This window comes from Zosterops lateralis, assembly GCF_965231275.1.
Source record: "Zosterops lateralis genome assembly, chromosome: Z".
NCBI lineage: Eukaryota > Metazoa > Chordata > Aves > Passeriformes > Zosteropidae > Zosterops > Zosterops lateralis.
In genome coordinates this window covers 56,740,986-56,885,164 of record NC_139800.1, presented here as the reverse complement: position 1 = coordinate 56,885,164, position 144,179 = coordinate 56,740,986, and the positions used below count along the sequence as shown (strand labels likewise).

Sequence of the window (144,179 nt, the reverse complement as noted above, 5' to 3'; positions counted from 1 at the left end):
GCGGTCAGAACAGATTTTTGTTCTTTACCCATAGGCTTTCCTGAATGTGGTGACAGTAGTTTTTAATCCATATTTAGCATTGAGCTTGTGGGTTTTAAAGCAGGAGTGAACTAGCTGACAACCTTTACATTATTTATTGTTGCTGTTTTCTATTTCTAGGGAATTCAATAATTATAAATATTTATATATATGACAACAACAAATAGAGGGAGCAAGTTGGTTTAGCTAAAAGTTTCAAAAATGATCTGGTTGCCAAATTTCCCAGAGCACTGCGGACTGATTATCACAATATAGTCCCCACATGTAGGTGCTTCAGTCCTTCTGAATGCCCAGAATGTTTCACAGCCAAAATGGATTTTTCAGAACATTGATTTGCAGTCTGCATCTCAAAAAACTACCTGCTGCTATAGATTTAATTTGAGGACATAAGAGGCTATCAACAGCTCACAAAATCAGACCCCTGGTGAAAAAAAAAAAAAAAAAAAAAAAAAAAAACAATTGACTTAACCCTGTAATTTAATTAATAAAATATTTTAAATGTAGTTTAATTTCTGCATTTTTATAATCCTAGTTATTTCTACTCTTTAGAATATATGTTAATAAATAATAATCAATTAATAAATTAGAAGGAAAGAAATTAATAGAATTTTAAAAAATATCTAAATGCAATTTTCTGACAGAAACATGCTTATGCATAAAGAAAACACGATTATTTTAAAGGTTATTTGGCTTCCATGTTTACTGTTTGGTGTTTTTCAAGAAAGCAATGATCTATGAATTTCATCCTTTCTATTGCAGAGATATCTTTGTGGATATAGTTTATGATATTGGTTGTAGATTAAAAAGAAAAAAAGAAAAAAAAAATTTGAGGACATTTCCTTCAAAGTTTTATAGATATTTTAAAAAGCAGACAAAAATTAGTTGAGAATACATTATAGCCACAGACAAGTAAAGGAGGAAACACACAAATCACTAGTTAGTAGTTTCTAAAGGGTTAATAATAATAAAGTGCAGTGCAAAACATGTCTTCAAAAGTGTCTTGTTCCTGCCATATCAGGCTTAAACCACTAGAAGGAAATCTGCTCCCTACACACAACGAAGAATGTCTGTAGAATGCAGCTGGGAAAAAAAAAAAAAAAAAAAAAAAAAAAAAAAAAAAAAAAAAAAAAAAAAAAGCATCTAATAAATGATGGGACATTTTCTAAAGGCACACAGTGAAACTGCAATTCTACCAACACAAAGCAAAGGGGTTCTTTATAACTTACAGCTCTGAGAAAAGTGTGGTTTTTTCACAATACTATATATTTATCCTGAGACATGGAGAAATTTTCAGCCTAAAGCAACTGGGAGAAATGAGAAAAAGAAAACATCAACCTTAGCTTTTGAGTACTTTCCTTAGGATCCACTGCTTAATCTGAGCTTCTGAAATTCAGTCAAAAGAACAGCAGTCCCTTGGAGAAGCATCTCATCTGTTCGAGATAGAGCTCATAGAATGAATGTTTTTAACAACTTATCTCTTAAAATTTAATAGTAATACTTCAAAGTCAAGCAAGTATGGGTAATTTTAGAAATTTGAAGATATTTTAAAGTAGTTCTTCTAATTCTTCAGAGGAATAACTGAATGTATTCCACCACAGGTTGAAGAGAAATTTCCAGTAAAGGAGGAATAATGAAAATGAGAGACGAGTTGTCAATGCCTAACTTTTATGGCTTGCATGCACTTTGCAAAACTGTCTTTTGTAGCAATGAATGAGCTCTGGAAAAAAAGCAAGGTGGCTCCACTTGGCATGAGAAGACCCTGGAAGTGACCAGTGGAACCAGCTGTGGCGGCTGAAGCTGACGGTGTCAGAACATATGTGTCCTCACCACACCCCAGTGAACAGAGTCCTGCTAGGCACAAGGCTGGGAACAAGCAGACTAAGGACGAGTGCCCAAGCTGAAATCCATCTGCTGGGCAAAGTCAGGGTGGGTCCTTTTTCCCCCAAGGCAAAGAGGAGCAGGAAATCACAACAAATGGCTCAGTAATTTCCCTGAAAAGAAGTTCCAGAAATAGGTGCATAAGAAGTTTTTGGGTTAATGGGTACATAAATGGAAAGACAGACAAAGTGAGAATCGGGAGAAGAAATATCTGACGTTTTATTTTTAAACCAGTCCTGTTTTGTTTTTTTTCATTGTTATTCAGACTAATTAATCTTTTCTGTTTCTAAAGATTTCCTCAGAAAGAGAAGTGAGTGCTACATGAAAGAGAGCCTAATCAATGCATTAGCTGAAGGGAAAGCTTTGATCATGGCATGAAAGTTAACTTCCTGGGTCAGGAGACCCAAATCTATATCCACTCAAGAGACACATTGCTCCAGAAGCTCCTTCCACTTTTCAGTATGTTACAACATAACATGTTCAGTAGTAAATATCAAGTTATGTTATATATATTATATAACATATATATACTTATATATTACATATGTATACATTATATATGTATATATAAATATATATATATAACACATATATATACTTATATACAATATACTTATGTACTATATAAGTGCATATGCAAAAGATTAAGATAGATGTAATTTTCTCAGGGTGGCACTGATTCAGCAGAGGACAAGGCAAACTCATTCTAAAAAAAACCTCTGTCATCCACAAAAGTTTATATAACAAATACTGTCCCTATGATTTCTGTATGGTCTACTCCAGTATGACTGATAAGTAGAAATAATCTTTCCTGAAGCTAATATAATGACACAGAAAAACATAAATGTCATGTCTTATATTTAAGACATTTTATTGCCTAGCTCTTGCATTTACATGCCCTCTAGCATAGAGCATAAAAAGTAAAAGGTTTTACTACACCGAAATTTTAGAAGTAGGATACCTTGAAAGACGTCTGATTTCACTGAAATATCTGGATTGCACTAGCAGAATCAACACGACTGAGTAGATAATCAAGATCTGGAAAATGCATCTGAGCTAAAAAAATTGAAACACCGAACTGAAAGTAGTTTTGTTTAATGCTTGAATTTGAAGCATTGTATCAAATGTAAAATGTACCAACTCCAAGTACTAACAATATTAGTTTCTACAATAGTAATTAAAGCTTCCTATTAGAGAAATCTTTTGAAATTAACTAGCAGTCCCACTTTTGAAATAACCTACCATCATCTTTCATTCTTTGCTAATGTTTCTGTTAATTTCTGATTTGCAATGAGCATGATCAGTAAATTAATCAATTGCCATGTCTGTATTTATTTGCAAGTTTCCTGTAAAAGTAGAAGCAATAACTGTAAATCATGGTCATAGCAATAGCATTATTCAATGGGATGGATAGGTAGTCAGCAAATTCCAATAAAAGAAAAATGAGAAAGGTATAAAAACCATTAAGAGTATTGCAAGAGGAAACTCCATTCCAGATGATGTTCATTCTTCCTGTAGAAGTCTGTAAATTCTTCTTCATTTCCAGCTTGAACAGGAAAGGAGCCCCTCATCCAGCAGAGAGTTAACTATTGTCAACCTAGGCATGTTGATCCCTACAGGTTTATACATTTATAGCTCCTTATAATAAAATCAATGCCCACTGAGTAACTGACTCGGAATTAGCATTAACAGCAACCCACAGGAAAGACATGCCATGCAATACTGTAGCAACAGCTCACCCCAGAGGCAAGGCACTGATTAAAAGCTCATTATTCCTCTTCCTTTAAAGTACAAGCATCTCTTCCAAACTTGGAATTTTTAAAGTCCCTCATCAAACGAGACATAAGTGAGGTAAGAGTTTTTATGGGATCATAGCAATTAAGGCTTCTAATATCTTCCCAAGACAATTCACATCATGTAGTCTTGGCATCATATGTGCTTCCACACCTGTTTTCATGGTCTGGTTTGTTGGGATTTTTAGCATTCATGTAAGGAAATTTGGAGCTTAGTTTTCTAGCTGTTTTTCTTACAGACTAGGACATGCAGCTGACCTATTGAAGCAAAAGGATTTGGCTTATTCCTTCTAAGGTCAGTGGAAAATGTTTAAATGTCAGGTATCCATTTTCAAGACATTTCACTGACCGCCAAAAAACTGACATAGCATGTTGATTGAAGGATTCATATAGTCTATGCAACTACAGTTTGAAATTCGGACAAATTTTATCCCCCAAAATATTTATTCTTGTTTCTGTGGACACAAAGAACCATTCCACTGAAATAAATGAAATTAATTACAATTGTTGCTGGAATGGAATTGAATGAAATGGAATGGAATAGAAATAGAAATAGAAATAGAATAGTTCATCTGGAAGGGACCTACTGCCCTACAGTTGGACTTCAATAATCTAGTCAAACTGCCTGGCCACTTCTGGGATGACCAAAATTTAAAACACATTATTAAGGGCATTGTCCAAATGCATGTTAAACACTGCCAGGCTCGGGCCATTGAACATCTCTCTAGGAAGCGTGTTATAATTTTTGACAGCCTTCTTCATAAAGAAATGTCCAGTCAAAATCTCCCCTGGCACAGCTTTGAAAGATCTCACATATTCTATCACTGGATACCAGGGAGGACACACAAGTAAAACATCAGCAAATGACCTCACTGAGATGAAAAACAGCCCCCATTTTAAATTATAATGAAAACTGAACTAACAATCCTGCTTTAGTATGTAAGGAAAGTAATAAAAATATACAAATAGTATCCTTATTACAAAAATAAATATATTTTCCTCACTCAAAAAAACATTTACTTGCTTGATTAAACTAGCTGTGCAACCAGTATATTTTTTTTTAATTGGATAGCTGTATCTGATGGCATGTGCCAGGTCAATACCAATTCTTTATTGTGTAATTAATCTAAGTTGACGTTACCACCACATTATTAAGTAGCTTGATTTCTAATGCATAGCTTTGTTTGTGTGAATTTAGATCCTTCCATGACTGAAAGACTGCATAGCAAAAATCTCAAATCTCTGCCCCAGAAGAATATTGAAATCCGTAGTTATCATAAAATTTTGAAATCTGAGTTTTAAAATATGAATGTTTCAGGAAAGAAAAAAATATTAAAAAAAAAAAAAAAAATAGCTGTACAGTTCACTCTGTGACCCAGGTGTCTGGTCTGGTACATCACCAGAAGGAGATGTACTCCCCTAGGCACCAAAAAAAGTTCTGTGGTCTGTAAGTTTGTCATATCTGGACGTTTTACAGAAACTCCTCCTATATTTCACTACATCCACTACAACATTTTACATTTTTGCTTCTCCTATACTTCACTATATTCAATTAAAAAGAATATATTCAGAATTGCATTTTGCCTTCTGTAATTAAGTCTTCTATAGACTTAAGTACAGAATATAGAATGATTAAAAGGTTTAATGAGGGCATTTATTTCCCAGTTTACAAGATTGTTTGAAGAGGGGCAGGGTTTGACTATTACTCCTATTGGATTTAATAAAATGGCAATCCATTAATATGCTTTTAGAAACAGGTGACTGGATATAAGATTGATGCTTAAATCTGAAAGGAAATGGTATTCTTAAAGCACTAAATTATTTGAAAATGAACCAGAGCTTTTTGACACTAAGATTTTAGGTCATTTCCAGAATCACAGGAAATGGTACCAAACTGAGATATTCCCAGGAATAGTCAAATCACTGGACTGTACTAATGGGAAACAGTGTTCTAAGTGGAGGGAAAAACATATGGAGAGTCTGCTCTGAGACTTCCTCTAGATCTGCTTGTCTTTAATTTCACTTTGTCTCACACTTTAAGGCAGAACTAGCAAAAAAGGTAAAAGTAGAAATTGATTTTAAAAGCTTCAAAGTCTTAAACCACAGACATTCTCAACTTAGATTAATGCTATGCATCAGATTCAGACCTAAAAATGGCACATATGGATAAAACTTTTACTAGATCAGACTCTGATATTTTGGATAAGTGTTTTGGTTTTTTAATGTTATATTATACACATTGTCAGATGAACACGGACATTGCCTACAGCATAACTAAGGAAAAATAGTTACTTACAGTTATCTATTTTTTTTAATATATTTTAGGTTTGAAGGCATGTATTTTTTTTTCAGGTTCAGAAAACTTTCATATTTAGCCTGAGATGTTAAATAAAAAGCATTTACAAAAAAATGCATGTCCATATATTTTGAATTTCTTGATAGACTGATGCTTCCATTGATTTTTAAAACCCAATATTCTGAAGACATCCAGTATCTAATATGGTGTCTTTATCTGCAGGAATTAAGAAATCTCAGACACAGTCTATTATCAGAACAAGCTCTGAAAAAGAACAAGAACAGAAAAGTGGGTATCAGGGACTACCATACACTGCTGTAGAATTGTTACAATCTGCCTGTGGATTATCAGAAGACCTGGGATATGACTGATTTTGTCACTACATATCATGTACTGATATGCCCTATACGGTGTACCAGGAAAAAGAATTTCTGAAAAACTGGCTATCATGTCTTCACTACTGAAGGATTTTTTCACCATTTACAAAATGGTGTTTGTCCTTGGCACCTTGGGCCATTAATCATTTTTAAGTAGATAAGAAAGTACTCCTGGATTTTAAAAAAAGATTTTTAATATTTACCATAGCTATTGGAAGTCACCAAACAGCTACATAGATGAATGGAGATGAATGGAAATGAATGGGAATGAACACTTCATGAGAGACATCAGAATAGATACTGATAAAAATCCATGCATAAGAATTTTTTTTCACAGTCACTAGAAAGTATTCTTTCTTTTTCCCTCAGCTTCAAATTATTTCCTTGAAAAATGAATGCCAGTAGTTTGTGTTAGTACACCATCTTGTGGATAACTCGTCTAATTTGGAGAGTTGCTGCAACAGGCAGCAGAGGGTCCAAGTGCTGGAAGCAACAGGATTACTTCTTATTCATCCAATGTTTACAGTCATAGCAAATCTCCCTTTTATATGCATCATGACTCCTTTCCTAATCTGCTTGTGAAGAGCTGAATCACTGAATGCGAAAGAAGATGTACTCACAGGAAGAAAAGTTAGTTTTTGTTACATACCTTTCTTAAGACACACTTAAAACTGTGTTTGGAAGAAATCACAGGTATTAAGCTCTTTAGTATACCATACAACATATACAAAAATCCCAGAAATAGCAAACTAGTTATCTAATCCACTATAAATATATCTTCATGGCCCATTACAGTCACCACTGGCTTCTTGTACTGCTCCTGTGTTCCTTGGAAAGTAAATGCTAGCTTTGAAAGCACCTGCTGTTCTTTGATACCAAAAATGCTATTGTCCCTCATAACACAGACATTAAATACAAATGTCTTCCATGATCTATGGTTCTTCCAAAGCATTAATCATAAAAATCTCTATCTTATTTCAGACCACTGGGAAATAAGAAAGCATAGGCTAAGCAGAAGGTGTGGGAAAGTTTCAGGATTTTAATATTCTTCATTTTTATACATCTATGATCAATGATCCCATTCTTTGCCATTGTAAGTTAAAGACATTTTAAAGTGATCTTATTTGATTTTATTTGATTTGAATTCCTCCAGGTTGGTTTCTCTGGCAAGGACCATCCAGAAATATTGCAAGGAATATGAGATATCCTAACTCGCATATACCAAAATGGAGGTCTCAAGCTGTTTCAATCCTATATTGGATTAGTGGATCAAGATACATGAATTTTCATTCTACATGACAAATTTTCACAAGACAGTCAAGCACTGGAACAGACTGCCTTGAGAGACTGTATAATCAACATGAAGTCAGAATAGTGCAAAATCAATTCGAAATTATGTAAAGGTTACTACCAGCAATATATCTGTTTGGAGCAGAAAGGTCTAGAACTGTGCAGAGTATAGCTTACTGAACTTAATTTCAGTGTAAGCTGCCTTTTTTGCTCTCTTCGCTCTGCAGGGAAACACAAAGAACTTGAAAAAGTATTTCAGAGTCCCACTTCTGTAACTACCTGCCATGAGCAATATACACACACTATTCACATGGACCCGTGTAGCCTCTCTGTTATCTTTCTGAAAGCAATTCACATGAAATATTAAGAAAGACAAAGGAAATAAGATCAATTGTTCCATTTACCACCCATTAAAATTTGTGTAAAGAAAAATCCTTCTAAACAAAATGCTCTTCCAACAGCCCTATAGTTTATATATTTTATAGAGTGGCTGTTGTGGAAACCCTTCCCTCGCATTCTCTGCTATTACTTCTGGATAAAATGAAGATCAATCAAAACTGTAAACCAGAAAAGATAAAAAAATCTTAAACAAAGAAGAATCAATACTTACAATTTCCATGTCTATATCTTTGTGTTGCTTGCTGCATTTCATCTTCTACAGATACCAACAAATCAACTGATACTTATGATGTAATAAAGTAACTGGATATTTGGTGATACAAGAGAATTTAATCCAGTGTGCTTTGCTGCATTCTGTAATAAAAGGTTTAGTAGGATTTTTTTTTTTTCTTTCTTCCCCTTACAGGTTTATTATTTAGGCCTGAACTTTTTTTAGAAGCTATATGGTTTGATACTGTATTTTTATGAGGCTAGATCAGATCTTTAATGAATATGCTTAAAACTGGTGATGATGTCAAACTGGGCAAGAAATCAATCAGTATAATCTGTTGGATTGTTTTGGAAACCAGCACAATAAAGTAAATAGTTGTATTATTATGTGGCTGAATGTATAAATCAAACAAGGAGTAGAACCTGAGTGCACCGGAACAAAAATTATTCTGAAATAAATATTGGTTCTATAATGTTATTTAGTGCGGTTTAAAATGCCAGAATTGGAGAGAAAAGGCAGAAAACACAGAAAAGCAACTAGAGATAATTAAATTGAATGTATTTCCTTTATGACAATTTTTCATTCTGCTGTGCTGCATACTTACTCAACAGATCTTAAAGTAAAAAGAAGGTTGCTTCACAAAGTTACCTCATAACTTGCTAGCATTTTAATTTACCTCATTTCACAAGTAGAAGAAATTAAGCCTGGGATGAAGTATAAAACCCCCATGTTTTTGGAAAGACAGCAAAACATTTACAGCCGCTGCATTTGGTTGGCCAAACAGAAATGCAGACAAAACATTCAGATCAACATGTAATGATAATTTTTTCCAGAGAAAACAAATAGGTAAAAATTTATTTGATAAATTTATTTCTATTTTCATTCCAGAATAAAATCATTTGAGTTTCACTTTTCTTTTGTAATGAGAGAAAGAAGTGTAATCTCTGATTAGCTTGTCATTGTATCTCTGTTGTTGATTTCTAAAACTAGAGCTCAAAATAACTTCAAAATTTCCAAAGAATTCCAAATCTCAAAAAATTTCAAAACAGACAAAAATTTCTTTGCACATTCTTAGGTGGGCTTGTAGCATTTTCTGGTTTCGATTTTACCAAGTGTTCCATTGCAAGATCATCATAATCCCATTGTTGACAACTTTGCAGTTTGTGAACACTTTTTGTTTGTCTTGGCTCTTTCTGGGGGTGTCAAAGACTGTCCTAAACAGTCCTCTTTGGAGAAGAAGGGATCACTGCACATTCTGAGCGAAGATTTAACTGCTTATCTATCATTACGATTCAGGACAGCTCATGTAACGACATGTGGAACTCTGTTTTTTCGGAGGGCTTATAGCAAAGTTTATTGAAAGACAGATTCCTTTATAGAGTGTTTTGGTATAATGAATAGGATTGATGCTTTAGGGCACCACCTTTTTGTAAACATCTCTACAGTAAACAAGTTGGAAAAACACCAGGTGTCAGGAGGAGGCTATCTACAAGCATTGTTTTAGGTTCTTCTTCATGATTTCCCAGACCAGACTGTGAGAGTTGTGTCCTTTGCTTTCTCACAGGCTTCAAGCTTCTGCCTGGAGCCTAAGAATCTATGTTCTGACCACTGTCAGTTCCCACACTTATCTATCTCCTGAGTCTATCTCCTAATGATGAATGGACTGCACATGACTTCACGCATCGAGCAGGTGGGCATGTTCAGTCCTTTTCATGGGTGCATCTGCAACCAGGAAAGAAGGCAGGGTTGGGTGGGAAGAGTTCACAAGGTGGATGGCAGCTGACATAAGAAAGTGCCCTGACCTGTGAAAGTGCCCTGACATTGTCCAGTCTGAAGAGAAAGCAGGGTTCTCACTCCTCACTGTGAGAATATCTGTTCCTTTACAGAAAATCTAAGTAATTCCAAACTTTTTACAGAAGATCTCCATTTCTTTTAAATTGTTTCAGAACAATGCAGCCTCAAATATTTATTTTTTTCCCCTGCTTCCCATAATAGAGCAGATTGAGTCTTAGGTATTTCTCTGGCCTCTCTCTATCTACAGTACTCAACAGCTGCAGCTATGATTTCCAAGAAGAAGGTATGAGAGGTAAGGATATATTACATACTTCTCTTTCCTAGAAATTTTCTTGCAAAATGGAAAAGTGAGCTTTCAGCAGCCTACTTCAGCAAGGACTCTGTCAGCCTCCAATTGTCTTCAACAACAGTCTGAGAGCCTTAGTCCTATTGCACACACAGAAGTATACCTGGTATTGCCACTTCATCCACTTATCTTAAAACTGTGCCTCCTTGTATCTTACTCGTCCTCTGAAGAAAAGGGGAACCTGGTAATGAATAGAGTACCCACTTTATGTCCTGCACCATAACACCGCAGTCTGCTTTTCTAGTGGCCTCCTCTTAAGCCTCTTTTAAATCTGTATCACTGGGCTGGAGTGGCATAGAGAGACATGAATGGGGTCTTTCCATCCAGATTAATCACCAGAGAAGACTAAATGTTTGTAGAGTATCACTGAAAAGATAGAAGTATTTTTTTAAATTTCCTTGAGAATAAGAATAATATTAGTAATGTTCTGGGAAACAGCTTCTTACAGGTGTCAATAATATGACAATAGTCACTGTCATCAACTTATGTTCAACAAGAAGTTAACAATGAGGGAATCTCTACAGCACCCAGCACAGCTTTGACACATGGGAAGGACAGCTTTTTGTCATCTAAGAGAAAGAATACCAGTGCAGGAGGGAAGTTAAAGTCCAAACGGAATTCAAAAAGACTTTAGTTAAATTGCCATTGTGGAAGCATGGCACAACTTGTTTGAAAATAAGTAATTCTTTCAAATTTCTGCACAGCTTCAGTAAAGCACAGTACTGGAAAATGCATAATCTGCCCACCTAGAAAACATTGAGCAAAAGTCCATAGAATGAATGATTGGGACATGGTATCAAAAGGCTTAACCTAACAGTATCCTGCACACTAAAACAATTATTTATCATTTAGATGATCACTTGCTTTGCTAAAGCTTTAAACTCAGGGGAAGTATGTTGACCAAAACCATCCAAATCTTGTCAGTGTGCCATTTTGACCCAGCCAAAAATCTGCTATGGAACAATATTTACTAACTCCAGAGTGGACAGAACTGATGAGATATGCTTTGCTAAACATTCAATTTATCCATTAAGGAAAAAAAATAATTTATTACTACACCTATTTCTTGGTATTCTAGGCAGATCTTGCTACTTATTTTTTCTTTGTTACCATATGGCTTCTCATCACCACTGGCATTCTTCCATTTTACCTTACACAACTAAGCATAACCACTAAACATTTTCACTAGGATTTTTAAAGTACCCAGAGGTCTGTTCATCACTAGGAACTTGCACCTTGGATAGATTTAACAGATCAAAACTAATGGGCTGAACACCTCACTAAGGTGAGCACTTCAAAAGATAAAAGCAGAAAGTAATTGAGAAATATAAGAGGTTCTGGTACAAAGAAGATCTCTTGAGCTTGGAGAAGGGATGAGTGTTGCATGAGAAAATTTAGTGGAGTCTCTTGCGTGTGGATATGGAAAAGTATGTGTGGGTAGAGACAATACAGTGTGGATCTTTGATATTTTCTTAGTCATCTGCCTAAATATATATCCTAAATGATTCACCATAAATTGATTCACCATATCCTAATGGATTCTGTTTACAGATATATGTAGTTTAAATACTATGCAAAATTTCTCAAATAAGAGTACTTCAAAACAACCGCACCAAAACCCAAACCAGTATTTTTTCAGGGTCCTAAAAATTATATCCTGATAACATTTCTGCACTATTTTATTGTTCAGTCTGGTTCTGGCTTACTGCAGTGATTAATATTTCAACAAGTGACTCATGTTTAGTATTTTTTGTATCCCAAATGTCTTCCATATAATCAGAACGTTTCAAATAAAATTATTCTATATTATATCTAAATGAAATTACCTCAGAAAGGAAAAGAAATGCTTTGCATTTTTATAAGCAAACTTGCTTTTCTGTAATCTACTGATTTAGAGAACTTGATCTGCATAACCATAACATAATTTCTGGTTATTTTTTTATTCATTTACAGGGTACTCATCAATGCTCTGAGCAAAGGAAAAAATCATAATGAAGTGGTTTTCATAATCCATGCCAGTACACACCACTCTTCCCATTATGGTTGGTTATTTTACCTATGTGTTTGAAACCAGGACACTAAGAAGAGCTTCAGAAGACAGAGAAAACATTCATATACCACTTTTCCATGTTAAACCAGACAGTTTTCTTGTTTCTGGGTTTTCATGTGTTTCATTGGGTTTAACAAGAAAATTTTGGAGATTCCATGTAACAAAAGAGCAAAACTGGTAAATAAAACCTCTGTAAACTAGTAGTAACATGAAACAAGAAAAGTGATTACTTTAAAAAAATACTCAGTAAACAGCAGGAATATGGGCCCTTCTAACTGGTCAAATGCTTCTCTTCCTCCACTGGAGATCTTCAAAACACTGATCAGCCACAGAAGTGGTTGCAAAAATTTTACACCAGCTTCTGTGTAGAAAAGAGGCTTCCTGAAAACTTACAGATCTGTCAGCCAAGTAGTTCTACTTCTTGGTGGGTACATGCATGTTTAAAAAATGCTGTTAAACAAATGCTGCCTATCACAATTACAAACCACATAGCCAAAAGTAGAAAGAAGGAACAATGAGGTGATCAGGAAAATTATTATGGTTACTTTAAAAAAATTAAATTAATAAACAATACTGTGCAGTTTAACAAAGATGTATCAGTGACGAAGAAAACAGAAAAAATTTTACCACTAATATTTTGCATCTATTGTAGATATCATAGGAAATGTAGCTATGCTGGTAAAAGACCTTAGTATACACAACATGCAAAAGCCTCTACAGAGAACTAATTTAATGTTGTAGAAAAATAAACAAGATTTGCAATTTATGGTGTAAACCCTTGTAAACATTGTAAAATGTCTTTGTAAAGAATTTATTCAGAAAAATAAAAATAATAAACAGGAAACATCATGTATCACATTTATTTCATGTATTGATAAGAGGTAACAAAGGTTTTTGATGCCAGCACGCTCTATAAGTGTCAGGACTGTCTGAAACAGGTAGCATGTAGTCTTAGATAAACAGACAGTGTTCCGATAGTCTAGACTTGTCTTGTCTGTACACAGCTATCCACCTGGGCTTCCCTGGAGGCTGCCTGCCTTGCCAGGCGCCAGCCCTGCCTCAGGGTGGTAACCCACATTCAGACCTGTGCCCACAGGAAACCCCTCCTTGGACTTGTGAATTCTCTGCCCTGATGGATGCTGTCACATCCAAACCCATCTCCTTTGCTGGCTCTGGATTTATTCAGCGTGAGATTAACACTGCCTATGAGTTTATTGATAAAAACAGACATAGTCTACTTGATGCTATGTATGAAGAGGATATGCTCATGCACTGAAATACTAATATCTTCCTTTATGAAGTATCTACCTTGTTTACATCTCTCATAACTATGATAATATTTCACCTTTCTAATACTTTCCTTGAGAATAAAATAAGAAAAAGGAAAAGGAACCCAAAAGTTAGTACAAATTATAGATCCTTTTTTAATTCTTTACATGAAGTGAATATCCACAGAGAAAAAGAATCGGTAACTAAAGACTGTTGGTAGGAAGGAGACCATCTGAAAAAAATACACAGCTCAAATTTGAAAACAGAGTTCATATGGAATGACAGATCATTTATGTCTCATTCCTTATCAGAGAGACAGGGGTCAAAAAGTGAAACATATATATAATGCAAAATAGACTGTACTACAGAGAAGAGAGAAAGATGGAGCTAATCAAACAGATACAGACCACACTGACTACAGTGCTACTCATCTTTGTATCCTTTAAGTGGCATGACTTGACCTAAGTAAAAGCCCAATCTAATTTATTGCCTTAAAGAGATTGAAATCAATTTTAAGTTCATTTTACCTATAAGTAACAGATAGAGCACTTAACATCAGCAGTATGGAATATCAGATTGCAAATGGCTATGTCAGACAGAAATATCAAACCTAACCTGTAGGCATACACAAAGACAAAGCACTGGGGCTCACAGCACATTTTTTTCTCTATGCCGATTCCTAAAAGACAGTGACTTCTCCACCACCATGGTCACTTCTTAATAAGAAGTCAAAAAGTCTCTTCCCACCCTGTTTAAAATATCTGCAGAGAAACAACGCTAGATAAAGTGAAATGAGGCTATAAGCTATAATTTTCCATTAATGGAAAAGAATTTGAGAAGTTCAAATTTAGTCACCAGGAAACATTTCTAAATATGTTTAAGTAACTGGAAGTGCTGCCAACACTGGATTAGCACTGTACTGCATGCAATTCCACATGCCACGCACCAGAGAATATATGGAGTGATGGGAATAAATTAAAATTTAATCTTTCATTTTTGGCTGTAATTTTTCAGAACCCCCTAAGAGGCTGTTTATACAGAATTCAAACAGAAGCCTTTTAACAATGGTGAAGGGAAGCCAGATGCTATTTGCTGTACACTGAAAAGATGGAAAGTTTGGATCTTCTCTGTGGTCATTAGTCTGCAGCTGATTCATGTTCAAATGAATATTAGTTTAGAGATTTTTAGTTGCAGTTAATGAGATAAACAGTTACATTTTCTGGAAAATTTAAGGAAATCATCTTATCATTGTCCACTTGAAAAAAATAGTAAGAAACAGAACCTTATTCTCTCACCCAGACTAAAGTATTTTAGTACTAATCAATGCTCATTTGTGGTATGACTTCCTAATGAACATCATGTTAGTGCAATAAAAATCTTCAACCTCACCAACATAAGAATAGGAATCAGAGGTTTTTCACACCTTAGTGTTTCCCCACCAAGCAGATGACTACTTCTACAGACATGACTTAAAATTCCATCAGTTTATAATAGGTACGTTACTGAAACAAAACACCCCTAACTTACCAGAAAGAGTATATTTTTGTGGTTCCTCTTACAAAAAACTAAGATACTGGAAAGTCTTACTCTGGGAGAGACATAGAGTCAGTAGTATTGATGTAAGCTTTGTTACTCTGTCTATCACTCTTCTAGATCTTAGAAATGTGCAAACTATCTTATTAATTGTTTCTCATCCATACAAAATAAAAGGATTACTATGTCCCCGGTATAAACCAATATGAGTTTGCACTGGTATAATTCTCCTTAAATAAAAGAATGCTGTGCTACCAATTTATATGTCTCATATTAATCTTTTTCCAGCACTTGAAATGTTTAAAATTAAGAGCAGAAAGAAAGACAGATAAAAAAGAAAGGTATGCTACAGAGACACTGGGACTCTTTTTATTCTCATTTATATATATATGAAGAGCAAGGGCAAAATCAGGGGAATTATGCTTGTATAAATGTGGCACAGGAGAGGAATTCAGCACATGGTGGAACACAGAGATTTAAGGTAATCTGATACATGATTCTCAATGCACCACAGCAGAGGAGCAGACAAAGTTGTCTTTGACTGATCTAGCACCTAAACTGGAGGAGGATGGAACATTCCTATCAACTCTGTGGATGCTGGGCATTACAGGCAGAGAAAAGAGGGAAGAAGATGGGAAAAGAGGTTGCAGCACATGCATAACACAAGCCTTCATTAGGGCTTTTCATTTGAATTGAGGAAGATTATGTTTAGTTTATTGAGAAAGCTTCTCTGTACACTGATGCAGCCTAGTCATTTATGGGGATGGAACCAAGCCAATTCAGAGCCGAGGGCATGGCCAAATTCCTTTCCAGCTTCTATCACTGCATGTGTCAGAGGGAATTTTTACTGGGTAAACTGTCAGCTGAGATGCCCCCTTGATGCTGTCCTTACAAATGTGAGTAGAATACTTCATTATCAACTACAGCAAAGCTGCTAAAGGTCAAGGACATTCAAAGACAGCAGCGACATTTATCAGAAATTTTACATTTGATTAAAAAAGACAAAACTTGAGCTTTATAGGCACAACTAGAAGCACTAGATGCTAAATTATTCTGTATAATTCTGTGTTTCAGAAATATTAATTAGCTCATGCTTGAGGCAGTGAGCTGTTGAAGTTCAAATGTGAAAAGTTCTGCCTATTAATATGAATTGAAGTATTTGTCAATACTTCTCTCACACATGACATATACATCCATCCAATGACAGGACACAGGTACTAGGTATTTAACTGCAACTTCTCTGAAATATTTGATAACATATGCCAAGACTTCTCATAATTCTGACACTTACTTTGAGATAACTAAAAATACATGGTGATGAACAGGGCAGTGAACTTCAGAATTGAGATAAACCTCTGTTTTGAATGTACTTTCTGGAGTTATAATTAGGACAAGATCCATCAAAATGCTGCAAATATCATAGTGACAGAGCAATGGGGCACAACATGATCATACATACCTTCTATCAGTATAAATGTACTAGCAGTACTTCTTGCCACATAATAATTATATGCGGTGAAGGAATTTAATTAAAGTATAAAGTAATTTTTTAAAAAACCTAATGTGTAAGTATGAGCTTACACAAATTTTTATTGAACTATGACATCCATATTTCTCCTCAGAATATTGTCATTGCTAAGAATAAAAGATCAGGTTTGCCTATTTTAAACAACAGTGTAGTACCACAATGGTACTGCGCTTGAGCCCACACTCTGTCCATTTATCTTGTCTAAAATTATAAATTGAAGTTTTATGAATAATATTTGGCTTAACTTCTGAGGCTTTAGTTCTTTAAACCACTTCTATATTGTAATAGGAATTTCAATTTACTTAATTTCATCTCAATTCATTCTAATTTTCAGAAGGTCTGTTTTTCTTTGAACTTTTGTTTTAATATTGAGTAAATCAATGTCCGATTCAAAATAAAACAGCAGTTAACAGAAACAACACAAAACCTAGTTGTATCTATATGTTATAGTACTGACTTCATGCTATGGTTATCGTGATCCTTCACAATATAAATGACTTATTTGTTCTTCAAAAAACTCTTACTGGTTCATCTAGAAAGTACATTTATAATCATTGAGCCATAATTTTGAAAAAGGTCAGAGCGTATTAGTATAGTACATTTTAAAGCAGAGAAATCATCCATTTTCATTCTACAAGATCAATTCTCCTAAAGCATAAGGTCACAAAAATGTAATACATTAGCAACCTCCTAGTAAATCCATTAGTAATTTCTTGCTTCTTTTTAAATAATTAATCTTGTTGCCTTAAGAGTTCATAATATCAATATATTAATCTTGAAGGATTGTCTTCATGGTCTAATGTTGATAAAAATATAAATTTTCAGCTTTTAAGTGCAAATCTACAAAAAATTACCAAGCTTGTTTTCTTTTCAATATTGAGATATGAGTATAACTATATTTGCAGGTTTTAAAAAAATGTTTAGAAATTTCAGCTTTCAGCTCCCAAGGCTTCACATGTCTTTTTTTTTTTTTTTTTTTTTTTTTTTTTTTTTTTTTTTTTCTCACATTTAAGTCAAAAGCAAAATTCCTGTTGACCTCAGAGAAGTTCTGGAATATCTCATGAGCAAATTTTAAAAACCACTCAAACTATATAAATAACAATACAGAACAAACCGTGCAAAAAACAATACTCTGTGCTTTTGTTAAGTACACTGAAATGCATTAGGTTGTATGTCTTTCAAATAATACTAAAACTTTATTTTAATAAACCATATTGGAATCTCTTTATTAAAAAACTTCTCATAACTAAAGTTAATATGGTTTTGATTTTTTTGAAAACTGCATTTTTCCCCTCTGTAACTGTCTTAGGATGAACTTTATGATGCTTGTATCCCCAGCTGTCCATTCTGCTCATGCTGGATATTAAGTTCTGCACCTTTAGGACTGGTTCTGAGAGTGAAGAGGGGAGAAGAAGCACACAGTTTGTTTTCAGAACCTGCACTTGCTCCCCTGCACTCCTTCTCATAGACTGTGTTGTCTGCAGCACTGACAGCAGGATTGAGCACTCCTTTGTTTTTAGTCAGTCTTTTTTAGCCAGCTGAGGCAGAGAAGTTCCCCAGACTGTGGCTTTTCTTTTTCTTGGAACTGATCAGCCCTGCTCTGGACTGAAAACCCAGAAGAGCACTGGGAGCTCACACCTGTGTCCCATTGGGGCCTGGGAAGCAGCATTTTCCAGCACAGGAGGGGCTGATAAGAGACTCAGTGAGCTGAGCTACATCCCACAACAAGGACTTTCGGAATTTGCCATATCTTCAGAACACTGAGAGGTTTTATTGTTTAATATTATGCAATTTTTATGCTTGTGAACACTTGGCTTCTTAAATAAACAGGGTTTTTTTCCATTTTTCTCCAAGGAAATCTTTTCCCCAAGCAGTTAAGCTTGAATCTGCTCTCTAGAGGGACCCCTTTAGAAGTTTCCTCCCAAATTTGCCCTAAACCAGGACAGTAACTTTCAAACATTTCTTTTATTTGTCAAAACAGCACCTGGACAGAAAAACATTTTGCTTCACATTTTTGTTATGCTAAATCAAATCTGGGAAAGCTATTTGAAGCTGAAGCATTGTAGTAAGAAAGGCATCCTGATTATTAAAAGACTATCTTCTGTGGAGGGTAAAAATAATAAAGCAATTATATTTTCTCTTTTCCCTAGATATTAATTGGCTTATCTTTTATTTTGCTGTAAGATATCTCACTGTTACTGTTCCTAGCCTATTCATTACTTGAAAGTTTGATCTTTAGTTTCATTCCTGCATTTTAAAAATTCATTGAGCATGAATAATAAAAAGCAGGAGGTTATTGATCACAATAAGTGGAGGAAACAAATTGTCCTAGACCAGTTATATACGCTTTTGTGTCTATAGCAGTAAAACTTATTTTGACAGGATTCTGGTTATAGTGAAATTTGTGGAAAAAATACAGGTACTTCAGGGGGATCAAGTCTTGGAAAAAAGTGGCATCAAATCTTTACAGTATTTTTCAGGTTACACAAGAGAAATTATTTTAAAATAATTCATACTTAATAGAAGACTGCTGACAATTCATTTAGGCATAAATAATTTTTGAAGAAATTACAGATGTTACCTGAAGTAATGTTACAGAAATGTCCCTACTAGCCGTTTCCTGGCCAAGGAATCATTATAACTGTGACATATTTACCATCAGCAAATGATTATTCATTTATTCTCCCACATGCATTAAATTACTTGAAGTTTCACTGTTATGCTATTCCTCATTTGTACCACTATTCTCTGCCATTGTGCATATGTTCTATTACATTGTTCTTGAAGTCTTGACATTAGAAAACAATATCTTCAAGGTCTTCACAAAATGATTTTAATACTGCATATAGTTTGGAAATATGCTATTATCTTTGTTCCAGATAATTTTAATACTTTGATTTTTCTCAAGTGTATTTATAATGATCTCAAAATAAATTTGTATGGCAATCTACTGGTCACATCCTCATGAATTTACTACCATTACTTATCAGTGTAACACATGCCATGAATGACACCTCTAACAGCAGACATACAAGCTTTAGGTGACACTTGATATATGGGAATAGCAAATAGTTTACCACAGACAAGAAAAATTACAAGGATTTACTATTTTCTTACCTAAGAATAAGAAATTAGGTGTGGGGCAGAATGCTCAATAAAATGTACTCCCCACTGCTAGGATGTGGTTAAAACTTAGAATTCTTGAAAGGTGCTCAATCCCACAGCAAAACTGAGATCAACAAACAACTTTTATATTCAGTACTGCGTATTCATGTTCATTAATTAATTAATTTGTAAACTGGACCTTGATTCTATCACCTTTGCTGCCAACATTTGAGCTGTTTGACTCAATTGATTCCTGCTTCTCTGAAATTGTTTATATGCAACTTGACATTTTGATTGGAGATCCAGTGACTTGTTGGATAAAAATACAATGCCATTGGGCTGCATAAGCCCCAGCAGGCATGTTAGACACAGCTTGGCTGTTTCAAAGGATGGCATGTACGTGTAAAAAAAAACCCGCTTATGAGAGCCAGCCAATAGTACATTCCTACTTCTGGTTATTCACTCTAGACAAACACTCCTCTCACTGTTTCTGCAACACAAAGCAATGCATCAAAAGCTGTACTCAACTTTCAATGACACAAAAAGCTAGAATAAACATCATGAAATCAGTATCAGGCAGGATAAATGTCAGGGAGTAAAGATAGTAAAGTTTGATGTAAAGAAGATTCCAAGATTTTGAGCTGAGAAAAGAGATGGCAACTACACTGAAAAATAAAATAAATTGCAGTTACAGTAGATCAGCAAATACTTCACTTGTTGATAATATAAAAGCTCTCCAGCTAGTCAGTGAAACAACCTATCTGAAGTATGCTATTTAAAACCTCATCTGCAACTCTTAGTCCAGAAAACCATCTTAGATTCTCACTTTTGTACTATTTTATACACTTTTATACTTTTATACTGTTTATACTCTGTTCTTCTAAAGCAATTGGTACTTGAGATGACAAAGCAGAGACTCAAGGACAGGTATTGCACTGGAGAGGTAGCTCAGCCATAGGGACTGACAGTGTCTCGATCCAGCAGACCCACTGTAGGAAATGTGAGTCTGAACCTGAACTACTAACTCAAGATATTTGCATCCATTTTCATTGCTAAATAAAATAACTATATACGTTATTTTTCTGGATCTACTTCTACTCCTTACAATCACCTCATTTCTGGTTCTGTGATCTGATTTTGACTAATTTTTGAGCAGCACAACTTCACTAGCTTCAGGTAAACAGAACTTGATTTACAAATGGTGGAGTTACATTATAGTTAAATGAACGATTTTGATATTATTCTTGTCAGTGTAAGCTTAATTTTTCCCCCCATTTGCTGTTGCTATGGCAACAACATCCAGTGACTTGCTGTGACAGCATGGGCAGGAGTGGGAACTGCAATGAAGATGAAGCCATAAAACCACTCCTTTTGCAGCAAATAAAATATGAAGCGGAATCATGTTACTGTTTTCTCTCTATAAATCTATCTTTCCCATACTATCTTTCCATTAGATTTTTAAAAATCTCTCTTGGCTATTTCCATCCTTGTAATACATGAATAGTTTTTTGCTTTGGCACTTTTAAAATTGGAGAGTGCTGATGCAGACTTCTCAGGCTAATAAATTCAGGATTTAGAATTTATGTTGGCTCTTTAAGGCAATATTTTATTACTCTTGTAATTACAGGAAAGCCCTGAGCAGGCTTTGGGTGATATATACAATATAAATATGAATATTGATTCACTCAGTCAATCAGCCAAACATTTTTTTATATGGTACACCTACCTTTCAGTGTTTATCTTTGGTCACTGTAGATAAATAATACAAAAGAAATTCAAACCATAAATAAAGACTCTGCATACAAAGAATAGTTCTGACAGAAGATACAGTATGTAATAAATATGAACATGAGGGCAACTTATTAATAAGATAACTAGTATTCATATGCTAGCTTCTGTAGCAGCGCCCTCAATCATGCCATGAACCAGATGCCAACCACATTCCCCAGAGGCCAGCTATTCTTTGGCTAAGCAGCAATATAAGCAACATTACTTTAAACACAGGCTGTTTCTCCTCGACTCTTTAACTATCCCACAGTGCTGAAACTGTAATGAGAAGAGATCTGGGGCTCAGCCAGACAGCCATTTGCAACCCAGCCAACTGGATGTTACTGCACAGAGATGTCTTTATTTTCTTTTTATGCTTTTTATCAAATTAAGGTTAAATATATCTGGTTTCTTAAAATTCTCCTTTCACTCCTGTAATATGTGGACTTTAAAGTGGCCTCCTTATTTGTAGATCTACAAATTGGATAGAACACATGCAGCATGGTGCTAGTCCAGAAAAATATTAAAATGCATTCTTAACATCATGTGTAATCTAACTCTCGTTGAATCAAACATTAAGTCTCATCTTATTTTTGACAATGTTAGCTAAGTTTGGAGTGAAATATGTGTATAAATGCTTTGCTAGATAAGTTATAAAGTTTTGCCTTTCCAGTATTTCCTTGACAAATAATTGACACTAAAAAAACCTCAAAATTAAAAATTGTCACTGGTATGTATGGTCATCTCGTGAAGTAAAATCTGATTAAGTTCTGAGTGTTACAGTAAAGGATGTAGCAGATAGTAAGAATCTAAGTTTACTGTGTTTTCAACTCTCAAAACAGCATTCATATTTACCAACAAACTGTGCTGGGTTGGGCCCTGCTGGCAGATAAGTCCTCACCTCATTGTTCACTCACTTACCCCTAGAGCAAGGTAGGGAAGAAAATTCAAGGAGCATAAATGTGTGAAGATAATTTAAAAACAAAGGAAAGAAGAGGAAAATGAAGTAGGAAAATGCTATGAAGAAGGTTAACCCACCAGAAGGTTTCTTATCTTGGTAACTTCCTTCTTCAAGTGCCAGAGGAGCTAAAAAGGATAGGTGTTATGCTTGATTTTGTTCACATCAACAGGAAAGGCTGGTGGGGATGTGAAGCTCAAGGGCAGCCTTGGCTGCAGTGACCATGAAATGGAGTCCAAGATCTTTGGGTCAGCAAGAAGTATGCGCAGAAAGCTCATGACCCTGCATTCGGGAGAGTTGACTTGGCCTCTCCAGGGATTTGTTTGGTAAAGCACCTTGGGATAAAGCCTTGGAGGGAAGATTAACCTAAGAAAGCTGTTTATTAGTCAAGCATTTCTTCCTCCAAGGTCAAGAAGATGAAGAGGTAATCTTATTAATGCATACAAATAAGGACAGGTGTCAAACAGCTACAAAGCAACAAAGTACCTATGGAACTATAAGATTTTATCTCTGTAGGCAATCAGGATTTTAACACTTTCACTTATCCATTCAAAAGTGAGCCTTTCCAGTGTTATGGCTGGATGTACCTGGCAGACACTCCTGTCTGGAGGTCGGGGAGAAGGAAGATGGGGAGTGAAGGGAATGGGGTGGGTGGGGACAGGTCCATCTGGAAGCTTCCTGCAACCTCAGGTGACCAGTCAGCTCAGTATCCAGCAGCATTTTGTACTGTTTTGCAGGCCAGTGTGCACCAAAGCACAATCATCACAGCTCCCTCATGTCTGAAATGCATTCATCACATGATCATCCTGAGTCCCCTCTGCAATTCACATTTGGTATTCTTATCTTAGGACAAATCATATCAGAGACAATTGCAAGGGAGAGGAGGTGGGAGTGTAGGGGGAAGGCATTTTGTCACCAACATACAATACTAAGTACTTTCAGAGAAATATGAATCAATGCCTGACTGCTAAATTGTTATTCTCTTTGGTAAGCCTTTATGAGATTTTTAAACAAAAGCTGAATGAATAATGGAGTTAATCTAGAGAAGAGTAATTCACTAAATTATTTGAAAGTGGCATTTACCAGAATGAAAAGCCCATTGTTGTGTTATTTTCCCCAGCACACTGAAATAAAAAGTACACTTTGGACAGGTCAATAGTATTTAACTTGATTGAGTTAAATCAATTTGATTTCTTATTTGATGGTTGCTCTTCACACCTTAAAAACCAAGCCTATCCAACAGTATCACAGCAGGGAGGATTTAAACTAACAGTTAAGGGAACAGAGTGTAAATATCTCCATATTTTGTATTCAAGCATACGTATTGAAAAGTACATAACTGCTGTGAGGCAAGGATATTCCACAAAATATGTCATAGAGTTTCAGTATTAAAAGAAATAAGGATTCTTGTTAATGTATGTAAAAAATTGTTTAATTTATACTTTTTATTTCACAAAAGTATTAGGATTGTGGAAACATGATTGTTTACTTGTCAGAGCTGACAACAGGTTACTATTCTTAAAATCCCCAGAGCATTCAAATGCAGGCTCAGGTATGCTCAAAACCAGCACTAATTTTGTATGAACAAAATGTTTGTTATCTGTATTTGCTTTTGAAAAATGTCAGGTATATAACAAATGAACACCATCACTAGCATCATAACTCTGCTAGGATGATTGAATACTGACTAATTTAGAAATACTAGGCATGAGTCTCATTTAAGTCTTCAGTTATAAGATCCGTGCTGCCCAAGATCTAGTTACAAAGATTGTTACACTTCCAACCTTTTAGGAAAAAGTAACTCTTTTTACTCATACATTGTTAGAGGAGAATGTCAACATTTCTAATTGCCATTTAGAAGGACAAAAAGTGATGGGTTGGGAAATGTCATGACAGAAATCTTGCCGCATACCTCCTAAATTCTGGGCTGCTTTGGAAAAAAAAATATTTAAAATATATAGAAACTTCAGAAGAAATGAAAACTCTTCCAAGTAAGGCCAGTGGAAGTTTGAGATGTTCAAAGATGTAGCCTAGCATTTTACAGGATGAAGCTGATGGCCACCACACTGTACAGGAAGAAGGCAGGCATGCCTCTTGGAAACTGGTGATGTACACTGACTCCAAATACCACAATAAGCTTAGCCAGATCTGTCCACACTCCCTCTTCTCCTTGAAACGCCTCACTCATAATCTCTGGCAACTTTCAATGATACAGTTTAAAAGTTTGTCCTTCTCATTGTTTTTCTGCCTTCCCTTGAACTTTGCCAGAGACATCAAAATAGACAGAATATGAGGGTCATTCTGGTGGGGAGGTAACACAAGACATCAGCCTTCTTGTTGCACATACCGGACATCGCTGTTGTGAGAACACTAGGTATGAAGCATGGAGTATTAAATGTTTTCCCCTTCTGCTTTGATCATGGTTGTAGCCAAATGTATGTGTTCTATATGGAAAACAATGGTAATTGTTTACCTCAAATCTGGAATGCCCACATATTTAGGGACATATATCCTAGGACATTCTTCTTTAAGACATTATTCATGCTTCCTCATTTCTGATACATAAAAAGAGATTACATTGTAATTTGCCTTGTTCTAAGTTTGAGAGAGATTTACCTATGTGTGAAGGAAAAAGGATGATGTACCCTTTTCTAGTGAAATCCCTGCTTCAAAAAATGTGCTTAACAAATCTCTACACATTTATAAGTCAATAGTCAGTCATGGTGGCTTATGATGAGAATTATCTGTTAAAACTCTTCAACAGCTATCAGAAACACTAGATTAAGGTGGTTTGACATTATATTCTTAGTGTAAATATGGAACTAAAGAGCTCTTGAGATGACTAGAATGTAAAATCTGCTTTAGCAGATAATTGGAACAATCAAGACCCCAGTGGAGGATGGTGGTTTTGTGAAGGTTTTTGGTATGCCAATTTATGAGGAATAAAGTAGTTGAACAAAATACAACAAAATTTCTCTATTCAGGCTGCACAAAGTTATGTCTTGCTCTTGGATATTTGTTTCTAAACAACTCCTACCTAGAGATCTGATTATTCCTGAAGCCACAGTCTTCATGCAGATCTAGTGATTTTGCCAGACGGGCACACATACAGCACCTAACTAGATTCCAATACAACAAAAAATGTTTACAAACGTAAACATTAGATACATAAATGCAGAAAAACCCCATTACTCTCCATAAACAGAAACATGTAGTTGAAGAGTTGATATTGTCTATCCAGAAGAACTGCTTTGGCCTGTTCCTTGCCAGCAAACACACTAATGGGCAGTGTTAATCTATACTCATACTTTCAGTGTTTGCATAAAGTAGTAATCATGAAACGCCACTTGTGCAACATCCAAGTTGCACTAATGCAGCAGTTCCGTCACAGCTGGAAAAGAGAAGGATGCCAGAATATAAACACAGTTTTATGATATGAAAGGCTTTTTGAAGGAATGTATACCCTCAGAAAACACAGGGATAGGACACTGCACTTATACTAGAGAGCATAGTTGTAATTACTTGAGTAAAATAGCACATCCATGACTCTGATAATCACACCAATTTACAATGTTTACATTATCTCAAGGACTAAAAGCTTTTCCATTATTTTCATATAGTTATAATTTGGGAACAAACAGTACTGTTCTGCAAGATGAGAGCATACAAGCTGGATTTATTTCTAATGAATCTAAAGAGCAGAAATTTGAGCTGAAGGCAGTAGTTCCACCAGCTGCTTACAAGAGGTATGAAAACTTGGTCCCAGTTATTTCATTATTTTCTTATTCTAAATTAATGGCATTATTGTAAAGTCAAAATGCAGTTCTGTTCTGAAAAGGAAATAAGTAAATATTATTTTATTATGTTTTCCCAAATGCAAACTACCACTTCATTCTTTCTAATTAACAGCACTAATATAACTTATCTGAGATGCATTTAAAGACAAAAGAGATTTGCTGGAAAGTTAACATTTTGCAACTGAAAGTTGTTCACAACCCAAGATGAAATACAAATTGATTTGCAGACCATTTCTCTGTAATTTTCACTATTAATTTTTAACAAACATTAGCACTATTTTGCTCCTTTCTGTAAGTAAAGAGACAAAGCTTGGAACACACACACAGATAATAACAATTTTAAAAATTATTGCTTTATCAAGATTCTACTTAGTTTATTTTAAAAAGTATATTTAACGCTACTCAAAATGCAGCTAATAATTATTTGTTCTTACATGTAGAGTTTCACTAAATCAGTTACAAAGTTGCAACTTGTTATTTCACACATGTTTATTCAGGTCAGGGTCCTGTACAGTGCCCAATGGAAATTATGACTGCTGAAGACAAAAAAGGACCTGAGACCACTGCATCCAAATCTGCTGAGTGTGGAATGTGCAATCATGTGAGAACCACAAGATCAGAAATATACCAGTCCATATTTCAGTTGAAACAACTTGTACTCCATATTCCTCCTTGAGATGTACATCTAAATTCACACTTCAAATCAGTACATGTGACTTTTAGAAGTATGATACATTAGGATGAAGTCCAACATCACATGCCAGAAATACATGCAGTTAAATTGATCTCTGTGTGGCAGTATTAAACACAGGACTGCTGTCAACGGAAAAAAAATGTGTAAAATTTCATGCCTCCAGTATATCACTATATAAGAATCAAAGACTCAGGGCTTACAGAAGGTCAGCATGCTTAAGTTTGCTTAACTGTGGTTTTGCTCTCACCTTAATGTCATTATGATGAACTGAGTAAGAACTCAAACTCTTTAACAGTCTTTAAGGACTTTCTTAAGCAAACTGTGGGCCTTTTCTATGTCAAACTTAAATAAACCCTAAATTCAAGGAATGATTTTGTTCAACTAGGCTATTCTAGAACCCCATATTTTCCAAAGTGCTAGATGATAATGGGCTAGAGTTAATGCATGTAGTTCATATTCTCTCAGGTTACTCAGTCTTTCACTTGTGGACCTCGGCTGCCCAAAATGGTTAAATAATTACTTTCAGAATCGTGGTGTCACAATTAGGCCAGGTGCTAGAATATTGGATGAAGAAGAAATTAAATGTAGTGGCTTTGTAGGAAAAAACCCTCCACAATAAAGGTCAAAAAATGCAAATGAGATGAATATCAATCATAACCTCACAGAGATTTAACTGACCAGTGTAGCACAAAATGGTATTACACTGTCACCCAATAAAATTCCTGTGACTTATAGTAAAAGAAATTCATTTTTATCTCCTGTCATGAACCATTAAAGCATTAGAAGAAGCTATGTAAGTAATAAATAGACTGTTCAGCTTTATCAATTTTGACAGCTAAACCCAGGAAACATTTACTTTCACAATAGCTGGATGTTTTCATTTATTTTGTTGTTTATAATTTTTTATCCTAATCAGTTCCCCTTCAGCTGTCCAAACAGCTAATAAAGCTGTTTTGTAGAGATTCCTAACCACAATCTTTTTGGTCTCTTCTCTACCATATCCAGTCTGCTATTGTTTGCTTTTAACATCCTCAAAATCCAGATGGTTTGCTGCACCAGTGATTAAAATTCCCTTTGGTCTTCTCCTATAGCAATTTTCTGCCCCTTGTAAAAGTTATTATTACCTTTAGTTTGTTCATTTACAGTGTAGAAAGTCACTATCAGAATCATCTTGCACACATACAAACCATAGAATATTTCCCTTTTTAATCTGTTTTTTGGCCTTTGATTTCTTGTCATACAAATTCTGATTTCTTGTAAATTTGTTGCCCTCCTTGATTTCTTTTCTTTTCCCCAGAAACCTCGACATCTTACCAATTCTTCAGTGCTACAGCTTTGCCTGATTATGACTTCACGCTTTCCAACACAGCCTTCCAACACCAGCCCTAATCTACTGAAAAATGCCACATCAGACAAATGGGTGCAGTACTACGTATAAGATCAATAATTTTTAGTGCATGAGAACAGGCCATTAAAACTTTCTGCATATCAGAAGGGTGCCAGACAAGAAATCTGTGCTTCAAACACCTAGAGCACTGAGCTTGTTCTTCTGTTCCTTAGAAATGCAGTGCACATACTCATTTTCTTCATTGTCATTGTGAATTATGTAGCTATTTCTCATACCTTGTAGAAATTACAAAAGCCTTGGAACAAGCAACATACACTTTACTCATGTTGACAAAACTATCATTTATAGGGCACAGATGTGCTAGTCATGGTTATTTACTAAGGTATTAGTCGAGATCTTCAAGCTGATTTCGTGTGTAGTGAGCTGTAATGCAAAATTTTACACTTTCCTGACTTTAATCAGCATTTTGTTCTGGACTTGGCTGTAGGTATCCAAAGGTTAAGTTGTTTATCTAACCCACCTTTTCTATCTGAACCTTTGTAACTACTGCTAAAAACCAAGAATGCATAAACTAGTAAATTTTCAGAAAAAAATTAATTTGGCCCCTAATGTATGGTCTTTTATACAGAATGAACATTGGGCAAGTGAAAAAGTTACCCAGTCTCACGCATTCCTAGTTGATATTCTTGCCATGATTACTTTCATCTAACTATCTAAAACTAAATCTCAGAATCCCAGGACCATAGAATGGTTTGGGTTAGAAGAGATCTAAATGATCTTCTAGTTCCAACCTTGTCACAACAGGCGGGCACACCTTCAATTACAGCATATTGTTTAAAGCCCCATCCAACCTGGCCCTGAACACTTCAAGGGATGGGGCATCCATGGCTGCTCTGAACAACCTGTTCTGGGGCCTCACACCCCTCATAGTAAAGAACTTCCAACATCCAATTCTAAACCTACTCTTCTTCAGTTTAAAACCATTGTCCATTACTAAGTCATAGTAAGCAAGCCTAAAGTATTAATCTTGCATGCATACACTTTTCTTTAAAAAAAATCCACCAATTTAAGAAAAAATGCATTTACTATCATTATGTTACTCTGTTTCACTTTTTAATACTTTATCACCCATGCTTTATTACCCATTAAACCCATATGGCTTACTCATAGACTCCCTCTTGGGAAAATTAGATTTAATACTGCAACCATGTAATTTTTTACTATCACCTTCATTTTAATTTAGATTTCACCTTGAATTGATAATATCTTCTTCCCTCATTTTAACTTAAATAAAGGTAAATTGGCAATGCAATGCCATTTCTTGACTTCTATATTTGTTCATTAATTTTAATCTATTTCACTTATTTTATTGTTTGTTTTTCTTTAAAATGGTTTAGTATTTTTCAATGTTCTCTTTATCTAATAATTATTTCCTTGACTTGGTTTCAACATAAATGCAAATACCTCATGTTCTGGAGTCTCTTTGCTCATTAGCTACTGAAGATTCTTCTTTACTTAACAGTCTTTCATTTTATTTTTTCAAACTAAAGCAAGAAAGCTTCATTTTAATGCAAAATAACGTTTGATGGTGATTTGTTTCTGTTTTTCGCAGTAGTCTTATTTAATAAGAAAATATAGAGAATGAAAATGAGTTAAAGTGTACAGGGAACAACTTGTGGATTAACCTTTTGTGGAAAGATGTTCTTTAAAAGCAGAGAGTACTCATTAGTTCCTCTACACAAAAACAAAAATAAAGCAAACAGTGAATCCATCCCTCAGAAAAGAGAGGCAATAAATCTCTTTGATTAGTCAGAACTGAGCAGTTTGAAATAAGCAAAAGCCCATAGCTCATCCTCTGCTTGTGTTTATCTATCCCTGCATGTTCAGTCTAATAACTCAGAGAACACTGAATGAATTTACATTCAAATTCATCAGCCAGAACTGAAATATGAAATTACTAAGATAGTGCAATTATTTTTTCAGAGAACTTAAGGGAATTTAAACTTTTCTTATAAATTGAATGTAGAGAGATGGGGGAAAATAGATAGGGAGTTTAATTTGCCAGTACCCATGAGATCATAAGCTATTTTTAAGATAATGTTTTACTGGGATTAGTGGCAGTGGTAATTAGCTAAAATTGACAAGACATTCATTGTGACATATTATGACAGGGAAGAGTTTGTATCACAGCTCTACTTTCGCACTTCAACATATTAGAATAAATTTGCCTCATGGTCTCAAAAGGATATTCAAGGGTATTCCTCTCTTTTAATGTTTTGTAACTCTATCAGCTTTCCTAATATATTACTATGAGAATTTCTATACCATCTGTACCATTAGAGGAGACTCGCTATAAAATATTGTTTGCATCTCTTTACATCTGTTTAATAACTGTTTACAGTTATTGTAACCATACTGACTTGAAAACTTTTATCTCAATGCACAGCTATATAGAGGAGTTTTTGCTGAAGCATGGATGTATTGCAGCATAATATCTGTGAAATAACAGAAACCTTTGATACCTCAGAAGTACTTATTCTAAATTTAGGGGGTTAGATTAATTATTTGTTTGCAAATTTATGAAGTTTTGATATATTTGCTTTTTATTATTGCTTCATTTTGATACATCTCTGAGAAAGGGAGAGAAAAAGTGTTTAGGACTGCTTTAAAGCTGACTCAATACGGGCTTGCTTGAAGCTATTAATGGCACATCATAAGAAACACTAGATGCCTGCCTAAACTTTACACTAATGCCTCATAGATGAAAGGATTTTTTGGTGTGCAAAACAGCACAGCCAGGCAGCCTAAGAGTAATTACAAGATCATACTGCATTTCACTTTTTTAAAACTGATTTCTAAAGAAAAAGGCAGTTTTCTAACTTTGATCGTTATGAACTAGTGCAGGGAAAAGTGAAAAGTGTTTTTTCCTTTACCAGTAGTCGCAATCCTTACTAATGTAAACGCTTTGAAAGTCTTCAAAGATAGATTCTATATGCTATTGTTGTTCAAGAAATAGTTCAGTGTCCTCAGCTTATTTGGAAGCTCTCCAACACGAGCAATGTATAATGAAGTATTAAGGGAAATGAGTGAGACAAAAGAAAAAATTTTGCTTTCAAAACTTAGAATCCTGGGAGCACAGATACATCTTTGTTCTGTGCTAGATTTTTTTATAATTCAACATTTTTATGAAAATTACAATTTTAAGACCTTGATACATAAAAAATATAATTTGCAATTAGGAAGCTGTTACAGTATGTAACATTTAAGAGTTTATTTTGGGTAAATGCAATAATCTAGCCCCAGTAAAAAATGATTGCTTCACTTTCTATTTTCACTAAAGAGAGGGCAATCTCCTTTTGACACTTGTTTATCTTAATAATAAATCACAAACTCCAAATTCTTTGAATAAAAAGACTGTATTTGGCTAGCATCAGTAGCATCTTTTATCCAGACTCTACAGAGTGCAGTTCAATTCCTTCCAAAAGCTAGTGAAGCAGGTCTTCAACTGGAGGAAGGCGAGTAGAAATTCTAGGTGAAAATGCTATTTTCAGCTAGAAATGCTATTTTCACCTAATGCTATGCAAACCTATTTCCACAGCCCTGGCTCACAAAAGTTGGGTTTGAAACACAGATCTGGTTTTAAAATTATATTCTTTGCCTCATCATAAAAAATGCTTAAGCAGGAAAAGTCTTCATTTGTGTTTCAGATCCTGTGTAAGAATTTTACAGTTTTAGTGAAGAGAAAATGTCAGGGTGACCTAATTGAGGCCTTCCAGTGATGCTTAAGTTTTAGCTCTCATATTTTTCTGTACTGCATTGGTTTATAACTCTGAACTACATATAAAGTGTTATTAAGTTCTCTTCACAGTTTAGTTAGACAAAGCAATCCTTTTGCAGCCTGAAAACCAATGTCACCCTTGCATCTTCAAGCCCAAGAAAGTATAAATAACAGTGAATTGAGGAGAACAAATTGGGAGGATAGGATTTCATAACCTGAAGCTGTAATTGGACAATTAATCCCAATATGTAAATAGACCAAAACTTATAAAAGTGTGAAAACTTGTGACCTGTCATCCATCTTGGGTGTAGCTTTGGCAAGGCTCTTGCACTGTGCAAGGTGTATCCTTTGAAGGCCTTTTTAATAAATATCTACTTTATTCCTTTAACACTATATAGCCTCTCTTCTAGGCTGCTTTTCAAGGCATCACCAGTACCTGAAGGGAACCTACAAAAAAGACAGAGAGATACTTTTTAGAGGGGTGTGTAGTAACAGAACACGGAGAAATGGCTTTAAACTCAGAGTAGGTTTAGCTTAGACTTAGGAAAAAAACATTAATGTAAGGGTGATGAAGCACTGGAACAGATTAACAGAGAAGTTGTTCATGTTGTTCTCCCACATCTGTGGGAGTATTCAAGCCCAGGTTGGGTGGCATTTTAAGCAGTTTGGTCTAGTTGAAGGTGTCCCTGCCTGTGGCAGGGTGGGTGGAACTAGATTGTCTTTAAAGTCTCTTCCAACTCAAACCATACTATGATTCCATGTGGAAAACTGTCATACAACAGCCTTAGCTGAACCAATGATGGGGTCTGCAAACATACTACTAGTCTTCATTCAGCAGTAATAAAATTCAGAATTTCCAGATGCTAAGTCTTGTAATATTACACTTACAGCACTGAGCAAGGAATTTCCTGCACACATAACAGGAGGCTCGACTGCACATGCCACTTGCTTATTAATCTGTAGTGTGGTAACACACAGACTTTGATCACATTGCTACTTTGAGTCACAAGAGCTACTGAAACCTGAACTTTTACAGCAAGTTATTTTTAAAAGTCTTTTTACTATTTCTTCACCTGTGTTCTTCTCCTGGTGTTCATCCAGGAATACAGGATAAACATGTCAGCCCACACATTAGCTTCAGAGATCCAGACTTAACAGGAAAAGTTTGAAGTAATGTACACCAAACCAATACTTTCTTTCTTCCACTGTGTACTAAGAAAACATCCAGAAATAGGAGATATGGTCTTGAAAAGGTCATCTGGTTAAGTCAAAGGACTGGAATTCAAGAATTTTGAGTCCTTTCCCTAGCTCTATCTCAGGCCATTAATAACCTTGGGATGATTTTTGCATTTGAAAATGATGATAATAACTACCTAGCAGCCTCAAAAAGTATTAGTGGTGCTTTATTCTCCAGTGTTATTAAGAGCAATGAAGTGTTTGTCATAAGACAATGAAATACACAACATCATTCTTTCACATGGAGCAGACCATAAGAACCATGGTGTCAGTATGACCACTTTTCCTCCCTGGCTTGCGTCTACAAGGATTTAAATCTGATACCTGTGCCTCTCCTATTTTTAACAATTTTTTGAAGTATCACTTAAGTTCTCTGCTTCTGTGAGCAGAAATTGATAAGGCCCTACCTGCTATCCATAGCATTTTCTCTATTTTACAGAAGTAACATAGGACTATTGACTACCGAAATCCTTTAACCTTGTCTGCTTGTTTTCAAACTATACAGATGACTTTTCACATACAACCAGCATGCCTCTACACAAGGGAGTATTGTCTTGCTTGCAAGACAGAATTGTGACAACAAAGTTGTGAAGTGTGAAGGTATATAAATCAATCCACATTTGAGAATGAAACTAGGGAGATGTGATCTATGGAACTGACTGAATTACAGCTCAGAATGGGATTATTGCCTTAAAACATAGGTTTCGAGTTAAAAACATCTCCTGACTAAGAAACTGTTGAGGAAATTATGCCTACAAATGCTTCAAGATTAAAATTTGGAGCAACTGGATCCTGTATGTAGGGACTGTGAGCAGAGGGGAAAGGAAAGTCTGTCATTAATTGTTTATGGTTGTATGAACTCTTTTCCATTCAGTGTAACTCCTCACAATACTTGCAATATAAACATATCTATGACAGAAATTTTATCTAATCTTTACAAGTAAGTTTCTTATTAACTTTAACTAGAAAGGATTGATGCTAGATCACCAATCTCTACTGAAATATTTGTCTTCCTGAAGGCTCTTGGATATTAAAAAATTAAAAATTATTAAAAAATTAAAAATATTAAAAATTAAAAAAGAATTTACTATAGCTAGCACAGTTTCACATGTTTAGTGAATAAACAGTTGCTTAACTAATCTTAATACTAAAGCTCATTGTGAATTTTCCACAGGAAAACTGTTTTTCTTATGTAAAATCAAAAGAAAATATTTAATTGTGAGTCTCTCTGACTCATATATATTTTTAATGCACCAAAAAGGAAATGTCTTTTTGACATAAAAATGCTAATTATCATTTCCCAGGCCCTATACTGCATTATGGAAATTGTATGTCAGGCATCCATTTCAGCCAAGGCTCTTCAAATAGCACGTCCCAAAATCCAATGTGAACTTCTCTTTCTTTAACCTGGCTGGTGCTACATGACTGAAAATTCTGAATTCATCATAGATGGAACTGGAAAGCAGAGAAGACCATGGATGCAAAGGGATTGCATAATTGGTACAATACATTCTTTTCTTCCCTTGTCAACTGCTGTAACACTGAAATGCCATCATACACTAACTCAGTTAAAAAAAAAAAAAAAAAAAAAAAAAAAAAAAAAAAAAAAGGACCAGACTTTAGCCTTTGCCAGTCTTCCTTTACCATACTTTGTGCATTGTGCATAGCATTTTAACTCCTAGCAGATTTCACTTTCAGTGTTGAACCATGCTGCAAATGAACAAACTTTGCCATCACCCCAGTGACAGGGAAGTTTGTGTCAGAGTTCTTTTTTGCTGCATCCCATGAGTCATTGCCAATGCGCTCTAGACAAATTTCAGTTTCTCAGTATTCTAAGAAAATTTTCCTTCAAAAACTTTTCCTTACAAAAATATCCTATATAATTTTGTTCTCACGGTCCATCTATAAATGAATTTTCTGAAAATACTTGTCTACTTAAAACAAAAATAAATATGTCAGTCTCACTAAGCCCATTTAACGTGTTCTTAAAATGTCTCCATTGGACCTTGTTGAAGTGGGATTTGGGTAGTACTGCCAGTTTTTGTCCAGTGAAACCTGTGAAACAAGCAAAGTGCCATGGCCTGGCTACTTCTGGTCGTGCATTCCCCACCCTGCTCAGGCCAAACTATGATCTGCAAAATGTTCATAAAGGCCTCGGCCACAATGAACAGCACCTGGGTTCAGCTTTTTTTGAGCTTATCAGAAAAACTGTTCCCAGGAACTAGTGCTATACAATGACCTGCTGGTTTTCAACAAACAATGTTGGAAGTCTATTTTTTCATGCCTGAAAAACTGTCAAAGGGAAATAACAATTTTGAAGAAAGTTACCTACCTGAATTGCAGCCAGGATGAGAAACTGTTATGATCACAGCTCACTCGTTGTAACCCTATAAACCATAGTCCAAAGTGAGACCCTTGGAGGTCTCCTGGATTGCAGCAGCTGTGGCCAGCTCTTCCCTCTTAGCAGAGCCTCTCAGAGCTCGCAAACTCTCAAGTTTGCTGTACTCAGAGGATCTCCAAACCTCAGAGATGCCTCCTCCTCCAGACTCAGCCCTCCGCCCCCTGAGAAGATGCAAAGGCATCTGATGCAAGCACTTCACTGAAATGAAAGGGGATTTTTTCAAAGGTATATATCTTACATGTACTCCTTGACACCTGTGTGCATGTTAATGTGAATATGCCATAGCAAATGAACTGGGAATGTTGCTCTCCTGAATCTTTAAGTATTTCAGATTTGCAAGTAAGTTAGACCTGTGAGTTACTGTTGTGCTATCATAAATTCTGTATGAATTGTTCAATTGTTTTACTTAAGCTGTAGACTAACTGCTGTTAATTTTAGGTTTAAACCTTAGACCAAAAATTTCCTAGGTTCCGTTTAGCAAGGGGGTCTACCCTGAATCTTGTGAGTTAACAGGAGGGCCTTCTTTATTCCTTTTTCCTTTTGATCTTTATCCTTTCCAATAGTTTCTTTTCCTCTCCTTCCCCCTCCCTCAGCCCCCAAGCCTTCTCACAGGTTATTTTTGGGTTGATTTTGTTTGCAGATTGAAAGGCTTTAGATTTTTGTTTTCTTTTTCTCTGTGTGCTTTAACCATGTCGTACATAGCAGGGTGAACCTGAGCAACGAAGTTTGTATTGCTTTTACTTTTACACCAACCCTGCTTTTGCCAATACCTTTGCCAGTGATTCTTTAAGCGTCCCTAAAACACACATTTACAACACAAGTCTTTGGAATATCTTGGCTCTTCAAGATAAGTGCTCTCAAAAGGACTGCTGCCAACTGAGTCCTGGTAAATTATTTCCCTTTGAAGGGATCAATAGTCTGGTAGATCTATTTGAAGACCACAATGTCCAAAACATCTTCTGGAATCTGGAATCATGTATCAGCTTTCTTGCTTCTTTTCTTCTGTCATAAAGTTGGCTAGAGCTTTTCCTGTGAGAAAAAATGTGGAATAAAAGAGAGCACATGTTCTCATGTCTGGTGGTCTAAAAAGAAAATACTGCAGAACATTGCTGCTTAACCAGAGGTTCAAGGGACCAGAAACTTCTTTTTTTCCTTTCTTTTTCCTTTTGGCAGCTTGTTTCACAGTGAGGCCCAGACTGGGCAGGAAAATAAAAGAGTACAGAAAGTTCAAATGAGAAACAGATGTTGGGAACAAGTGTTGAAACAATACTCAATGCCCCAACAGCTATTTGCTTCAGTCCCCTGAATACCCCAGGAAGACAGGAATATAAAGAAATAAGGAATATAATAAGAATATATTATAACAATGTATATGTTGGTCCAGGGATGGAAACTAATAACATGTCAGCTTTTAAAAGTAACCTCATTAAGTAAAAAGTATATGAAATTAGCATTTAATATTTAAAAACTATTTATTAACTAAATAATTTATGATTTACATAACTGAATTCTAACCTAGCAATACATAGCACACTAATGATTTTTAAAGTTATTAGACAAAAAATTATTCTGAAATTAAATTCAAAGGAAAAAACATTATTGAAATGAGAATTAGCAATGAAATGCTAACTCTCCAGCAGCTCCACATGGAGTTAGTATCTGTAGACTAATTATAATACCATAATATAAATTCATTCATGGCTGTGAAGACCAAAAAAAGTTGCAATGCAGACTGACCTTAGTAAAGACATTCACGTACCACTTCTACATGCAGATATACACAGAAACATCTCTAGTGAGGAGCATGTATGGCAAGACCAATTTTCTATCATGGCATAATATATACTTCCTGCTCCACATGATATATGAGTTTGAGAAGAGAACATGCCTTATGGAATTGTTGCTCCTTCATCTTCTTCTCCTGCAAGAAGTTTATATCATAATAAGTTGCACCCAAGGGGCTGTGGGCAGTTGTTATGCTAAGTTGTTTTCAACGACACTCTGCCCAGTTGTATTTTCCTGAAGAGATTACCACTCTCATAATTGCTTGGTGGTGTTCCTTATAAGAAAGTGAAGAGGAACAACTGAAGAAACATATTTTTTACTTTGGTTGAGCTGTATCTGATTATATATCTGACTGCTTCATATACACATTCATATATTTCTTATATTGGCTGAGCTATATTAAAGTCTGTATACCACTACTTCAAATATTGCAATCTGGAGTTTTGCCACCTTCCATGCAGTACTGAAGAGGTCTTCGAAGAACACCACCATCTAACTTCAGCTGGAGAAATCTGATGCTGCAATTTTGCTTTCAGCCATTGCCACAAAGCATCCTGGCAATCACCGTCAGTAATGTAGCCCTCCTACAGAGAGCTCCTGCAATAACCAGCCTGGTATCAAGCAACTTGGAATGAATTAACAATTATATTATCGTCAGTACAACTTTGTTCCTCACATTTCCTGTTCTGTTGAGAATTAGAGATTACAGACATAAGCTGATCTTTTAATCTAAAATTGAGCAATAGTGGCTGTAGATAGGAGGATTTATTTTACCTGTTTTGAAAATTCATATTCTGAACCACAATTTATTTTTACCTACAAAAAGGTGAATAATAAAGTAACCACTAAGCAAACCTTGACACCTTGACACATTCCTTTAATAAAAGGAAAGCATAGTATTTAAGGATGTATGTACAAAACTGATTTCTACCAACATACAAAGCTCCAAGGTATGCTGTACGAAAGCTGTTTTACCACCCTTGCTGTTTATAAAAACTTTGAAATACATCCTAAAATCAAGATCATGTCTAAGCATTACACTGTAAGCATATATGCACTTTATACCTCTGCCTATTTTATAATATACAAAAAATATATATTCTAAATAAACCAGAGTTTAAATTTTGGGAGAACACATATTATAAGCTTGTAATATTAGAGAGAATTTCCTTCTAACCTAAGCAAAATATCCTGCCCATTTTCTCCTAACTTCCAGTAATATACAGAATCTTGTGATTGAATTTAAATATCAAAAAATTATTAATAGATTTTTAACTTGCTTATCTGGTCTCAGATATTAAGCAGAGTTAAGAGAAAAGAACTCCAGGGCAGTAAAATCAGCTAATGATACATATGTGCTAAGAGTTTTGTAATCAAGAAAAAGGTCTCTCTCTGAATGTGAACATCTTTGCACATTGCCTCTGCTGTAAAGCAGACAAAAAAGTGCTATAAAATAGAGTGGATTTTCAGAAAAAATAGTGTGAACTTTTAGAAAGCTACCCCTTTTAGCAGTGAAAAGTCCTTTAACAACTCCAAGTGTAGTCTTACTTTTCTTTCTTACAAAGAATGTTGCTATCAATAGAACAAAAGATAGGAAACATGTTTACAAACACCTAAAAGTTTCCTTCAACCAGTGAACATCTTCTCAAAGGTGCTTCTAGGTTATGATGGTAGAAGACTGGCTGTTTGTTTATTTATTAGTGAGCAAAATTTGTAAAAATAGTTGAAATTACATGATCAGATCTGACTTTGAGTGATGTCTGATGGCATTGCTCAGTGATATTAAAAGCTGAACTTCTTTCATATCCACCTTAATTAGTAGTTGCATGACATAAAGTAACAAACATGAGCTTTGCATTTTCACTCTTTCTTAGAGAAAGAAAACACCTCCTGTTCCAATACATGTGGTGCATCCCACCACCTGTTTTATGCACCTAACTATATTCACATACTATTATGTGGAATTACACACATCAAAAAAATTACCTAAAACCTGCTCACCGTAATTTGGTAAGCACTTGCATGGACTTATATTCAGAAAACTGATAGAATTTGGTCAGTATTACATTAAAATTTCTATAAATTATTTTCTCTCTCCTGGTTTAAGCAGAATGAAAATCTATTTGATTAACATATACTTAAAAGTGTGCTACAAAATGCATCTGAACATCCATGTAAATAAATGTTAGTGGGTTTGGGACTTCCTAGTTAAAATAGCCAACAACAAACTAAGATTTATTTATTTACATGCATCATCTTGAACTGCATATAGGCCCCCTGTAAGGCAGATAAACTAAGGTTTTGCAAGATTTAGACATTTTTTCATCTATTTCTACTTTATTATTTACTCCAGACACCAGAAGAGCCATTTCAGTATATAACACATAGAATACCAAAACCTGAACTCTTGACCTTGCTGTATTCACTTTACTTACACCAACTCTCTATAATTTCAGAAGGCAAAGCAATTCATAGAGAATCTTAGAAGTTCATACACAAGATCTATGAGAAGCAACCAGGAGAAACCGTAAGTCTTAATGCATGGTCAAATTTAAAATTAGGTTTCTATAATGGAGTTGAGGAAAATATTCAAATAACTGTAATATTAATGTCATTAACATTAATTATGCATGTCAGGTGGTACCTTTTTGTGTCTCAAGAACACAGTCTTTCTATAATATTCAGGATCTAGAAAGAAACTTGCTGAAAATATCTAAACTTTTAGAAAATCAGAAAATGAGAATTTGTCCCTTAAAAATTATACTACAAGCATAGTTCACCATACCCAAATCAGAGTTCTCAGGTGGAGCATGCATCTTATGAGTCAATAACAGAATCATCCAAAGCATCACACATGGAAGAAATGAGGATTTTTACCCATTCAGACATCTGTTACAAAACCAATACAGCTAAACAAAGACTGTAGAGAAACTTTTTTGAATAAAGTCATAATTTATCAACTTTTCCACAAACTGTCAGACAATAATACAAAGAAAGGTGCAGCTAAAAAAATTTTCATTTCTAGATGTTCTTCCAAGTGTTGTTCTACCCAACGGGAAAGCTGGTTAAAACAGTAAGTGGAAAATTGGTGTAAATAACCATTACTTTAAATATAGAACCAGGTAATTTTGAACTTTTCCCTCAGATTTCTGGTTTGACACCAGGGAAGAAAAATAAATTATTCAGAGAGTGCTTTTCAGTGTGCAAGGTGAATGTCCTCATTCCTCTTGTTGCTTGTGGATGCACATGTATTACTTTAATGACTATATAAATGTTCAAAAAGCAGGGTAGAAATTGGCTTCTGGTCTTTTTCACCAATTTTTCATTTTAACGGCATCATAAAAGACCTCATCATCTCTGAAAGTATCTCCTTTTGGTAGTAAAAAAAATCCCCATTGGTCAGATCATTATAACAAGGCTAACCCTGTGTCCATCCCAAAACCCTCAGCTCGACTTTTGAATAATCTTTATTTTTGAGCTTTAATGAGATACTTGAATTTAACTTATATATGATATAAAAAAGATATGACTAAATGGATTAATTATTTACATGAGCTGAAGCCAAACTTTTTATGTGTGAATAGTGCTTCCACACAAAGGTGCTTTTGTGCTGCAGATTTCCAATATGATTTCAGCCTAGATTTTCTGGTTCCTAGTTGAGCTATACTCAGCAAGGAATTTTTATCAGTTTTGAACATCCAGCAGCCCTGTAATTAGCTTTCTTGACCTTCACATAAATTTAAGCATCCTAATAGCCATCTGCCACTAAATGCAGAAAAGAATTCAGTGGCTAACGACTATCCTGACCTCACTTCTTTCCCAAGGAGCTCCCATGTCAGGGTGAGGAGTACAATCAGAATCCATTACCATTAATTAACCCCCAGAAGTTATGCAGAGAAGTCATATGGAGGCTGAGCTATCAACTTTCTATCTGCCTTCCAAAATTATTGCACTGCACAAATGTCAGGTGTTTTACCTATCAACAAAATGAATGAGAAAAAAGAAGGACTGACATAACCTTTCCCTTGGATCCCTTTAGAGCCTAAAATGTTGCTAATGCAGTAGATAGGCCACGAAGCTAAAAGCATAAACCAAATATATTTCCTTGCTTGATAGAAACTTGAGCAAGAACCTTTAGCAAACCAAGTCTGAGCAGTCTTAAAAGACCTTAACATGTATTTTATGAGAGAGACAGTCCTTCCCTCTGAATTTTTTCCAGAGGTGGGTATTCATCATTGGACATCAAGAAATCAGATGACAAAAATAATTTCACAGAATTTCTTGCTCATATATTCATTGAAAATTGCACTTTAAACATGCTTCTTTCTGATTGAAACATCATGAATACACTTATTATTTTCCAGCCATGATGCTATGAATGGAAAAAGTACAACCAGGTATTGATGAAGATTATATGATGATGATATTATTAAGGGTTGTATAGATTTTGTACATTCAGTGGCAGAGAACTTGAAAAGTTGTCTGTGAACGTGCATTTCTTCCTAAAATAATTGCTATTCATTCAGAGTGGTAATCACCACAACTGCATCTCATTTATGGATATTTCTTTCTGGTAATCATTTTCAAAAGAAATCACATGCAAATTTACTTACAATATCAAGCCAGTCATCCCTATAGAAAACTAATAAAGCCCAAAATATTGTGACTGAAAGATCTCCTGACACTGCTGTCAACACCATTGAGAGTTTTCTATTGCAATGGGTGCAACAGAAAAGCCAGGTTATTCACTAAGCTCTTCTCCTACTCTATTTGCTTCAAAAGAAGCAAACTCTGTGAAGAGCTGTGTCTGCACTAAGCCATATAGGGGCTGCTGCAGTAGTCCTACAAGGCCTTGTCAATGAATTTCTTGTCAAAAATTCTTTACATTTGTCTCAGTAGTGCAAAAGTCTTTTCTATTTATTCTCTCATACAGAATCAAAGCAAAGTCACAGATCCACAGCACACATGCACATACATACACACAAATACCAAAGCAGTGAAAAAAAGCTACTAATGTTTTATTAGCAAGCTTAACAAATTCACTAATGCAAAAATAATCAAGGAAAAAAAAACAAAGAAGAGTAGAATATTCTTCCTACAGTTATAATAAGTTAAAATACAGAAGTTAATAAAATTGCTGGAGTGCTCATTAGAAACATCAATGAAATGCAAGAAAAATGAAAATACCCAAGCCAACAGGCATAATTACTTTCCTGTTGTTTCACAGCTTATGGCATCTAAGACAGGCTTTTATTACAGAAATGGAAGTTAGACCAAGTTAGAAACAAGAACATGTATACGTTGTATATAATTTAGGCAATTAGAAAAAGAGACAGGAAGAAAAACTGAGAAGTCCCTGACAATCTCTGTGGTGAAATCTCTATTCAGAATAGTCTTCAGTGGACTGAGAATCCAGGCCTAATTTGGAGACTGTGAAGAAAACCAGGTACCTAATACATTTATGCAGTAACAACATCCTTGAGTCATACATGTTCTAGCATATTACTCATTTGCTACAAAAAAGGAAGTCTACCTCATTATAAAATCACACCAGGAAAAAAAAAAAAAAAAAAAAAAAAAAAAAAAAAATAAAGAGTGCTCTTCTGTCTTCTGTTCAAATCATTTCAGTCTGTTCACTAACATCTTTTCATCACTCTAGCAGTATTCTTCTGACCAAGATTCTACCACTGCTACTGATGAATTCCCTCAAGATATGACAAAGCTGCAAAGTTGCTCAAAAACCCCAAAGAACTGAGATATAAACACTGATCTGTTAGGAACAGCATACTCTTCTTCCCATAATTTACCAGTTTCAATATAGAATAATAAATATCAAAAACTTACACACTGGGTTTTGACATGACTATTAGTTTGCATCCACTGCCTCTTGTCCTATCAAGTAGGCACCATGACATTCATCACACAGCTATATTCATTGGGAACATCCCCGAGCTTTCTCAAGGCAGAACAGTCCCAGCTGTCTTGCATGCTCCATGATGATATGGTCCTGCAGTCACCTCCCTCTTGAGTTGATCCAGGATGTCCATGTCCTTCTTGCACTGGGAAGCCTAGAGCTGGACTGATAAGCTTCAGATGTGTCTCACATGTGATACAGGGGAAGGCACAATATACTGGCAGCAATGCCATTCCTAATGTAACCCAGAAGACCTCTGGCCTTCTTTGCTACAAGGGTGCATTGTCTCATGGTCAGCTAGAGTCCACCAGGACACCAGGGTGTTTTCCTGCCAAGTTGCTTTCCCCTGTGACAGCTCCAAGTTTTTAGAATTCAGAAAATTATCTTGGTTTTAGTGGTTTCACAGCAAACATTCAACAACAGCTTTGATATTGGAAAGACACCAGATTTTCCACATCATATTGTTGCTTGAAAGCTCAGTATGTTTAATCTTTGCCAAAGGATCAATCACGTTACATAAAACTCTGGGTATATCACATAATGTACTCTCTTGCAATGACACGGAGTGCTTTTAAATGAAACACTTTTTACTGCTTGTGCTAATTGAACAACCTTGTAAATTAAAAAGACTTATTAATTCTTCATCTGTATTTTTCAACTCCACTTATAAAAACTTTGAAATGCAATTCTGTTAATGGTCCTTGAGCTACAGATTCATTATTCAGAATTTTCACCACAGACCCTTACTCTTAAATTTGCATCATAGAATTATGTTTAGGTATTAACATTAGCTTTCTAAGACTAATTGTAAACTAGTTCTAAGCCAGGAGCACAAACACAAAAAAAAAAAAACAAAAAAAAAAACAAAAACAAACCCAAAAAACATAGTCCAACTTTAAAGCATAGTCTCCCAGCTTTTTTGTTTCTATAAATTGTATAAAACAAAAATCAGCCTGTTTCATAAACCACACATTGAAGAGAAATTATTGAAAATTGTTTTAACTTTTTGCTCATTTTGATAAAAGAAATTATGCCATTATCCTTGAAACTTGATATTAGAAATGAGTATCCATTGACTGGACTCACATACTTGAAAGCAGAACTTTCTGCTCTCAAGTTGCTACGATATGTATCCTGAAGTTGGCCAGTAATGCACTTGCCTATTCAAAGATGTAACAGATGGTCAGGTGAAGATATATAAGGGCAGCTTTTGAAATATATATGAGATCATAAAATGCAATATGCACCTAATATTGTAACATTTATTCATGTTCTTGGCTACACAAACTTTTTAGAACTTCCATTTGTTCTGTGATTATGCTTCTAACTGAAGTGACAGCAGCTGCTTCTTTAAAGTCAGAGGACCAGTGACAGAAAATTTGAGTGTTCCAAGAACTACTGCACATAACTAATTACTTTAAGAAAACTTACAGTGCATTCCAAACTTCTGTTTACATTTTGCTGATTTTCAGGAAGACAAAATATGAATTATTTTCTAGGAAAAAATTAGTTTACTTTAAGAATAGGACATGAGGAAACAATGCCTTTAAAAACCCTCAAGTTAAAATGCCACAATCCTTTGCATATTCTGGTAAAAATAACTAGTAGCCTGAAAAAAATTCAAACAACATATGTTGTTAAAATTTGTTCTTGTATATCTTTTATCTTTCTCATATATCAAAACTATTAGTATCAATGCTGAACCTTAATTCTCATTAATCACCACATAACAGTATTGCATAAATATGCAATTTCCAAAGTAGTACTCTTTGCACTTTAATAATATGATTTACCAAACCAAAGCTTTGTTTTAGAAGTGAGGAAGCTTCACAGATCACCTTCTGATCTATGGAGTTTGATGAGTTCCTTGGACTGAACTCCTGAGGGAGGAATCCTACCTGAATCAGCTTCAGACTTTACTCCTAGATCTGGATCTAGATCTCCTAGATTTTCTAAAGGAAAAGAAAATGGAGAGCAATCTTGAGCAGTCAGGTGCCCACTAAAATGCATCCTGAGACTCCAGTTTTCCAGCTGCTTTTGTACATAAACCTGATGAAAAATGACACTGACTCAAAGGCTTTTAATTACTGCAGGGAGCACTCAAGAATTACCTTGTTGTATCTGGAATGTATCAAATCTGTTGATGATTTCAGACTTTGATAGACTGTAACTACCAGTTTCTCTCTCTGTATTTCTGAGCTTTTCATCACAACCACAATGAGCTTTTCATCACAGCCGTGCCAAGATTCATCCTACCTAATTAGTTTTTAATTGAGGCACTTAGGTTAAGATCTAGTCATCCTAGACTTCTGTTGCCCTCAGCAACAAGATCTTAGATAAGCCTTGAGTGCTCTCTGAAAGTATCTCTGTGTCTACCTCTGAAGGAAATGAAGTATCAAATAATCTTGATTTGACTCCTGCCTGATAACACATTCTGTTTAAAAGCCTAATACCAGGTGTGACAAACTTTGGCCCTCAGAATGTTCTATACAGAAAATTTATGCTCACCAAATCTAAATTCTGGAACAAAATAATTTCTGAATTGTAAAGTTAAACAATGCTTTGTTTCATATTTTCACATAAGTAACTAAAATTACTCTATGGATGCGAAATTCTCTTCCATTTTAGCCAGGAAGTTTCTCCTCTACTTGTCTGTTCACGCCTCTCCATTTGTAGTAATGATTCCATGCTACTCCTGATACCACTTACTAAAATTTCATATTACAATTTATCATTTTCTTGGTCACTCATTCTCTGCAGCTTTTTTCTTTGCAATACAGGCAGCAGACAGTCCCATTAAACCCATCAGTCACTCCAGTACTACTCTATAGATCCCCTCCCCATCCATTTATAAGCTCCATCACCCACTTCCAAGTTTCTTTTTCAGGGACTTGGTACGAGGACTCATCCTACAGCTCTAACTGTAGACACCACAAATGTGCACTCCCTGTGCACCTTTTATCGTGAATTCCAACAGTCTCTCTCTGTCAATGAGTCAGACCCAGCATTCTGGCTGATTCATTCTCATCTTTCCCAGCACATCTGTTGTTTGAACGCCATGACAAAGACCCACTGTCTATCCTTTGCTCATGGAATCTCTTCAGAGTGCTTCTGTAGCTTATTTTCAAGTGTTCCTCCTGCAAGGGATCAGAGAGAGTTTGTTCTTTTGTCTTTTTCTCCCATGAATCTTAACCTTTGAGTAGTCTTTTCTGCTATCATAAATTCAACTGTCTTCTCTGGACTGAAACATAGAGGTGGTTTTTTCCTACTCCAAACTCACCGTCCGGATCATAACAATTTTGGGATATGTGTGATGGTGCATTTTCCAGCTCATGTTTGTCATATGTAATCTTGTTGTATTTCTCTGTAAGTTGGTTTGCTCCCTGTACCCCTCCTGTTACTTCCCTTTGGTTTCTCCCTAATTACAGTTATGTGTCAGTCTTATGTTATACAACTCCCGGGTCCCATCCATCACTCCAGGGCCTCTTCCTGTGCCTGGAAAGTTCCAGGGAGAGCATCGAGTGATTGGACAGGATCCCTGCTTCCCCTTCCATGTCACCCTGATTAGTTACTGTATCTGTCAGTTATGTTCCAAGCTGCTCCCCTCCTGCTGCTGATTGGATCCTTGCTGAACCCATCCCCCTGTAACATCCCCAAATAAAGGTTGCAGCACAAGGGTGCTCCTTGGCACTGCTGAGGCAGCCACCCTGGGCTCTAATTGCTCCCCCTGTGAGACAATAAACCCAGTTTAGTACACCCTCAGCTGCGTCCCTCTTCCTTTCTCTTGCCGTTGTTGCCTCCAGCCTGAAGACAAGCCAAGACTCATGGGGTCTGGAAAGTGGTCTGACCACTGGAAGGTACCCAGCTTGCCATGGTGCCAGGGCTGGCCAGGGTGAGAAGACCAGCGCACCGCAACAGATATGGAATGCTTTGAGTTACCCATGACACCTGCATGGGAATTCTTTTTCTTAAATTTATAATAATACTTAAAGAATATAGCAGAAATTAGGATCCCATTATTTACTAAACATTTTGCCTATGTGTAATAAGGGAAAATTTTGACTTCACACAACAAGCTGAAATAGCTGAACTACTAAAACTGCTTCTTAAAAAAGAAAAATGTAGGATATAGGAATTATTAAGTGATGCATTTATGATGGATTGTAGAAGAAAACAATGTGCTTTACACATTTAAACTTAATATCCCAGGTTGAAGTTCACCACAAAATCTTCTTTCTAAGCTCTTTTTTTATACGCATTTAAAAAATCATTAAATTCAATTATTTTTTAAAATTTAAATTCTCAAAGTGTGCTGAATGTTGAATGGATTCTAAGTAGGAAGGAATCTCAATGTTAATTCTTCTTTCTTAATAAAAGATGGATTAGATGACTTATGATCTCAATATAATGAGTTTCACCAACGTGTGTGTTTGAATGTATACAGTCGAAGGATAACGGCAGTAACACATAAATGTGCATGAAGACTCAAAAGTGAAGAAAGTAATAAAGAAAACATCTTCAATAATAAGAGGAATTTTTTCTATTCTATCTTAGAAGTCAAAACAACTCATTTCATAGAACATGTTGATAGAGGATGAAGGAAATTTTTACTGTATATTTTTTCAATAACTTTCCTATGTAAATAAGAATTCTTATCTTTGGGAAGAGGCTAAGGCCATTTTCCTTTTTTCTCCCTTCATGTGGTAGGCAGTGGGGGCCACCATCTTGGGAGGGGGCAGTACCCTGCCATTATGTGAGTGTCCTTGTTCCCATGGGTTTCCTGAGATTTATTAACTGTATTAAGTGATTATTTACTGGTTGTTTTGGGGTTTTGTTTTGGGGTTTTTTTGCCAGTTGCTGTTTTGCATGTTAGTAAACTGCTATTTTTAAACTTATATCTATTAATATTTGTTCCTTATAAGTGGAAAAGAATGGGTTGAAATTAGGGGGAGGTAACTCATTTTAGAGTGTTCACATCTTTAAATTGACATGACAAAAAGAAAGAGAGCAAGCCCAGAAGAGATGTCTAAGTACCATTGAAAAGAAACTCCTCTGGCAAAAGTCAAAGCACAAGCTGCAGGAAATGACAACTTGTAGAAAACCTGTTTTTGTTGTCCTCGATGTCTGGTTAACACTACTGGCATTTCTTTCTATGAACTTTTTAAAGGTTAAATTTGATTCACAAAACATGAAAGATTAATTGAAATTTCTAAAATTTACTTAACATTTTCAACACTGTCCTGGGTTGTAGTGTAGGATGTACACAAAATATTTATTCTATCATCATCTTCATGAACTGTTGAAACCAAGTGGGGCAGTGCTCTAGTGTAGGGCTGTCTTCTGCTAATGGCCCATCAATGCCTTGCCCATGACTCACAGGTAACTCCCTCCAGGAGTTATCTCTGTTTCATGGGCCATCAAGGACCCACTTCACACTCCTCATCCCATTGTGAGATGCTCTGATCAGGGGGAGGAGCCAAGCATTCTCACTTGGATATAATCTGGGATTTGGAACAGTACTTGTAGCCCTTACCCACTGGATTCCCAGAGGACCAGAGCTACCAGACCTTTCTACAGGATCACTGCTTCAGGAAGACGACCTCATCTGGACTGCTTCCACCACCCTGCTCAGGTTGTATTCTGACTCTGTCAGTGGTCTTGTGTATTATTGCATTTATTTTATTTTATTTTATTTTACTTTTTTCCTTTCTTCATATTAAATTATATTTCTGACTTGGAGCCTCTCACTCGTTTTGCTTTCAAACCACAACAAACACAAAACAAACTTCATATATATTTCATTACCTCTGTACTGAGCATACAAATCCAAGTCTGCAATAATCATATATTTCAGTAAGTATTCCAAAAATGTAACTTTTATGCATGGCCTCTGGGATCAAGGCCAGTTGTAGCTACAAGATGGTCTACACAGCTGCTGCCACATCACATGAATCTTGAGAGTGCCAAGATAAAGGGAGAGAAACAGAACCCAGCCATAACCCCTCCTTCTTTAAATAGTTTACCATTTCAACTCCCCTATATTGTTCTGCAACATCTTACATCCTACAAATAGATCCACAGAATTGTATAACACCTTGAGTTGGAAGGGACCCATCAGGATCACTCAAGTCCAACTCTGGGCCTTGCACAGGACACCCCAGGAATCACACCATATGCCTTAGAGCACTGTCCAAACACTTCTTGATCTCTGTCAGGCTTGGTGCTGTGACCGCTTCCCTGAGGACCCTGTTCAGACACCGTCTGGGTGAAAAACTCTTTTCTAATGTCAGGTCTAAATCTCCCCTGACACAGCTCCAGGCCATTCCCTCTCGTCCTGTGACTGGTCACCACAGAGAAGAGATCAGTGCCTGCCCCTTCCTTTCCCCTCACAGGGAAGTTATAACTGCAGTGAGGCCTCCCCTCAATCTCCTTTTCTCTAGGCTGAAGAGACCAAGTGACCTTAGCTGCTCCCTGTATGGGTTCCCCCTCTAGGCCCGTCAACCATCTTCGTCGCCCATAAATATATGCTGCCCTGCAATGTGCACACACAGACAGTTGTTCTCAAAGGAGAGAAAATAGTTCAGAAAAATGCATTCCAACACTGAGAATACGTGCCAAAATATTGGAGTGAAATACTGACACAACAGGAAGAAATGTCAGAACAAAGCATCAAAGTACAAAAGTGTTGCATGGGGCAATGCCTAAAAGGATCCTGACTGTGACAAGCTGACAAGAAAATCTTGACTTAGAATGAATATAAGTCAAAAAATAGTATGACAAAGGACCGACAACGAGGCTATGAGGCACAAAGATTCTTAACTCTGGAAGGCCACTGAGGTTTAAAAAGGGAGAAAGAAATAAGCCACTTATTTTCAGCAATGACTAACTAAGTGAGAAGAAAACACAATTGTTGGATGAAGAAGGGCCAGAAGTACGTCATCAGAGCCTACAAGAAACTTCCAAAGCAAGTTATTTCAGTGTTCAGAGGAAATGGAAAGGAAAATTGAAGTTACGACCCACTAGGCTACACAGATGGAACAACTCTAATTGATGTGAGGCCAGGTTTGCACTGGTTGGATTCACAGAACTGCAGCTGGCTCCCTGCTTCTGCTTTTGTCTTTCTCTTTGTTATGATGCACAATGGAATTTAAGACTGCCATATGTAGGGATTAGTTTTCCATGAAATATCAAGACAAAAGCAAGGAGTTCTTTATTTTCCTTGAAACATCTTTCCTTCTGGATTTTTTTTTTTTGCATCAAATTTTACACTCATTGGAAACAAATACAATATAGATGTGAGATTATATCCAGTAATTCTTAAACGTATATTGATGGCTTTGTGCGTATCACATCCAATACTAATCTATACTCAGAGATAGTCAAATTCAGATCCTTCTCAGGTAGATCACTACAGCTGCCTGACATTTGGTGGTATTACAAAAAAAAGTTCATTTCTATGATGGCTGGCTGACTCTTGCTAAACTGGATATAATTGTCCAAGTCAGAACTTTTATGAAGCAGCAACTGTGGTACAACCCTCATCTGCAGTAAGACTTAAAGCACTCCCAGCAAACATATGCTTTAAATAAAATTCAGCTGTTGGAACAAAATTCCTCTACTACAAGATGAAGAGATGAGTTAAAAGTATTTTCAGTTGGTTCTTTACTGATCCAGATGAAACCTACATTGCTACTGAACATTCAGCACCACCTTCAGAAACATCCTAGAGGGAACTCAGAAGTAATACTTTGAAAGGACTAGCTTGACCTAATCTCATTTGCATGTAAGGCTTGATAAATTACAGTCAAGGGTGATTTTGCTGCAGTTCATTCACAGGAGATGCCTAAGCACCAGTTAGAAATCAAACATTAAAATATAACAAGATCCAAATGCTAGGTCCTGCAGGTAAAATCTATTACAGAGACAGCTGACAACAGTTGTGTATGTTTAAATATTCAGACTTCAAAGCAGAATTCTAGGCACAACAGTGCCATCCAGGGGCCAGCTAATTGCTGGCAAATGTCTAAAGAATTTCCTGAAACTGTTTGGGGTTTTTTTTTTGGTGAGGTTTGGGGGTTTTTTTCCTTTGGTGTGGGTTTTTGTTTGTTTGTTGTTATTGCTGTTGTTTGTTTCTTTTGGTGTTTTTTTTTCTTTGTTTATTAACAGAACTTGGTTTGTTTAAAACTATTTCCTCCCTATATTCTATGTATTGAATATATATTTCTAAATATGACCTCAGTCTCCTGAATACTGGAGCACATAAACAGGAATGTGAAACCCCCCCAACTTAATTCATTCTCTAGACATACTAAGTTTTGCTTGCATTTAACCCAGGGTTTTGCAAAAGTTTCAATAAAAGAACATTCGTAGCAATTGAAATCAGCAAGTCCTTCTAGCACAATAAACTGGCAATGACGAGGAAAGTCCTGATGAAACTGCCGAATTTTCCAGACTGAGACATCGCTAAGTCCAAGAACACGTGCTCAGCCACACTTCACCACAGCTGTTTAAAATCAATTATCTGTTAAAAAAATCACACAACCAAAGCTCCAGGACATAAAAGTTTCATACACAATCCTAAATCTTCCTTCTGCACAAATGGAAAACTCAATCCGAAAAGTGTAAAGCACTTTGGAAACGGAGCTGTTTCATCATGGCGGGGACAGAGAAAGGTCTGAGGTGCGGCAGCGGCCACCGTTTGCTCATTCCGCTCAGCACCAACACGGAGGGGAGAGTAAGAACCCCAAAATATTTTAATAAGATTATAAACTAGTCGTGGGGGCACTTCAGTTTAAGGATTTATAAGCACACATCCCCTGCGGCCTTGGGCTCAGCCAGCCCGCCCAGGCTGCGGGACAGGGACAGGGGCAGGGACAGGCCGGCGGGAACACCGCGGCTTCCCCCGAGCCAGGAGAGCCCTGTGGGAACGGGCCGGACGGCTCGGGCAGGGCGGGCTGGGGATCCGCCCCCTGCTCACCACGCGCGAGCACCAGAAGAAAGAAAGAAGAAAGAAGAAAGAAGAAAGAAGAAAAAGAAAAAGAAAAAGAAAAAGAAAAAGAAAAAGAAAAAGAAAAAGAAAAAGAAAAGAAAAAGAAAAAAAAAAAAATCAAAGCTCTTTAACCCCGTTTTTGAACTGGGGCTCCGGGGCGGGGCGGGGCGGGGCGGGGCGGGGCGGGGCGGGCCCGGGGCCGGGGCCGGAACAGGAACAGGACGGGAGGGGGCGGGGCGGCCCCTCGGCGCCTGCGCGCAGTTTCGGTTCGAGCGGCGGCGTGGGAAGGGGTCGGCGCGGCGCGGGCACGGCGGGGCTTTGGGCGGCGCCATGGCTCCCGTGCTCAACCTCAACAACGAGGTGAGACGCCCGCGGCCTCGGGGTGCCGGTGAGAGCGGGCCGGGGCGGCGGGCCGGGGCGGCTTGCGGCGGGGAGGGTCCGGCGGCGGCCGGGGTAGGGGCTGTGCGGCGGATCGACCTGCGGGCGGGCCGACCTGCGGGCGAGCCGGGTCGGGGCACACGCTCCCCACAGCCGGCACGGCTGCCTGCAGCCGTAGGGAAGGCCCGAGGTGGCTGCCGCATCCCATCGTGCTGGAGCTCAGTGTGATGAAAACAATCGTCCGTCGGGTGAAGTTAAGCTGCGTGCAGGGGAGTCCCAGGCGGCTCGGACACGTGTGCCTCGGCGCGACGTCCTGTCCCCGAGTGTCGTTTCATCACGTCTGTCTTGCTGTGTTTGTGTTCACACTGAAGCTTTACAGGTGATCTAAAGGACCCGCCAAAGCCCCAGCTGCCGGTCTCCGGGATGGCAAAGATATTGCCTTATTTTCTTGGACATGGAGGGACTGAAAATGAAAAATTGTTGGGTTACAGCTAACTTCTTCCTATTCTGTAAGGAGTTTGGTGTTTCATATTTATTTCAGTGTATTTTTTGTCTTCTTTATCGTGTGAATTCGGTTATGTGTGTTTCACTTGTGATGAGTTTTGGCTACATATTTGCGAATCATTGTGCACAATAAGCCTGGCACAACTAAAGTAACTTCTTTTTAGGTGTTGCACCATCAGTTTAGAGTAGCTGGCTGTTCTGCTGAGTAGTATGTGTGTATGAGCACCTGCACTTGGCACTTTTACACTTTCAGCATTCCTACGTAATTAACAGCTTGATTACAGTTAGCAGAAGAACAAAAATTACTTTGTTTTAGGCATATAGTAACTTGGAAAGGGGTTGATTTGCGAGTTAATTTCCTGGTCAAGAATTTAGTGACGTGTAGCCCCTTCATCAGGAAATGTGTTTGATAGTACATATAATCGAGATATTTACTCAGTAATTTTTGGTTCTTGCTGTTAACAAGTGAAAGGTCAGAAATCAGTGATTTGACATTGAGATGTACCTGTAAATCACCAAGGGAAAAAGAGGATATTTCATTTTTTGGTCTAGTGTGAACTTTTTGTGATTGATTGATTGATGTTTGGGTGATGTCTCATAGTCTTTCACCAACGCTAATATAACAAGGGATGAAAACAGAAGCATTATTTGACGGAGGAGTTCTTCAGAAAAAGAGTACAATAAATTTATGTACAAAAGACTGGAAGATTTCAGTAAGGACACTAGGAATATAATTTCATCTTTAAACATAACCTCCTCTTAAGAGGAAACTGAAAGTTCTGAAGGAAGTAGCTTCTGTAGAAAAAGAAGACACTCAGTAATAATAGGCCCGTCTGAGATGTAAGGGTTTCAGAGACTGAAATCCTGGATGCCACCTCTTCAAGAGGGACAGAAGGTCAGTCTGGCTAAGAGTAGGATGGAGACCTAGCATGAATAGATTAAAAAGTGTTATCTGCTTCTATGCATATACCCTTTTGTAAGAGTTGTATTAATCATTGTGGTGTTTAGTTATAAAATGTAAAAATAATTATTTACCAATACCGGATATTTCATATCTCTGTGACAGATGGTCTCTGTGTATTTGTTACAGAAATGCCCTTGTAAGAAAGTACTTTAAAGTAAAAATCATATCTTCCTCTAATAAGAGATGAAGTGGAGGAATTTTATTATTACCATGTCTAATGGAATAATTTTTGAAAATGCAATCTATTAAATAATATTTCTTGTGTATTCTTCCAGTTCACTGTGGGAAAGCAAAATGACAGAGCAGCTCTCTTCCGTGCACCTTCAGTTTTTTGCAGTCAGACAATACTGGGGATCATATGGGGTTTTCCCCACTAGGCCATGTACAGTAGGCAGGATGGTGCCATCCTTGTGACCCTTATATAGTTGATAAACTTGTTTATCTTGGCTGAATTTTCAGGAGTCCGGTATCTGAAGGGAGTCTACAAGAAAGCTGGAGAGAGACTTTTCTCAAAGGCGTGTAGAGAAAGTGCAAGAGGGAATGGCCTTAAATTGAAAGACAGTAGATTTAGATTAGATATTAGGAAGAAGTTCTGTGTTGTGGGGGTGGTGAGGCCCTAGTGTGTGTTGGCCTGTGGATCTGTGATGCCCTGTCTCTGGAGGTGTGTAAGGCCAGGTTGGATGTGCTTTGAGCAGCTGGGTCCAGTGGGAGGTGTCCCTGCCCAACCATTCTGTGAAATTCTGTGATGTTATACTTACATATTTCAGTTTTAATTCTAGCGAAGAAAGACTTCTGCTCTTAATTAACATAAAATACCATGTGCTGCTAAATTGTGGAATCTTAAGGGATTCTAGGATAATAGACTTCATTTTTTTTTTTACCAATTCACATCTTGTTTGCAGAAAGAACAAATATTCTTAAGAGCAGCATTTCTCAGTGATATAAACTGGCAGTTATCTTAATGTTAATTGACCTTCAATTTAATTACTTACCAGTTTATGTTTGATATTAGTAGCTAAGAAATGGTTATAAGAGTCAAAAAACTTCCATGTTCTGCAGTGTCTACTACATAAGGTGTATATGTGCTTTGAAACTAGAGGACATTTGATTGCATGATGAATGATGATCATAATGAAGAAGAAAATCCTCCAGGGAATAGAGACAAATATCAGACTGTAATGCCTGTATCCTTTCTGAGAGCTTTTGAACTCATTGGCTAATTTGAAAGAAATTGGAAAGGAGTGGAGATTTCTAAAGTTGTTGGGCTTTGGGGTTTTTTAAATTATAATTTGGTTAAAGAATAGTACCTCCATGGAGCAATATTCTCCTAAATGGTCTGATCTGTAAGGAGCAAAGAATGAAAATGTACTGTTTAGGTGACTGTATGAATGAGAGTTAAGGTAGCTGTATAATGTTGAGGACCCAGGGTGAAAAGAGGAAAGTGCAATTGTTGTGATGAGTTGAAATAAGACAGAAAATAATGAGAAACTGATCATAATCAATTATTAATATGCAATTACTTAGTTTAGACATTTCATTAATCTTTCTTTTCATGAAAAGCTGTTTATAGCAGTGTAAATCCTTCAAAACATCACACTATTTCCATGTTCACAAGTAGGACTTGTGCCAAAAGTGTGTAAATGTTTTCTTTATTTTTCTCTAATTGATTATATACCTAGATAATAACAGAAAAAAGTGAGGTCTTGGTGAAGCCACAGTCAGCAAGGTCCAGTAATTTTAGGAAGCCATCTTGCTGCTGGTAAATAGCATGGTACAGTTTCAGTGTGACTGCATAACTGAAAAATTGAGATTGAAAAGACTTAAGAAACAAATTTTTTATTTTATTTTATTATTTTTTTTTTTTTTTTAATTTGGGCATTGTGTTACTGTGTGAGATTGCTGCATTTTGATTATTGCCAAAGGAGGAACTAGTTGGGGCGAAGGTGGGAGAGTGAGTGCAAAGGATATAAAACCCAGAAAATTGGAACAAAGTGAAAGAGTGAAGACTAGAGTTTTTGGGAAAAAGGAAAATGCAGTATTTCTTACCATTTTCTACTCATTCATTCATTGAAACAAAAGAAAGCATAAGCTGTAGAATGAAAATTTCAGTTCATATTCACTGCATATGGTCTTACTTTTGAAGGGTTTGTCTGTATTAAGCCTAATTAAGCCTCCAATTGTCCTTACTATTATGAGCATGCAGGCTGAAGAATTGTTTTGAAAAGCTGTTGCTGTCTTGAATATGTTTCTTATTTTAAAAAGCTTTCTAAGAAATTTCAGGTGTCTTGCTACAGAATAGCTTCCAAAGTCAAACTTTTCTGGAAACATTTGCTAGATGGCAGCACAGAATCATCAACTACCATGATAAGGTCAAGTTCAAAGGGAGATAGCTCATGTTTAATGTGAAAAATTTCCCTTGTTGCTCAGCTGTACACAATAGCATGAAACAGAAACTATTAAATGGGAGCCCTCCAGATTTCTAGGTGTTTTTTTTTTTTTTGAGACCCTGCACTTCTTAAATTATTTCATTCTATTTGTTCTATTCTGTTGTCAATATTGTATTATTAAAACACCTACAGTTATCTTTCTAGCCTCTCTTTGTTGTTGTTGTTGTGTTTTTTTTGTTGTTGTTGTTGTTGTTGTTTTTTGTTTTTTTTTTTTTTTTTTTTTATGATACTCTGTTTGTAGCTACCTCGAGGAGCTATGCTGCAGAAAGCTCATAAAGCTAATGCAAATGAAGTCTGTATACAGTGCTTTAAAAATAGGTGTTCTAATGTGTACCTCTATTGATGCTGTAGTGGCTGAAGTTGAATATTAATAAGGCATCATATTATGTAAAGCAGATTCTTAGAGTTGAGGGCTGTTTCTGTCTGTGGACATGTGAATCACATTTTCTGAACTTGCTTGAATATTGAAGCTTGGGTGAATTCAGGTGAATTTTTTCTCTTAAATTTGTAATAATAATTTGCATGCAGACAAAATAATTTTTCTCTGTATTTACAAAGCTCCAGCTTTTATGTAATAAAAGCTCGTATCTGCTTGTCATCCGTGATAGAGTTGTTCTTGCTTTTTCCTAAAAGGTATGATCAAGATAAAATCATATCTTGAGAATTATTTGTGTGCACACGTGTTTTTCAGCCTTCCAAGCAAAGTCTAGAGTTAAAATTGTTATGTAGGGAGCTTAGTAATGAAGCTCAGGGTGATAAATGCCATTCATAGTATTTTGGGTCCTGGCACTTTGTATTGTGATGATATTCATGGCAACACTCAGCTCTGTGAGTCTTTAGATGTAGGGCTGACATCCTGGCCTCAGATTTAGCTGGGCAGCAATTTAGGTAATAGCATGTTTAAAAAGCAGTCTGGACATGTGAATGAAGAATTTAGATTGGTGTTTGGGTAAGTCAAGTATGAATAGCGTGGCTGATAATGAAAAATTATCACACAAAAAGCTATTGGGAATAACCTTAACTTAGGGAGAAAGACTGACATACAGTCTCTGGAAGTCTGAAACTGTGGTCTTGAGTTTTAGCTCTAGTTCAGTAATTATACAGAACTATATTTGTAATTATTTAATCTTTTGTCACTGTGCAAACAGAAGTTAATGTTTACTTGGAGATGCTTATATAGAGACTTGAGTTGTCTTGGTGTAGCATAGGTAGGTGTTGTGTTTGACTTAAGTATTCATATACAACTAAGATAAACCGAAAAGGAAAGAGCTGTTGAAATTGCATTTATACATCTGTTCATTCACAAATGGAAGAAAATTCAAGTACATCCTTTTATAAGTAAATAATTTTTGGTCACCAAAGCTTCTGTATAGCAGTAAGGAGAACGTGGTCTGAATGGAATATCAGGAAAGATTAAGAGGGTGAAATTTGAGAGGGTCATTCATTCTTCCTGAAGCTGAATTGATTTCTATAACCAGGAACTGCCTCAGGATTTTTGTAAGGTGCACTAAATGTGAAAGATCTGAGTATTTACTCTCTCTAGTCTTTAGTGTATTATCTATTTCTAGGTTTTACACAGTACGTCCAGCATGCTTGTATAAATATTTCTGAATTGATAGAAAATAAAATTAACTTAAAGTTTTTCAGTCACCATTTGTGCAAGAAGCATTCGGTACAAAGTACAAAGTGACTTTAAGACTTTACTGTGGTATTTATTTGCAGTTACTTAATATCTTCCTTATTTTCAGCCTTCTTCAGCATTATGTATGACTAGCTTGTCACTCAGATGTGATGCACCTCTCCATGTTTTTGCTGACGTAAATTAGGTTGCTAAATTTAGGTAGATTTAGGTTGCTAAATTAGAGATAGAATTCAAAATTTTGTTTATTCATGGTCTGGTTTTTTACACACATTTTATTCTATAGAAACTGAGAGAGTTTTTGACATTGACGTGCCTTTCATATAATGGTTTTTATGGAGAATGGAGAACTGCTTTGCCATTCAGACAGATGAGACGTGCCCCTGAAGGAGTGTGATTCTCCAACTGTGGTTTCACGAGTATCTGGGCTTGGTGCTTCTGAATCTAGGGCTTCTCAATCAGCTGTTCCAGCCACATGCCTCCCTCTTCTGTGATCATAAGAAGTTTGTTGCTAGAATAGTTTTCTACTACAGATTGATGGTAGCAGGGCCTTACAAGTGAGGGGGAGCAGGAGGAACGTGGGACCTGAGATGAGTGGGATGGGCACAGAGGTAGAGAAATGGACTAACCCACCACAGTAAGTGAGCTGTTTGGTTGGCTGATAAAGCTGTACTGTTTTTCTTCTCACTTACATGTTTCTTTGAAGCAGTGGCTTTCTATGAAATAAACATCGGATTTGGGGAGGGCATTGAACCAGCAAAACCTGAAATAGGGTGATATGTAACGTGCAGTTACGTTGTCTGGAAGGTGTTTGTTACCGAGGTTAACTAGTGGTCAAGGCTGTGAAAGCAGGAGAGTTAGGGGGTTCAAAGGGCAACCCAAAGAAGCCCTTATATTTGTCTAATCTTAATAGCTTTGCATAATGAGTTCATAGACTAGTTAAAAATCAGCTTGAAAGAAGAATCTTGAAATTTCAGTGGTACCGAGGTATACAGGTACCTAGGATGCTCTGTGGTCAGAATTGAAGCTGTAGCTGAATATTGGTACTGCCAAGATCTGTTTATCCCTGACAGTATGTGATCCTAAATACTTCCTTGAACCTGGCCATACAGTCTCTTATATGTCACTAAATTTAAATTTATTTTTTGGGAAATGTGACTAAGGGGGAAAAATGGTCTCTTACCTGTTGCAAAAGAACAAGTTGGAGTCCAGTAATAAGTAGAGGAAAATGTAGTATTTGAGTTGTATTTCCAGTGGTAATTAAGAAATTAACACTTGGGCCTTCATGGACTTTCTTTAATAATGCTTTTCATTGTCATGGTCAAGTTGATGTGAGCATTCAGGTTTTTAGTGTATTAGATCCAATGATCCAAGTGGCTTCTATTACCGAAGGTATGTTGTGATATTTTAAAGTATATTCCTAAGCCCTCCTTACAGTGATAGAAAATAATCCTAGATAGAAACTTTGAAAATAACACTGACAGAGTGCTGTAGACACTACTGTGTGTAAAGCAGTTTGAAATACTGGGCAGCCAGTCCAATGCAGTGCTTTATTTTTCACTGAAATAAGGTACCTACCCCCAAAGTTCTATTTTCATGCTATCCCCTGGGCTGTGTGGTAATCAAAGAATCCCTTAGGAAAATTTAATATTTGTGGCTGCTCTCTTTATATAATGGGGAAGTGAGACTTGAGGTGAGGCATCTGACCAGTTACTTGGTATTGGACTGAGCTGTGGGATGTCTTACTGCTCATAATCCAAAATTCTCCTTTAAGGCATGAAGCTGTCTGATGGGGGAAAAATTTTAGTTTTGATGGCTTAGTTGTTATGAAATTTTCCAGTAATTGAGAAAGCGGATACATAGCTTCCCTCAGTCTGAGGTGAGTTGAATCCTGTATATCTCAATGACCAGCAGAGTGCACTAATCACAAATACTGTTGCTGGGCTACTGTCTGGCAAAGAAGGGTGATTTTATGGAGTGAGGGGAGCCTGGTCATGTATTTCACCAGTGGGAGCATTTCCGTAGGAAGAGTTCTTGACCATGCTCCAAGGGCTGCTTATCCAACAATTAGCATAAAATACATGAGCTCCCTGAAAGGAAAAACTGGAACTAACTTTCTTTACTCCTGAGAAAATTCTTCTTGCTGGTCTATAGATAAGTTCTCTTTTGCTATTTTCTCTGTGATTTATGAGCTGTATTTCATCCAGCACGTATACAGTATGCTGGACAAGCCATATTCTTGAAGTAGAAGTATTTACCCTAGACTCATATACCAAGTTTTTCTTTTCTGTTATGTGCCCCAGCACCCAGACTGTTTTTCAGATGGCAGATACCAGTTCTTGTACTTTTCTGAGCTATCTGGCAGTACAGTTCAGATGTATCACAGGGTCTCTGTCTCTTTGTCAGCTTAAACTGGCTTGAAGTTCATCTGTGACCATTTCAAAATTATTCTTAAGGTAGAGTGGCTAGCACTTGGATACTTCTGAAAAAATATGGGTGTCTAGGATGCTTTGTGGTCAGATTGAAGCTGTGGATGACTATTGGCACTGCCACGATCCGTGTATCCCTGGCTCACACATGGTCTTAAATACTTCCTTGAAGCTGGTTCTGCATTCTCTTAAACGCCACTAGTCAGTCTAAAGTCCTGGAAAGGCATATAAACAACTTACGAGAACTGAGAAAAGATAAATTTCTGCACAATTGAAAACTAAATAGCTAATCTTTTCCATCAGTTCATTTCTTAGTATACTGGCAAATCGCTACGTTTTTTTCTGTATATTACAAGTCTGTGCGAAGTTGGAGAGCAAACACGGCTTTCTTTTTAAACTCTGGAATACTTGGCAGCAGTCATTTTAACTCTATGGAAATGCATGTAAAAATTCTTGCATTAGTTGTATTACTAATACATAATTGTAGCCGCAACAGTTTCTTGAAGAAGAAAGTTGTGCTACATAGGGCTTGATTTCTGCTTAAAACAGTTCAAGTGTTAAATTGCTAACATTCTTTTACAGACCGTGTAAATGTCCTAAGGAAAAAGTCTTTTGAGAGGTTGTGAAATTTCCAAACTTATACTCTGTGAGATAAAATTCTGAGGAATTGTGGCTTTTTTTTTTCCCTAGGAACTGTTCCAGCAGCTGTTTCTAAAGTTTCTAGAGTTGCCACATCATCAGTTTTGCTAATATTAAGCAGCAAATTCTGATCTGTTTGCTCTTCACACAGATTTTTTTTCAGCGGATTACTGAAGCAATTAACCAGGCCTAACAAGACAGTTTTTTATTTCTGACAGTATTGTATACACCCGTTATTGGACTACTGTACTTGGGGACAGTAATGAAAACTTTTTCTTAGCTCAAGTGGTTTATATAAAGTGTGTGTGGTAGGCCACGTAGGCTAGTAAGATGCTCTCATAAAACAAAAACATCTGTGGTTCCTTGGTGTGGTAGTGTACAATAATGAAAAAAACATGCAAACGGTCATGGGAAACTTCGTAACTTTTACTTTAAAGGAACTGTGAGGTACTTGCAGTACAGTGTTCTTTTTTTATTAAATGTAATTTATGGCTATATATGCCTGAGTAAAACACAATTTAAAAATGGTTCTGTTACAGTAAATGTGCGTAATTGCTTACTGCTGTCCTTGCAGAGGTCTTTCAGCAGCCTTTACATTGCGGGGTCTGGAACTTGTTGCTAAATGAAGAGGGGAGCAAGGCTGAAATAGGTGTAGAGGGGAAGCTGTGGTGTTAGACTTTTTCATAACAGAATTTGGGGCCTTTGGGGAGGAGATGTTCCTAGAAGGAGAATAGTAGTCAATGGTGAATTCATTGCAAATTGCTCATTGGTATGCAATGATAGCATTCTTTTCAGTTTGTCTTGTGCTGCAGAGAGGTCAGTAGTAAAGAGCAATTAACAGAAGTAAAGTGGCCAACTACTAAATTTAGTGACTCTTTTGAATATCTTTCAAGTCATATAAAGTAAAGAGATATAAAATTCTTGCAGTGATCTTACATGAAAAAAATTACCATTATGTTATTTCCTTTGCAAAGAAGGGTCACAATGATACCTGTATATTCACATGGCATTTAACACCAAATGAAACTGTGCATAGAAAAAGAAGCTGAGACAGATTGCCCGCTACAACCACCTGAAAGAAGGTTGTAGTGAGGTGGGGATTGGTCTCTTTTCACAAGTAACAGCTCAAGAGGAAATGGCATAAAGTTGTGCCAGATTGGCTGTTAGGGAAGATTTCTTCACGTAAGGAGTTGTCACACAGTGCAACAGGATGCTTGGGGTAGTGGTTGAGTCATCATTCCTGGAAGTTTTTAAAGATGTGTAGATGTTGCACTTAGGGAATGGTTCAGCGGTTGGCTTGGCAGTGTTTGGTTTATGGTTAGGCTTTATCATCTTAAAGATATTTTTCAATGTAAATGATTATGTGTATCCTCTTTGCTGTTTTATGAGGACACATACAGAAAAACATAAGGTCATGTGCAGGTACGCTAATGTAGGAAGAGATGAGGAGATAAAAGCTGTTTGCAGGAGAGGCTGGTAAGAACTGTTCTGAATAGCTACTGGTTCAAAGGAATGACTGGTAGATTTCATCCAGAGGCAAGTCTCACTGAGGAAGTGCTGCAGAGGTTGTGAATAGCACAGGGGAGCATACCTTACATGGATAAGATAGGAATTTGGAACAATATAAAACAAAAGGGCAGTTTAGGTGATTGCTTGCCCATGCAGGGGAGGGGAGGGGCAGGGAAGAATGAAGGAAGAAGCTCATAAGTATTTTAATATTGAAACAGACAAAAACGATAGGTAGGTGATGAAGTGTGTTGAACAAGATGAAATAGATTTAGGCATGAGGAGAGCTTATAAGGACAGGAAAAGAGAAATCAGTTTGGTAAGAAAACCTAGAGATTGAAGAAGGAAGTAGCAAGCTTCAGAAGAAGGAAATTTTCCAACAGAACCAGCACTTGGTGTGGAAGAGAAGTTGTCAATGGCTGGACCATGAACATAGCATTCAGCAGACAGGTGAGAGTACTTGTTTTGTTACAACAAAGAAGATTTTGCAAGGACATTTAAGCTTTGCTCCAAGTTGTTAGTAAGTAATGCTGAGATAGTTGTGCGCAAATTTCTTGTAAATTTGGTATCTTGGCAACTGATGGAGAACAACTTGTGGAAAGGCATTTAAATTAATGAATAGATGTCAGACATCTGGCAGGGTTATTTTAAGCCCTTTATTCCTTCTACTTTTGATACTTGTCCTTTTCTCCAGTTTCTACTGATTCCATGAAGAAACATCTAGGAAGAATGCAGATTATTAGATTTTTTTAGGTTTTGTTAACCACTGACTTTCCCATGTGTTTGTGTTTATGAGAAATTCTCATCATGAAATTGTTTTTCTTTAAACTGATCTGAGGGAATAAGGAACACTAACTGGTGTAGCAAGATAATTCTCCATTCCCACTAGCAAAAATTCTTCCTATTGTTATAAATGAGACAGCCGGATTTGAAAAGTAAAAAAAAAAAAGAACAAAATTTATTTCGCGTATCAGCGAACTCAGAAAGCCACGATAAAAGGACAGCCCCGATCCCGGGATCGGCACTGGGTGAACATTGGACTGGCCTCTATCGCACCAGTCCTCCTTCATTCACAAATCCCACTACCAAAAGTGCAGTTTATATACAGCTTATTCTCCCCGTGCCAGGGTTTCTTTGTCCACTTCTGCTCAGGTCGCATATCCCAAGACAAAGCAGTCACACCACGAAACACTTCCACATTTATCCTGGAATCACTGTGGTTCAATTTCTGTATTTGTTATAGAGAAAGGTTCCTACCCAATTTTGACACAATTTTCTTTTCATGATGGCATTTCAACTCTGCAGGTTTGGATCATGTTTGTGACCTGTGTAATTAATGTAAAAAATTACACAGATTGTTTGTCATTGTAGTCAAGCTGTGGCATCATGCTTTAGATTATGCAACTAATGTAGGCATTCATAATGTTGCCTTGTGATCAGTGCTCTTTCCCAGCTGCTTTTAAAAGGTTCACCATTTGAAGAGGGATAAAAGTCCTCAGCATTCTTACTACTTATTCATTATGAGATGTGTTCACTCTCATAATTCTTACATCACTACTGCAGCTTCTGCTGTTACTGTCTTTGTGTAAAGTCAAAGGTTAAGGAGGCGTGAAATTCACATGTGAATTCTAGTTAGAGCTCTGGTCTAATTAAGAAGTCCTAGACATTGAAGTCCATTGATTTAAGCTTGTGTGTACTGGATGCCTTGATCACCTCCTTCAACATTCCATGGAAATATTTTTAGCAGAGTGATAGCTGGGAGTTTTCAAACTTGCATTCAGCTGATCAATTAAATACAGAGTTAGAAATTACCTTCAGGTAGTCCTCTATTTTGGAAAACGTGTATAGTTTCTTCTTCTATGTGGTTATATATGCAGTGATATGTCTAATATAATATCTTGAGGCTAGTTTATAACAGTTACTTCTTATCTGGATGTTTACAACTATTGATGTGTATTTAGGGTTTAGAAATGTGTCTAGCCATCTCATGATCCTGGTTTAGACTTGAATGCTTCCTGAAGTACTGAATAGATTCTGACTCCTTCCAGTGAGGCACTGACTTTGAAGCAGTAAATCCATTAAATTTTGGTCTTTGGTAACGATCAAGTGATTCTAGGCTAGCCTTACGCCCTCCCAACTATCATAGATATTTAGAATTGCTTTTCAAAACTTTTAGTTGAAAATGATCTTTTCCAGCATTTCTGAGTACTCACTGTGGTTTCCACTTGGAGAAATTACACTAGAAATGACAATTGTTCTCCATGCAGGAGGAAATACAGTGCTATATTGAATAAAGAAACTCATATTTCAGTGCTTCGGTTGAGAAAGTACAGAGAAAGCAGCATGGGCAGACTGTGAAGGAAGGGTTTGACAGTAACTCAGAAGGGGTGTGTGCATTACTTTTCCTGTAAGGAAGGTGGAAATTTGCCCAAGTGTTCGGTGTGGGTTTTTTTTCATTCATCCTTAGCAAACCCCTTGGGAAACCTGACAGGATGAGTACCTAGAGGCCTCAGAAGCTGCAGATGTTTTGCTTTCTGGATGCTCAGGGTAGCAATGGGCATTTCTGCCTGCTTGGGCAGCAGGGTGCAATAGTTTAATCCTGAAGAATTTAACTTACATTTCAAGAATATTTTCACATGCTGATAGTTGTATTGGGATAGAACTGAATTCACTGGATTCAAACCTGTTCTCGTGTAGCTGCAAATAGCCAAGGCAATATTAACACTGCATTAGTATGGCACAAACAATAACTGAAAAACTGTGAAAAACCTTAGCACTTTCTATGTTGGGATTTGATCTTTATATTAAATAAAGGCATAGCTCATTTACTGTAGTCTGATTTGCTGTAGTCCATCTTTCTGTCTTCTGTATGTTCTTGTTTTGCTCTTTTGTGCTGGAACTAGCTAACGTTCATGTGACCATAAGGGAAAACAGTTCAGGAAACTGATCTGGCTGAAAATTCACCTTGTTTTGGTTTTTTAATGCATTCTTTTTTGCGGTATATATTTGTTTAAAACTGTTCCAGACCTGAAACACTGATACTTCACACAGATGTGTTAATGTTGTTTCATGCTGCCTTTGCCACTCTACTTATATATGTTTTTATAATGCAAATATATGAAGCTGTATTAAGTCTTTCTGCCTATTTCCATGTGTTTTGACATGTATAAAATATATACTGTAATACAGGGATTATTTTTCAAAAAAAAAAAAAGGAAACTTGGAAATAGGTAACTTTTCCTAAGAATCTAAAAATCATTAGATCTTTCAAGCTGGCATTCCAGATAATAGAGAGAAATATTTATAATGAAGTTCCAGAAACATTTTTTCACTTAGATTATTCACTCAAAAGATTATGTACTATTGTTAGTTCTGGCTAATATGTGATCCAACGGCAGGTGTTTTGAATTTTAAAACTCTGTGTTGCCAAATACCACCAAAAAATTAACGTTGAGAATACTCTGTTGCCATGGTAATTTCTTGGTTAGAAGACTGCCAAGTAACTATAAAGTGAAACCAATGCTTTTGATGTGCCCTAAAACGAGGAAGAGAAAGATCAATGAGAAATGAAACATTACTGAGTTCCATGTTTTTTTGTAGGTATTGGAGAGACTGAATATTCAACTTACTACGCACATTTCCCTTTCTTTTCATTGCTTGATTTGGGTTTTTTTAAGCTGGATTTTTTGCTTTAACACTAGTTAATGTATAATTAAGGCAATTTGTATAAATTTGTAAAAAAGGCCACTGTACAAAACACAAGTGATTTCGGTGTATTTTTAGCGATTTTTTCACTTTCAACTTTAACAGAACTGTTTAAACTTGATTCGATTCAAGAGTAAATATCTTACTATGTTAAAATCTAAAAACTATTGTGTACTTATGGACATTTATAAATAATTTTTTCCTTTTGCATTGAGCCATTTTGATCCTCGTAGATCAGGCTCTCTTTTCAACCTCCTAGGGTTCTCTTGGCATGAAGGGAATGTATGAGGACAGGTATACTTCAGAGGACTGAAGTATAACCTGTACCTGCAATTTCATCTTTTTCCTGTCATTCATTCACTCAACCCTGGTATATGGTAACTTGTCAATAGCAATACGATAGGCAATATTTAAAATAGACTCTTCCGGCAATAGAATTAACAGCCTTGAGTTTTGATGTTTTCTTGTTTTCATCCCACTCTCACATGTGACCCTCATGTCAGATAAATCCTGTTACCCTGGAGAGTACAGGGAGAAATTGAAATAGAAAAGCAAGCTCAGAACTACCTTCTTTTTTTCCAGGCATCAAGTGATAGAAAAGACATAAGAGACCTTGTATTGCATGGTGAATTTGGATGTGTCTGCATAAAATTACAGAACACTGCTTTAGGAACATAATTTTCAAATTGTAGAACTATTTTTGCAGTTGGGTCTGCAAAATTGTCTTGTTAAAGACAGTTTTCATTTAGGAGAGACTTACCATGTTGAGGGAGAGGTCTGGAGGCCTCTGTTTAATGGGTGTGTGTTTGTTCAACATTATGGATATTTCAAAGTGTTATAAACTTTTACAATTAGGGTTTTCTTTTTTTCACTAGATGAGGTTAGATGCAGTGTCCTGCCTTGAAGAGAACAGAATTATTTGTCTTTTCTGGTTGCTTGTACTAGAACTAGGACTAGACTGTGTGCTGGCATAAAGCAGAAGTGGATGAAGAAATTCTGGTCTGTCTAGTGCTGGTTGTTTAAGGATTTAATAATTTAAGTGCATTATTGGGTCAGGACCAAAATACTCACTACCTCATGGGCTGAAGCCCAAGAAGAATGGTTGTGTGTGCTTCAGACTGCTCCAAAGAAAAGGACATGTCCATCAGTTTATTGGCTTTCATGCATTTTGGATAGCTGGGGCTGACTGTGTAAGTTAATTTCTATTAACTTTAGTTAAGAATTTAAGATATTCAAGGTCCTTCAGTTATTTTTATATACAGTATTCGTATTTATATGTGGTAATGTAAAAAAACCCTTTTCCTTCACAGTTGTTCTAATATTTCAGTGTTTTTTGAATAAAATGCATTTAAACAAGTCATAGGCAGAGACATACTAGCACTTCTCTTAATCCATTGGATTTTATTTTTTTTTAAATAATGGTTTGGTTTTGCAATTTTTTTTTCTGTGAAGTAGAGTTGATACTATAGTTCAGAGAAGACACATACCTTTCTTGATACATCTACAAATCTTTAGTCACACTTTCCTTTATTTTTTTCTAATTGGCTGAACACTAGCTTAGTTTGGAGTCAGGTTGCTTGTACAGACCTCAAAACAAGTTTCAGAAGTGGCCAAATACAACATTTTATTTTAATGTAATGTTCATTTGAGAACTTTGCTGCTGTTGTCTTAAAAATGTGAAGGCAGGTATCTTTGACTAGTCATGTGAATTTGAGTGTATGATTGTACCTACACTATCATTTTATGCACGTTTCTTGGTGTGTTTTTCTTGCCATCCCTAATATGAGGACTGTTTTGTAGTAATAAAGACTTTCAGAACCTAACCTAGACTTCTTGATGTTGTTTTATCGAAAAATGCCTTACATTTCTCTTAAAGAAACTTGAAATTTTTCAAACAAGCTTTTTGGAGCAGCTTAATTATTAGAGAGGCTCTTAAAATAACTTAATATTCTGTTGCACATGTGTTTTGTCTTGTTTTTTGTACAGTAACAATGTCCCATTGATTTAAAAGGGAAAATGTCTGTGATCAGAAGCCCTTTCCAGACAGTCTTAACACTGATTTAGGAACTGATTCAGCCCTTCCAAGATTCTTGTTAGTCTAAATTAATTTGTAACTATGAGTGTCATAGCTGGTGATCAAAAGTAATCCTGTGTCAGTTTCTTTCTGGGCAGAAGGGCTTGAACATGCTGAGAATTGAGAAGGTCTGATTGGACTACCACTCAAAAAGACAGATCTCTGGGAATGGCTGTTAACCCTGTGGAGCCGGGTATAACTTGAAGCAGAAAGGCAACAGGCAATGTAGGTGAAACTGTTAGTTTCTTCCTTTCTCAGGGAGAAAGCCTGGGCTGTGACTTCTGGGTTAAATACGGTTCTCTTGATGTCTTTAAACACACACTTTGTTCTTTATTATTTGATAGAAATCACCCTCTTGGCTTGATATGTAGCCTCTGATGCCTTTGTACTGTGTCAGTGGTACCCATCCATGAAAGCTGGGGCTGTTTTCATTGCCAGATGAGTACTTGGGAGCGTTCTGCCAAGGATCACATTAATGCGGGCTGTGCTGAAGACAGCAATCAACTCCTGTTACAATTTCCCTCAGTAATGTGCGCTCCCTGGAAAGGGTGAATTGCCTGAGAGTTTCTAGTTCTTGTCTGGCTTGTCATCTGCTGATCCCCTGCTGTGCTCTTTGTTTGCCCTTTCTTGAAAGGGCAGCAGCAACTACCATCTGCCTATGGGTGGAAATGGTTTGTGGCAGTGCTTACTGCAGGTGGAAAGCTGTTGGGTTGGTGGATGCTTCTCTTTGTGTGGAGTATCATCAGCCACGGAATTTTCTGGATTTTGTCTTTGTTTAGCACGAGTAGTGATATAAATACGTTATTCTGTGAAAAAGCACAGTGTCAAATGGATGATTTTTGTTCATAACCATAGCTTTTGAAACATGCTTATGTGCATTCATGGTGGAATATGTTACTACCTAGGCTTGTTTTCAAAAGTGAATTCATTTATTTTATTACCTTTTGTATTTAATAACTGATATGTAGTCTATATCCTATTTCGATATTATCTATTATTAATAATTTGTGAACACAGACATTTGGTAGCATTAATGAGTAGGAATGGCTTAACCATCTCATAAATAGTATTTCCCAACAAAATAAAAGAAGCCTTCAACAAAGGAAAGTATCTCTTGTTCTTTGTTCAAAGAAATCCTTGAAGCGGCTATTTCCACATACAATTGCAGACTTCCTTAATTTCCAGGAATCCTGGATCCTATTGATAGAAGAAATGGCTTGGTTTGTGTTTTGCTTGTTTATAGTTATTCTTTTGTGCTTACTGTGACTGCTAAATAGATTAAAAATCCTTATTGCCTACTCTTTAAGCATTAAGTTTGATTCTGACTTATACTGTAGTCTTTTTATGTTTCAGTCCAAAGAGTTCTTCTTTTTCTTACAATCTTTTCTTGAACTATTTATAAAAAACCTTATTATGAATAAATTGTTACTGTTTTTTGAAAATCATGACTATTCTTGGTGGATAGTTTTGTTGTCGTTGTTGTTGTTGGTTTGGTGTAGTTGATTTTTTTTTTCCTACTAATGGCAAAGTTCCCTCTCTCACTTTGTAATACCAGGGCCTATCCTGGTGGTCTAAGCCCCATTGTTTCAGGCACACTGAAAGTCTGAAGCTTAACTTTTTTGATTATTTTCCCAAAGAGTTGCCTGCTTTCTTGAGAACGTTATGAGTACTTCCAAGAAGAGAGTTGATGCATACTGTCCCGTGTGAAAGAAGTGACTGGATTACATAAATTAATATTCCTAGTCTGCCAAAGAGTGAATACCTTCCCTCATTCCTGCTGTCATGTCTATACAGCCTTCATTGGCTGGCAGCAGAGGAGGCTGAAGTTTGGCTCTTGTAGGCCCTGGAAACATGCTGCGTATGCATTAATATTTCTATTAAAAAATATATGACAAAATATTTTTGAGGGAAAGTTAAATATACTTCATGTTTGCATACACAGTAACTAATATGTGAAGTATGAGTTACTTAAATTCCAGTATGTTTCTAGCTTGTGGAATTTTTAGTGGTTATTAAAAAAAATAGAGAATTAAAAAAACCTAACTCAAAACAACCTTCCCTCCTCAGACCTTCTAGGAAGGCATATCCAGTTTGCATCTGACATTCCAAACTCACTGCACGTACACGGTATCAAAGAGGCGTTCCACCAGAAGCTGCATTATTTTCTTTCTTCCTTTTAGAAGAAGATAATGCTATAGGGACCTATGATAATCTCATTCAGTGTCTTAAAAAAAAAAGATATCTGCATGCCTTGATGGCAGACGGTGATAATTACGGGTTTCTTCCTTAGCATGTTTCAGATTTGAGTGGTGCCACTGTGTAGCGGAAACTTGGCACTTGGTGCTTTTTGGCCTGGGGTTTCTGCTCTTAACTGAAGTAGAAATGCTTTTTGTAGGTAGACCTGTGTGTACAGTTACTTTTACTATGGTAACTAAGGTATGTGTTGACCTTTGCTACAACAATTTTTGGAGCAGGAGACCACTTTTAGGTCAGTTGGTTTTGTCCCAAAAACCTTCTTTACTTTTTTAGTTCTTATGGTGCTACTGACTAATCCTGCCCCCCCATACACTTCCCTTCTCTTGCTTCTCAGAGGAACACAGCTTCACATGTTCTTTCGCTTGCCTGGCAGAGGTGAGGCTGAAAATCAGCACCTGCTCCTCTCTAGAAATTGTTTTGCTCTGCTTCAGCCTTCAACTAAGCCACTGCTGAATAGGTTCAGGGCTTAAGAACTCGATTGAATCAGTAACCTGAGTGACAAACATAATCAGTTGTGTGAAGTATGTGCTCTACCTTTTTTTTTTTTTTTTTTTTTTTTTTTTAATCATCTTTATGGTCTCTGCACAAGGTGTTAATTTACTAGCCAGACTCCACATCGGGGTGTGAAATACTGTTCTGTGGGCTTTGAAGATTTTTTGTTTGTTTGTTTGTTTGTTTGTTTGTTTTGTTTGTTTGTTCAAGCTTGGTATAGGTTTATGGTACTAATATTCCTCATTGACCTGACTAGGTAATGCAATCATTATCAATCTGCCATTTTGATGTTATATCTAAGAAATTAGAATAGAAATCCGATGTAAAGAACTTTATTGAGAAAGAGGTGCCAACTTAATTTTGAAACTTATCCCACTGAATAAATTTAAGATAAACTTGGCTTTTGTCAGGAAGACTGATTTTTTTGTTTTAGTATTTAATGTTAATTCTAAGTTTAACTGTTAAATACAAAATCCTAATAGACATAGGTATATATATATATGGAGAGATAGATATGAATAAATAAGGGGGAAGTTGAGTTGTAAAAAAAAAAAAAAAAAAAAAGTGTCACTATTGCCTCCCTGTCATCATTAGACAGCACCTGAGCTGAAGGTTTTCCATTATGGAATTTAATTGCAAAAGATTGGAAAGATTTCTTTGTTCAACCTGTCTAATAATAATTATAATTCTTTTATTAAATAAGAGGAGTGAGAATTAAGACCAAAATATCATTGCCAAATTTTCTTTAAAACTGCCTGTGTTAAATTTGGGAACAGAGTCCTGGGTAGGATGGCAAATTGAGACAGACTATAGTGAGTTAGAAATCACTTGGATTTTTTGTTTTCAGCAGAAACTAATTCAAATATATTAAAAGAATTTAATATCTCAAATTCTGTTCCATAATAATGTTAATTTTGAGTGTCTTTCCTTTACATTTCATGATGTGTCATAATGAAAATGCTTTAATGTATTGTGCACCAATGGACTTAATGTACTGCTGGTGTTTCACTGGGACAAAAATAAGCTAAGTGAAGGCAAAAGATGAGAATTTTCAAATCTCTAGCTCTAAGAATAATATTAAAGTATGGCTAGTTAGGAATGTCTTGTCTTCTGTTTGGACCTGAGATGGATTTTTAGACTGTTGGTTGTTCTTCCTCTTATGTTTATGGAAGCAGTTTGATTTTAATGGAAATCCAGATCCCATTTGAAATGGGATTTGGTTAGCAGGGAAATGCACTCTCTTTTCAAAATAGTTCTCTTTGTTGATCTAATTTCCAAAATTTAACTCAATGTAATGAATGTATTGTATATGGAACATAATCAAGAAAAACACTTTCTAATGTCTTCCATATTTCTCACAGGTTGTGAAGATGAGAAAAGATGTGAAGAAGGCCAGAGTCCTCACTATTCGCAGACTAACCAGGCACATCGGGAAATTAAAATCGAAAAAGTCAGTTTTAAATAATAATGGGGTTTTTGTGGTTTATAAATGAGGCAGTATTTTAATTGTTTTCACAAAAATGGAAAAAAATGCACTCTTAAAACTTAAGACAGTAAAACACGTAAATTCTATTTGTCTTATTTTTGCATCATTTTTAGACTAAAAATACTAACTAAAAGGATTTAAATGGGATGACTTTTTAATGGGATTTAGTGTATTGGAAAGTAATCTGAATCAGTTACAGAACCTTTTACAGCATGTCTGAAAGTCAGATTTCATCTTTTAGGTTATCCTACTGTTGAATTTAAGTTGCACCAAGTTTTCTCACTGTAGTTATCTTCAGTATTGTGTTGCAAAAATTACTTTTTTTGCATAGATACACGGATCATACTTAATTTTTAGTAGTTACTATTACTTAATTCTAATATGAACAGTTTAAACAATATTTTGTAGATTATGTTTTTAAAGATTACTGGCCTGAAATAACTTAGCATTAACAATTTAACAGTTGTGTTTCACACTGTCTTAGAGATGGTGTGAGATACATCTGTTACTGTGTTAATAGTGTAAATTGAGCATACTCTTACAATTTTAGCAGTTCTTGAAAATAAGAAGCAAGCCCAATGAACTTCCATATTTAAATATTACAGATCTTAAAATATAATTATATTTGAGACACTGGCGTCACCTATTCTTGATATGAATTGTGGTTTGGTATTTTCTAATACAGTAACATTTGTTTTTCACATTGTTTTGCTAAATCCTCGGTGTTTCCTCTGCTGTTCAGTACAGCAAAAGCATTAGGCTATGTTCAGCTCTTTGCTAAAGTGTTCATTTTCCAATAAAGGATTGTGTTTATGCACCATCTCCTGATTTTTTAATTTTAATAATTAGTATTGACAGAGAGGAAATAAAATAACTAAGCTGAGATTTTCTTAATAAAGATAGACTTCACTTGCAGGGGTTCAGAAGACTTGAAATTAAAGAACCAAAAACGAGTTGAGAGATTAATAGAAGAAATCCATGCCATGAAGGTAATGCCGTGTTTTGATAATTAAATATTAGAGACAATTATTTTAGTAACTAAAAGCTTTGTTTGTTTTCTGTGGCTGCATTACTGAAACTTTAAGTATTTTAGAGTAAGCTTGAATATTAACATAAATAGCAAATGATAAGTTTCTGTGCTTGTCAAGATGTTAAACAATTGGAATCTTAAGCTTTCCAGGCAAAATGTGAATTTGCTTAGCAGTGTGTGGTGTTCAGAGTTTTTACTCTTAACAGTTAAAGCACAGAATTTAAAGTTCTTGTGCTGCTCAGGAGCATGGGGGGAGGTGTTTTGTGTGTCTGACAGTACAGTATCCTCATTGTCCTGCAAGCTCTAAATATCATGCCGTTTGTATTTGGTTCTGTAACAGCTTCAAATTGTAGCTGCAAGAGACTGGTTACGTTTGAGTCGGATCTTTTTTTTAATTTTCAGCCTTACTGTTAATTGATACAGTGTTTGTATCTTATATGTTATGATGTCAAGAAAACGTTTCAAAATTTATAACTTCATAATAATTTGTACAAACTTCTCAATTTTAGTTGATACTACATAAAATTATATGTGGTGAAATTAGTTATGAATTCAAATCACAGAGCTTGAGCACAAGTGTTATGTATAGGTTGTGACAAATGTTTTCTCACAATATGGCTGTTTTGATTGTTTCCTTGATAAGTGTAGTTGATAACTATAGTGATTGTATCACTCACTATTGTGGAAGGTTTTTTGTTTATTTTTAACATCTCTTTCCCCTCTCCCTCCCTCAACTTTGCAGAGATCTTAGTCTTCAAAAAATCTAGTAACAGGAAAGGCTTCATTGAACAATTAAGATGTGCTTTGTGCCAGATTGATCAGGTAGAATCACTGGGATTTTTAGCTTAATACTTCCAGTAAGAGTCTTCATAAATGAGTAAAGGGGAAAAGAAAACAGGCAGCGCTGCTTAAGCACCATGACATTAACATTGGGGCACGCTGTATTACTGACCTGCCATCAGTCTTAAGCTTAGTCTTGTATTTCTTCCTTTTTTCCTCTCTCCTTTTTTTAATTCTAATTTTTAAAGTGTTTTTTAATGCCAAGTATGTGTTTCTTAGTTTCTAAGAGAATGATCAAGTGATCAGATGGAGTTAGAAACCTGTGTTTTATAGGGCTTTTGTGAGTATTCTCAAGAGGGTTTCATTGCAAGATTTGTTCTGCACACATCCTTGTTCTGTATGCATTGTGCTTTTCCTTCCAGGATTTGCTCATGCAGACATCTTAAAGCCTGCCTGCACTCTAGACTGTATTGGCCAAGTAAATTCAAGTGTTGATTCAGTTGGCATGAATTATGTACAGGGCTTGTAAGGCTTTAAGAGTGGTTGTCAGGGAAGGATGGATTTCTAATCTAGAGAGCTGAAGGCAAATTTTGCTCTGAAATAATTTATGGAAAGGGAGGAGTCCTCGAAGGAGGCAGCTGAGAAGGAGAAACTCTGCCATTTCTTGGGTAGATAGCTAGTAAATACATTTGGTTATCTGAAATTTTAAGTGTCATAAGTTGACTTAATTGTTAAAAGCACAGCTATATTAATATTTAATAAGAAAAAGGTTGGGTTACTTGAATATTTTTAGACTTTAAAAATGTACACGTCAACACTTACTAGCTCTACAGTGTATTTGTTTCTTAGATGAAAGAAAAATTCCTGTTTCTTATGAATCACAACCTAAAGGGCACTAATTGTTTACGTATTTTTTCAACCACTGTTGATTTCTCGACAAACAGAGATTTTTAGAGTCAGCATAGAAATATTCCTTATTCAGCATGGAAAAAGTAAGAAAGACAGCTTTCACACAAGCTTGTAATGTTCTTTCAACTGAGTGGAAGATTTTACATTGAGTGAAACCTCACTCCCAGCAATCTTTTGTCATAAGTTATTGATCATAAGATTCATAAAAACCACCTTCACATAACTCAAATTATGAATTTGAGAATTTAAAGGCAAGATTGGACACAATAGAAATAGAAAGTGATCTGTAAGAGTTGCAGTTCAGAGCAACTAATGTTTGAGATATTCTAGATTATTTTAGGAGTTTTGTTGTGTGGCTCTCAAACACATGCCAGAGTAAATTCAAAATTCTTTCAAAATTGATGGACTCTGTGCAGGATATAGCAATTTTTCATGTTTGTTAACACCAAAAAATTGTCCATGAACTTCTCATGTGTTTTATAAAAGAAAAAATATTCTGTTCTCTCTTAACCGAGTGATTAGTCTTGAGAAGCTGCAAAGTTGGCAAAGAGCAGTTCAAAGGAAAAGACAAAAAATCCAAAAAAATAGTTACAGCAGCCAGAGTGGTGTGGAGCCAGAAGATGGGTGTTGCACCAGACTCCCATAGTGTGTGTGTTTTCAGGATAAAAGATTTGTTGGAGGTTGGAGGCATGAAGACCTTCTGTAGGTTAAAGAAAATAATACAGTTTTTTTTCTAAAAGTTCCTTGCAATTGCTAAAGCAACATGGTTTGACACCAGGGACTCATGAGGAAAACTATTCACTCATACTCCTCTGCTGTAGTTGAGCAGAGGATGGAGAAAGAAAAACTGAAGGGCTCATGAGCTGAGATAAGGATTAGAAGATGCTCCAAGGGCAAAACAGGCTGAAAACTTAAAAGGTATGAAGAAAAATTTGTTAAAAGAATTAAAAGAGGATAAAAAGAACTAAAATAAACCTTTAGAACACCTTTTTCTTCCCTCCAGCCTCTCCTTCTTTCCCACTGACAGGGCAGGTGGGAAACAGGGTGTGGGAGTTCTGGTCAGTTTTTCACTTGAAATCTTTCTTCAGTTCACTTAGGGATAGGAGTCTCTTCTGCTATGCCATGGGGTCCTTCCAAAGGAGACAGTTCTCTGTGAACTTTTCCAGCATGGTTCTAATTTTCACAGGTAGCAGTCCTGCCCAACCTGCTGTAACATGAGTCCCTCCCCCGGCAAAATAGTCTTCCCAAACTACATGGCGTGGGTCATTTTAGTTCGTGGGGTGTATGTAGTCTTTTAAGGATAAGCTGCTCTAGTTTGAAAGCAAGGCTCCTCCTATGTCTGGAAGCAAGGGTCTGCTCTCTCTGTTTGGGTTTCCTACCAGATTACAGCTTTTTAGCATCCACCTGCTCCAGCATGAGCACCTTTTCTCACAGGCTGTCCGTGGATCTCTGGATCCCCCCATGCACTTTATGCATTACAGGGAAACTGTTGTATTACAGTCCTCACCACAGCTTGTAGAAGAATTTCAGCTCTGATACATGGACCACATCTCTCTCCCTCCTTTCACTGACCTTAGTGTTGCCACGTCATTCTGCTCATGTGTCCTCACCTTTTTCCTTTTCACTGGCTCAGGAGAAAATTGTAGTAGGTTTGTTGGTTCTCAAGTTCTATCAATTGAAAGTTCTTACACGGTTTTGCAGCACTGAAAGGTTGATCTCATATGGGCTCAGTATTGGGGAATTTCTCATTATGCCCCTTGCTGTCAGTGAGCCCTGCTGGCGCTGCCTGGTGGATGCGGGTGCCACGATGCCAGCACCATTCCATGCCTCTCTTCACATGGAGCGCCAAAAAGGAGAAGGTGCTGCAGACACTGCCTGCAGCATGGCTGGCTAAAAGCGGCTAAGCAGGCAAAGTTCACTGCAAGCTGTGTCCAGATGCTCTGCCACATGGCCCAGCTTTGTGGCCACGGAAGCTGCTTGCAGAAGAAGAGGAAAAACTCCGTGCATTTTTTTTCCTTTTTAAATATGTCATTACAGAGGCATTTCCAGCTTCTCTAATTGGGACAGCAGCATGTCTGTTGTCAGAGCCTTCAGGGATTGACTCTGCTGGACATAGTATAGAAGCTTCAAGCAGCTTGTCTCAAAAGCCACTTCTGTGGCTTTCCCCACCTCCACTAAAAGCCATTGTGTTAAACCAATGCACAAGACAACTCTTTCTGAACATCAATCCTTTTTCTTCCATTATCAAGAACAGACCCAGATGTCCTTTCTCCTTATCATATATCCAGTAGAAAAAAAGCTGCCTGAGAAGTGTTGGCAACAAAGTCTTTGGAAGGACTTCATGTATTCTGATGACCTCAGAAGGCGTTATTGAGGGATTCCGTTTTACAGGGGGTTCGTTCCAGTCTCAAGGGAGAAAGACTTAAATTCTGCAACCTTGAGACAGTTGTCTGTTTTTCTGAAGTTTTTAATGCAGTGGCTTAAGTTTCAGAAAAAAAATGTAATGGTTTGAAATCCCAATCAGGGAGAATTCTTCTCTTTCTTAAGAATTACATTTCTCAGTTCAGCTGCCTGTAAACTCACAAATGTTTTCAGCTGCAGCTTAGCAGGATTTCTCTGAATGAAACAAATTTGAACTTTTAGTTACAAGATTTTACCTTCTCTTTCTAGTTTGTATGTTTACTAACTACAATCTGATACAACAGGAAAGACGAAATGCTTACTGTCACTAACAGTTGTATCACTAACACTCAGGGGTGCTATTTTCCTGTCCTCAAGTAAATTCTGAACAGACAGTGCTGACATAATATCACTTTAAACACACTGTTTCCTAGGAGTGAGATGGTATAAGATGCTTTTACTTTTTAGGTTTAATGGAATGTCCATGTCTTTTTTTTAATATGCTCTACACAGTCACACATGCACAGTTCTGCATATACATTGAAAATCTATGAAGTATTGATGCTGGGCTATGTTGAAAAACCTTTTGTTACTTGTATTTGCAAATAGTATATATTATGGTATTGTTAGAATGACATTTAATTTTTTTATTCTCTATATTTTCATTGTTAGAACTGAAGAATAAAAAAACCCCTTAACTGGCAAATACAATTAAAAGTGTCTCAAGCACAACAATCAGAAGTAAGCATTGAGAGAAATAAGAGCAGTTAAAAGTTCCAGCTACGTGTATACGGGAACTGGGTTAATTGTTTGCAGGAGTTCTCAAAGCTATTGAAATAATACACTGGTTTTTGAGTTCTTCAGTTTTCATTTTTCCAAAACTGTATAAAATATTTATCCAACAATTCACGAAAGATGAGGAAAAGAATGGTATGATCCTCTCTAGTCCTCTAGTATGATACTACTTCTGTGAAATATAAAATTGTGTATACTTCCAGGTATTTCTTTACTTGTTTGTCAGCTTGATGGTACTATCAAAATGGATTAATTACCCATGGTAGTGTACTGCTTTCCATATTTAAGAAGCTATTTTTAAAAAAAAATTCTTGACACAAAAATAACAGATTGGCTAGTGATTTCTTAGCAATGTCTTACCGTGAGCTGTTGCAATTTCTTGGCTGAAATAAGATCTTAATATAAATCATTGTTTCTTTACCATGCATCTAGGAGTACTTTTGCCTTTATCTTAAAACAAAAACTTTGGCATTATGGAAAACGTTGTTATATCATGTTTGAGAGATGCTCATTAAGAAAATATGGACAAAAGACAATTTTCAGTGGTTGAAGGAAAAATGCCTTCCATTTGTCAGGAAGTCCATGAGCAGCAGTTGGTTTCAGCCATTTTCAAGTGTCTTGGAAAGATACCATCTCTATCCTGAAAATTTTCACTGGAGAAACAGATTAGTTAACGCAATGTGGGTTTTTTAGTACACTTAAACCACAGTATTTATCACAGAATAATGAATTTAGTAAAAGGGATACAGGAAAAAAATAATGCTTTACATTATTTTCTCTTAGTTTTATACTCTATCAAGATGTTAACTGAAGTAGACTTAAATACAAACTCCATTATTAAGGTTTTGAAGGCCAAATTACTTTATGAAAGTAGAACTTCAGTTTGAAGGGTGTTTCCTCATTGGAACAACAGTCTGTCCTGGGTTGTAGTGTAGGATGTACACAAAGTATTTATTCTATCACCATCTTTCATGAACTGTTAAACCAAGTGGGGCAGTGTTCTTCCCAGGACCCCTGCCCTTGGGCTTCTGCTCATGGCCCATCAATGCCTTGCCCATGACTCACAGGTAACTCCCTCCAGGAGTTATCTCTGTTTAATGGGCCATCAAGGACCCACTTCACAACTCATCATCCCACTGTGAGATGCTCCGCCCAGGGGGAAGAGCCAAGCAGTCTCACCTGGATATAATCAGGGGTTTGGGACAGTACAAGCAGTCCTTACCTACTGGATTCCCAGAGGACCAGAGCTAACAGACCTTTCTACGGGAATGCTGCTTTAGGAAGAGCACCTCATCTGGACTGCTTCCACCATCCTGCTCAGGTTGTATTCTGACTCTTGTCAGTGGTCTTTTGTATTATTTTATTTTATTTTACCTTTTTACCTTTCTTCTTATTAAATTGCATTTCTGACTTGGAGCCTCTCGCTCGTTTTGTTTTCCAAACCATAACATATTTTTGATGCCCAATGTGGGGCCAGAGGCACTGAGAAAAGTCAGAACTACAGTTTTGTATTGAAGGAGACACCTGTTTGCTATTATGCTCAACATACTTATGTGTGTCTTATACCTATCTCTCTATATTTTTCTGCACATGGGGCACTATCTGCCAGTCTTAATGTTCCTGCATAGACCAGAGTATGGTACTAAAATTGCTTTATTGGTCTATTATGTCCATTGCTTGATAAACTCTGAGGCAATGAACAGCATTCAGAATATATACCCAGTTTTGTATTTATGTTCTGGTCTAGGATGCTACATCCAGGCCCTCAACAATCTCACCCCGCCCTTATGGGGAGGAGTAAAGAATGATTTTGTTCCAGCTTTTCAGGCATAACACAGCAGTTTTTGAAAATATTGAGTACCCTCTGGATGCCAAGGACAGCATGATGATGTTGTTAGTCCTGCTTTCTCTTCTCTGCACAGCCTGTACCATGCTTAGGATCAAAACACTACCTGGTGTGATACAGCGTGTTCTTAAGGAAAAAGAAGAGGGAAAGAGAAGCAAAGCAACAGCATCAGCTTCTACACAGACAGTCACAGAGGAGAAGGGAACCAAAGGCAAGGCAACAGTGTCCTCATATACACAGACCATCGCAGAGGAGAAAGAAGCCAAAAGTGAGGCAACAGTGTCCACATCTACGCAGACTGTCACAGAGGAGAAAGGAACCAAAGGTGCCGTCAGCATCTCCACACAAACCGTCACTGAACTGGAATCACCTAAACCAGTAGCCGTTGTGACCACTCAGAAGAAGAAGTCAAGGAGCAAATCAGTCCACGTAGTGACTGACGAGGATGCAGCAGGACCTTCACAGCCAGCAGAGGAGACAGAGATAGAGATCATCACTCGCTCTCTATCCCTGGGTGAGTTGCGTGACCTGCGAAGGGAATTCACCCGCCAGACCAACGAGTCCATCCTGACCTGGCTGCTCCGCATCTGGGACGCTGCAGCCAATGACACCGTTCTGGATGGAATTGAGGCCAGGCAACTGGGATCGCTGTCCCGGGATGTGGTCATTGACCAGGGGATTGGGAAAACCCAAGAACCTCTCAGCCTCTGGCAGCGACTGCTGACAAGTGTGAAAGACAGATACCTTTGTAAAGAAGACCTCCAAGTGCACCAAGGAAAATGGAGCACAATAGAACAAGGTATCCAACGCCTGAGGGAATTGGCTGTGCTGGAGATAATTTTTTCAGAAGACGAGAGATTTCCTAAAAACCCAGATGATGTCCAGTGCACATCACGGATGTGGTTGAGATTTGCATGGCTTGGACCAGAGATGCACTCACGTTACCTGGCAACACTGCAGTGGAGGGAAGGTGAGGACAAGGTGGGTGTCTTGGCTAATAAACTAAGAATTTATGAGGATGCTGTCACTGCCCCGGTTCACACCCATGTCTCATCTGTGGAAACAAGACTGGCTGAGCAAGTCCAGAGCTTGATTGAAGGAGGCCATCAGAAACTGAAAAAAGAACTTTAAGAAAGAAATTTACCATATCTCACCAGAGCCGATGAGAGTCTCTGCCATTAGGAGCAGCGTCCCCCAGCCAGGGAGAGAGGATACACACCACAAGGTAACCTCTGGTCTTTTCTTAGAGAGCATGGAAAAGATATGAAGAAGTGGGATGGAAAATCCACTTCCGCTTTAGCAGCCCGGGTACGTGAACTGAAAAGAGGAACACCTACCACAAGAAGCCCGTCTAGAATCAAGGTTGCCCCAGTCTCTCAGAACTCCAGACGGTACAGGAATGATGATATGACTGATCCTCTTGAAGGGGCCTCAGAAACATATTCACAGGAAGAGAACAATATACGCCATGACCAGGAATAGGGGGGCCCTGCCTCTAGCCAGGAAGAGGAAAGGGATAATCGGATCTACTGGACTGTGGTGGATCCAATGGCCTGGCACATCTGACCCACAAAAATATATGGTGTTGGTTGACACTGGGGCCCAATGTACCATAATGCCATCAAGGTATGTAGGAACAGAATCCATCTCTATTTCTGGGGTGACAGGAGGGTCCCAGGAACTGACTGTATTAGAGGCTGAAGTGAGTTTAACTGGGAATGAGTGGCAAAAACACCCCATTGCAACTAGTCCAGAAGCCCCATGCATTCTCGGCATAGACTATCTCAGGAATGGATATTTCAAAGACCCGAAAGGATATCGTTGGGCTTCTGGGATAGCCACAGTTGAGAAAGAAAACATCAGACAGTTGAATACTTTGCCTGGTCTCTCAGATGACCCCTCTGCTGTGGGACTGCTGAGAGTCGAAGAACAACAGGTACCAACTGCCACAACAACAGTACACCGCCGCCAATACCGCACTGACAGAGACTCTGTGATTCCCATACACGAGATGATTCGTAAACTGGAGAGCCAAGGGATGGTCAGTAAGACTCATTCACCTTTCAACAGCCCAATATGGCCTGTGCGTAAGTCCAGTGGAGAATGGAGACTGACGGTGGATTACCGGGCTCTGAATGAAGTCACACCACCACTGAGCGCTGCTGTACCAGACATGTTAGAGCTTCAATATGAGCTGGAGTCCAAGGCAGCAAAGTGGTATGCGACCATTGACATCGCCAATGCCTTCTTCTCCATTCCTTTGGTAGCACAGTGCAGGCCCCAGTTTGCTTTCACCTGGAGGGGCGTGCAGTACACCTAGAACCGACTGCCCCAGGGGTGGAAACACAGCCCCACCATCTGCCATGGGCTGATCCGGGCTGCACTGGAGAAGGGTGAGGCTCCAGAACATCTGCAGTACATTGATGACATCATCATATGGGGGAATACCCCAGGGGAGGTCTTTGAGAAAGGAGAGAAGATTATCCAAATTCTGCTGAAAGCTGGTTTTGCCATTAAAGTAAGGTTAAGGGACTGGCTCAAGAAATCCAGTTCCTGGGAGTCAAGTGGCAAGATGGACGTCACCAAATCCCCACAGAGATAATAAACAAGATCACTGCCATGTCCCCACCTACCAACAAGAAGGAAACACAAGCTTTCCTAGGTGCCATAGGCTTCTGGAGGATGCACATTCTTGAGTACAGTCAGATTGTGAGCTCTCTGTACCTGGTTACCCGCAAGAAGAACGATTTCCACTGAGGCCCTGAACAGCAACAAGCCTTTGTTCAGATCAAACAAGAGATTGCTCACACAGTAGCCCTTGGCCCAGTCAGGACGGGACCAGATGTGAAGAATGTGCTTTACTCTGCAGCCGGGAACAACGGTCTGTCCTGGAGCCTGTGGCAGAAGGTGCCTGGGGAGACTCAAGGCCGACCATTGGGATTCTGGAGCCGAAGTTACAGAGGCTCCGAAGCCAACTACACTCCCACAGAGAAGGAGATCTTGGCTGCCTATGAAGGAGTTCAAGCTGCCTCAGAAGTGATTGGCACAGAAGCACAGCTGCTTTTGACACCCCAACTACCAGTGCTGGGCTGGATGTTCAAGGGAAAGGTTCCCTCCACACATCACGCCACTGACACCACATGGAGCAAATGGATTGCTCTCATCACACAGCGCGCCCGTATTGGAAACCCAAATCGCCCTGGGATTCTGGAAGTTATAACAAACTGGCCGGAAGGTGAGACTTTTGGATTATTGTCTGAAGAAGAAGAAAGGCAAGTAACACGTGCCGAGGAAGCCCCACCATATAATGAGCTACCGGAGACTGAAAGACGATATGCTCTCTTCACTGATGGCTCCTGCCGAATTGTAGGCGCTAACCGGAGATGGAAGGCTGCAGTTTGGAGCCCCACATGACAAGTTGCACAGGCTACCAAGGGACAAGGTGGGTCGAGTCAGGTTGCAGAGCTTAAAGCTGTCCAGCTGGCTTTGGATATTGCTGAACGAGAGAAATGGCCGAGGCTCTATCTCTACACTGACTCGTGGATGGTAGCTAATGCTCTGTGGGGATGGCTGAATCACTGGAAAAAGGCCAACTGGCAGCGCAGAGGAAAACCCATCTGGGCCGCTGACATTTGGCAGGACATCGCTGCCCGAGTAGAGAGACTGACCGTGAAGGTTCGACACGTGGACGCACACGTACCCAAGAGCCAGGCTAATGAGGAGCATCACAACAACGAGCAGGTGGACAAAGCTGCCAAGGTGAAAGTATCACAGGTGGATCTGGACTTGCAGCACAAGGGAGAACTGTTCTTAGCTCGTTGGGCCCATGATGCCTCTGGTCATCAAGGAAGAGATGCAACATACCGATGGGCCCGTGACCGAGGGGTGGACCTTACTATGGACAGCATCTCCCAGGTCATCCACAACTGTGAGACCTGTGCTGCAATCAAACAGGCCAAGCGAGTGAAGCCTCTGTGGTATGGTGGACGATGGCTGAAGTACAGGTATGGGGAAGCCTGGCAAATTGACTACATCACCCTTCCCCAAACCCGCCAAGGAAAGCGCTACGTGCTGACCATGGTGGAAGCCACCACTGGATGGCTGGAAACCTACCCTGTGCCTCATGCCACTGCCCGGAACACCATCCTGGGCCTGGAAAAACAAGTCCTGTGGAGACACGGCACCCCTGAGAGAATTGAGTCGGACAACGGGACCCATTTCAAAAACAGCCTTATAAACACCTGGGCCAGAGAACATGGTATTGAATGGGTATATCACATTCCTTATCACGCACCAGCTGCCAGAAAAGTTGAACGGTGCAATGGACTACTAAAGACTACCGTGAAAGCACTTGGTGGGGAGACCTTCAAGAATTGAGAAATAAACTTAGCCAAAGCTACCTGGATGGTCAACACCCGAGGGTCTATTAATTGAGGTGGTCCTGCCAGTCTGAACCCTTGCACACAGTGGATGGAGACAAAGTCCCTGCAGTACATATAAAGGGTATTTTAGGGAAGACTGTTTGGATTAATCCCGCCTCAGGAAAAGGCAGACCCATCCATGGGATTGTCTTTGCTCAAGGACCTGGTCACACTTGGTGGGTAATGCAGAAAGATGGGGAAACCCGTTGTGTACCACTGGGAGACTTTCTTACAAAGATATTCATATACATACATAGATATATATACATACAGAACGAAATGTTACACAGTGTTCTCACGTAAAAGGAAGAACAGACAGGCTGTGAGGAATGCAGGAGACACTGTGCCTGAATGCACAAGAGATGACATTAGTAAATACAAAACTCTGATGGATTTTCAGGTAGTGAGGAATGTGCAGCTCTGCAGGAATGGATTCTGTAGGTACACTGCAGAAGAAGTAAGGCTAAAGGAAAGTAAGAGTCCATAGTTCCGTGTGGAGATACGGAAATATAGTTAGTGTGGTAACAGTTTATTCCTATTTCTTCTAATTGAAGGGTTTGTGGTGGGAGGGGGGAAGAAATTGGAGATAACTATATCTATCTTTAGAGTCACTCGGAAATAATGAATTCAGAATAGTGACTGCAGCTTCTATGACTCCTTATTCCAGCTGATGCTTTTGTATGTAAAATCTTATTTCTCCCATGGCTACCTCCTGCTTTAAAAAAAAAAAAAAAAAAGATGTGGTTGTTTGGGAACATAATGCTAATGTGAATATGACTTCAGTGCTGGACAGGCATATTGGCACTTTTATTTAAGTGAGGATTTAGTGAGCACATGGATGAACAGTAAGAAGTGGAATAATGGCACCTTTAGGAGATGAAAGTCATGTCTTACAAATTAGTGGTAATTCTTTGAAGGAGTAAATACATAGTAGATATCGTTGATTGAGTCTGTATATTATTTTATATTTTTTTTAAAAAGCCATTGTCCAGCTTTCACCAAAGCCTCTAGTGGTTTTATGTGGTTTTAGTTTGGGTTTTCTGGTTTTGAAGCTGTTCATGAATATGAATTTTCTTCTTTTAGTCATAGAATTAAACACAGTAAGCAAAAGAGAATAATAGGTGCTTGGCGTTCATAGTGTTGGAGAGCTAACAGTGGAGTTTTGTGCAGATCAGTGCTGGAAATGATTCAGAAAAAGTGAATGAATGACAGAGCTTGATGATTCCAGAGTTTCAGGGTAGTGATGATAATAATACTAAAACTAGAAAATACTGCAGAACTGATATAATGGGCAGTGAAATGACTGAAGAAAGTCAATGATGATAAATGCTAAGTAGTAGTTGTGGTGGTGAGAATTACATTTCCAGTAGTTCATTTTTACTGGATTGAAAGAAATTGGCTTTTGCTGACACCACTAGGAGGTGGATATCAGAGTTACCATAGATATCCGTGAAAATGCTAGATTGCTCTTCCTTGTCTTCAGACAGAAAACAGCCTCTTCGTATTAAATTGATTACTTTACTGTATACTGCATAAATCATCTTTGTGTATGTAAAAAATTAACCAAATAAACTAATAAAAGTATAAAGAAAAGTGTCAAGTATGATCAGATATGGCACGGCATCTATATAAGGTGTAACAACATTGGGAAAAGATTCACCAGGATACAAGGTGAAGTATTGATGTTGGAGTTTTACACAATTCATGTATTTGTCCTGGATATATATTGTCTACCAATATTTTGCTGAGGAGGTTTTAACAGCCAATTTGAAAATCTGCATATACTTAAACCAAAACTTTTTTTCGTGTTTTGTTATGATCTCTTCTTTCCACCTTTACTCCCCACCCTGGGTAAATCAGGTGACAGGTTTGTCTTGCTGAAGTTTCAAGATCTCTAGGAAGGGACAAAAACGAATTCATGTTTCTCTCCATGGAGCTGGAAGGACTGGAAGAGGAGGAATTTTCCTGGAGACATTGCATACTGGGAAAAGGAATGGAAACAAGAAGTGTTTTTCTGCTTGGTGTCTAATCTTTGAACTCTTATGCCCTCTGGGAGCGGACAAAGGGGTTGTGCATACGGGGCCTGTGTATTCACGTGCTTCTGCTTCACACTGCACCTCTCCGGGTTCTTCTCTCCTCACTATTTGTTTCTTGTTTCCCCGTCTTATTTCAAACCCGAACGTAGCGGGTGGGGGGGTTATTACGCGGATCGCCCCCATTTCTCAGTCACTATCTCGTTGTTCGGGAATGCTGCGAGCATGCAGCACGTCCCTTCGCTGGCTGCCTCGGTGGCGCCTGGCCGGCTCTGGCCCTGCCGGGCGGGAGGAGCGCAGCGTTGCCGCGCCAGGGGTGCCCCGCGCCCTCTCCTGGCAGGTAGCGCCGCTTTCCCGCCGCGCTCCCAAAGCCGCGCTCCGCTGGCAGCCGCCCGCCCCGCTGGCAGCCGCGCCGAATACCACGGATAGTAACTCAAAACCCGAGGCGCTTCCAGCCAGCGCGGGGCTGCTTGGAAATGCGTTAACCCTCAAATCGCATGTGGTTGTTATTTTAATACTAGGAAAGCGCCGTGGAACAAATTGTGTCAGTACAATGAAATTGCTGATTGCGTTACAGTGAGAGTGAACGCTGACATTCAGAACTAAGGGATGTTTGAAGAAAAAAGAATACTCAAACAATGACAGTTTTTGGCTTAATGCTTGCTGTGCTTCTAAGCTTGTTTTACTACTTTTTTTTTTTTTTGTCATTTTTTATATGCTTGTAATTGTAGTTTACTTTCATAATACTTTCTGATTCTGAAGTTGTTCCAAGATTGCAGATTTGCTAATTACTTTCTGTATGCTATGGTGAAAACAGTGACTGCTCTCTGAATGTGACTACTGAATCAGATGTGAACCTCCAAAATGAAACAATTCATTTAATCTAATTGACAGAATAATATGCCAAGTTCACAGTGTTCATCTCAGTAGACTGATGTAATTGGTGGCATTTGACTTGCATACCTCTTGAAATATTAAATTAGTTTATAAACGTGGCAGAAAAGAGCATCCTATACTTGCCAAATAAAGTCTGGGTATTTTACAAGAGCTCAAACAATTAGCCATGTTGAGTGCTCTTTTGGGGAGGTTTTTGTGTTGTTTTTTTAATTCATTTTGTTTTGTTATTAAAGCATGAATAAGTAGTCTTTACCTCAGCTGCATGTTCTGCTTTTAGAAAAGGTTATGTAGCATAGAAGAATGAGGGTATTTAGCTAGAGGAAGGTAACCATTTGTGCAAAACTGTGTTCATAGGAATACGGTGTAGTATTGTTAGCTTGGTATTTTTGTAACTTTAATTTTCCAGAAAGCAATAAACCCAGAAAATTATAAAATTTTTTATTATGAAACTTACTAGATGAAAATTCACAGGTTGACATTGAATTTCACTTGGATCTAAACTGAGACAGCAATACTGTAGACATTTAGTAATGTTTAAAATTGGTGCCAGCAAAAACCTGACACCAGTGTAGTTTACAAAAAGAACAATTGCTAGAGAAGTTCTCCTTGAAGTACATTCTTACATTCCCAATGATTAACTGTAATTTGGGAGTATCCTTTTTTCTTTTTTTGACATGTTAGGAATAGTTAATTCCCATCAAAATCAATTATCCTATGTTCATCTAGAGTGAGGTGGTTCTCAAGCTTCTGATTTTTTTGGGAAGTTGTATTCTGATAATTTCCTCTAGCGATGTCTTTGGTTTTGTTATTTTAAAATAGTAATTATTTTTACCATTTTTTCCTTAATCTGTTTCGTAGTATTTCTCTCCCAGTTGTTATTAATCCAAGCTTGAAAATCAATGATTTCAAGATTACTTTTTTATTTTGAGAGGTCTTGTTTTAAAATCAAAGACCAGTTAAAACAACACAATTCAATAAATTGAATTCAATTAAATTCAATAAAGCTTTTAATCCTCTTAAATTCAATAACACTTTTGAAAATATAAGACAGTTGATAAAACATGCAGATTCATTAAAAATACATTAAATGCCTTTGGTGCATACTTCAGGAAAATTAGAAACTGTAGAACCATTTCTTCTTTTCTTCCTCTGTAATGCAGACTCTAGATAATTTATAAATTAAAACCTCCTTAGTTACTTTTGAATGTCATAATAATCTTAAACCCAGATGATACAGGGGAATGTATTAAAATTATAATTCACTTAACCTGTCTCCAGTTAGAGAGCAAATGTCTTCATTTCAACTAGATAAAACCTCTTTTTTCAGTATGTGATGATCTAGAACCAAGTAATTCAGTCAGGTTGCCAGCAAAAGCTTGTTGGCTACACTGGTCAAACAAACTAACAAAAAAAAATCCATGGAATACATCTTAATTCTGCTTTTGCTTTCCTGTAGTTGTCTGTGCTTTATGGCACAGGTATGTATGGTAAAACTTGACTTCCATGGAAACCTACATCTATACATACAAATATTTTTGGACATTTATCAGACTTGCTGAATTGACTGGAAGCTTAGCAAAGGCTAACTTCTGGAAGTTATTTATTAAAAGAGTGTGTTGTTTCTGAATACGTGCAAACTTCTGAAATAGTATTTATTCAAGCGCTATTATCTTTTTATTTGAAAACTGTTAGTACATGTATCTCTTCGGTAGTGAGAGGCTTCCACAACATGCAGACCATTGCTAGTTAGAAAGACATTCCTACCCCCATTGTAATGTGGCATCCGATTTTCTCAGAATAAAGAGTACATTAGTAATATGCTGATCTGTTTTGTTTCTATTAATTTTGAGTTCACACACACCTCAACAGACAGCGCTTACTTTGTCACTATGTTACATTATATTAGATTAAAAGATCTTCCCAAACACATGCACCCCACGGTGGTTAGTTACTACTTTTTATGGTCTCTTACCGCACAGTAGAGTCCTGTTGTAATGAATGCTAGGAAACCAGCTCCTTTGTGATTTCAGCTCTGTTGGGAACAGTCTGAGAAGGGGGCTCATAGGGTGTGTGCACACCACTGCCGCTCCTGATGCAGCGTGGAGGAGGAGGATGTCAGCTCTGTTGTCCAGCAGGTCTGCATCTTCCTTCCTCAGAAGAGTCCCCAAGAAGACATCTGCTAGTTTCAGGTTCATGGTCCCCATGCCACTCCTGGCTCACTTAGGTTAGGGTTATGAAAGCAAGGGATCCTGACTGACAGCCTTGATGTTGTCCAGTGTCCCCTCTGGTTAGAAGTGTTACTTCAGCGCTTTACCTGCACAGTGGCTCGTGGCTCATTGTTTTTAGGGGTCTCCACTAGGCGAATTTCCTCTCCACTAAGTCTCATGGGAATCTGACATTTGCATACTAGGTTTTGTCATCCTCCTCCTCCTCATCATCTCGGGTGGTTTGCCTTCTTGGAGGAGAGGGGAGCAGCAGGGACCATACCTGATCATGAGGGAATTTACACAACAGCTCATACATCCAACAACTCATTATCCTCATTAACTTATACAACATTGGAACTTTATATTAACTTTTAACAGTTTATTCTCTACAATGTGTTTTTTAAAAGATTTACATGTTAGCACCGCTTAGATTTTGTGTCCATCTGTGATTTAAAAGGAAGAATTTATGCCAGTGAGTCACCAAAGAAATCTTTGTAATAGCTCCCAAAATTAGATTCCTTTATTTTTTCTAACTGAAAGGTGTAGGCTCTGACATAAATGTGTGCAAACATTTAAAGTCTTAATGTTGTTTTGTCAGGAGGAATGGCAAGTCAAATTGAATGAGGCAGAGAGATCTTTACCTTAGTGTGGGTAAATTAGTTATACCTTGTCTTCTATTTCTTTTCCTAAGAACTTCGTAGATATTTCTGTCTTTTTCAAGTGTTCAAAATCAATGGGTTTAATAGCATTTTATTTAAATCCAGCATTAACTATGTCTTAGGAGGCATAGGAAGGCCCTTCCACCAATCCACCAATGGGTGGGTTGTGGTAACAGAGGGGACCTGAAGTGCAGAAGTCTCCCAGCATATCCTCTGCCCTGAGCCCCAAGAACTCCAAGAACCAGTCCCCATTTCAGCTGCATGGGCCAGTGAGTGAGCTGATGCTTTCAGGATGGGTGAGTGCTGGTTTTTTCCCAATGATGGCTTAAAAAAAAAGGGGGGGGGGGGAAGTTTTTAGCATGGAGATGCATACACATTTACTAGATTCATGAAGGATTATAGTATTCTTAACAAGTGACATGGCAGTCTTCATAATTTTCTGGACATCAGTCAGCTTCACACCTATGACAGGGATGGCCCTGACAGCACTGTCCTGGACTTCCTGTCAATTCAGTCTACCTCTCATGAGACTGTTACAGCCCCTGCTGGATTCTCACCTGTGGGTTGAAAACTTCAGTCCTTCTCAACAGGAAACTCCTGATAAATGTGTAATGCTTTCACATAAGCAGATACCTCTGCTGCAAAAGGAGGCAATGGTAGGTCTTTTTAGAACTGCATTAGAAACGCAATGAATCCAACATCTTAATGATTTTTCAATCTTATTTCTTAGCACCAAGTAAAATAAATTGAGCAATTGCATCATTTAGGGATTCTCATATTGTCCTTCAGCCAGGGGGGATAAATTGTTACTGGGAATTGTCACAGTCAGCAAAGCAAGAAATTATTAAAACAAATGTTGAGTTCTCAGGTAAGAAGTGCTTTACTGCTGAAGGTGCAGTTGCAAACAAGTAGGAAGTACGGTGTTCTGAGTTTACCTATCATCGGGGTACAGTTAGGGAAATTTGGGACAAATCAGTAGGCCTCTCTGGAAGGATTTTATGTAATTTACAGGCGATGGATAAAGATGAGAGTGACCTGGATTGCCCGGATTCCATTGAGGAAAAAACTAAAGCCAAATGGAAGATGAAATTTCCAGGGCTAAGGGTACAGACTTTCTGTCTAGGATTAGACATCTCTTCTTCTGTGCAGTATTACCAAGAGAGATACTGCCTCCCATTTTATTCCTGTTTTAAAAGTTGTCGTTACAAAATGAGAGCAAATACACAAAATACTTAGAGACCTTACATATCTTTAAGCTTATTCTTGGTAGATGAAGTTCATGACATCTAATTACTCAGAAGAGAGCTTGAGAGGTGTTTCTCAAATAGTTCATAGACTGGCAGTAAGGCAGGCAGCTACTTGGAAGTGCTTACCTTTGTCTGTGGTAAAATTACAGAGGGATTTTGTAATAAAGCAGGTATGTCAATGTAGCACTGATTGGTTTAATAAACTTGCTAATAAGCTTAAGCCACACTTAACTAGATCATGTCATATTTTACTTACCAGATCCACTTCTTTGTTATTCTGCTTATTAATTTTATCCAAATTCCTCCCCTGTTAATACTCTTCATCTTGGTTACACATCTAGTAAAATGGTGACTTGAGGAGATAAAGGTTTTGGATTCATCTGTTTTATTTTTTTATATAGGTAGAGTGCTATTTACTTTGGTGTGATGGTCCACTAATGTGACTTACACTGGAAATACTTGTGTGTGTATTTAGGTCACAGCTACTGACAAAGGATTTGGACTTATAAACTGCTGGGATAAGAAATTACTATTTCTCTTCATTATATAATTTTCTTCATATAAATTTGATAATAATCAGTTACAGCACTGTGATTCTGGAAAATATGCCTTTGCAACTCAAATTTGTGCTCTTATTATGGATTTAATTTCTTTTTGGAAGTTGGATAAGCTTTCAGGTGAGCCATGGCTGATTTATTTCACAACTTTGAAGATATCCCATTTTGGTGTATTTTGGTAATGCTTACCCACATGTCTAAGACTGCTTTTGTCTTAGAATTACTAAAATACTGAACATCTAAAGATTTAGGGGAGCAAACTGGTTGTGACAAGAAGACATACAAGGATTAAATTGTAGGGAAAAAAAAGCTGAAAAAGTGTTCTGGATTTTTTGTCCTATACCTTTCTCCTCACTAAGCAACCTAGAAAAATGACAGGAAGTAGCAAAATCAGACTGAATGCTGTGGGAAAATATAAAAAACTTAATGAGAAACTAGTCTGAAATACATGTTTAAGAGTAAAAATTATGGTTATTTTTTAAAAGCTGACAGTGTATTAATGGGTAGGAAACTATAGCTAAGATTTTACCATGAATATTTTGGTAAGGGTTTCTGTTTTAGAAAAAAAATTGTTTCTATTTTATCTACTCTCCTTGTATTATTTTTTTGTACAAGTTTCACCATTTTAAGATGAAAGTCATCTTTTCATATGGAAGGGCTTAAAACTTGCACAGCTAAGAAAATGTGAAAAAATAATGTTGAAAAGTAATTAATTTTATGATAAATATAAAGAAAAAATACTAGTCAAAACAAAATTGAAATTGTGTCATTTTTAGTAGTCTGAGGACTGCTGAATTGCTTCCACAGACCACTGGCAGACTTTAGGGTTTTTTTCTGAGTCATCTAAAGCTGCCTGAGACAGCATAGCTGGGAATACCTTTTATATGAAAAACCTTGCATTTCTGAGATGTGTTGAAGCCTCATTTGACAGCAATTTTTTTTGTGTTTGCTGTCTTCCAAAGGATATTCAATAAATTAATTACATTTCCATGCCTTTTTGGTTAGAACCTCTGTTAGAACCTCAGTATCGCTGGGATAAAGTCTCATCTGAGCAGCCACAGTCAATAAAAGCATGAAATCCTATTTTCACTTACCATTTACTCTTTACATACTTCTCCTCAATGTAGTCTTGTCTTTTTGTGTAAGACAGTTATTGCTTATTAGAAAAAAAAACTTTCAACATTGCTCTTCTAAGTTTCTGTTAGTACTGGGGTGAGCTCGCTGCTTCCTGTGGTCTGTTCAGAGATCAGTGCCTGCCCCACAGCTGTCCTTTCCTGTGCCCCAGTGTTCCCTTTTCCCAGCCCAGGCCAGTCTTTGCCCATCCATAGTTGTTTTCCATAAATTTGGTGTTTCACTGTAACTTTGGATGCAGTGTTGGCTTCATGTGCTATTACTGTTTCAGTTACCTTGATACCTAGTAAGTTGTCCACCCCTGAAGTCTGCCCTGTATTCCACCTTTCCATAGAGCTTGTCTGGTTTTTGCGGAACCCTGCCCTAATGATCTGTACAGCCACTCTGTAGCTTCTTGCTTTATCTATCACATCCAGCAGTTTTCTTATGTCTAGTCATTTTTCACACCCTGTTTATTCATCCTAATCTCAGACCAAGGCCTGGTCATCTGCCTGCAGCCCTGCCAGGATCCAGCTGGCTGACAGGTCAGTTCTCCTGACATTGCTCTGCTGCCCACTGGAGCAGCTGCCTAGACAGTGAATACTAGAATGAGCATTGGTCCCCACACGGCTGGAAAAACTAAGTCAGGTTGGTCCTACTGCTGCCACTCCTTTGCCACCTCTTTCCAGTGTCATCTTGGCACTCCAGTGGTCATTGCAGGCTCCACCAAGGAGCATCAGGACAAACAGCTGCACCATCGTGGTTTGTGTCAGGTATACAGAGTGTCTTTTCTTCCTTGTGTCCCTGTCTCCAAAGGATTTCATGAAAGAAGTTGAGATAAGGGTGCAGTTTGTAAGTAAAAGAAAATTATCTCTTCCATTGTTGCTTACTGCCTATTATCCATCAGTGTGCCAGCATTTGCCATCTAGAGCACTAATGCCAGTAGTGCCAGCAGTATGTTATCTCTAGTAGTTGTCTCTCTCCCACGAGTGAAAACATGGTCAGTCTGCAGAGGAGAAGAGTCTCTTGATCTGAACAGTTTTTTGTCATCCCTCCATGTCAGTGTCAACACATCCAGGCAGTCAGTGTCAACACCTTACTTAGAAGGTTTTGGCTTGGGGTATTTTTAGACATTTGAGAAAACAGGGATTATTTTCAAGGAGAAAGTCTGTGCATTGATTGGTAGGAGGCCTTTGTCTATATTTTCCTAATCTAGGATTATTGTTGTTTTTGTATTTCATAAAGTAGCATATTTATCTTGTTCTCTCTTAACTTTCGTATTCCTTGTTCACTGGAACGTAGCATCTCTCTTATGCCTTCTAACTGGCACAGGTTATGACACCAAGCGTTAATTCAATTTCAGAAAGCTACAATCTGTAGGAGTATTTGGAAGACAGTGAGCATGTTCTTCATTAGGGGCCTCCAGAAGTGTATCTTCTCAGTGCTAAAGGAAAGAAAGGAAAAGGGGAAGGGATGAAGAAAAATTAGGGGGCAAAATTGAGAGTGAGTATTTGAGGGACCAATCTCAGTCAGTTTTGGTCAGTAAATTTACCTGACCAAGCACTGTGACTGATCAACACAGTCATCTTTTTTTCTTCTCGTACCTGTTTGTAATCTCACCTCTTTGTCCCCTGCCTGTAAGTGCTGTAAGGAACTAGGTGCCAGCTACTGGGGTTGTGGGGCAAGCAGTGGGAGTCAGGGCAGTGGTGTAGGTGCCCCAAGCCTGTGGTGTCAGCAGCAGTGGGTGGAGATCTCCAGGCACAGGGGCAGTAACAGCACAAGCACCATCAGAGGCACACCAGGCAGTGTGTGTCCTGCGTGCATCTGTGGGTGAGACTGGGGTGAGTTATGCCTGTGAGGCTCTTGGCACATCTGGTCTGGGCTGCTGGTCACAGCCTGTGTGCCTGTGCTGGTTCTGATGGGGCAGGCAGACTGCTCATGTGCTTTTACCCCATGTCTCTTTGGCACGTGCAGTTCACTAGCAAACCTCAAATTAGAGTAGCAGTGTGTGGGAGAGGGATTTTTTATAAGGGCATGTAGTGTTAGGACACAGGATAATAGCTTTCAACTAAGTAGGTTAGGATTGGATACTAGGAAGAAATTCCTTACTGTGAGGGTGGTGAGGCACTGGCACATGTTGCCCAAAGCAGCAGGGAATATTATTCCCACCGCTGGGAATATTACAAGGCCAGGTTGGGCAGGGCTCTGAGCAACCTCATCTAGTAGAAGATGTCGCTGCCCATGGTGGGGTTGGAACTAGAGGATCTTTAAGGCCCCTTCTAACCATTCTCTGTTTCTATGGTTCTGGGAAGGGGTATCCGGTGGACACAGGGCCGTTGCTGGTGCCTTTGGTGGGTGCGTGCATCTGCCTGCTAGTGACTTGCTGCCAACCAGCAAGTAGGAGGCCCGTGAGAGGGGCACAAGAGCTATGGATCCTGAAAAGGGATATTAGATGGACAGGATATACTGTGCTGATACTGAGGGACCCATGAGAGTTCATGTGTTTGTGCATGTTGAGTGGGTTGGGATGTGGCATGCTCTCCGTATTGAACTGAAATTCATGTGAGTCCTGAGAGTGCTACATGCTGCATAGCTGAGCTTCACTGGTTTAACCTGTCAATAAGAAAGCAACTGTGGACTTGGGACAGACACCTTCGGGTCTTTGGACGCGTTTAGCTGGCCTGCAGAGTCAGGGCAGGAGGAATCCCTGGACGAGTCTCAGAGATGCTAGAGGGGTCATCCATTTATAACATCCCTTAGCACAATTGGAAAGAGGGTTGCATAATAGATATTCAATACTAAGGTTTTCCTTGTGAGTCCGGTGCATCTCGAAGTGAGAAAACTGTTCTGGGAGAAATACTACTGTGTCTTTTTTCTATTTTATTTTCTGTTGCTGACCATTAATAGAGACAGAATAAACATGTATTTATTACAGTAACTTGACTCAAGTGACTACATTTACAAAACCAAGGTTCTATAGAAGAATACTTAAGTCAAAAATGCTTAGTTTGCCTTAAATCTAGGAGAAGTGAAGGACATGATTTATAAATTTGGGGATTTAAGCCTGAACAGAAGGTTCTTGGCCTCATTTTGTTTCCTGGGCATTTCAGTGTGGCGTTCATGACTTCACATTCCAAAGTGTAATTCATTCTCTAGTATTATTCATGATTCTGCAATGTCTTGGGAATTCTGCAATATTGTCATATCAAAATTAAACTTCTGACATTCTCATGGAGGGATCGCCGAAGTTTGTCTGCCTCTGCCCTGAACCCTCTTGCTGCATTTAAATCCTAAGGAGACAGGAAATAGGCAGTTTTATTTGGGATGAAGATCATAGGAATTATCTTTTTTGGTTGTTTTTGTTTAATAAAACAACAGCTTGATTTAATGAATAATATTGGGTTCCAGAGCTTCATTCGTAACCCCCAACCTCCTATGTGACAGTAAGCATGTCGCCTAACCAACGTGTCCTACTTTCACCATCTGTGAAACACTTTGGGAAGTCATGGAAAACTGAATCATAGATCTTTTCCATCTCTATTAGGTCATCCAACTGTTCATCTGGCAGTAGAAGATTGTTTCCTGCATCCACCAGTGTTTTTCCAGTGTGGATCCTGTCCTCTAAGTCATTGGGCTTCCACTAGTACCTTTGGGAGATGATTTGCAGCATTCTGTTCTCATTGTCAAGGAAGCTCTTCTGAAATTCACAAAAATATTTTGTTGTTGTTGTTAATTTAACTAAGTTCTATTACTTTTTTCCCATACTCGATAATTGCTTACAGTTTTAAGACATGCAATTCATGCAACACCTTAAAAGTCTAGATAAATTGCAAGTCTCTGTAAAGTATCTTATCTTTACAAAAAAAAAAAATCATAAGGTTTTGAGATGCAACGTATGACCTGTTTTATAAGAAAGCTAAGATACTCAGTTCTTCCTGAAATTGTGTGTAAGGAAGTGTACAGACTGCTCCAGATTTACAGCAGAAAAGGGATATAATATAGAACTTAACAGTGGAGTTAAAATGAAGGTGTTGGAATACCTTCAAGAATGCTTAAGCAAGCATAGAAAGAAATTAACAAATACAATGTAGTTATTGAACATGAAAAGCTATCAGAATAACTAAGTTACCTTGTCCAGAATTTTAACTTTTCAAACTATGTGAACATTATTTGGGTCTGGCATAAGAATTATTAAACTGCTTTTAAAATGGCCATCTGGGAAGCAACTGCTATGTAACATGATTTTTTGTTGCACTGTCCTAGGAAGAAAATAATGTTCAGTTAATTCAGTTGATGAGATTAATAGAGCATTTTGTAATAAACCTACATAAAGCATGTGTCTTAAAATGGCAAGAAATCTGTTGTGAGGGCATGTTTCATAAAATATTCAGCTTTTAACAAAATGCACTTGTCCAGGATTTTCATTCCTCTATTTCAGCTGCCAATACAAATGCTTAAGTCCAGGAATGCAAACTGCATATTCAGTCAGTCTCTTTAGAAGAGGGATATTTTTTTAATCTCAGTTTCATTGTATTTAATTTACATATTCATGTACATTGATAAGTTCTGATGTAACTTCATCAGAAGATAAGTTGGGAATTTGAGGCCTTCCAAAGTTTATTTGTAGTACAATAATGTGGGCAATTGACATATTTCTGCAAATAAAACCACCTATTCTGCATACTTCACTGCTGAAAAATCCGTCATGCCTTCAGCACTAGAATATACAGTCAGATTAGGTATAACATAGTGTTTTGGAAAGATCAATCAGTATAAATGTAGTGTTAACATACAGACCAAAAAATTTGCCATATAACAAACTAGTTTTCTTCCTTTAAGAGATTAGGGAGGTGCCATGATTACAATGTTTATAAGGAAGGTGAACCCTAGAAAGACTTCATAAAGTCTGATCATAAGAAGAATAAACTTATCTTTCATCTACAGGAAATAAAGCCAGATGAAGTTACCAGACTTGCTCTTAGGACAGAAGTTAATTTTGAAAGTGTCTGCAAAAAGGTAAGACTTGCTGGTTTTTGTTTTCCTTCCCCTGCTTCTCTGAGTGTGAAAAGGTGAATATGTGGGTGCAAGTACATGGATTTGACACAGTGTGTTCTTGTTTGTTGTGTTTTGTCTCTATTGTAGATCTTCCTTTTCTGAGGATGTTTATCCACTGGGGCATTTATATAGAAAAATGAATAGCTGTCTAGTATGAATTGTCAGTAGTCTGGTGAGCTAGTCCCTAGTAATTGGAACAGAATACCAGGAAGCATTGTAGTGATTTCTTAGTCTTTATAAATTGATTTGTTTATATAGTATATATACATGGTTCAATTAGTGTAAATAATCTAAGTAAACTTTTGGCAACTGTTGGTAAAAGGTTCTCAATACTTTTAAATGCAGAGAGAAGTTGCCACATCTAAACAAAACATGACAAACATTAGCTTGAAATAATGGTAGAATTTGAACACCCTTGTGGCTCATTCATTTCAGTGTAGTGTTTCTTTTGAAGCCTGCTGATGGTACAGTATCAAATATTAACTGCCTAACTAGTGATGTGTGTAGGAGATGAAATGAAGACATAGAAGTGCAAAGACGCTCGTTGAAATGAGTAGCTGTGGCTGAGACCAGTACCATTTCAAAGAATATGCTACATTATTGATGCCAGAAGGCAATTTTGAGTTTAGAAGTGTCAATACATGAAGTTTTATGGGTCTTTTCACTTTATCCTTAATTCCTATAGGTGGTCCACTGAGGAAAGCTGAAACCTGAAATGTTTATAGTACATAGGCTAAGTTTTAATGTAGAATTGAGTAATTTACTCTTGCAATGGCATCATTAGTTTGTAATATAACTCTGCTGTTGCATATTACAGTCATGTGTGATGTAGTTCAGTTATTAGCATTGTGTGCAGAAAGTTTTTCAATGTTTCATGTCAGCAAAATTAATAGGAAAAAATTAATAGGAAAATATCATAAGAATTTGGATTTCTGGAGAAGTGTTTGGGTAGAAGTATATTAACTGTTTTTCCTTCTCTGAATTATAGAAGGGAGTAAGGAAAAGGTCACAGATGCACTGACATGAAGCTAAAAAGCATTCTTTTAAATTTATTTGACCAGGATTTTCCAGTGTGAAGATGAGGTAGTCAGAAACACGTTACTGTAATGTTAGAAATGGAGCAGATGTGAAGATTTTGAATGTGTGAGGACACGTAGACATAGATTTTGTTCTTGAAGAGGGATGCTCAAGTCAAACAGTGACATTTTGTCACTTAACCATAGGAGATTTTCTGCCAGATTTCAAATTCATTAGACTTATGTTGATTTCATAAAGTGAAGGAGCACCAAAATGCAATTATTGATGCTATTTTTTAAAGGAGTTTGTGGGTTTATGGTTAGAATTTTATTTTCTAAGGTGGCAATTTCATTGACAAGAATGGTGAAGGAATATAATTAATCTTATTTTCACCTCATTTTTAATATATTCATAGTCATGACTGATGGCATGCTTCTCATATTTACTTAAAGTCTTAAAATAGGCTTTAATTTAGCTTTAATTCTTGAAAGCATAGTGCATGTATCTTTGTGGAATTGTTTTGGGGTTTTGATCTGTTATTGTTTCTGTTACTTTCTGCTGCTGGTCCTGGTTTTCAGGGGAATGGAAGTCTGTTAATCTCACAGTTTTTAGTGGGTGGAACTTACATTTCAGATCAAGCTGATGGATGGATGCTGATGCTGTTTTAAACCCACAGAGGGTTTTAACTTCACTGTAGTAGAAGAATACGTACAATTGTGTGACAAGTGGTGGCTGTGCCATAATAACTTCATTGGTTGCTTGGTGGGTGGCCGTAGCGTATCCCAAACTAAAGAAGGCATCCCTTCTGTGCCTAAACAGAAGTTATTTCTTTAGTATTTTATTTCTTATTTTCCCACAGTTAGTCATTAAGCTTACTTAAAAAAAAAAAAAGAGATTTTCTATCCTTAGCAATATTCCGTAGTCTCATGACATACAGACTCATTAACATGAGTTTCAAAATATTTGAACAAAAACATCCGGTGGCTGTTTTCATTTTCAGAATAGGTTTGTTTTCATTGACAAAAGGCAATCTGCTTTTAATTCACTGTGGAATGCTGAATATTAGTTTTGCTTAGTGGTCATGTAGTCAAGATACTTTTTTAATTGCTTCTCCTCACTGAGCCTTTATGTTCCATTACTGTTTCCCAACATTTTTCAGAATAAGTTAAGCATACTTTTCTATTTAAAAAGAGTTTGCATATATCTCAACCAAGTACAATAAAATTATGCTAAGTGTTTAACAAATGGCAATTAACTGGAAGTTCCCATGATTTAGATTTCAATATGGCAGTACTGATAATAAGCAGATCAGGTTTATCTAGTTGCAGGGTTGGCAAGAGTCACCAACCCCATGACACAAGACTTTTTTATAAAAGCGTTACAAGAAGCAGCAGGTGAACGATTCTTCGTGCATGTCTGCTGAAATACTTTTAGTCCATTTGAATATTGCTGCAGCTGGCACCATCGTTACCAACAGGTGATAAATTCTATTGTAAAAATTGTAATAAACGTTACCATGCAACTTTGACTAGGCTTTATATTGTTGGGTCTATTTACAGCTGTTGAAAAACAGAACCTGTGTTTTGTAGTTTTTTTCCAAGTCCTTGTGCCTTTTTTGCACCAAGTTGCACCACAAATACATTTGACAGACATTAGTAAAATTAGAAAAACATGTCACAGAGCTTATATTTTAAACTCACATTTGGAGCTGTGATGGCATTTTGAACTGTTGCACACAGTGTATATTCCTGCAGTATATGGGAGCTTGATTCATCAATGTTGTGCTCCAGGACACTGAAGTTAAAAATTGAAAGGTAATCCTAATGGTGCTGTTCATTACAAGCAGAAAATTGAACTGAGCACTGGCAAAGTCGTAACTGTTATCTTCAACTTGTTTCTAACATAGATTTAGAGTAATTCAGATAGGTGAGGATAGGTTGCATAAATAAGTTAATAGGTATTTATGTTTTTTCCAGTATTAGAAAATTATGTTTATAATCTGGGCTGTTTCCTCAGGAAAAGAGGATGTTGGTCCACCTGCAAGCACCTTGATCATGACCACGGTTGGTTTTGTAGACTTTGCTAACAGACATTGCCTAAATGACTGTAGCATGTCATTTAGCTTTTCTTCCAGTAAGTCTTTTGTGTGTAGCACATGAATAAAACATCCCTGTGCTTTAAACACTTGAGAATGACAGAATTAGAGAATGACAGAATTCCAGCATAATGGAACTCTGCTAAAACCAATTATATATCATCTTTCCTTAAGTCAAAATACTTCTTATTTTTTCTAAAGAATAAACTCTCTGTATTTCAAAATTCAGCAACTGTTGGATTTGGGAAGCAGGGTTGAAACAGAATTTACTATTGTATTTTACTTTGAGTGAAGAATAGAGTACAAATATATATTATTATCAGAGATTGGGTTGAGCACATGTTTCTGATTTCCAGAAGAAGCATTCACAGATGATAAATACCATCTATATTTTTTGCTTCCAGATGCAATCTTCAGATAACCTGAGAAGCATAGTATTCCCTTCTTTTACATTGATCTTTAATCTGTGGTCCTTGAGAAGAATGCAACCTTTTCCTATGAAGTCTTACATTTCCAAGATTACTGAAAAGCTTGCCACAGTTTCTAAGTGTGTTGAGAAATTTTTTGTAGGTCAGAAATGTAAGTCATTAGTAGCTGCCTGGTTTTTTTTCCTTTTTTTTTTCTTTTTTTTTCCCTTAATTTAAGGTCTGGCAAGCTTATTTTGGATTGCTTCATGTACAGAAACCAACTTTGTCTTGTTTGGAGTTTAAAAGGAATTCAAAGACTTTAGAAACAGGATCTCAGGCAGCTCATGAACCAGCCATAGGGAGACATGCCAGGATTTAACTAAGCAACTGGTTAGGGTACACAGTATGAGTCTGATCATTTAAAATTTAAGCGGCCTGATGAGGACAGCTCAGCTTAACATAATTGGGCAGGTTGACATAAGGAGGTTGACCGTGGGCATCTCTTAAAAATACCTGCACCAGAAGCCACACAGCACTAAAGACTGATATATTACACTTAGAAGTTCTGGGGTGAGTGAATTTAATATCTATGGCACTTTAGCTATATGGCTTAATGAACTTAGGATGGGGGAACCAACCAAAATACTAACAGTTGTATGAAAGGGTTTTATGTGATTTGTCAAACAGGACTTTGATTTATTCACATGTGAGAAGAAAATTTCTTTTTCATCTCCCAAACTTCTTGAATTCAATCAGTTTCTGGTGTGGGACTAAGGAAGTCCTTGGGCAAAAAGGGCATGAGAAAGAGGTAGAAAGGTGGTTTTGCCCAGGACAGACAGGAAGAAGAAGGACGAAGTTACAGGACTAAATGTGTATTAACCTTAATTCTTTCAAAAGTGTCTTTCAATCACATTATCAAAATAGCATTTGTCAGATTCATGTCCTTTTTAAATTATGCAATTGATGGCCTGAGATTAGTCTATCAATTCATAGTCCCTCTGTCATAAGTAAACAAAAAAAGAGCAAGGATAGAGTAGTCACAATTCTAATTTTGTTCTTCTTTTTAGATTTATATTGAAAATGTTTTTCACATCAACAGTATGTGAAGGGCAGTTTATGAAAGGCTGTTACCTTTGAGGCTTTAATTAACAGTGAGTAATTAATTGGAGCAGCAAGTGTCCAGGAATAATGCACTAGATGGATACAAGACATTGTTCTTGCTGAAAAAATACATGAGACATTGTTCTACTAAATGCACTTATTTTTTAAGGAAATCTTAAAGTTAATATTCCTAGTACTTTTGAACTTTGTGACAGGAAAAGAAAGATGTAATTTCTGAATCAAGTAGAATTTTTGGTTAAACACATCTACATCTGTAGAGAAAAAGTCACATCTGTATTTCCTAATTTTGAAAAATATAAAGATTTCTCTTTTATCTGATAGTCCTAAAAGTATGTTTGTGATCTTTGCCTTCATTTATTTTAAAAATGTACTTCCTAGTGGAAAACACCTAAACAAACCTCTCTGCATGCACTGTAGATTTAATCTGAGGAAATTTACTGAATCATCCAAAGGGGCCCTAAAAAGGGTATTTTGCATTTTAATTGGAGACTTGCTGTTAGCTTCAAAGGTTTTAGCTCAGACACTGAATAGCTGCTGTCTTTCCTTTGGGGTTTGGAGGATTTTTCCACAACCTAATCCCTTCTCCTCCCCCTAGCCCTCCTGAAGAATTTTACTCATGACACAAACATACTAATTAGAATAGATGTTATTATTGATGTAAAACTTCTGTTACTGCCTTTAACAGTAGATTCTTAAGTACCTGGATTTTTAACATTTATTATGGAAATATTTTGTTTGCAGTGCATAAACCATAAGGATAAGACTATTGTATGAATCAATTTTCTTTGTCATACTGATGTGATAGTCCGTAAGTGTTGTATAATATGTTTATCATTAATGCATTGCAATTTTGCAGTTTGATTTTGGCTATGTGGGGGCAAATGGCTGGTGCTTTGGAGGAACCCATGAAAAACTTCATTCTCTTTTTTATCTAAGTTGTGGTTGTTACACTCTGATGATTTAATAACCTACCTGGATTTCATAGATAATCTCCATCTCACTCCCTGCCCACTTCTCTATAAGTATTAATTTTTGGAAATGTTGTCTTATTTCCTTTTGCTCCTGAGGGAATATATTGCCTTACTAGGTACATGGGTGTTTCTGTTTTCCAACAATGTGTTTATGCTGAAAATAGTAAAATAATAATATTCAATTTATTTTCCTACATGTTAAAATGCTACCTTCCTATCTTATTTTAGTATGAAACAGTAGACACTCATTTGCATATTAAGTGCCAGGTAGATTTTTTCTCTGTAATAGATTCATCTGTCAACATGTTATATTTTTTGGAAATGTGTTGCATTAATTTAATAGAATAATTTCCTGCATCACTGACTAAAATAATTGTCTTTATGCTGGGCATCAGTGTTACAGAGGTGAATTCTTTTTGTCCTGAGTATTTTTACTCAGTTGGAATGGAAGTTACACTAAATGTCTGAAGCCACAGTTTTTTGAGAATTTTCCATGTCAAACACCAGATGTTAGTGTTAAGCAGTCTGTCGTCTTCCTAAGAGTACTAACGAGGTGAAGAATTTTGCATTCATTGATGAATATCACATTCAAGTGTAAATACTTTCTCTGTGTGGCTGATTGTTCTTTCTTTTCTTTTCCTGAAAGTTCCTGGTCTTCCAAATTTGATCACTTGAACTCCAAGCTGTTTAGTGTGGCCTTTATATATACCAGGCTGTATTTTAGAGCCTAGAATCCATTACTGTGACTGCAACTGAAATTTTACGTCAGCATAAATTTTATGTCAGTATAAAATGAAGTCTGTCAATTTTTGACAAATACCTCTCCAACCTTCTCCCCGCATACTTTGCTTTGCAATTATCCATCTGTCTGCTAGCCCAGGCAGTATCAGTCCCTCCCCAGGCTTCCAGTGGGAGAGTACAGGGTTGCACTGGGTTTTGTCCATGTCACTCCCACCTTTGGTTAGCCATTCCTCCCCTGCACCACACTCTTCCCTGACTGTCTCTGGCACAATCAGTAGATGTCTTCTCCAGTTTCCCCCTTCACATTCAAACTAGGCTGCCATAGACACTCCTCTATACTACTGCCACTGTTAGGGAGCAAGGAGGTAGACTAGGCCAAAACTAGCATATCTTCAGCATCAGAATAGCAATTGCAATGAGCTGAGTTTAACCACAGCTTTGATTTTGTTCAGTCTGGAAGGAGTCTTCTTTAAAGTTCAGTATCAAAATAAACTGCTAGTAACTTTGGCTTCACCAAGATATTGTTTGTCTCTGACACAAAAGGGCTGTCTCCTTTCAGATTTTAAATTGCTAGTCCAAGAATCTTTGTACCACTCATTTGCATTCCTGTGAGGCTGCATTTCTTAATTTTGTTGCTTGGCTGAACAGTTCAAGTTTGCTAAAGTACAGTCTTGTCCCTAAACAGGGCTCAGACTCAAAAGTGGTGTGATTGCCTTTGATTTGAACGTGTTCATTTCACTTACTTGATGTGCCAGACCAGAACATGGGCAAGCATATCATAGTTAGTAAAGCTCAGAGGAAGTTGATTCACATTTTTGTGAGTGATACTCAGCTTGGATCTGCAGGTAATTCAAACACAATGAATATGCTTTTGAGGGTATAATGGATGAAAAGCTGGGTGGGAAGAACAGTGCTGTTAGAATCAGATACGCCTGTGATAGTGGTGTCATGATGCATGGTGCTGCACATACACATGGCTGTACTTCTTCAGTCCCAGAAAGCTGTATGTTAGCATGCACAAAAGACAAGCAACTCACAACTTTCATTCCTATTTTGTGTGAGTATTTGAGTGATGTGTGATCAGTATCTTTCTGGATATGAGTTGTCGTGGGAATAATAGAGAAGAATATTAGAAGTAGTCTTGTTCCTATGCTTTCCTTGAAGAAAATACAGGAAAAGTGGCATAACAAGAGGTTCTCAGGGTTTTGTGGTTGATCTGGCAGCCTCTTGGGTGATGTGGGGTTTTTTTAAATAAAGGAAGGCCAATCTCCAGATTATTGTCCAGACTCACATACAATGCCTGTGAGGCAGAATATATGTGCCTGGATGAGTGTATGGTGTAAAAATGAGACACTTAAGTATTTGTAGTATGTTTTTGGCCAGGAAAAGCTGGACATAAAGGATGACCTGCAGCATAATCAAAATTGCACTGGGCTCTCAGCACTGAAGATCTTAAAACACACAAAGGGATACTTAAAAGCACAGAGAATATATATACATGGAGGAATATCAAATTAACAATGATGTGGCACACAGGGAGCATCTGGCTACTTTTCAGGATGTCTCTTACAGGCCAAGGACAGAACAGCTTGATCCAACAAGTAATAAAGGTAAATCAGACTGACTACAGTTGATTGGCACCTCCAATACCAAAGTACAGGGTAAGAGTGTAAATTATGAATGCTTCCTTATTAACCCTTGCACTGAAAACAATAATGGCAGGGAACTAGAATTCCTGACATGTATCATCATCACAGATAGTACAGAGACCCTCCTTCCAACAGGTCTTGAGGATACTTAATGCAGTTTACCATCTTTACAGGGATAATGAGGTGTGATGTATACACGTGAGAGTGATACTTTTCTGTGAAGCACTGTAGTTCAACAGCTCAAAGGTATTACCAAACCAAAAAAAACCAAAACAAAACAAAAACAAAACAAAACAAAAAACCAAAAAAAAAAAAAAAAAAAAAAAAAAAAAAAAAAACAACCACCACCCACAAACATTCAGTACTATTTTGAATGGAAGTTCCAACTGTCACAAAAGTTTGATACCAGGAAATGTTCAATGAGACTAGAGAGGCTACAAATTTAAGATAGATAATGGGAGCCACTGTTTCCAGATATTCTTACTTATTTTTGCTAAAGACAGAATCTTTGAAGTGTCTCTTTTATGTATCCATAGGAAGCTAATCAGTTTGTAAAGCTGATCCACATGAAGGGGCAGGGAGATGGATTTGTGCAACCAAATGACAAAGCAAAATTTTTCCTCTGTCTTGTCATCTATCTGTAAATCCTCTGAGAATTGATATTCATTGAGCAATTTTAACAAAGCTGTAGCTGGTTTTAAGAACATTAACTTCCAGAAGGAAGGTTTTTCTCTGTGTGTGTGTATGTGAGAAAGAAAGATCAGTGAGCCCTGGAGGGGAAAATGGCCACAGTTTATTGCGTCTTGATCTTCTTTTGAGAAGCATGATAGAGTTGGCACTCTCTGATAGTGTGCCAAGTGAATGCACCCCTATCAAGAAGAAAAGTGCAAGGCGACAACATTAAGGTAGAATTTACATGAGTTTAAACATTATTTTGGTTGCTTGCTTAGAGAATTTTAGGTGTTAAGATGTCTTTAATGTTATATAAATAAATGTGATTACTTATGTTAAAGACTAACAGTTCCTTGTGCATTATTAACTGGAAATGCTCATTCTGTATATTTCCTTTGCAGTGTGACTCAGAATTGCATTGCAAAATCAAAAAAAACGCCGACATTCCTGATATTTCTAAAAATGAAAACCAGCTGCTGGTGTCTTATGCTCCTTTTATTTTTACCAATGAAACTCTATGAGTTTTTCATTATATATATAATGTAAAAATAAAGTATGTTTTTCTGATTTCTTCCCATCTCTCTTACCCAAGTAAGTTTTTTAAGTGCTCAACTCAGTACTAAGAAATTGATACTTACAAAAATGAAAAAACTAAAACAGAAGTCATGGACTTAAGCAGGCTCTTTCAGCTTATTAGGAAGCCCATCAATCTGTTGTTAACAGTGAAAAACTAGAAGAAAAGTGCTACAGCCACCATTGCCTGAACGTGTAGAAAATGTTCCTGAATTATTGGAATTCTGTTTAAAAAAAACACTCATCTATTGGCATGCCAGTGAACATAAATACTAAGACCATCTATGTGAAAAGGTTATAGCTTGGTAAAATGGCAGCATAAGTTTACAGCACATTGCACCCCTCTGGGAATATTGATAGGTAAGACAAGGTATGGGAAACTGGAGGTAACTAGTGACTTACTGGAAATAAAACAACATTGAATTTCAAGTGGTGATGATCTACTTTTTCTTGGGTTTGGAATTCAAATAACTGCCAAATGATTGGAGTGGTTCAGTGGTTGCACGTTAGGAAAACAGCATGCCAAAGTTAAATAATAACAATGTAATAGCCTAGAAGGTGCCTGAGAGCCTCTAAGCCTAAAGACGCTGTGTGCCATATAATGAAATACCTGCTCTAAAATCTGAACCCCCAGGATTACCATCCATTTTACATCCATTCTCTGCTGATGTGCTCAGGTAATACCAAGGATTACATATGTATCTGACGTGTGTTTGTCATTAGAGTAAGTCTCAAATGTATTAAGTCAATAGACTTAATGGCGGAAAATCTACATTTTGCTGCCAGAGAACTGGCATGTTTATCTCTGATGTTTTAATAGTTTTTCAGTGAACTGAATTTGTATTTCCATTGTCTTTTTCAGAAAAAGTCTGAAAGACATATATATTAAAAACAAAAAATCTGTTTTCAATCATGCACACAAATTGCAACGTAGTGTGCCAAGAAATGCTGTCTTGAGTAGTGTATTATAACATGGCCTAACCCTAGTTAGTGTGTGCAGTACTTGTGAAGTCTTCTAAGTCATCCGTGCCTCCAAATCCCCAGCTCTCTTAGTTCCTTCAACAGTGCTTTGAGGAGAAGTATATATTTTCTGAGAGTTTTATCTGAAGACATTGACCTGAAAATTCTTTAGTTTTATATAGGTGTGTTCCCTGGTAGTAATGCTTGCAAATCTAAAGGTCTAATTGTCCACAGGGATATATATTTTTTTTTCCTTTATGTTATAAATTATCTGAAATATACCTGATTAAAGTGGCACTTGTTTCTGAAACATCAGCTAGTTTTGAAGCATGACATCTGTTTTAAATTTGATGAATTCAACTATGTCTACTTTCTCTGCTATAAACTTAAGTTTATATGTGCTTATACTTATGGTGCAGTATCAGGCTGCATCTGACAAGTTATGGTTTGAGGTTTGAGCATCTGTTTCAAAGTGAAATGTTGTAAGGATATCTCAAGATTACATCCCTGATAGTTCGGTACAGAGTTCTAGCAGCATATTACGTTATAGGGAGAGTCGTGAATATTTCAGTCCTGAAACTTCCTTGGTTCATCCAAGATGGAATATTTTGAACTTTTTGGCCCATTATAATAGTTTTAATAATACAGAGCTCATCTCTGTATCACCAATTTAGTTGCTACTAAGTTGCTCAACTCAATCTTTGGACAAGGCCATGGTGCACAGCTGACTTATTCCCATGAGTTCAGATGCATTCAGGTTAAGGTGAAATCAGAGAAATCTGTTTACTGCTTGGTTTACAGCACTGTGTGAGTGTTGTTGGTCTCCTTTGTGTTTCTACTCTATTTTCTATAAGAATAAGTATACATAATCAATTTTTATCTTTTTCCAATTTTTTTTTCAGATTTCGTTTTTATATTACTTAGCTTAACTCTATTCAGAGTTGATAAACAACTGCCTGTTTTAATTTTTCAGACACTCATTCAAGATGGCCAGTTACAAGAAATTATCTCAACTTCACTTTTTTGTAAAAGTTCAGTTATGGCTTCAGATCTGCTATATAGTTGGTGTCCAACTAATTTGTTTATGATGTTTTGTCCAAATTTCATTTTCTTCTCTTAAGACTGTGTGAATTTTGTGGCAAAGAACTTTCTCACAGAAAATGCTTGTTATCCAAGATGTATTTTGTTTCTATTCCCTCTGAAGTACATCTTTGTTTCAGGGTTTCTATTTCATCTTATTTTGCTTTCTAGTTTAATCTCTCAATATGATTGTCTCTTGGCTTTTTGATTTGGATTGTTTTCTTGGTTTTCTTATATGGGTTTTGGGTGGGTTTTTTAGTGCTCTCCCTGAAAATTGTTTATGCAGTTTGGCAAGGTGCATATATTTTATAACAATACTATGCCTCAACTGTTCAAATGTCAAAATATATGAAAAGCATATATTTTATAGAAAACTATATATTAAAAAAAGCAGAAACATGTAGACTTTATACTGCTATACTTCATGTGTTTGATTTTACATTGATGTGATTCAGAACTGCATGTATTTTATCCTGGTCAATTGTCCTAGATGTACAATTTAAATTACGTAATATTTTAAGATTGCTGGTATTTCTCAATAATTTTTTTAGACTCTAACTTAGGGAGCATTCCCTTCACAACTCTTTTCCACTTGGAATTTGTCCATAGTTTTCTATAGCGTGAAGCAATGTTCAGCATCCTCCTAGGTTTTCTTAAAAGCCAGCAGTGGTTCCAGTGTTGGTATGAATTAGACCATCACAACTCAGGGAGGAATTACCAGAGTGCTCACTTTATGTCCTCTTTCATAACATTAAGAAGTTGTTTGTTTTTTTAATCTGCATGTTGTTTGTATCAGGTGCCAACTTGAGATGATTGTAGACACATCGCCTTACTAGCCTTGGGAAAAATGAAGATGAGTTAGAAGCATTTGAATTTTCTCACAGTCTTGCTATTTCCACTTACACCTGGAGTTGACCCTGTTCTCCATAAGGAAATAATTAAGAATCCATGCCTACTTTAATTTTGACTTTTTTCTTCTGACTTTTCTTTATTAAAACAATCATAGGAAATTTTTTTAAAATTTTTTTTCCGCCTAAAGAGAAGAAGGAAAGAAGTGTAGAAGATTAACTACATAACTTGTACTTGAGCAGTTCTGGGGTTTATGCCAGGCTCTGCTGTAGATCACTCTGATAATTTGGGATGAAAGACTCCATTTCTCTTTGACCATTTCCGAATCTGAAAAACACGCGTTTACTTCACACTTCTTTGCCTGGCTAAATTAATTGTGACAGATTAGTTCAAATAAACTCTGTTGACTCTTTTATACTCATATTAAATATGGTCTTCTAACATTTGCAGGGTGCTAGGCTTTTTAAAGAGCCTGTGAACTTCTTAAAATGTGTAGATAGTAGGTATTTTATCAGGCATGTAGCGAAGAACAGCAGATAATCTGGTTTTGTTTGAATCTATGACCTATTTGGAACTCTTATTTTAAAAGAAGAGGAGGAATGATATAAACATGTTTATACATCATACTTCTTTTTGATTAAAGACAAGCCAAAAAACAAGACAAGAGGAACTTAATGTGGAAAGGAACTTGAACCTAAGTGAACAAATCTTTTGGGGAAAGGATAGCTTTGGTCCAGACAGTCAAATAAAATTAGAGCAGTGTAAGTACTTTGATAGTATTTGGAAGAATCTAAATGGATTCAATGCTGGATTCAAGAGTCTGTGGTAGGCAGTGATGAGTTGAGTCAGTGCTGCTGCTGGCAGTCCAAACTCAGATAGATTTTCAGACTTCTGCCTTCTGCTGTGTGCAGTTTTACGTATGAGCAAAAATATGGTCCATGTTGCCATGGGTCTTCAGTTTCATAATGTTCTTCATAATGTTTTGCATTGGGTTTGCATGGCAGGATTTGTAGATGGGTTGGCTGTAGGGGTGGCTTCTGTGAGAAGGGCCAGAAGCTTGGCCTGTGTCTGATGGATCCAATGACATCCAGCTCAGTATGAACCTACCACTGGCCAAGGCTGAGCCCTTCAGTGATGGTGGCAGCACCTCTGGGATAAGAGAGTTAAAAAGGAAGTGGGGGGAATGCCCAGGAGCAATTGCAGTCAGGGAAGAGAGGAGTGAGAATATGTGGGAGAAAGAGCCATGAAGGAGTGGAGGACGTGCTTCAGGCATTGCAGCTGAGAAGGGAGTAGCAGAGACAATGTGTGAACTGACCCACAGCCCCCCATACCCTATCTGTCTGTGCCACTGGGGTGGAGGAGGTAGAGAAAATGGCAAGTGAAGTTGAACTTGGCATAAGGGAGGAGTGGAGGGAAGGTGGTTTAAGATTTAGCTTTTTAGTTCTCATTACCCTATTCTTATTTGATTGGCAGTAAATTATATTAATACTTCCCCAAGCTGCATCTGTTTTGCCCATTGTGGTACTTGTTTAGTGTGGACTCCCTGTCCATATCTCAACCCGTGAATCTTTCATTGAATTTCCCCTCCCTTGTTCTGCTGAGGAGGGGAGTGATAAAGCAGCTTCCCTGGGCACCTGGCATCCAGCCAAGGTTGACCCACCATGGCTTTCAAGATAAATAAAGTAAATAACCAAATACTTTCATGGTTGAATTACCATGATGAAAGAAAACAATGTAAATTAATATAAACTGTGGCAAGCATTGAAAAGAATAATAAACAAGTTTACTTGTGCATCTTGATGTTTTGTAAGAAATTGTTGAGTTTTAATTCTGTAGTTCTATCACAGAACATTGTCTTGATGAGTTTTTGCAAAGGTTTTAGATCTGTTTAAACTTTTTTAGCTTCAAATGGAAACTTTTCATCAGCCTATTTTAAAAATTGTGTATCATCAAATTAAAAAAAAATTCTCCTGAAACTTGGATGATTTCCTGAGATCCATAAAGAATTGATTTCTGTAAGAACTTCTCACCTGTCATGCTATTAAGCCTATATACCTGTCATGCTATATAGCTTTTAATTGCTACTTCATAATACCTGTACAATCATTTTGGTGTTAAGTTGAAAACAGTTAAGGCTTGAGTGAAAACAAAGTAGTAGATTATTATAAAAATGAGAGGTTTTGGCAAATGTTGACTGTGTCTCATCATTAATGTGAGACACAGTCAACAACCAACCCCTTGCTGTCGGGAGCTGAGAGACAGCAATGCTGCTGAGTGATCCCATTAACCAGTTGCCTCCCATACCAAAATTTTCACCATGTCTGATGACCACAAATCACATGCTGTATGTTTTACAGACACAAAGCAAGAGGGAGAACTAGCTGCATTTCAGAAAGTAACTCCTCTCAAATCTTTTTCCAAAGTAGTATGAGGTCATGGTACGGACTTGGGTGGCAGCCATGATTTGGCACCTTCAACCACTCTGTGACTTCACATTAATCACATCTGCTGTTACAGAGGACAGCTGTAACTAGTGGAGTTTTGTAAAGGATGTGTGTGTGTGACAGGTTTTCTAGGTGTTTGGTTGTTTTTTGTTGTTTTTAGTTGAGAGCTCTTCTCCCAAGCTGCTATAAAAGGGTATTGCAGTAACATCTTGTTTTGGCCCAGAATTGGGTGTTACCTTTTTTATGCTTACTCTAGTTAGTATTGACTCTTTTTTTTTTTTTTTTTTTTTCTCCTTAAAATCAGGATGTTGTTAACATTTGAAATTAAACAGCACTTCTAGATAGTTTAGAAACTAGGATGACATTCTCCAACATTGGTTTCTGTGCCATGGTTTTTGCCATGGACTGCTTACTTCCCAATTGGGTTTCTTACTGTCTCCATTTGAACATCATTGTTTTAAATAACTGACTAAGGACATGCAGAGCTACAAAGCATTACCAGTTTGGTAACACTCTCACCCAGGTGAAACTCAAGTTGTTGTCCTTGTAGTAGTATATGATTCTAATAACAGTCTTTTTTTCTGATGAGATCGGTAATGAGGCAATTCCCTTTTGTGCAAAAGTCACTTGAAGAACAGAAGTATGACTTCTTTCCTATTATTGATTATAACTATAGCAGAGAGGATACAGACAGAGGTAGTCTTGGAACAGAAAGATTATTCAGAATAAAGCAATGGTCAAAAGTCTACATTTCATGTTCTCAGATTAATCGCAGGTTTCTGCCCTTTAATTAATCCTGAAACTTTACTGTCTCAGGCATACTACCAAAACATAGCTCCTGCAATCCCATCTGCCTCGAGACCATGAAATGCTCACTCTCTCATTCTCACTTTATTACCTACATTGTATGAATCAGGTTCTATTCACATAGCTTCTGCCTGATGTTTTCATCACACTGCTCCTTCTTTTTACCCTGTGATGCCAGCTCTCAGCCATTCCAAACGTTTGACCCCTCTTCCAGCATATCCGAAAACTTGCATCATGAATCTGCCTTTATCTTTGTAAGTTTGTAACATCCATTCTCTTCACAGTCATTGCCACTATTTGCCAAGATTGTCTCTCTTATCTGGGGCATACATGTGTGTTTGATAATAGATGTTCTTAATATTATTTACAGAAATAATGCATTATTTACCAAGATAGAATGTTAGAGGAGACTGATTTCAGATGGTTTAACCCCACCCAACACCAAGTGCCAGGCAGTTGCTCACTGTCACTCACTCCTGCACCACCAGGATCAGGGAGAGAACTGGAAGGATAAAAGCTGGAAAACTCACAGGCTGAGATAAAGGCAGTTTAATAGGGAAAGCAAAAGCTGTGCACAATAGCAAAGCAAAACAAGGAATGAATTCAGTGCTTCCTATGCCCGGCAGTTGTTCAGCCATCTCCAGTGACTTGGGAAGACAAATGCCGTCACTCCAATGTCCCCCACATGTTCCTCCTTTTACCCCCCACTTTATGTACTGACTATGATGTCAGATGGTCTGGAATATCCCTTTGGTCAGTTGGAGTCACCTGTCCCAGCTGTGTCTCCTCCTGACCTCCCAGATACCCACAACTGCCTCACCAGGGTGGAAATACGAAAGCAGAAAAAACCTTGGCTCTGTGTAAGCCCTGCTCAGCAACAACAAGAACATCTCTGTATTATCAACCCTGAGTTGAGCTCAAATCCAAAACACAGCTCCATACCAGCAGCTGTAAAGGAAATCAGCCCTACCCTAGTCTCAATCAGCACAGTAACTTAAAATTTCTCACTGCAAAGTGTGACTATACTATACACTCCTCTGTTGCTTTTGTTCACTTTCAAGTGCCTCAGTTACACACTGAAGGAAGAGGAACATTCCTGTACAAAGGAACTTGTTTTTTATGCACATTCTCGCAAAAAAAATAAGTAGTGCAAAATCATACAAGAAGTAGCAGGAGTATGTAGGAACAAAGGTATACAATTCTAGTATCTAATTAAACATCCAGGGGATGGGAAGTGGAAGGAGAAGTGTTCTTGCCTCTAAAGACAGTTGACGTTACTGTGTTAAGTTTTTTTTTTCTGCATGGTCTATATTTCTATAATATTTTATATACTGGAAAATACTTGAGGCAAAATAAATTGAGCATGGGCTATGCCAAAAAAAAAAAAAAAAACCAAAAAAAAAAAAACCTAAAAAAAACCACTAAAGCAAAACCAAAAAACTCACACACAGAAAAATGAGGCATTTGAGAAAATGTGGATATCATGTTGTGTGTTTGTTAGGTGGTGGTTATCAGTGTTAGTAATGTTTGTGAAGTATTTGGCTGTAAGGAAAAAGATGTAGTTATTCCATATAAATTGGCCTATATATGCTTAAAGCCTTTCTATAAATATTTGAATTAAAAGATACCAGATGTTGCACAGAAGCTGCTGCTGCTTTCTGAACTTCATGGTATATTCTTTCAAAACCCACAGGAAGTAGCTGAGGGAAAAAGTGTATTAATTAAGTTCAGAAATAGATTTTCCAGCTATAGGAAAATCTCCAAAGAAAATAGCACATGATCTTCAGAAGTGTGAGCTTTTTGTCCCAAGAATCTTGTGGCAGCATGCAGCACTGTCACATGGGGATCGCAATTCAGATTTCAAGTTCTCAGAGCTAAGCTAGCCTGGAAATAAGCCAGCCTGTAGCCCTTGGAAATGACCCATCTTTTGACCTGTCCCCTCTGGCCAGTGTTCATAGTTCTATAGACAGTCTTCAGAGAGAACATTTTTCCAGCCTTTCTTGACCTGAAGAAATAATGTAGTAGCAGAGACTTGGGGGGAAAGGAAAGTACTAGAAGTCCTAGATGCTCTACACTTCAAATATGAAATATGGCTGACCATAAAGTCTATTTTATAAGCTCTAAAATTATGGCAAAAGAAGTACAAAACTGGGTTTGCTTTGCACTGGTTGAGGAAGAAGATTTATGGTTGGCAAACCAATTAAATGTTTCTGCATTTGAAAGTATTGACTCTGGTGTATTTGTAGTCCCTTCTTTGGCTCTTTTCCTTCAGACCAAAGCACTGAAGGTCACTCTCCTGCACTAACAGTTGGTGGGAAGTGCACCATCTATCTTTATGCAATGGATATATAACTGTTCATAGTCACATGGTTCTGCTGGAAGAACATGGCCATACAAATAAGTAACATTCACCACTGAGCGGTCTTATGTGGATCATGTCTGCTGCTTTTAATGCGAATTGCTGATAATGGTGAGTATGATATGTGTTATGGTTTGACCCCAGCCAGCAGCTAAGCACCCAGCAGCTGCTTACTCACCCCACCCCTGCGGGATGGAGAGAGCATCCCAAGAGCAGAAGTCAAAAAAATTTCTATCTTGAGATAAAGACATAAGAGTTAAAGAGTTCAAGGAGGGAATCAAAGCTGTATGTGCAAGGAAAGGAGTAGAAGGAATTTATTCACCACTTCCCATTGGCAGGCAGATGTTTAGCCACATCCCAGAGAGCAGGGCTTCACTTCACATAATGGTTATTTGGGAAGATAAATGTAATAACCACAAGCATCTCCCCATACCTTTTTGTTACCTCAGGCTTTTATTACTAAGCATGAGTTGAAAAGGACTTGATGTCGTTTTGGTCCATGTGGGTCAGCTATACCTTGGGGTATTCCTTGCTTGTAGTAGGAGCAGAGCAAGAAACAGAGAAGGTCTTGATGCTCTGCAAGCACTGCTCAGCAGTAACTAAAACAATGATGTGTTACCAACTCAAATGTTTTAGTCACAAATTTAAAACACGGCACCATCTTGTCTGCTGTCAAGCATGTTAACCTCATCTCAAAATAGAGCTAGTAGCACTTCTACTCCTTGTTGTCTGCCAGGTAACACGTGTGGCTTGGGCTCCATCTGCTGTGGTTGATTTCCTAGGACAGGAGAGGCAGCATGCTTTGCTGAGTTGATGGCACCAAAATCAGCTGAGGTTGGGTCACAGGGCACTTGTCTGGTTCTTGATGAATATCATCATCTGTTGGTTCTGGTGACTTCTGATACTTCCATAGCAGGAAGCTGAAATTACAGGAACAGTTGAACATGTATCCATTGCAGTACCACTAGGAGGAAGAGAGAAAGGTGTGTCTTTTATATGTCTTTTCCACTCTTTCCCAGAGAATTCTACTGCAGGCTTTAAGAAATCTTCCTGATAAAAGTGCAATTTACAACTCTGTTAGACCTACTTTTCCGCCTTTCAAAAAAGAAGATAAGAAAGAAGGAAACAAGCAGTCACACAGAAATAGAACAGAAGACAGAGCTGTCTTTGGAAAAGTTTTAGATACCTTTAATTTTGTTTTTCAAGCAGAAGTGATGACAAGAACCTAAAAATGAGAGCTTTTACAATGTGTCATACCTGTGATTTCCAGTATATAAAAGAGGAAAAAAGAGGAAGTCAGAATAGAAGCAATTTTTTTTTTTTTTTTTTTTTTTTTTTTAAGTAAGAAGATCATATTTTGTCTTTGAATCAGTTCGCAGAGTTCCAGTATCCTGCCACATTAAATTTCAGGTTACTTGTCTTTATGGTCAACTTAGACCTTGCCTTTTATGTATATTTCTTTATTATCTGCTGTGTCTTTTTGCCAACTTTTACGGGATCAATAATTCTTACAAGCTGCTGTATTCCTTCAAGCAGAATTCCTTCTACCAGTATGATGTTCTTTTTTCAGTGAATTAATGAATTTTCTTTGTTCTTGTATGAAAGAGTAAATGTAAAATCAGTGAACGATGTGTCTGGTATGCTTTAAAGAAAATCATGTTATCCTTCCTCCCTGTTCAGTACCTGAGAAATATCATACATTGTGCATCTGCTATGTTTCTGTTAATGTTTAGTCAGAATTTTTGTGTTTTAATGCATTTAGAATGACGTAATACATAAAAAATGAAATACTTTTTAGTGTCATAAGCTTTTATCTTGTTCAGTTCCTGGAGAGAATCACATTAGTATGCATTGTAGCATAACTGACACAGACCTGTGTAAGTTGACTGTTCTCTTGACTTCATGCTTTTGAATTTTTCTTGTGCAGCCAGACTGCACTGCAGCTGAGCGAGCCATGGCAAGACTTGCAACACACCCCACCTTAAAGCCCAGATTTGTTGAACTTAAAGGTATGATATGTTCTGTTGAATTTTTTATTATATCTGCAGCTTACTGGTGTGTTACCTTGTTCATATATATTTCTGACATGAACAAAAGTAAAAAACCCACAAAAACTAAAAGCTTATCTAATTAGTAATTAGCCTAACTAGCTGCAGTGAACCAAGCCACAAACTTTAAACCATTTATATGGCTTGAAATTTATATGGATTTATATATGACAGTATACAATATGACATTTATTTAATACAAGGTGTTGAACAAACAGAGCTTATAATGGGAATTCTAAAAATTAAAATGATGTAATGGAGTGTTTCTATGTATCATTACAGCTGGGTTTTCAAAGGCACCTTAAGGGTTTTACAAATCACTTTCTTAATCTTCGCTGAAAACTGTGCTCAGGATCCTTAGAGTATCTTTCCTGGTTATTTAGACTTTCTCTTTTCTCTTGAAACTGGAATTTTCCACCTAAAATTAATGTTAAAAAGATCAAGTCCTAGTAGTAATGTCACAAAGTTACTTCATTAATAACAGAGCATATCCAATACCCATTGAATCATAGATGAACAAATTAATACTAGTTGGCAGTTTTATACACAAAGTAGTGTTCATGATTATCAGCTGCAAATTATTTTTTGAAAAGAAGTTCACAGTTTAAGCCAAATTTCATAGTGTATTTAATTCATAATATTTTTCATTATTTACCTTCACTTTTGTTGATACTGTATTCTAATACAGATGATTCTATATCTATCCCATGTGTTTGGTAAATAATTCATAAGAGTATTCAAAATATGCTCAATACAACACATGTAAGTTGCAAAAATGTTCTATCATGTAAAAATAACTTACAGAAATTCATTTGTACCTGCAACAAAATATTTTTCTGCCCCTTGTACAGCTGCTGTTAAAGCTTTTAAGGATGCAAGAAAGAACCCAGACAAAGCCACTCCTGTGAAAAAGGATCAGTCAGAAGAGCCTAAATCAGTACAACATTCCAATAGCAACTTGGATGACCAAGCTTCTAAGCGGCCTCAAAAACAGCAAGGATGTGAACATAAAAAAAAATCAGACATGAAAATAGAAACTGGAAAGATTGAAGAACTCTGTGGGAGTGAATCTGAGCAGAAAACTGTGGAAATGGAGAGAGCATGTGCTCCAGAAGAACCTTCATTTCAGGCAGTAGAAATGCAAACAGTTAGTCAAAACGAAACAGGAAAGAAACTTGACTATCAGAAAAGGAAAGAAAATATGAGTATGAACAAATTAAATGCAATAAAAGAAATAATTGATGATAGTGACCAAGAGCATCTCAATGAAAAGGAATACTTTGATGATAGTACTGAGGAGAGGTTTTACAATGAGTCATCAGATTCTGACAGTGACAGCAATGATGATTTCTTCATTGGCAAAGTAAAAAAAAAGAAAAAAGTAGCAGCAGTTAATAATTTTTCTTCAACAAAAGGAAAGGGTAATGTTCAGAAAAATGTTATAATGACGGAAAAGAGCACAGTGTCTGGGAGAGCACAAAATTTGATGATGGATGAGAGAAAGCCACTTGCAAAAGCAAGCCAGCTGGAGTCAGTGTTCTGCAGTTCTTTGTCTACCACCAACCAGAAATCTCAGAACAGAAGGTAAACCTTTTCCCTATGTTATGTTCTCCATTCCCTCTCTCCTTCACAGTAATGAAAATGGTTGTGATTTCTAATAGTCCTTACTATAAAAAGAGGATTTCAGCCCATTAAACCTTACAGCATTTTCAAAGAAACTACTCACTAGTCTTCTTAAGCTTCCTTGACAATATAAATTTTTCTATATTCACAGTAGCAGTGATTTATGCATAGGATTCCTAACCATATCTACACCAAAATTCAATCACTTCGGAATACTTCTCTTTCTGCTGCTTTATTAGCATGGATGGAGCCGTATTGGAGAAGCTTGCATATTATGTTTGAAAAGCTGTTGCATGAGTGTTTTGTTGATGATGATTCTTTATTCACAGGTCTTTGTAATCTTACAATTTTACTGAAAAATCTTTATTTCTCTTTTTGTTTTTAGAAATACTAAAGACCAGCCTCTCAAAAATGAAAGAACAGGTATGTATTACTTAACCTGGTAAAAATAGAAAAGTAAAAACCATTTTGAAATTTTGTTGCCTCTGCAGTCTATTCACAATCAGCTTTCATTTCAGTCTGTGGATATTGTTGGCTATTTTTATTTTCTCATATTAGAACTACTTCAACATGTTTACACTAGAAAATGCTTTTCTGTCTTTCAAGCAGTTAGTGTTACTTGTGCACAGGTAAAAGTACCAGATTGTTATATGTAATTAGTACCTTATCTCATAAATAGTTTCTTCAATAGCTCCTGAATATGGAATATTTTATTTCATTTATATTCTATGGTACCATTTTGGAGTTCATTGGATTGAGGATATAATTCCAGTCATACTGAGTTATATTGTGTAACAGTCATTGATTTAATGAAGAAAAAAGTTTAGACTGTGCTGAATGTTTGTCTACACAAATTTTAAGTGTAGTCAGTATTAATAAATCTTAACTATGGGCAGTCTACCAAGTGACAATTTACCAGGCTGCAAGATGAAGAAATCTTGCTGTGAGTATTCAGATGAGTGTTCCCCATGGCTCATTATGGAATTTTTGAAAACATCTGCAATCCCAAGGTAGTTGGCATACTATTATGAAGGTTCATGATGTAGTTAATGTTTTGGTTTGTACTTCCACAGGTTTTCTTAAAAATGAAACAAAGCTCAAGAAGAAACCATTTGCAAAAGCTTCAGGGGGTACTAAATGCGACAATAAGAAGGCACATCTGGAGCAACCTCTTCATCCTTCATGGGAAGCAAGCAGGAGACGCAGAGAGCAAATGTCTCAAATTACAGCATTCCAGGGGAAAAAGATTAAATTTGAAGATTAGACTATATGTAAATGGAGGTTCAAAAAAGCTTTTTTGCAACTGTTGTTTGAACATCTTTGTTGTATTGTCCATATCCTTTGCAACCTACAAATTTGCAATTATTATTTACATCTTAGAATATCAAGATTGTTTTGTTCATTTTCTGTGCTGTCTATTGATTAATGTAATAGCCAATTGGTGTTGGTTCATAAGTCCCATTATGTAGTGCAGGGTATATTTGTGAAATATACCCTAATGTGAATAAAGGATTTTAAGGAACATAATTGGTGCCCTGCAGTAATAGCACAGATTCTTTGGCAGGGGGGTTTGGAAGGGGTTTTTTGTATGTAAAAAAATGTACTTTATATGAGAATTTGGTTGTCAGAAGAAAGGTTATGTATTGTCACATCTCAACTGAGACAAAGTAAAAGATTCTTAAACTTGATGAGACTTCATAAATTCATCAGTGTATTGGGTAGCCAGAAAAGTCAATCAGTTGTAAGCATAATATGTAAATTTCTGGAGAGAATAAAATATTATGCTTTTAAATTGTGATCTCTGTCCTCTGATTATACTGCCAATTTGAAGAAATGTAAAGGTGTCTTTAATACTTTGTTCTGGTAGATATGAATGGATTCTTCAACATGCATGGCTTGCACTTTCTGAAAGAATGTGAGAATCAGAAAAAACTTTGAACACTAAGAAACATTTGATTTTTAAGTGGCAGTCTGACATTGGGAGTTCATCTGATTGGGATATGACACAAACGTTAAGTTCTTGAAGAATAAGCCTTCAGGTTGGTCTGTTCTGTATTTTAATATTTAGGCATGGTTTGCCCCACTTAGTTAGGCTTTCTTTTCTATGTACTGGACAAATATCAGTGTACGCAATACTGTCTTTAATGGCATTGTCTCCCAGAGAAATGAGAAATTCAAACAATCTTCCATTTCAAAGTGGTTTTGTTGCTTTTATTATCACTGTACCATATGGAACAATATTTAAGACCAAAACCTTCAAAATAAGCACAGAAACGTGTTTAATGTGGTTTTATAGGGTTATATTTCACAGAAGAAGCTGTGTATTTACCTGCTTTCTACAGACTTCAAGATTTTCAGATGCAAATGTTAATCCTTCAAGTTTTAAATGTATAAATAAATCCTTGATGAATGTCACACCAAACAAAGGTTTGGTATGTGACTTCTCTGCTTCCAGTGTAAGGCAAGAGAAATGTCTTTTGGTAGATGTCATCAGCTGTAACAGTTTTTCATGGGCAACTTAGTTTTCTTTTAGAAGATGAATACCTTATTTAAGGATCAAAAACTTAAAGATTGTAAATAGTGTGAAAAAAAGTCAAGACTCTAAGGAGCCAATGTTCTAAAATGCTTTTTTGCATTTATTTAAAACATCTAGGAGCTATTTGAACAAGTTTCCTACTGCATTATTACAGCTGTATTTTGTGGCCACAATTCTCCCTGAAGGAAGCCTGACTTATCAAAACATCCCTTTTTTATTTTTGCTTCAGAAATACTTCTGAGCTCTTGCTTTAATGAAAAGAAAAAACACTGAACATGAATGAGAGAAGAGAGATTAGGATAGTGGCATTACTTCATATTTTAATGGGTTACTGCTACTTCCTGCTGGTGCTTAGTGACTCACCTGGATCACAGCCTTAATACATTATACAAGTGAGTAGTGATGGTGAAGACTTGATAATACCTGTTATGTGTAACTGGGCAATTTATTTGTGAACTGATAAACCCACCCAGTGAACTTGCCTGGAGGTTGCTGATAAGGTTTAGAATGTTTTCATTATAACAATATAACAAGTTCAGCATATATGATTTTAACATAATTCCTGTCTGTAGCACTGTTTAGAAGAGACCTCTCACAAAGGACTAGCAATTTATTTTTATGGTGACATGGGAAGTTATTTCTTTCTGGGATGATTAGATTTTAAAATGGTGAGGACCATGCTTTTAAGTTCTGTACCATACCATAGAAGAAATGTCTTTAGCCAGGTACATACCATAGAGTCAGATACTACTAGGTTGCTTCAGGTGCACAATTTTTTCACTTCAGACTCACCAACAAAAGAATCTCAGATTTTTCAGTATCTTTTAAGACAGTTATCACTAGTTTAAATGTGATTTTGTTATTATTATATTATTATAGCAAATGGGCATATTACTGATGGGACCATTTTGTGGACTTCCAAACAGTCATAAATATATCTTTAATCAATTTTTATGGAATTACTAGATCAGAAAAAATGAGGCTTGAATGAAAATTAAATTACAGCAATACTTTCTTGAGTGAAAGTGTTGAGCTGCTTTGTGAATGTAGACTGATGGTAGATCATTCTGTGATTACTAGGCAGGAGTTCTGATGTAAAAATGAGATAGAATGGGGTAGAAGGTACTTGGGAAATGGGAAATGTTTTCAATAGATATGAACATACTTTCTGCAATTATCATATGGAATTTTTACTGCATTTTTGTACTTGCACAGATTCTGTTCCACTCCAGGCTCTGTGCTCTAGGAATAGCACATGGAGAAATTCTCTATTTAAAGCTCTTAGCTCTAATAAGTAGTAGGATAGGAAATAGTTTTTACACAGAGAAACATTACACAAAGTGGCTTATATCTGAAATAAATCTACATTTATTGTATGAATTTTAAAAGATATTACATTGGTTTTGTTTCCATTTACATGAAGCCAAGAGTGCCGGTTAGTTAATATTTAAATGTTTTATGACTTCTTATTAGAACAAGTCTCCAAGTTTTTTAACCATGCTCTTCTCTAGTAGTCCCTCAGTGAGGGGACAGGAGATGCCTCACAACTCAGACTGTTTTCTCAGCTTAGTATGCAGATTGAAGAGGCAGCAGGACACTGGCTTTACATCAGAGGATGTAAATAACAGGATAAAATGTGTTTGGAGTAACTGCATGTTTAATCTGTTAGTCAGTTTTCTCGAGAACATAGACTTTCTACCATGTGCTGCTCAAATGTTCTTTCTGTGAAAGCAGTTTTTGGAGCAGAAATTCTGAAAGTGCTTTTTAAGTTCCTGCCTTTACCAAGACACATATCCTAAGGGAATTGTGTCCAGATGAACCATATGCCTCCTCCTGTTAAGCCTTGACATGTTAATCTTCTGTGTAGTATGAGGGGTAATTTATCATGCCTTGAAATTTTTTTCTCGTTTCTACCTTGTGACATTTTTTCTGAGACCACATCAGCAAGACAATTTTGTTCATTTTCATGTGGACATAACAACCTTAACTGAAGCCTTCTCACTGAGAGATGGATCTGGCCCATGCAGTAAGTGTAATACTTCAACAAATAAAACGCTTGAAACATTTTATTCAAGTCATTTTCACATAAACTTGCAACCATAATACGGGCATGTAACACAAGAATATGAAAGTGCAATGAAGAATACAAAGCTAGTGCCTGAATATTATAAATTAGAGCTCTTCAGATAAAGATGCAAAGTTACTGAAATTAAGACTTTTTCAAGAAAAGTGAAGGAAATAATGAAAATTCTTCAAGAAAGTTGCAAAAACAAGTGGCATTTCACTGTATCTGTAGCATTTAGTTGCATAATAAAAACCTCCCAATTACATACTCTTTGGTTTTAATTCAAGTTAAAATCTTTCAGCACCTTTTAAGATTTGGAGAAAATGAAAATGCCCTTTTGGCATTTTGTGAGACACAGGATAAACCACCTTTCAATGTCTCATTTATGAAAACCACCCTGCTGGTTTTGAATGAGCACACTGCAAACAATACATGAATGACAATAGGAAGGTACATTTGATATATGCATTCATTCTGGAGCAGAGAAAAAACAAGCAGACTTTTCCTAACACAAAAACGTCATCTACACAATATTTTGGTTCCATTGGTGACCAGTCTGTCATTTTTGTTACACTTTTGTCTAGAAATATGCAAATATCAAATGTATTTCAGGATTAAAAAAAAAATATAACAAACCCTTCCTTTAATGAGCCTGATATACATTATGTTCCTTATGTGCAATTCTTAAGTAAATATTTAAATTGTGGGAAGTTATTGTTTCACACATATTTATACATTCTGGCTTTTCAGAAGAAATTTGAGACTACATGACAGCAAATTCATAGAGAAATCTCACAAAATTTAAATCTGGTTTTGCTCCCACTGTGACCAATGTCAATATGCTTTTCAAAGATAAGGGAATAAGCCCAATGTCTGGTAAAATGAAATCCAAATATAATTTGCTGTAAAAATAAAAGCTTTTACCAAAACATTTTTTAAAAATGTTTTTGAACAAAAATGCACATGATCTCAGAAATATTCCAGTATGCAAAAAGTAAGGTGTCAAATCTGCAGAGCCCAGATACCGAAAATACTGGTTGGCGCTCCCCTATTTAGAACTACTTCTACACATGCTATATAATAAACTCTTCTACTGTGTTGTGATTTACTATAGTTAGACAGGGTTAAAGTCACATTCCTTCATTTTTTTTAATCCTAAAATCTCTTGTTTTTCTGTTCATGTCTTAGGCAATTTTTATGCTATTGTACATCAATGTCATGTTGCTTAATACACATTTCAAAACAAATACAATATTTTGCTACGGAAAAAAAAAGCTACATTTTCGTAGCTCCAATATCCCCAATATTCAAAGTTACAGCATTCAACACCTTTCCAAACAAGGCCATTCCCACTTGTTCCACCTACACAGATGCTCAAGGTCCTCTGGCTCCTTGCTGACTTCAGTGGAGTTCTGCAAGTAGTTTGGGCACAGACATGTGAGCAGGTGAGTGTGTCATGAGTGAGGGGTATCCCCCTTCCTGCAGCTGCTCCGTCTCTTGTTCGTGCTCTCATATTCCACATTCAGCATCAGGCATAATGAGGTATGAGCACATCACCTCTTCTCAGGAAGCAGCCCGTGCCCACAACCTGGCTTCCATTCAGTAGCTTTTGTGTCCATTGCCCAAGCTGCTCTCAGGACTTTGACCCCAATTTTGACCTAAGCAGTAGAAAGGTGAATGCGCTTGCATCCCTTAACACCTCTTAAAAACTCTTTGGGCTGAGATTTCAGAAGCCTAGACTTTAAACAGGCCCTTGTTTTTGCAGACATATGTAACAAATGATTTTCTCATAAATCAAGTTTCCAAATTTTGCTTCTGTTTGTTGCCCATACTGGTTACAGGCTGCTAAAATGGATCTTTGCCGCAAACAGAAAGGGACCTGCAGGTATAAATCATATTATTCCTCACCCTCTCCCACTGGTGGTTAGTAATCACCAGTTGCTGGAACTCAGGTTCTTTTTAAGTTCTAATTGTGCAAATTTGTAACCAAGTTATGATTAAGGTGGAAATAAATAAATATACTAAAGAACAGCTGATCCTTGAAGGATATTATGGTAATTCCTCAAACTTCCAAATCCATAGGGTTCTAATGCATAAAATATTTCCAAATATTGCCTGAAGTATTCTCAATAGTGATAATAAAACCTCTCCATACTTCTCAGATTTTTTCATTTTTAGCTATTGAATAGCACATTATTTTCCTTTTTTTTCCCTAATTTATTAAGCTTCCAATATTTTATTAGGTGTTTTGAACTGCTGATGAAATTTAATGAATACCAATCAATATTTCTAGGTTCCATTGTTCCAAAAGTAGATTCTTCATTTTACATGATCAGAAATCTTCGGAAAAAAATGCCAGATCCCCTTGTGATATGTCATTTCACAGTTTAAAACAAAAATCACAGCTACTGTACTTTACAGCAGGGTGCACTGCAAAAGCAAAATAATTTGGGGATGGGAGGAGTAGTATACCCAGCACCAGTTAAGCAGTTCAGCAAAAGCATTAATTTGGGCTGGAAGATCTTCCCCTTAACAATGATGCCTTTGGTTCCTGAACAGCCTAAAGTAAGATGTTAAATACACTGACTTTTGTTCTTCCTCTCTATATAGTATATTTTCAGCTTTGTTATTTTGAATACTGAGATATACATTTTAAAGTCAACTACAGTACTTAAGGGGGAAGCAGGTAGTAGGTTTTCTTCACACTAAAAATACTTTGTAAGAGATTCTGACCTACTTCTGTTTGTGGTGCCACCTGAGTTGATTGCCTGTATTATTTTGATGGTTAACCTGGTCAAGTTGGATGTTTTTCACAGATGACCACATCAGGGACTCTTCTTCATCTCCAAGAGCCCATCTCTTGACAGGTATTTTTTATCCACAATAAGTTTGCAGAAGTTTTTTAGAAGTCCCACCCTGAGAAATTTCATGAACATATAAAGGTGGGTAAGCTTTTTAATTAATTTTCACAGATGAAAGGTCTATTTCAAAACCCCATCTGTTTTTCACTTAAGAAAATGGAAAAACTTCTAATGTATTAAAAATGTAAACATAACTTTTCTTGCAGGGGTATAACTGATATATATAATATATATGTATTTCTCTGCTATATGTTAATATTCCTTGAAAACTGAACATACTTCTCTCTTTCATATCAATGTGTCCTAGCAAGGATTTTTAATGGTACTATATCATTACTCTTAATCTGTTTTTCATTATGGTATTTTCTGAGATAGCTGACATTAGTACTTTCTCTTGAGTTTTATTTAATTCATTTTGCATACATTTTTTTTTACCTTTCAAAATATGTTCAACTCATTCACTAGTAATATTCCCACTGAAGTCTGTTATCACATAACCTCCAAATTTGAAGGAGTTAAGAAATGGTCCCATGTTTTTATGAATGAGTTAGATTATCAAAATTTAAAATATCTCTACATGAAGCACCAGTTTCACACGTTTCAATAGCAATACAAGTAATGCCAATTTAGATTATTTAAATCCAGTTAAGTTTTAGTTGAGAAGCAGAAGTGCTTCAAAGTCACATAAGGTGTGTGGGTGTATGTTCTTTAGTTTTGTTTCTATAGTGTTTGCATCCTAGTGAAGTTTGTATAATGATACTTCAGTTCAAAACATTTGGCACCATCTCATCCATTTCTTCCGTCTTTCTCAGTATCTGTTGAAAGAGGAGAAATAATTTTATGCAGGTGAGCAGGCACGCACAGAAAGAGGAACTGCTACATACCTACTTGCCATCTTGAAAGCACAGGTCAGCCAACAGTAACAGACATTTTGTTTCCTAGCCCTGCATGAATATGTACCTGAGAGGGATACAAAGTATGGTGTACATATATACATGTATATATGGGGCATTAGCCTGGGGATAAGAGAAGGCTGAAGGAAGATCTCATCAATCTCTACAACTCCCAAGAGGAGGCTGTAGTGAGGTGTAGGTTGGTCTCTTCTCCCACTTAACCAGTGAGCAGGATGAGAGAAAATGGCCTCAAGGGGTAGTTTAGATGGGATATTAGGGGAAACTTTTTCACATAAAGGATTGTAAAGCATTAGAGCAGAATACCCAAGAAAGTCGGGTGGGGTTGCTATCCCTGAAAGGGTTCTGGAGCTGTAGGAATATGCCACTAGAGAACATGGTTTAATGGTGAGCATGGTGGTGATCCAAGGTTGATGGCTGGTCTCCATGATCTAAAAAGTCTTTTCCAACTTTTTCCAACCTATTATTCTATGTACTCAGTAACATTTTCAGAGGTAAGATGGGGAGACTAGAAGTTAAAAGCATGAAACATAAGTTTGCCCCATTTAGCTACTACTGATTTCCTAATGCAAAGTGAGGAATGAATATTTTACAGGCTAATTAAGCAAGTCACATTAATTCAGTCATTAATTTCACTGATACTGTTATAAAAGACTACACTGGCCATATGCTTGACTTTCATTTACTGCTCTGGGATTTGTTTCACATGACCTCTTCTACAATGTTAATACTCACTCCTTATAGAATCTAAATGAAGTCTCTTGGTAAGTATTTCACATGAGCAACTTACACAGTGTTCTGAGAACTGCTTACCTCTTTGTTACAGAAGACTGCTTTCTCTGTGTGTGTTTCACAGATACTAAGGTACAGTAGATCTACCATGAGGACATTTATTAAATGAATTTGCCTTTTTGGAGAAAAAATGTAAAAAAGGCATAATTTCGGCATTGTTTAAACTTTTAAACATCAAAACTGTAAATGGAGGGTGTGTGAAAGAGCTGTTTCAAGGAGGGTGGCTGCTGTATAGCAGCAGCAGCAAAGTAACACACACATGTGGGATTTCGCAGAATGTCTTAAAGAGCACTGCAGCTGCTCAGTTGTGTGTGGGTGATGTAAAATGGTACTGAATGATCCTTGAAAAGTCTAGTGCAAGTACAAAGAGGGTGTGTGAGCCAGAGGTCATTATCTAGCAGACGAGACAGGAGCAGCAGTTTTGGAAAGTGTTACATATTCCAACGGCACGAGTGCGAGAGGGAAATTCCCACAGATTTTAAAATTCCCAAAACCCACAAAAAAAAAATGCTAATAGTGAGGCACAGTGACAGGAAAGCTACCAGTGAAGAGGCACTTACGGTGAAATTGTGCAGCCAGAGGCATAGGCATGATGGCCCGTGTAGCGGATGTCACAGCGGACTATGTTGTTGGAGTAATCGGATTCAGGCACCAGGTAGCTGGGATTTACACTCACCTGGAGGGGAGAAAGCACAGTGCTGTCCACTGCCATGTTTCAGATGGTAACTTACATGCCAAAGGATGTATGCAAATGATTTGCTTCTTTAAATAGGAAAAAAACCCTCCCACAAAACCCCAAATCTCACCATTCCCCATACACTTACCTTCAGAATATAATTTCCAGGTTTTACATCAGTAATATCAATCCACTGGCAATCTATGTCAGCATTGTAAGTGTCGTAGCAGCCAGGGCTCAGACCCTTAAAAATGAATTTAATATGAATGTAAAAAAACCCATTAATCTGTAGAAACAGTGACATTCTAGACATTAGGGACACTCAGAGTGAAGTTCACCTAACTATCACAGTTCACTTAGAAAATTAACTTAGAAAATGAGTCTTATTTTTAATTGTGTATTTTATTTGTGTGTGAAAACCAGAACGGCTAAGTCTCATGTACCACTTTTATAGACTACCCTTTAGTACTACTGGATAAAAAACTTTAATAGTGACAAACACCTATAATACTGACAATTGTTCATCTGTGAGGTATCTGTATTTTCTTATAATCACTTGTTACAGTACTCCTTTTATGAAAAAAGCTGTTGATGTTATTATTTCCTGTTCTTTACATAAGATCAGAATACAATAAAAACTGACCAAAGACTGGAGGTAAGTATCTGTAAATGTTGAGTGAATATCTTCTGAGGTCATGAGTACAGACTTGATCACCATTTTGGAACCTCTCTCTACCCTTAGGAATGATGCAACTTTTTGCTATGGATGTAATCTGTGCAAGTGCCATCTTTGAATAGTAGGGTTAAGAGCCATTTTCACATTGAGCTTTGCATGGAAATGGTGTCTGTTCAGGCAAACAGTGACCCAAGAATCTGAAGGAACTGAAAATGTAGCCTTTATTCTCAATGCATCTTTCTGAAAAATTCTTTGTTGGTAGGAACGTTAGTAAGAATCCCCACATATGAATGTATTGGTGTTTCAAATCTAGTGTCTTTAGCTGTGGTCAATACAGTTTGCTATAGGCAGAGCTGATCTGTTCTGGCAACATACAGAGTGCAGAAAACCCAGCTCCTGCAGGAATTCCCTCTTGACCCAGCTGGTGATCAACTCAGACTCTCTCTCGCGCATTTGTGCCAAGTCTGAGGCTGGAAGAAAGTTTTACAGTCCAATTACAAACCCCTGGAATATGGGCTTAAAGTGAAAATGCTGACACAGCCATGATTCTAGTGACACAAATACTCCAGCTGTAAAATATATATGTTGCTTAGTTAGATGTCATAGTCTATAGAAGTAGAAAAGGTATGTATAAAACCTCTTCAAAGCCTCTGTGTATTGCAGATCGTTCATTATAGTTAAAATTCAAATGTGGACACGTCAGCCAGTGAAACATAGCTGTCATTTCTCTTTGGCAAAATAACTACCTTCTAGATTAAGAGCTGCAGAATAAGGGATACATGTTTATGTGTACATATGGCCACACTGAGATAAACCACAGATCCATCAAAGCTCAGTGTCATGTCTCTGACAGTGGTCAGCAGTAGATGCTTAACTAGAAAAGAACATAAGGAATGGGATTTGTAGTGTCAGGCAAATTCCTTCCACCAGGCATTTAACTGTATTTAAAGCACAGGGTACCTTCAGATTTTTGTGTTTAATAACATCCATTACTTTGTCTAAATTCTTCTTGGGCCCATGGAGACTTTTGATCTCTGCAACATCCAATGGCAAGGAATTTAATACCCAATATATGAGTCCAAAGAGCACTCCTCTCTGTTTTAAAGCCATTGCCTGATGGGTCTTAAGTTCATATATTGTCAGAACCATCAACAATTGTCAGTAAATATCAATAATTTCCTTTTTTCAATCCACAACCCATCAAGTTTTGGTCTTACTTGTGGTTTTCTAAATGGAATAGTCTATGAAATCACTTAGCCACCCTACACTGCTGATTAACCTTGTTCTGCTGGGGTTGGCTGGTTAGGATTTTGTAAGCTTTTCTTCAGCAGTTCTGAGAGGTGGTGATGCAATATTCAAGATAAGAGTCTTGCATGGATTTGTCTATCATAACGGTATGTTCCATTTTCCATGTTCCTCTAATAAGCCCTGGCACCTGGCTTTACGTTTGTGCACAATGCATCATAATATCCACACAGCTGCCATTCTCTTCAACAGCCTCCTGCTGTACAGGCACAGGCACAGAACAACACTCTGAGATTTCTGTGCCAGACTGCCAGCCAGCAGCTGCAGGTGTTCAAGAAATCCAGCATCTTACAGCTTTAGACTCCAAAAGGGAGAAAATACCACCTATAAACTCTGGGACCAGCTGAGGAGATTGGTTTGCGGGGATGAACATTGGGAACAGCTTCTTTGCAGGCTATCTTGACTGCCCTCTAGCAAGCCTGGCCAGTCCTACTGCCACGAGAACTTGTGGTGTGTTTTAATATAGTTCAGTTAGCAGTGGTGCTGCACTAGTCAATGTCACTGCCCTTTAATAAGAAACCCACAGTTAACACCACATGAGTGAATTACCAGTCTCCAGATCAGTATATGGTCTTTATAATGTGGAATTCCAGAAGATAGTTAGGGCATCAGATAATTTAGGGCATCAGGTGATTGGCAGAAAAATTATCCAAATACAAACTAGGAAGCGGAAAAACACTTGGTTGTCTCCAAAGCAGCTCCTACCTGTGTGTGTGCTGTACATGCATACCGTCTGTAATATCCATAATCACAGGAAGTATCTTCAAGGCAGAAACTTGCTTTGTGTCCTTCAGCAACTTTTCTGTGCGAGCTTGCATCCAACAAGTCGTAGTGGCTGAATTCATCCATGCTATGATAATGTCTGTTAAACCATAGATACATTACTGGAGATGGATCAGATCCTATCAATAACATTTTCACATATTCCTATTTGATCTACATCCTGTTAAATCTGGACAAATTTTATTTACTACCCAAAACTTGTGTGTTAGTATACTTTCCTACTAATGACCACTCAATTATTTTCATTACTCTAATTTTCAAATGCTACATGTCCTCATCTAAAAATAAATAATAGGTTTTAATTTGTTATGGGAAAGATTTTATAGCAGCACCATTTTTCCAAATTTCCTGTTTCACCAATAACAATAGCAAGTATTAAGTTGTTCATATTTGAATTGAATATCTTCTAAGTGCCTTTAAGCAGAGTTTTTCTAGGAATGCTTATCTTACATACTATAAATTCCATGGAAATTTGCTACTTGCTAGCAAAACCCCAACAATTTGGTTTCATATTTCTGTGGCCCTCAGACAATGTAACACTTTCGTAACATTGGTGAAGATAAAATCAGTGTAAAGAAATCAACTTCTGTGTACTGGCAATGCAGATTTCATTCAAAACCGACTAATTTTACAGTCTATACTTAATGCTGTCTCTGTTTCAGAAATGTGTATCCTTCTGATTTGGGCAAAGTGATGCATTTTTCTTGCTTTCACACTAAGTGACTTCTAGCTCTTAGTGTGGAGTTTTAACACCTCATATTGTTGCAATTTCATTCTTTCCAAATGTGTGGGAAAATAAACTTTCATTTTCCACCTGTGCTGTGTCTTTGCAGCATTTGGCCACTGTTACTTTTGAATGCTTTCAGCTCAAGAGTTATATGAAAAAGGCCTAATTAAACAAAATTCAAATGTATTGGTAAAACAAAGCAGCACAGGAGCCTCACAAGCAGGCGCATCCAGAACACTAAAACCAGTCCGCAGATGATGATGACTAACAAACACTGAGGTCTGATGGCTAGCCAAAGTAATTGGCAGTTAGAGTTCATTTCCAAAGAAGTTTACTTCACTGTTATGGAAATGATCACGAGAGATGTATTTTTTTGTAGCCAGTGTATTTTCTGTCCAAGAACTGAATCAACATCAGAGACACTTTGCATCTGGACAGTGATAGCTGAGTTATCGTGCCACAGTAAGAAAGTGTTTTTCTACAAATGGAAAACTTCACCTGCTATCTACCCATTTAATCCATTTATCAAGTTTGTAAGCACTACGGTCAGGGGATTTTTGTTGTTGGTTTGGGGGATATTTTGTATTGAAGATCTTTTTTCAGGGATAGGAGTTATTTAAAGAATTTATGGAAGCGTTTTTATTAGGTTTGATTTAGTTTTAGCTTTTTAATGCTTGCAAGATTATAAACTAGTAATATGAGTCTTTTTTGAAAGAATTTGTTTTAATGATACTGATTTTTCATTCAATGCCTAAAGCCTCTGACTCTAGAGAGAAATATTCCAGTGGCTCAGAGACCTTCAGATCAAGCCCACATTGCATACCATTTAAAAAAAAGATTAAGTTATCTTTTATGTACCTGTAGCAGCAGAGTTGTATTTTAGGCGAGGTGAAAGTAAGTATTCTGAGTAATTAGTTCTAGTATTTTATAACTACTCCTCCTGAGAAGTAGCAAAAATTGGAACAAACCTGCAAACTCCTGCATATGAGTTTTCTAAAAAGTACAAGTTTGCAGTGTTACCTGCTTCCAAAATGTTGAAAATGTTCTACTACATTTTCCCTGCTGTGTTTCCAGCAAATATACTATTTATAGAGCAATGTTGCTATGTCAAAATGTCATCATATACATACAGAATATTATTGATAATGGGATCAGTCAACTCAGTAGCTTTCATCTTCCAAATTGATCAGACCATTCTAATTCATTAAATTCAGCTTAAGAAGTATGGTTTACTGTGTTATTATAGGGAATATGCTAATAAATGTACATTTTACGGTTTCTATTTATTTTAACATGTTTGGGACTTTTATTTACTGATTACGCTTAAATGTAAGTGGACTATATGTAAAATAAAAGGAGAAAGTGCTACTGTCAAATCTCATTCCAGACTTGTATTTATATTCATCTACACTCTGTAAGAGTTTCATACATATAGATAAGCTTTGTATCCATCTTCGTTTCATGTGTCTGTATAGAGAGTAATTATCACTACATACAAAGAGTAATTACCACAACATAAAATTAATCAGATAGTAAAAAGCTAAAGTTTCCCCATGGTTTCTCTCTGCTTCACTTTAGTTTTAGACAATGTCCCTTATAAGTGACAATTTGTCAGTGAAAAACATAATTAGAAGATGCCATACTGAGCACTTCACTCACTGGTGACAGCTGTGCCACTCCCACGAATATCGGGGTCTGCTGGGCAGAAAATCTGATGTGCCTTGATTTTTCACTCTTTGGGGGAATCTCAGGAGCACCCGGTTGTCATAGTCTCTAACATCTGCTCGATAAGCTGAACTGTGAGTCAAAGAAAACACAGGAAAAAGTCGTAAGTGTATTCAAGAAATACTTTGAAGAATGCTTTATATTGTCTCAGAAGTAACTGATAGCAGAGATCTTTTCAGGCCTTACTAGCCTCATGCATTGGAGAGTCACACAGGAATTCCATATGGTGTGGAAATGCCTGGTGTCAGACCAAGACCTAAGTAAGATTCAGATCTGGTTTTAATTTTATAAACGGAAGTTTGACCACTGACTGACTCTGTTTATGAAGAAGATCACTGCTGAGCTGTAAAATTACTCTGGTACCAAAAAACATAATTTTATTAGTTGCTGGTAAGCAAAATAACTCCTCATATATGCAAGATCATGCAACAGATGTTTGATTCCACGGCAAAAAAACCTCTAATATGTGTATGAATCAGGCTTTGTTTTCCTATTCTACATAGCTATTAGCTACACTCTTTCAAATACTAGAATATTTTAATCAACTCATAGCCAGCAAGAACACTTCAAGGAGTCTTCACTGTGAAGCTAGCAAAAAAAATACTGCTTATTATGATGTGTTTTATTTTTTCTGCAAGTGAAGAGCAAGCATGACCCTGAAATAGTCTGACAAATTAATGATGCTGGTAAATAAATCAATGTGTTTTGCATGATAAGGTATCAAACAAGTTAAAATGGTTAAAAACAGCCATGTTGATTTCTTTCCAAACAAAACAGGAAAAATCCTTCTTTGCCAACTGGACAAGACCTAACTGCATAACAAAGTTGTTATTTCAACCCCTTAAGAGACTCTGAAACACTTTTCAGAGGGATTTCAGTTTTAGGAAACATTAAAAGGCATAGACCCAGAAACAATTACCTTGTTACAATCTTAATAGTAAATTGTGCTGGTTAAGAATAGGGGGGGGGGGGGTTTTGTTTGGTTTGGGCTGAGTTTTTTGTTGTTGTTGTTGGGTTTAGGGTTTTTGGTGGAGTTTTTTTGTTTGTTTGTTTGCTTTGTTTTTGTTTGGTTGGTTGGTTTTGTGTTTTGTTTTTTTTTTTTTTTTTTAAATGAAGCAACATATGATCTTGTGGGAGTAGAGGAGGGAAATGAAAATCAAGAGATTGAAGTGGTTTTCTAGGTGCCTCCATTTCACAAAATTCAGAAATGTTCAAGTGAGCCTGACAATAGAAACCTGTAACTTTTCACAGCATGTAGGTTCTTCAGGAGATCTGCAGCTTGTCTCTCTAGTGTGGCAGCTTTCTGATGTGCACAACTCTACCATCTACCACAAATTTGGAAGGTTACAGAGGGCTGTGTTTCCTTGAGCCCTCCAGCTTCACCCTTCTCCACTCTTCACCGCGCTCACAGTTGGAAACAGGAGCACAGCGACCCACGGCAAACTGGCAAAACCTTGTGACGATGCCTACCTTGCCAAGCAGTTCTCCTCGGCAGCACACCTCAGGTTATACATGGACATCCTCTGGACGTATGTGGACGCCTGGATGTAATAGGGATCCGGGACTAAGTCAGGGAGACCTGCAGTTCATCAAACCAATCACATAACAGCAAGATCAACCCAGGACACGTTTGCAAATATTTGGCTACCATCCCAGTCGTTGGGAGCCGTCGTTTTGCCACGGACCCCTGCTCTCCGTTAACCCCGCATTCCCCTTGCTCGGGCTTGTCCCGAACACCCCGCCGCAGGCACGACGCCCGGACCCCTGCCCGGTGGGCAGCTCGCCCCTCTCCCGGAGCCCGGGGACCGGGGTGCCCGATGCCGAGAGCCGGGCGGACGCTGCCCGGTCGATTTTGTCCCTGCCGGGGCCAGGCTCGTCCCGCCGAGAGCGGCGTGCGCGGAGCGAGCGGATGGAGCGGCGGGGCGGGGGAGGGACGGGACGGGACGGCGGGAAAGGAGGGCTCTTACCGTACTGGAAGTAGCCGGTGCCGTAGCCGGGTCTGTACCTGCTGCCCTGGCGGGGTCTCTCGTAGGTGTCGTAGTAGTTGTAGTAGGGGTTATCGTCCGTGTACTTGTAGGGGTTGTAGGGGTCGTCTCCTACCATGACATCCTCCCGGCCGGGCCTGAAGCTGCTCAGGGGGGGCAGGCTGCCCGCCCCGGTGCTGCTCCCGTTGCCGTCGGTGCCGCGGGCGGGGCTGGCGGCGGCGCTGGGGCGCGGCGCCCCCGAGGAGTCGCTCCGGGCCGCCGGGTTCCGCTGCCCGCCGGCGGCGCGACCCCCGGAGGAGGCCCGGTAGCCGGCCTGGAACCAGTGCCGGGCTCCGGAACCGCCCCGGGTGCCGGCGGGCTGGGGCTGGGGCTGGGGCTGCGCGGCGGGGGCAGAGGCAGAGGCAGAGGCAGAGGCGGGGGGGGCTCTCCGCGGCAGCGCCGTCCCGTTGTTCCGCAGCAGCAGGATGGGGCTGCCCGCCGCCTCCGCCGCCTGCCTGCGCCGCGGGGGCTGGTACTGCGAGCCCAGGCTGAGCAGGCTGTACACCTGCCCGTTGTTCTCCCACTGGATCCGCTGCCTCCAGGCGGCGGGGGGCGGCGGGGGCTCCCGGCGCGGCGGCGGCTGCTGCTGGCAGCCGGCGGGCCGGAGGCAGCTCCAGTAGATGCAGGCGTGGAGCTGGGCCAGCAGGAGCCCCGTCGGCGCGAAACGCATCTTCTCCTCTTCGGCGGGCGCCGGCGCGGGGCAGAGAGATGGGAGCGAAACCGGGAGGGGACGGGGCGGGGGGAAGAGCGGAGAGCGAGGGGCGCCTTTCCGGCGGGGATGGGGCGGGGGGCGGCGCGGGGAGCTCGGGGCGTGCGGGCTGCGCCTCCGAAAGCTCGGGCGAGCAGCGGGGTCTCAGGCGCTGCGGAACCCGGGAAGTGCCATCGGACAGGTCGGGCCGTCGGAAAGGAAACCCGGCCCGGGGGAGGCGGCGAGAGCGGCTTTTCTTCTTCCCGGTATTTATAGGCGAGGGGATGCGAATGGGCGCCGGAGCGAACAATCAGCCTCTCTTCGTCCTCCGGCCCGCGCTGGTGTCTGAAGCGAGGGAAGGAGGAGGAGGAGGAGAGACCAGGGACTTTAAACTTGCTGGCACGCTCGCAAAGTTACACAAGCCCCGCTGGCTGGGCTGGCTGCACCCCCGCCATTTGTTCACGTAATGCGGCTGGAAACGTGCGGCCCTGACAGTTCCCCCCGCGCCGCCCCCCGCCCGCCCCGCGCGGGAACGGGGGGACCGGGCCGGCGGGGGCTCCCCATCCTCCCTCCTCCCTCCTGCCTCCCTCCCCCCGCGCCCCGGGCCGCGCCGAGCCGTGCCGAGCCTGCGGCGGGCGGGCGGGCGCGCTCAGACACACGTAGGCTGCCAGAGTATGCCGTGGGGCAGCGCCAAAGTATGCAAAGGAAAAATGCTATTAGCTCATCAGCGCTGGAGAGACTAGAAACGGGGTGGCGGGGAGGGGGAAGGGGCCGCTGGCGAGAGAGGAAACATGTTTCTGGAAAATGTGCTGGCCGGCACATCTCCCGGGCTGGAGCAGCTGCTAGTGACCCTCGTCTCAGCCCTGAGTAACAGTCGGATCCCTTTAATGACCTCTTAATTAGGAGAAAACCTCCATCAAATAAACTCTTGACTATTGACTTTTGGGTTTTGTTCGTATGAGTCACACGAGAAATATATTGGCAATGCTCATCCCGGAGTAAGTTTTCATTGAAAAGTGCAATTTCACATGGGAGAGGCTTAGCCCCACCACCAGAACAAATAAACCTAGTTTGGGTAGCGTCTCCCCAAAACCATGCTGGGGAAGAGGAGCAGGCTACAGCCCGAAAGCCTCTCCCTTCCTTCCTGCTTTTACAAGAGTTCATCAAGGCTGTGTTTTGATAAGTACAATCACCTAGAAAGGCAAATGATTTAAGGTCCGTGGATTTCAGCCAAAACTTCTTTTGGGTGTATTTTTCCAAAGGCTGTTTGCTTATGAATCCTTGCAAAGGAATTGACAAGAATACACAGAAGTTCTCCTTCACCAAAAGTTTGGTGGTGAGAATATTTAAGTGAATCCTGTCAATGATGATCAGCCTGATGATCAGATTCACCTCAGTCAGGCAGATGCAGGGCAACCTCAGACTGCTGCCAGCTTCCCCAGGTCAGGTTAACAGTCCACTTGTTACTGGGCAGGTGGATATTGCAACTGGATTTTGATGTTTTTGATACAGTTCTGTCACGTGTTATGCTGTAGTTTATTTTCATTGCACGTTACTTTAAATGGTGCACACTTAATAGAAAACCAGCAAAACGTGGTTCTGCACTGTGGCTGTGATGGATGGTGAGTGCTGATTTATGATTTACACTGCTGTAGAATTATTAGTTGCAGTGCTCATCTTTAAAGTGCTGTTACCACCCTGCATTTCAAAGGTCCCCCCGTGGACAGGGGGCCGTTGGCTCTAAGCACCAGCAGCTTGTCATGCCAGGCTGGTTGGGTCTGCTCTAACCCTAAAGATGGTCAGGCTGGAGAACACTGAGGAGTGAAGGGCACTTGTGCTCCAGAGACAGCAAAGTCTTCTTACTCGAGAACATATCCAATAGCCCAGTGGGTGCTTGTTACCACTGCTGGCCAGCACCAGGATGGTGGGGAGCATCTGCTGGACTGGGCCCACAGCCGCAACAGTAACCGGTGTCTTTCCACAAGTGGGTTGTGTGTGCCAGTTTGGGCGGTCAGCTGCAGAGGTGGTTTGGTTTGGCTTCTCTTGTTCATCGTATTTTCATGCTGCTCATCCCCTGTGATCTTTCTCATTGTGGGCTTTGAAAATATTATTCTCCATTTAAGGGTTTGCCTGGAACAATCAGTGACTAAGTCTGAGTAAAATGGAAAGGTTGAAGATAGGGAAAATGCAACACTGAAGGAATGAGGTTTCTGTCTTTTTAATCTTCCTCTGAATCTTACTAATGTTACAAACAGCAGGTTGTTGCCCAATGTGTGATATTAGACAATGTTTCCACACAGTGGGATTCCAGCCATTTTTTCTTATGCCTGATTAAGTTACTATTTTTCATGAAACCGGAGAAAGCATATTTGAGGCTGTTATTGTCACCCATAAATCAGCCATTCATACTGTTTGCCATTTTTTCCATAGCACAAGTTTCATTCATTAATTAATTTAGGGTTCATAATGCCTGAAAAGCATTATTAGCATTCCCAGAGAGTCATGACCTTCCCTTAGCATTAGGTGCCTGTGTCCATTTAACTACTTTTTTACATCATGGATCTGAAAAGACCATCAAAAAGCTCTGTGACCTGAGTTGTGGAGGTGAAAATTTCTGCAATACTTATAAAGAGTCATAAGCAAGTCAGGTACTGCTACTGCCTTAAAACTGGCCTAAAAACAGTCAAGCACTCTGGTATTAAACTTTCTCATGAGGTTGATATAGCTGCTTTGTAAAGTCCAGTTCTGATCCTGATCACACTTAATTTAGTTACTTAAGCATTTGCTTACCCCTTTCTTATTTGGCTGGAATGACTGGTATGCCTGGGTACTTGCTGCACTGGGGATTTTGATTTCTGCCACCTACAGAAACAAATACAGTGTACATCAACTGAGAAATAAAATCTTACTTCACTAAAATTGACACTAATTAAAGCAGATGTCAGTAAGTAATTACAGTAATGTCTCAAACCTGGTATCAGGTGGTAACTTATTTTAAAATTTACATTTAATTGTAAGATTGTAGCAGTCCTTATTCAGATGTTACAAATAGAAAAATGTCTCCAAAGACATTAGTAGCATTTGGAGTTACTTTAATGTGTACACTACTGCTAAACTGCTAATTCAGCGGTGAATCTTGAAAATAGAAAAATATTAACCTGTTCACCACAAAAAAACAACAAAAATACCCCAAACAGAACCAAAGCTGTTTGAATTTGACATTTCTTAATATATGTCCTAAGACATGCATTTTAAGGTTCTTTAATTTTACTATTTGACATGTGTCTGAAAGAAGTAGGATAGTGTAAAAAAGGGGAAGCAATTTTAAATGTCAGTTTACATCAATCACATTATTTGCTACTTTAAATATTATTTTTAAAATATCAGCTCTGTAGTTATGCATTGGATAATTCGTGTTCTTGTTTAGTCATGCTTAGCTAGGGTCACACACATAAAACAAGAAATAGAAATAATTTATAAAATCCTAACAGGAAACTAGACAAACTTAATATGTGTTAACTGTATTTATAAACTAGTATTTTTTACATTTGGGATTGAAGGGTTGTTTTTTGAGGCGTTACTACAAGAAAAATCTTGAAAAGTAGTGGTTGGTTTACCTGGGGAATATTCAGTGTACTAATCTGATTATGCTTGAATAGACAAATAGCTTACTCTGATTCTTCTGTTTGCAGAAACACTGAGTTGCAACTAGGTTATTCAAATTTATCTTCTTTTGTAGATCTTACTTATAATATTTTTTTATTACTTGGCATTTATTGCTTTTGAATATTTAAAAAAAATGTGTAATTTTGTTGCACACCAGAACACTGTGGATTTTTCTGAAACATATTTTATAGAAGGTCTGGGTATCTCTATTTAGGAAGTCCCTCGTTAGTCCATTGGATTAAAAGGTTCCTAATTATAATGAATTCCCCTTAATAATTGTGTTTAAGATGTAAAGGTATTCTTTATAGTATGTGAACTTTACTAGAAACTAAGAACACTGAGCACTTTTAGATTCAGGTCTATTGAGACTTTTTTTTTAACAAACCAACTTAATTAGAGACAAGAGTTATAGACTTTTTCTGACATCAGTAGTCTTTGCAGCAGACGGTTATTATTTTTACAAAAGTTAGGCTTCTAGTTAAATTTAGCTACCCTTTGTATGTTTGATTTTGAAGTCTCTAATCAGGCAACTTTCCACTACCATAAGTAAAATGCAAAAGTAAACTTTCAGACTTTTTTTCCTGCTCTGAACTCATAAAGGAACAAATAGATTTTTGTTCATTCAATGAACTTGTCAATTTGTTGAAAAAAGGAAGTTATTATAATTTTATTAGCAGGTAACATCCTGAATTCAAAATTAACACCCAAAATGTTAAAAATGGCAAGAGATAATATTTTTCTCCTTAAAATGCCTTTATTAATCAGCTCTTACAAGGGTGGCTCGAGGGAGGTTCAGCCCTTCTGGGTTCACCCTGAGGAGGAGGATCTTGTTTGGCTTTGCAGGTCAAGTTGCTGCAGAGTCGGGAGCTCCGCCCTCATCGGGGGTCGTAGGAGTTCATCTTTTGTTGGGTTGTTCTGGGGTCCTGCTTCTTCTTGGGTACTTTTTAGGTTACAGCGAGTTACAAAAAATTGTTCATTAATACTTTATGGTATACACGGTTTAGTACTGTCTTTTGTGGGTTGAAATTTTACATTGGTTTGTTTTGGTAGGGGGTTTTTGGTTTTAAAAACATCCCAGGGTACACCGAGGTTCTTAATTTGCATGTTGGTGGCATGGGGTCGCTTGGGGGGGGGGTTGCATAAGTGCTGCGGTGGCGGCCTCATGGCGGCGGACGGGGGTTGGAGCGGCCCGCTCTGGGAGCTGCAGGGCGGGCTTTTGATGGCGCTGGCACCGGCGGAGTTTCATGGCGGGAGTCAGGCCGGGGTCCGGTGGCAGTGGCGAGGATTGCAGGGGTGCCGGGCTGGGAGCCGCACGGGACATGAGGCCGGGCCGCGCCGCAGTGGCCGTGCGGGTTTACTCTGGTGCGCCGCGACTTCAGGAGCGGCAGCAGCGGGCGGGGTTTTGCTGCGCCGCGCCGTCTCGGCAGCTCCACGGCGTCGGTGGGGGGGGCTGCCGGCCTCCAGCAACCAAATAGGCCCCCCTGCTTTTTCAGGGGGACTATGGAGGTGGCTCTCTACTGCTACATTACAATTTAAAACATTTAAAACATTAATACACTTATGATACAATAACTAAGGGTTTTAACACTTTAAATTTTCAACATATACTTAGGAGCTTTTTAATTCTTATTTCTCTCACAAAATGCCACCTGTCCTTTATCTAATATTTTGTGCTCATCTATCTGCATTACAATACCAGTTTGTAGTTACTTTGTTTTGTACACAAAGGGCAGAACTGCTGTATTGCAAACACCTGGACCAGATGAAGTAAATTAATCTCACTTGTCTATCTCTTCAGGATCTGACAACTTCATGAGGAAAAGCAGCTACAGGACCTGAGACAAGTGTTGCTTTTTTCTTTGCATGTGAGGGCTTGAAGAGAAAGCCTTCTGATATCAGTGCATTTTTTTTTTGTCAAATCAGAGGTTTACAATGAGATTTTAATACCAGTATTTTTTAAATCTAGGGTATTGATGTGTTGCTAACCACATGAGTGTTTTCATGGGATGCAGTTACTTGATTTCTTTCTTGAATGTATATTTTAAAAGAGCAAAGTGAATATTAAACAAAAAGCCTTTGACTTCTTGAATTTATAATGTGTTCCATCTCTGTATATTTTTTCTAATTTTCCCATTGGTTTTCTGTCTTCTAAGATTTCTATAAAAGCAAGATTTCTAAAAGTGTGTGATAGATAAATGTGCAGTTACTGCAAATTCAGTCAGAGATTTGAAAATCCATCAAAGCTTTTTTCTTTTCTTATATGTCAGCACCTGTTACAAAAGCTTCC

At 37.7% G+C, this 144,179-nt stretch overlaps 2 protein-coding genes across 2 annotated transcripts; one reads left to right on the top strand and one right to left on the bottom strand.

Annotated features, from left to right (window-relative positions):
• The first annotated feature begins 52,368 nt into the window (after window positions 1-52,368).
• On the top strand, window positions 52,369-122,236 carry SRFBP1 (serum response factor binding protein 1). Its single transcript, XM_083883024.1, has 8 exons — window positions 52,369-52,935; window positions 72,970-73,058; window positions 74,011-74,083; window positions 98,930-99,001; window positions 118,714-118,795; window positions 119,686-120,418; window positions 120,843-120,880; window positions 121,531-122,236. Exons 1-8 carry the CDS (start codon window positions 52,906-52,908, stop codon window positions 121,719-121,721), a joined length of 1,308 nt encoding a protein of 435 aa, XP_083739150.1. The 5' UTR covers window positions 52,369-52,905; the 3' UTR covers window positions 121,722-122,236.
• A 7,942-nt stretch (window positions 122,237-130,178) lies between these two features.
• On the bottom strand, window positions 130,179-138,208 carry LOX (lysyl oxidase; the record flags this gene model as incomplete). Its single annotated transcript, XM_083883887.1, has 6 exons — window positions 130,179-130,298; window positions 130,447-130,542; window positions 132,985-133,141; window positions 135,449-135,586; window positions 136,985-137,093; window positions 137,482-138,208. 6 exons carry the CDS (start codon window positions 138,206-138,208, stop codon window positions 130,179-130,181), a joined length of 1,347 nt encoding a protein of 448 aa, XP_083740013.1.
• Between the last annotated feature and the right edge of the window lie 5,971 nt (window positions 138,209-144,179).

Excerpts from the sequence above, each read along its gene's own strand:
- SRFBP1 (XM_083883024.1), top strand. The coding sequence starts at position 52,906 with ATGGCTCCCGTGCTCAACCTCAACAACGAG. Across the intron at positions 118,796-119,685 it reads CAGATTTGTTGAACTTAAAG|CTGCTGTTAAAGCTTTTAAG; the intron begins GTATGATATGTT and ends CCCCTTGTACAG. Across the intron at positions 120,419-120,842 it reads CAGAAATCTCAGAACAGAAG|AAATACTAAAGACCAGCCTC; the intron begins GTAAACCTTTTC and ends TTTTGTTTTTAG.